The 143,877-nt window shown below is 41.0% G+C and overlaps 4 protein-coding genes and 1 long non-coding RNA gene across 20 annotated transcripts; 2 read left to right on the top strand and 3 right to left on the bottom strand.

Annotated features, from left to right (window-relative positions):
• Positions 1-4,798: 4,798 nt before the first annotated feature.
• Positions 4,799-5,575, bottom strand: LOC101688622 (cell division control protein 42 homolog). Its single transcript, XM_045081923.1, has one exon. It carries the CDS (start codon positions 5,477-5,479, stop codon positions 4,856-4,858), a length of 624 nt encoding a protein of 207 aa, XP_044937858.1. The 5' UTR covers positions 5,480-5,575; the 3' UTR covers positions 4,799-4,855.
• Positions 5,576-24,133: 18,558 nt separating this feature from the next.
• On the bottom strand, positions 24,134-45,374 carry DRAM2 (DNA damage regulated autophagy modulator 2). 12 transcript variants are annotated; one of them, XR_001176069.2, is made up of 12 exons: positions 45,237-45,374; positions 44,018-44,142; positions 42,883-42,952; positions 40,708-40,805; positions 40,119-40,213; positions 38,735-38,879; positions 34,312-34,379; positions 32,860-32,999; positions 27,058-27,235; positions 26,461-26,543; positions 24,891-25,020; positions 24,134-24,504 (listed from the first exon to the last, which is right to left on the bottom strand). XR_001176069.2 is itself a non-coding variant. In XM_045081919.1 (12 exons), exons 4-12 carry the CDS (start codon positions 40,779-40,781, stop codon positions 24,397-24,399), a joined length of 984 nt encoding a protein of 327 aa, XP_044937854.1. In that variant the 5' UTR covers positions 40,782-40,805; positions 42,883-42,952; positions 44,018-44,139; positions 45,237-45,374; the 3' UTR covers positions 24,134-24,396. The 12 variants fall into 12 exon arrangements, 10 of the variants coding, with proteins under 10 accessions (XP_044937854.1, XP_044937853.1, XP_004769817.1 ...); XR_200712.3 differs by having other exon boundaries at positions 24,891-24,979; positions 45,237-45,373; XM_045081919.1 differs by lacking the exon at positions 24,891-25,020 and adding an exon at positions 25,021-25,113 and having other exon boundaries at positions 44,018-44,139.
• Positions 45,375-45,395: 21 nt separating this feature from the next.
• Positions 45,396-81,644, top strand: CEPT1 (choline/ethanolamine phosphotransferase 1). Of its 3 annotated transcripts, none has more exons than XM_004769757.3 (9): positions 45,396-45,512; positions 51,602-52,010; positions 57,616-57,763; positions 59,146-59,287; positions 65,131-65,215; positions 78,670-78,801; positions 79,480-79,638; positions 80,145-80,270; positions 80,870-81,644. In XM_004769757.3, the coding sequence occupies exons 2-9, from the start codon at positions 51,672-51,674 to the stop codon at positions 80,987-80,989; spliced, it is 1,251 nt and encodes a 416-aa protein (XP_004769814.1). In that variant the 5' UTR covers positions 45,396-45,512; positions 51,602-51,671; the 3' UTR covers positions 80,990-81,644. The 3 variants fall into 3 exon arrangements, with proteins under 3 accessions (XP_004769814.1, XP_004769813.1, XP_004769815.1); XM_004769756.3 differs by lacking the exon at positions 65,131-65,215 and adding an exon at positions 71,905-71,989 and having other exon boundaries at positions 45,397-45,512; XM_004769758.3 differs by lacking the exon at positions 65,131-65,215 and adding an exon at positions 71,905-71,989 and having other exon boundaries at positions 45,510-45,633.
• A 2,134-nt stretch (positions 81,645-83,778) lies between these two features.
• DENND2D (DENN domain containing 2D) lies at positions 83,779-103,573 on the bottom strand. Of its 3 annotated transcripts, none has more exons than XR_006607290.1 (12): positions 99,368-99,740; positions 98,610-98,785; positions 97,604-97,716; positions 96,831-96,900; positions 96,034-96,111; positions 94,844-94,984; positions 93,608-93,756; positions 89,029-89,206; positions 85,758-85,799; positions 85,265-85,349; positions 84,707-84,902; positions 83,779-84,299 (listed from the first exon to the last, which is right to left on the bottom strand). XR_006607290.1 is itself a non-coding variant. In XM_004769767.3 (12 exons), the coding sequence occupies exons 1-12, from the start codon at positions 103,424-103,426 to the stop codon at positions 84,223-84,225; spliced, it is 1,407 nt and encodes a 468-aa protein (XP_004769824.1). In that variant the 5' UTR covers positions 103,427-103,573; the 3' UTR covers positions 83,779-84,222. The 3 variants fall into 3 exon arrangements, 2 of the variants coding, with proteins under 2 accessions (XP_004769824.1, XP_004769823.1); XM_004769767.3 differs by lacking the exon at positions 99,368-99,740 and adding an exon at positions 103,369-103,573 and having other exon boundaries at positions 84,707-84,946; XM_004769766.3 differs by having other exon boundaries at positions 84,707-84,946.
• LOC106003531 lies at positions 99,952-106,329 on the top strand. The gene is made up of 3 exons (XR_001176076.2): positions 99,952-100,209; positions 105,029-105,193; positions 106,176-106,329. It is a non-coding gene; the product is annotated as an uncharacterized LOC106003531 (long non-coding RNA).
• The last annotated feature ends 37,548 nt before the right edge of the window (positions 106,330-143,877 follow it).

The raw sequence follows: 143,877 nt of genomic DNA, 5'->3' as shown, positions 1-143,877 counted from the left end.
AGAAACAAAAACACCAGTAGAAAAGATCAATGAAATTAGGAGCTGGTTCTTTGAAAGAATTAATAAAATTAGTAATCTCCTAGCCAAACTTATCAAAAAGAGAAAGGGCCCAAATAAATCAAATCACCAATTAGAGAGAAGAAACTACAACCATGAACACTACATCAATAACTAATGATGTACCATATGGTGGCTAATTGAATTTAAATTAACAACAACAAACTATATAGAAATATAAACAATTTTAAGATAATTTTATGAGAAACCATATGCCAACAAGTTGGACAAACTGAAAGAGATGGATAAATTCCTAGAACATATAAATTATCAAAAGGGAAATAGAAAGAAATAGAAACTTTGGCAGACTGATAAGAAGCAAAAAAGATCGAATCAGTAATCAAAAATCTCCAAACAAAAGCCCAGAGCCAGATGGCTTCAAAGGATATTTCTACCAAACATTTAAAGAAGACTTAATACCTGTTCTTCTCAAACTATTTCAAAAATAGAAATGGAAGGAAAATCCAAATTCATTCTATGAGGACAGCATTACCCTGATTCCAAAACCAAAGACTCCACTAATATACAGAACTACAGGCCAATATCCCTGATGAACATGGATGCAAAAATTCTCAATAAAATGCTAGTAAATCTAATCCAACAGTAAATTAAAATAACTACACACCACAGTGAAGTGGGATTTATTTCTGGGCTGCAAGTGTGGTTCAATAGTCATAAAGCATGATACACCACATAAATCAATGAAAGGATAAAAGCCATATGATCATTTCAATAGATGCAGAAAAAAACATGTGACAAAGTAGGGTTAGAGGGAACATACCACAACATAATAAAGGCCAGATACAAAAAAGCCCAGAGTTAATATCATCCTCAATGGGGAAACACTGAAAGCTTTTCCCCTAAGTTCAGGAACATAACAAGGATGTCCACTCTCACCACTGTTATTTAACATAGTACTGGAAGTCCTAGCCTCAGTAATCAGACAAGAAGAAGAAATAAAAGGCAAGGAAGAAGTCAAAATTTCACTACTTACAGATGAAACGATACTCTATATAGAAAATCTGAAAGACTCTACAAAAAAAAAAAATGCTAGAAGTGATACAGGAATTCAGCAAAGTCACAGGATATAACATGAATGTACATAAATTTCTTTCTTTTCTATACACTAATAATGAAGAAGCAGAAAGAGAAATCAAGGAATGATCCAATTTATAATTGCACTAAAAACCATAAGATACCTAGGAATAAACCTAACCAAATATGTAAATGATCTGTATTCTGAAAACTATAGAACACTTAGAAAAGAAATTGGGGAAGAAACAGAGAAATGCGAAAACATCCCATGCTCATGGATTGGAAGAAGAAATATTGTTAAAATGTCTTTAGTACCTAAAGCAATCTACACATTCAATGCAATCACTAACAAAACACCAGTTTGTACAGAGCTGGAACAAACAATTTTAAAATTTGCATGGAACCAGAAAAGACCCCAAATAGCCAAAGTAATGTTATAAAAGCAAAGCAAAGCTGAAGAGATCACAATTCTGGACTTTAAGCTGTATTACAAAGCTATAATCAACAAGACAGCATGGTACTGATACAAAAACAGACATATAAATCAATGTACACAGAGTAGAGAACCCTGAAAGGGACCCTCAACTCATCTTCAACAAAGCAGGCAAGAATATCCAATGGAAAAAAGACAGTCTCTTCAACAAATTGTGTTGGGAAAATTGGATGGCCACAGGCAGAAGAATGAAACTGGACCACTTTCTTATACCATACACAAAACTAAATTCAAAATAGATGAAAGACCTAAATGTGAGAGAGGAATCCATCAAAATCTGAGAGAACACATCAAGCAATCTCTTTGACCTAGACCACAGAAACTTCTTACTAGACACGTCTTCAGAAGCAAGGAAAGGAAAGCAAAAAACTACTGGGACTTCATCAAGACAAAAAGCTTCACACAACAAAAGAAACAATCAGCAAAGCTAAAGGATAACCTACGAAATGGGAGAAGATATTTGTAAATGACATGCCAGATAAAGGGCTAGTATCCAAAGACTATAAAGAATTTACCAAATTCGGGGGAGACAAGATGGCAGGGAAGTAGGAGAAGGTGCCTTTTCAACCTGTACCCTAAAGTGAGCTGATTACCTGCCAAAGAATTCCGATCACCCATGAAAACAGCTTGAGATCAGAATTATACATGTCTGGATCTCTATAGGGGCAGAAGACGCCAGTGGGCAGGTAAAGCAGAGTGGGAACTTCGGACTGATATCGGAAGATAAACAAAAGGGGGAGGAAGCCACCAGAGACAACTGATTGGAAAGTAATACCCCAACCTGAGAGTGCCCTGCCTCTGGGGACCAGCATTAACTTGGAGTCTGGTTGAAAGCACTCAAAGAGAGCAAAGGACCAAAGGGGGAAATTGCAGGAATCGGGGCAGCTAGGGACAGGGGCTTAAGTCCCCAGACCCAGGACAGCCTCCCCTGATGCTGAGCCAGCTAGAGAGTGCTGCGGAGAAACCAGGTCTTGGTCCTGAGCCGCCAGCGCGCCCGTGAACACGTGGGGGTCCGGCTCCTGTGAGGGGCTGGGAGCCTTGCCAGAAGGCAGAGGCTCCAGAGCCAGAGGGCAGGTGCTACAGAGCCTGAGACGTGCACTCCCCTCCCCACCCACCCCGTGCTCTTAGACCTGCGCCATTCCACCAGAGCCTGAGACACGCGCGCGTGCCCCACACACTCCCCTGAGAGTGGTGCTCAAAGGCCCAGCCTGGTGCTCTCAGACTCCCGCCATTCCACCAGAGCCTGAGAGGTGTGCGCGCACCCCACACACTCCCCTGAGAGAGGTGCGTGCAAGCCTGGCACTCTTAGACCCATAAAAACCAGGCACTCCCAGCCTGGGCCACCCGGGAAAATCTCAGCATGCGATTGCTGCTTGGAACCTCTTTGGCAGTCTGGAACTGCCCAGACAGCCACAGCTGCCATGTTTTTGGGTACAAACAGAAGATCCTGCATCCCCAGGGACCTCGACTCGGGACCTGGTCTGCCAGCAGCCAAGAGGGAATTTATTGGGGGCTCTGCAGCCAGACTGAGGCTTCTCTCTCAGAGGGAGGTCAGGGTGCAGTTTGCTTTCCTCTAAACTTACAAAAACCATCAAAAAGCGGTCAAGGCAAGGAGAAGAAAAAAAGTGAAATAACATAAAAACCTCCAGAGAACAAGTCTGAAAAAATCGGTTTCATCAGAGCCCACCCCCTTGAGGGGGAAGGGAGGACTTAACTCAGGGAACATCATTGACTGAAAACCCACGTGGCAGGCCCCTCCCCCAGAAAACCAACAAGAAAAAAAGAAAAAAGAAAGAAAAGAGAACAACCACCTCTACTTCATAGGACAACTTTTATTTTTAACTCGTTCCCACTATTCTGGTTCAGATAGATAGATAGATATAAATAGATGGATGATAGATAGATAGATAGATAGATAATTTTTTAACCTATTTACCATCACAGTGAGATGTCCAGTACATCAAATTCCATAATAACCTTCTAACCTGAATTTTTTTGATTCATACACCTGTGTTTTTCTTTTGCATTTCGATTTTTTTAAATTTTTTTAAATTTTAGTCTAGTTTAATCGAGTTTATTCCTTTTTTATTTTTATTTTCTAATATTCATATAGAGTTAAACTTCAAGGTAATTCCCTTTCCCCAATCAATGCTACCCCTATAGGTAAACCAGTTTTTAATCCCCCTTTATCTTAGGAAAGTTGAGTCCTTTAACAAAGAAATCAAGATACATCCAGGAAGAATCAAAACCACCTTCCTCTCCCACACTGAGAATTTATAACCACTCTCCCATCTTTTTCTTCCACCAGTGTTTCTGTGTTTGTCCTGATAGTATATAAATCTTACACTTGGTGTTCTTTTTGATGAGGTTCTTCCTTTATTTGCTTATATATATATATTTTTTTTCCTGTCATATACTTTTTTTTTGACAGGGGGAAAAAAAAGTTTTTTAATTACGTACTCAATCCATTTGGTGTATTTCAAAAGGTGCAATACTTTTCTTCATTTATCAGTGAAAGAAGTTAGAAATTAACTTCAAAAAAAAAATCAGCACATGGCAAACAAATTTCCTTGAAAGTCACAGTCACATATATAGTGCATCCTAGAAAAGAGGAGGGGCAAGAGAGGTTCCACCCACTTTCATGAGTTTCATCAAATACTGGACCTACTCAAGGGTGGAGAGAAAAGGCAACTTTCAAAAAGGAGTATGTTATTAAATGAGGCATTTACTATACTCCTTCCTAAGAGCACCAGGTGGGGAACAAGTTTTCTAAACTAGATCTAGGAATTGGAATGTGGAATCAATCAGTCCTCCTCCCTTTAAGGGCTATCCGATGGTTAATGAATTTTAAAAACATAACTAAATAAAAACAAACCCAACACACACTCCCCGCACCCCACCCCACCCCCGCAAAAACAAAAACAAAAACAAAAAACCCTAAATGTCCCAGATCATTCTCCAGAGTGGATGGAGCCTGGGAGCAGCTTCAACAACCCAAATTAGTCTGTTACAGAGTCATCACAAGCATGCCTTGCTTTTAAACAAAAAAAAAAAAAAAATTTTTTTTGAAACAACAAAACAAAAACTAGTACTAATCACTTTTCTGACAATACACAATTACTCAAATTAACTAGTACTGAGAGGGGGAAGGGGACCATACCTACGGGCCTTGTCTCACAGGAGTGCATGTGGGTAGGTGCAGGGCCATTATTGTCATTATTGCAAAAACGAATTTTAATCTTTAATCTTTAGTTTGATTTAACATTGCTTTTAGTATGATGCTGACACCAGCTGTGCGGAAAGGGCTCTGGAGACACGTTCATAGAAGCACACACCTGCAGCTCTTCTTCGGTTTGGGAGGCTCCAGGGCAGCAATATTGCTTCGTCAAATACATTCTTTAGGCCTCTCTGTGTGAGTGCAGAACACTCCACATACTTGACCGCCTTCAGGTCACGGGCCAGCTTTTCAGCAGTCTCTGGAGTGATAGGCTTCTGTTTGTTCTTGGCAAGTTTCTCAATCGTAGAGGGTTCATCTCGGAGATCAATTTGGGTCCCAACAAGCAAGAAAGGAGTCTTTGGACAATAGTGAGTTATCTCAGGAACCCACTTTTCCTTCACATTTTCAAATGAGGATGGAGAGACGACTGAAAAACAGACAAGAAATACATCTGTTTGTGGATAACTCAGCGGTCGTAATCTGTCACAATCCTCTTGCCCTGCAGTATCAAAAAGTCCAAGAGTATATGGCTCTCCACCAATCATAACAGGGACTGCATAGTTGTCAAAAACAGTCGGTACATACTCAGATGGAAATTTGTTTGTTGTGTAGGATATCAGGAGACATGTTTTACCAACGGCACCATCGCCCACAACAATACACTTAATTGTCTGCATTGCTGAAACAGTTTTGTATCCACTTAAAATACTTCAAAATTCAGTGATGACCTCAGCTTCTCCCCCAGGGCGTTGGCAGCACTGCCTCTAGTCATATACTTTTATCAGTCTTTTTGTTTGTCTGTTTTTGTTTGTATACTTCCTAAATCTCACCTTGGGGCCCATTGGGGTTGAACCTTCTCTTTTATCTTCCCTTTTTTTTTCCTGTCTCTTTCTCTCTTTCTCTTTTTTCTTTTTCTTTTCTTTTTTCTCTTGTTTGGGTGGGGAATCCTGATTACTCAGAAGTGTTCCAGGGTCCACCTTGACTGCATCACAGTCGATATATCCAGCTACGTCCATTCAGTCATCTCTCACCAAAATGACTAGGAAGAGTAATGCCCAACAGAAGAAAAATACAGAGGATGGGCCTTCTGCAACAGAGATAACGGCTATCAACATAGACAATATGTCGTATAGAGAATTCAAGCTAACAATTATCCAGGCAATACCTAGGTTGGAGAAAGCCATGGATGACCAAACGGAATTGATTAGGGCTGAGCTGAGAGCGACCAGGGAAGATGTTCACAATGTTAGGGCTGAGCTGAAAGCTACCAGGGATGAGGTTCACAAAGCTCTCAATGAGTTCCAATCTAATCTAAATTCTCTCAAAGCGAGAGTAACTGAGACAGAAGATAGAATTAGTGATCTGGAGGACAAACAGAGAGAAAGGATCAGGAGAAAGCCTGGAACAAACAGCTTAAAAGCCACGAAAACAGAATCAGGGAAATAAATGATGACATGAAACATTCCAACGTCAGAATTATTGGAATCCCTGAATGGGAGGAGAAAGAAAGAAGTCTAGAAGAGATAGTGGAACAAGTTCTTCATGAAAATTTTCCCAATCTCGGGAATGGAAACAGCGTTCATGTACTAGAGGCCTAACGGTCTCCACCCAAGATTATAGATTCCAGAAAAACAACAAGGCTCCTGATAGTCAAATTGAGGAATCATAATTGTAGATATAATCTCTTGAAAGCCGCTAGGACAAAGAGGCTCCTTACTTACAGAGGAAAGCCCATCAGAATAACGTCAGACCTGTCCACAGAGACCTGGAAAGCCAGAAAGGGCTGGAAAGATATATTCAGGGCACTAAATGAGAAGAACATGCAGCCAAGAATACTTTATCCAGCAAGACTGACATTCAAAATGGATGGAGAGATAAAGAGTTTCCAAGATCAGCAAGGCTTAAAAGACTACGCAACCACCAAGCCGACACTGCAGGAAATATTAAGGGGGGTACTATAAAAGAGGAAAAATCTTAAGAATAGCATTGAACAGAAATATAGAGACAATCTACAGAAAGACTTCAAAGGTAACACGATGTCAATAAAAATGTATCTATCAATAATCACTCTCAATGTGAATGGCCTAAATGCGCCCACAAAATGACACAGGGTTACAGATTGCATAAAACGATAGGAGCCATCCATATGTTGTCTACAAGAGACCAATTTTGAACCTAAAGATACACCCAGACTGAAAGTGAAGGGATGGAGAAGCATCTTTCATGCCAATGGGCCTCAAAAGAAGGCTGGGGTAGCAACTCTCATATCAGACAAATTAGATTTTAAACTAAAGACTGTAGTCAGAGATACAGAAGGACAATACATCATTCTTAAAGGGTCTATCCACCAAGATGGATAGCAATTGTAAATATCTATGCCCCCAATATGGGAACAGCCAATCACATAAGAAAACTGTTAATCAAAATAAAGAGTCATTTTGATTTGAATACATTAATAGTAGGAGATCTTAACATGCCTCTCTCAGAAATAGACAGATCACTGAAGCAGAAATTCAATAAAGAAACAAGAGCATTGAATGACACACTGGACCAGATGGACCTCATAGATATATACGGAACATTCCACCCTAAAACAACAGAATACTCATTCTTCTCAAGTGCACCTGGAACCTTCTCCAGAACAGACCACGTACTGGGTCATAAATCAGGACTCAACTGATACCAAAAGGCTGAGATTATTCCCTGCATATTCTCAGATCACAATGCTTTGAAACTGGAGCTCAATCACAAGGAAAAGTTTCAAAGGAAATCTAACACATGGAAGCTAAAGGCCACCTTGCTTAAGAATGCTTGGATCAACCAGGAGATCAAAGAAGAACTGAAACAATTCATGGAAACCAATGAGAATGAAGACACTTCGGTCCAAAACCTATGGGATACAGCAAAGGTGGTCCTAAGGGGGAAATACATAGCCATCCAAGCCTCCCTCAAAAAAATTGAAAAGTCCAGAATACACCAGCTGTCTCTACACCTTAAAGAACTGGAGAATCAACAACAAATCAAACCAACTCCACACATAAGAAAGGAAATCATCAAGATTAGAGCAGAGATCAATGAGGTAGAAATCAGAGATACAGTAGAATGTATCAATGAAACTAGAAGCTGGTTTTTTGAAAGAATCAATAAGATCAATAAACCATTAGCCACACTAATCCAAAAGAAAAGATAGAAAGCCCAAATTAATAAAATTATGAATGAAAAGGGAGAGATCACAATGAACACCAAGGAAGTAGAAACAATCATGAGAAGTTACTATCAACAGTTATATGCCAGTAAGCTAAGCAACCTAGATGAAATGGATGCATTCCTGGAAAACTATAAACTCCCAAAATTGAACCAGGAAGAAATTGACAACCTGAATAGACTGATATTTAGTAATGAGATTGAAGCAGTGATCAAAAACCTCCCAAAAAACAAGAGCCCAGGACCTGATGGATTCCCTGGGGAATTCTACCAAACTTTCAAAGAAGAAATAACACCTATTCTCCTGAAGCTGTTTGAAAAAATTGAAGCAGAAGGAAAACTTCCAGACTCTTTCTATGAAGCCAGCATTACCCTGATCCCCAAACCAGGCAAAGACTCTACCAGAAAGGGGAATTTCAGACCAATATCACTGATGAATATGAATGCTAAGATTCTCAAAAAGATCCTAGCAAACAGGATCCAACAGCACATTAAAAAGATTATCCACCATGACCAGGTTGGATTCATCCCTGGGCTACAAAGATGTTTCAACATTCGCAAATGAATCAATGTGATAGAACAAATTAATATGAGAAGAGAGAAGAACCACATGGTCCTCTCAATTGATGCAGAAAAAGCATTTGACAAAATCTAGCATCCGTTCCTGATTAAAACGCTTCAAAGTATAGGGATAGAGGGAACATTCCTGAACTTCATAAAATCTATCTATGAAGGACCCACAGCAAATATCATCCTCAATGGGAAAAAGCCTGAAGCCTTCCCATTGAGATCAGGAACACGATAAGGATGCCCACTCTCACCACTCTTGTTCAACATAGTATTAGAAGTCCTAGCAACAGCAATCAGACTATGAAGAGAAATAAAAGGTATCCAAATTGGCAATGAAGAAGTCCAACTCTCTCTCTTCACAGATGACATGATTCTTTACACGGAAAACCCAAAAGATTCCATCCCCAAAGTACTAGAACTCATACAGCAATTCAGTAACGTGGCAGGATACAAAGTCAATGTACAGAAATCAGTGGCTTTCTTTTTTTTTTTTAATATAATTTTTTAATTTTTTATAAACATATATTTTTATCCCCAGGGGTACAGGTCTGTGAATCACCAGGTTTACACACTTCACAGCACTCACCAAAACACATACCCTCCCCAATGTCCATAATACCACCCCCTTCTCCCAAACCCCCTCCCCCCAGCAACCCTCAGTTTGTTTTGTGAGATTAAGAGTCACTTATGGTTTGTCTCCCTCTCAATCCCATCTTCTTTCATTTATTCTTCTCGTACCCACTTAAGCCCCCATGTTGCATCACCACTTCCTCATATCAGGGAGATCATATGATAGTTTCTTATACACTAACAATGAAAATACAGAAAGGGAAATTAGAGAATCAATACCTTTTACTATAACACCAAGAACAATAAGATACCTGGGAATAAACCTAACCAAAGAGGAAAGGAACTGTACTTGAGAAACTATAGAACACTCATAAAAGCAATTGAAAAAGATGGAAGACCATTCCATGCTCTTGGATCAGAAGAATAAACATTGTTAAAATGTCTATACTGCCTTGAGCAATCTATACTTTTAATGCCATTCCGATCAAAGTTCCACCAGTATTTTTCAAAGAGCTGGAGCAAATAATCCTAAAGTTTGTATGGAATCAGAAGAGACACTGAATCCCTAAGGAAATGTTGAAAAACAAAAAGAAAACTGGGGGCATCACGTTACCTGATTTCAAGCTTTACTACAAAGCCGTGATCGCCAAGACAGCATGGTACTGGCATAAAAACAGACACATAGATCAGTGAAACAGAGTAGAGAGTCCAGATATAGACCCTCAACTCGACGGTCAATTAATCTTCGACAAAACAGGAAAAAATATGCAGTGGAAAAAGTCTCTTCAATAAATGGTGCTGGAATAACTGGACAGCTATATATAGAAGAATGAAACTCGACCATTCTCTTACACCGTACACAAAGATAAACTCAAAATGGATAAAAGATCTCAACATGAGACAGGAATCCATCAGAATCCTAGAGGAGAACATAGGCAGTAACCTCTTCGATATCAACCACAGCAACTTCTTTCAAGATATGTCTCCAAAGGCAAAGGAAACAAAAGCGAAAATGAACTTTTGGGACTTCACGAATATCTAAAGCTTCTGCACAGCAAAGGAAACGGTCAAAAAAAAAAAAAAAAAAAAGAGGCAACCCATGGAACGGGAGAAGATATTTGCAAATCACAGTACAGACAAAAGGTTGATAGCCAGGATCTATAAAGAACTCCTCAAACTCAACACACACAAAACAGACAATCATATCAAAAAATGTCTCCAATGAAGACATATAAATGGCTATCAGACACATGAAAAAATGTTCATCATCACTAGCCATCAGGGAGATTCAAATTAAAACCACATTGAGATACCACCTTACACCAGTTAGAATGGCCAAAATTAGTGAGACCGGAAACAACATGTGTTGGAGAGGATGTGGAGAAAGGGGAACCCTCTTACACTGTTGGTGGGAATGCAAGTTGGTGCAGCCTCTTTGGAGAACAGTGTGGAGATTCCTCAAGAAATTAAAAATAGAACTTCCCTATGATCCTGCCATTGCACTACTGGGTATTTACCCCAAAGATACAGATGTAGTGAAAAGAAGGGCCATCTGTACCCCAATGTTTATAGCAGCAATGGTTACAGTCGTCAAACTGTGGAAAGAACCAAGATGCCCTTCAATGGACAGATGGATAAGGAAGATGTGGTCCATATGCACTATGTAGTATTATGCCTCCATCAGAAAGGATGAATACCCAACTTTTGTAGCAACATGGACGGGACTGGAAGAGATTATGCTGAGTGAAATCAGTCAAGCAGAGAGAGTCAATTATCATATGGTTTCACTTATTTGTGGAGCATAACAAATAGCATGGAGGACAAGGGGAGTTAGAGAGGAGAAGGGAGTTGAGGGAAATTGGAAGGAGACGTGAACCATGAGAGCCTGTGGACTCTGAAAAACAATCGGAGGGTTTTGAAGGGGTGGGGGGTGGGAGGTTGGGGGAACCAGGTGCTGGGTATTGGAGAGGGCATGGATTGCATGGAGCACTGGGTGTGGTGCAAAAATAATGAATACTGCTATGCTGAAAAAATAAAAAATTAATTAAAAAAAAAGAATTTACCAAATTCAACACCACACACACACACACACAAATCCATTCAAGAAATGCAGAAAACATGAATAAAATGACCATATAGACAAAGGGCTGATATCCAGGTTATATAAAGAACTCCTTAAACTCAACACACACAAAACAGATAAACATGTCAAAAATGGGCAAAAGACATGAACAGACACTTCTCCAAAGAAGACATACAAATGGCTAACAAACATATGAAAAAAATGTTCATCATCACTAGCCGTCAGGGAGATTCAGATCAAAACTACATTGAGATACCACCTTACACCAGTTAGAATGGCCAAAACTAACATGACAGTAAACAACAAGTGTTGGAGAGGATATGGAGAAAGGGGAACCCTCTTACACTGTTGGTGGGAATGCAAGTTGGTGCAGCCACTTTGAAAAACAGGGTAGAGATTCCTTTAGAAATTAAAAATAGAGCTACTCTATGACCTTGCAATTGCACTACTGGGTATTTACCCCAAAGATACAGATGTAGTGAAAAGAAGGGCCATCTGTACCCCAGTGATCATAGCAGCAATGGCCACAGTCACCAAACCGTGGAAAGAACCAAGATGACCTTCATCAGACAAATGGAGAAAGAAGATGTGGTTCATATATACTATGGAGTATTATGCCTTCATCAGAAAGGATGAATACCCAACTTTTGTATCAACATAGACGGGACTGGAAGAGATTAAGCTGAGTGAAATAAGTCAAGCAGAAAGAGTCAATTATCATATGGTTTTGCTTATTTGTGGAGCATAAGAAATAACACGCAGGACATGGGGGGATGGAGTGGAGATGGGAGTTGGGGGAAATTGGAGGGGGAGATGAACCATGAGAGACTGTGGACTCTGAGGAACTAACTGAAGGTTTTGGAGGGGAGAGGGGTGGGAGTTTGGGTGAGCCTTGTGGTGGGTATTATGGAGGGCACATATTGCATGGAGCACTGGGTGTGGTGCATAAACAATGAATTCTGGAACACTGAAAATAATTTTTTTTTAAAAATTGGAAAAAAAAAGAAATACAGAAGACATAAGTGGACATTTCTCCAAACAAGACATACAAATGACTAACAGACAAATGAAAAAATGCTCAACATCACTCTTCGTCAGAGAAATACAAATGAAAACCACAATGGGATGCCACCTCACACTGATCAGAATCTCTAAAATTAACAGCTCAGGAAACAAGAGGTGTTCATGAGGTTGCAAAGAAAGGATAACCCTCTCACCCTGTTAGTAAGAATGCAAACTGGTGCAGACACCATGGAAAACAGTATGGACGTTCCTCAAAAACTTAAAATAGAGCTACCCAAAGACCCAGAAATTGCACTAGTAGGTATTTACCCAAAGTGAACAAAAAATAGTGATTCAAAGGGGCACATGCACCCTGATGTTTACAGCAGCATTATCAACAATAGTGAAATTATGGAAAGAGGCCAGATGTCCATCAATGGATGGATAAAGAAGATGTGTTGTGTATACACACACATACACACACACACACACACACAGAGAGAGAGAGAGAGAGAAAGAATGGAATATTACTCAGCCATAAAAGGAATGAAATCTTGCTATTTGTGAGAACATGGATAGAGCAGGAGAATATTATGCCAAGTGAAATAAGTCAGTCAGAGAGAGACAAATACTGTATGATTTCACTCATATGCATAATTTAAGAAACAAAACAGATGAACATTGGTGGGGTGGGTGGGGAGAGAGAGGCATACCAGCAAAGACTCTTGACTACAGAGAACAAACTGAGGGTTGCTGGAGGGGAGGTTGGTGGGGAGATAGGTTAAGTAGGTGATGTGTAATATGGAGGGCAGTTGTCATGATGAGCACCCAGTATTGTATGTGACTGATAAATCACTAAATTGTACACCTGAAACTAGTATTGCACTGTATTTAACCTAGCTGGAATTTAAATAAAACATTGGGAAAAAAATCCTTTGGCCATGTCTATCTTTATATAATAAAGATTTATTTCTGGATTCTCCATCTATTTATAGATCTATAATTCTGCATTTATGCCAACCCACACTATTTTGGTTCCTGTAACTCCATAATAAGTTTTATAATCAGGAAGTATGATTCCTCCAGCTTTTTTATTTTTCAGAATTCTTTTGATTATACAGGGTCAAGAGATTCCACATGAATTATAGGATACGTTTTTCTGTTTCTGAAAAGAAAGTCATCGCAGATTTGTTAAGGATCACATTAAATCTGTAGATAACGTTGTGTAGTACTCACATTTTTACACTATGAAATCTTCCAATCCAGGAACATAGTATGTGTTTCCATTTATTCGTCTCCTTTCAGCAGTGTTTTGTAGTTTTCATTATACAAGTTGTCTACCACCTTGATTAAGTTAATTCCTAATTTTTAAATTCTTTTTCATGCCATTTTAAATAAAATTGCTTTAATTTCCTTTTCAGATTGTTTACTTTTAGCATATTTTTTAAAGGGGTGGGAAGGATGGAGGGTGAGGGTGAGAGAGAGAGAGAGAGAGAGAGAGAGAAAGACAGATAGAGAATCCCAGGCAGACTCCCACTGAGCATGCAGCCCGACCCCGGGCTTGATTTCACGACCCTGAGATCATGACCTGAGCTGAAATCAAGGTCAGGCACTTAACTGACTAAGCCACCCAGGTGCCCTGACATTGATCAATTTTTGTATGTTGAACCATCTTTGCATTCCAAGAATAAATTTTAATACTCAGGTTGTGTAATCATTCAAATATGCTGCCAAATTCTGCTTCTTTGTATTTTGTTGAGAATTTTTGCATTGGTGTTCATAATGGATAGTGGTTTATAGTTTTCTTGTAGTTTCTTTGGTGTTAAGGGTAATGCTGCCCTTTAGAATAAGTTAGGAAGTGTACCCTTCACTTTTTGGAAAGGTTGGTATTAGATTTTCTTTAAGTGCTTGGCAGAACCATGAATCCATCAGGTCCAGGGGTATTCTTTTTTGAAAATGTTTTTATTACTGATACACTCTCCTTAGGAGTTTTGGTCTATTCAGATTTTCTATTTCTTCATTATTTAGTTTGGGTGCATTTTGAATTTCTAGGAACTTGTTCATTTTATATAGGTTATTTAGTTTGTTGGCATTGAATTATTCATAGTACTCACAATCCTGTTTATTTCTTCCATCCAAGTACTAGCTAGGCCTGAACCTGCTTAGCTTCGAGATTGAGTGCATTCAGGGTTGTATGGCTGTAGACTCAATCCTATTTTCTGTAGAATCAATTGGAATGTTCCCACTTCCATTTTTGATTTTAGTAATTTGAATCTTCTCCCCTTTTTCTTTGTCCATCCAGGTAATGGCTTATTAATTTGCAGACTTTTTTGAAACACCAACTTTCTTTTTTAATTGATTTTCTCTATTAGCTTCCTATTTTGCTAATCTCTAATCTCTATTATGTCCTTTTTGCTACTTTATTTTCTTTTTCTAGTTCATTAAATTATAAATTAGGTTGTTGAAGTACTTTGTAATAATGTACTTTATTACATTTTATAATGTAAGCATTTATGACTATAAATTTCTCCTTTAGCACTTCTTTTCCTGTGTCCTTCAAGTTTTGGTGTTTTTTTTCTTTGTTTTCCTTCATCCCTACATTTTTCAAATTGTCCTTGTGATTTCTTTTGACCCATTTTTTACAAAAATTATGCTGTTAAATTTCCAGAAATTTGTAAATTTTCTAGTTTTCCTTCTGTTATTAATTCCTAATGCCATCCCATTGTGGTCAAAGAAGGTATTCTGCGTGATGTCAGTCTGTGGAATTCTGTTAAGAAAGCCCTAACAAAATTATACAGGTTGTAATCCTAAAAAGTGGGAAGTTGCTATAACAAATATCTAAAGAAGTGACTTTGGAACTAATTAATGACTGGAGACTGAAAGACCTCTGAAGTGCATGTTAGAAAAAGCCTACACTGTTTTGAAGACACAATTGGCAGTTATATGGATCTTAAAGGTGCTTCTAAGGAGGCCTTCAGTGGAAATGAGAAATGTGTTGTGTACTGGAGGAAAGGTGATCCTTGTTAAAAAGTGACAAAGAACTTGTCTAGATTGTTTTCTAGTGTTTTGTGGAAGGTAGAATTTGTAGGTGATGAAATTGAATATCTAACTAAGGGATCTCTCTATCTCTCTCTCTTTTAAGTAGGCTGCAAGCCCAGGGTGGAGCCCAATGTAGAGCTCAAACTCACAACCCTGAGATCAAGACCTGAGCTGAGATCAAGAGTTGGATGTTTAACTAAGCCATCCACGCACCCCTAAGTGAGATTTTTAAAAAATATTTTATTTATTTATTTGACAGAGATCACAAGTAGGCAGAGAAGCAGGCAGAGAGAGGAGGAAGCAGGCTCCCTGCTGAGCAGAAAGCCTGATGTGGGACTCGATCCCAGGACCCCGAGATCATGACCTGAGCTGAAGGCAGAGGCTTAACCCACTGAGCCCACCCAGGTGCCCCCCCTAAGTCAGATTTCTAAGCAAAATGCTGCTAAAGTGGCCTGCTCTTACTTACTACTTATGGTAAAATACCAGAGAAAGATAATGGACGATGGAGTGGTCATATGCAGAATTTAAAGAAAACAAAAAGAAAAAAAATGCAGAGGAGCATAGAGGGAGGGAGGGAAAAATAAGATGAAATCAGAGGGAGACAAACCATGAGACTCTTAACATTTGGAAACAAACAGGGTTGCCAGAGGGGAGGGAGGTGGGCTGATGGGGTAGGTAACTAGGTGACAGGCATTAATAAGTAAGGCACATGATGTAATGAGCACTGGGTATTATATACAACTGATGAATCACTGAACTCTACCTCTGAAACTAATAATACATTATATGTTAATTCATTGAATTTATAAAATAAAATAGAGTAAAATAAAATAATAAAATAAACAAGAGGGGAAAAAAGATGAAGCTGTCAGGCACCTGGGGGCTCAGTAAGTGAAGCTTCTGACTTGATTTCAGCTCGGATCATGATCTCAGTGTTTGTGACATCAAGCCCCATACAGGCTCTGTGCTGAGTGTGGAGCCAGCTTGAAATTCTCTCTCCATTTCCTGCTCCTCCCCTAAACTTGATAATTTGGATTATTTCCAGCCCAGTCATTTTACAAAAATCAAGAAACCATGTTTTGAGATAACACTAAGGGTATGGCTAAGTACTCATCTGATAAAGAGTGTTTGTATCCCTCAAAATTCAAATGTTGAACCTATTCCCCAATATGGTATTTAGAGGTAGGGCCTTTGAAAGGTGATTAGTTCATGAGGATAGAGCCCTCATAATGGGAGTACTGCCCTTCTAAAAATGAGACCCAAGAGAGCTCCCTTTTTCCTTCTTCCATGTAAGAATACAGGGGGAAAAAAAAAAAAAAACATTAACCAGGAAGAGGGCCCTCACCAGACACCAAAAACTGCTGGCACTTTGATTGACTGGAGCTGTCTGAAGAGCTGTGAGATATAATGTGTTATTTATAAACCAAATTTAGTATTGTTACAGCAGCCTGAAGGACTAAGACAGGATGTTACTCATAGATCCAATCAGCTGTCTCAACAGTAGCTAGGAATAGAGGGATGGGGCTTATACTAGTAGAATATTGCTAGTTTGGACTGAAGGGGACAGAGATGGGAAAGATATAGAGGCAGGCTATCAGACTTCTGGGATACTACAGAACTAGATCTCAGAACTATCCATCTGTGAACATATTTTATACTTCAAGAAAAGGGAACAATGACCCTGAAGGTATTCAGAGATTGGTAAGTCTGTTAGCTACTATGGGATCATAAGGCACAGGTCCACAGGTCAAGGCTTTGTTTCCTCTTGGAGCCTTTGTTTCCTTTGATTCCAGAGGTCAGAGCCATCTCCTGGTTTTCAGTAGGCCAGATTGCTGCCCAGGGCTGTAAAGACTGCCCCAGGGACTCAGGGAGAACACACTATTACCCTAGCAGGCTAAGAAGGTGGGATTACTCCTCAATGGGCCTGGAAGACACAGCACTGAGCTAAAGAGGATTAGTCTCCAATCTTAAAATCTAGTCAAATGTTCCCTCCTAGGTTTTGAACTTACATGGGACCATGACTCCTTTCTTCATTCTAATTTTTCCCTTTTGAAATGGAAATGTCTAACCTATGTCTCTTCCATCATTGTATTTTGGAAGTAGATAACTTATATAGCTTTCATAGTTTCACAACTGGAGAATTTTGCCTGAGGATGAATCATACATACTTCAAGTCATTTGATTTAGATGATACTTAGTTGAGATTTAAGATTTAGAGTTGATGATGAAATTAGCAGGATGAAATTAGATGATGATGGGGTGTTTTGATGATGAATGTATTTTGCATATAAGTACATGAATTTTGGTGGTCCAGAGGGTGGACTGTTAGGTATTGGGTTGTGTATTCCCAAAATTCGTATGATGAGGTTTTAATCCCTAGTTCCTCAGAATAAAACTGTCTCAGGAGACAGGGCTTTGAAGAGGTAATTGAGTTACAATGAAGCCATTAGGGTGGCCTCTAATCTAATCTGATTAGTATCCTTATAAGGAAATTTGGGCACATTAAGAGACACATGTGAATGCACACGAGGACATGTGTGAAGACACAGCAAGAAGGCAATTATTTGGAAGCCAAATGGATGCCTCAGAGGAAAACAAACACGCTGACATTTTGATCATGGACCTGTAGCCTCCAGAACTGTAATAAAAAATAAATTTGTTGTGTAAGTCACCAGTGGGGATGACCTGATTCTGGCCCTTATTTCTATTACTCCATGTTGTGTGTCTTTTCATGTGCAGTTTGTCCATTCATATATCTTTTGTGAAGTATCTGTTTAAGTACTTTGCACATATGAAAAAATCTGGATGGTTCATTTTATTTTTTATTTGTTCATGTTTATATATTCTGCAAAAACATTCTTTGTAAAATGTACATACTGTGAATATGTTCACCCAGTGTGTGGTCTGCCTGTTTAGATTCTTAGGTATCTTTTGAAGAACAGAAATGTTAAATTTTGAAAAAGTCCTCTGTATCATTTTCTTTTTTATTTCTAGGGAAATTTTGCCTTTCCCAGTGTTGCAAATATATCCTCAAAGGTTTTCATCTAGAACCTTAATGGTTTGGGCTTTTTCTCTAAGTCCATGAAATACCTCAAAATGTCTATTTAGAACTAGGTAAAGGTTGAGGTCACTGTTTTCCATTTGGATGGTGTAGTTTGTAAAATCACAAATCACTTGTTGAAGACTTTCCTTTCCTTTTTTTAAGATTTTATTTATTTGATAGAGATCACAAGTAGGCAGAGAGGCAGGTGGGGGGGGTGTGTGTAGCAGGTAAGCAGGCTCCCTGCTGAGCAGAGAGCCCCACGTGGGGCTCGGTCCAAGGACCCTGGGATCATGACCTGAGCCGAAGGCAGAGGCTTTAATCCACTGAACCACCCAAGCGCTCTGAAAACTTTCCTTTTCTTGTTTAATTTTCTTGACTCTGGTTGAAAACCAATTGACTATGTAATGTGTGGTCTAACTTAGGACTCCATTATGTTCCAAGGTATACTTAGCTATCCATATGCCAATACTATATTGCCTTATTTTAATTAGAATACAATTTGAAGTTGGATAGTGTAATGTTAGTCCTCCAATTTTTTTTAAGATTGGTTTTGCTCATGAGAGACTATGGACTCTGAAAAAACAATCTGAGGGATTTGAAGTGGCGGGGGTTGGGAGGTTGGGGTACCAGGTGGTGGGTATTATAGAGGGCACGGATTGCATGGAGCACTGGGTGTGGTGAAAAAATAATGAATACTGTTATGCTGAAAATAAATTAATTAATTAAAAAGAAAAAGATTGGTTTTGCTATTCTAGATGTTATAAATTTCCAAATTGTATAATCAGCTTGTCAATTTCCTCAAACTATCCTGCTGGGGTTTTTTAGGGGTTACACTGAATCCATAGATCAAGTAGAGATTAGCATCTTAACAATACTGAGTCTTCCAACATAGGAATGCAACATAACTTTCCATTTATTTAGGCATTTTTAAATTATTCACAGCAACTTTTTTACCTTTCAGTATAAAGTTCTCATACATATGTAATTAGATTTCTTCCTAGATATGACTATTTTATGCTTAGATCATATTATTTCAGTTTTCAAGTCTTCATTATTAATATAGAATTGCAGTTTATCATTAATGAACTTGTACCCTGTAACTTTTCTAAATTCACTTATTCATGTAAAATTAGTAATTTTGAAAATTTCATATAACTTTGTAAATACACAAATACTTTCGTTTTGTTTCTCTTAATCTTTTTTATTTCTTTTTCTTACCTAGAAGGTAGGGTTTCTATTGCAATGTTGAATACAAGGGGCAAGGACAGATATTTTTTGCCTCCTTTCCATTCCAGGGGAAAAGGATTTAATATGAAATCACTAAACATGATATTAGCTGTTAGATTTGCATTGATGTCCTTATCGAATGGTAAAAATTCTCTTCTATTTTTGGTTTGCTGGGAGTTTTTGAACTTCAGTGTTTAATTTTGTCAAACTATTCTCATTACTGTCATTTCCCCTTTATGTTAAGTTGGTGAATTATATTGCGGGGATAAACCCACCTTGGTCATGCTATATCATTTTTTTTTCATTGTTAACTTCTGTTTCCTACTATTTTAAATATTTTTGCATCTGTATTCATGAGGGATATTAATCTTTTCTCTTTTCTCATATTTGTCAAGTTTTGTTATTAGAATTATGCTGGCCTCATAAAACAAGGTGAAAGTCCTCTTTATTTCTTTAAAGAGTTTATGTAGAATTCAGTGTTTGCTTTTTTAAAATCCAGTGTCATTTTTAACTAATATATTTAACAAAATTCACCAATGAATTAATCAGGGTTTGGAAGTTTTCTTATTGGAATAATATGTAATTGCAAATTCAATATTTTAATAAATATGGAAATATTTTTAGATTTATTTTCTTCTTGTATTTTTCACAAGCTATGGGTTAAAAGGCAATTTGTCCATTTCATCTGAGTAGTTGAACTTAATGGCATAAAGTTTTCCATAATATGCTATTATCTTTAATGTCCAACAAGCTATGTAGTGATACCTTCCTTTTCGTTCTTTATATTAGTATTTGTATTTTCTCTTTTTCACTTGATCAGGTTTTTGTTTGTTTTGTTTCCTATGCTGTCATAACAAATTACCATAAACTGAGTGGCTCGAAACCAGAGATTTCTCTCGGATTTCTGGAGGACTGAAATAGAAAATCAAGGCTCCTTTTAAAGGCTCTAGGAGAGGATTATTCCTTACCTCTTAATAGTTTCTGGTTGCTGGCATTCTTTGGTTTGAGGATGCATTACTGCAATCTCTGCCTTTGTTTTCACCTGGCCTACTGTTTCTCTGTCTCTATGGTCTTCTTATAAGGATACCAAATCACTGGATTTAATATGACCTCAGAACTAATTATTTCTGCAAATATCCTATTTCCAAATAAGGTCACATTCTGAAGTTTTAGATGGACATGACCTTTTGGAAAATATTACTCAAGCCAGTATATTAATCTTGATAGGTGTTTATCAATTTTTATAATTTTCAAAATCTCACTTTTGTTTTTCTGTGTTAATTTCCAACAACTGTGTATAAGTTCTCAGTCAATATCATGTCTTCAAACATTTCTTCTGTATCATTCTTTATCTTCACCTTCAGAAACTCAGTTATGAGATTCAAGGCCATTTGATTTTGCCTACAAAACTCAAATACTCTATACATTTTATTTTCACTCCCTTTTTCTTTTTATTTTCAATTGTCCTGTCTTCCAAGTTTAAAAAATCAGTTCTTCTATGTGTAATCCTATCATATTCAATTCTAGAATTCTTTTATTTCCCGCAATTTACATGTCTCTGCTAAAATTCCCCGTCTCTTCATGTTTACCACCCTTTTTACTACTTCCTTCAGCATTTTTATCATAGTTAATCTACCTCTGATAACTGTAACATCTGGGGAATCTGAGTTTGCTTCTGTTGACTGTCTGCTCTCTGGATCAAACTTTTTGCTTCTCTCCGGGTCTTAAAATTTCTTGCTGTGTGCTGGTATTTCCCATAAAAGAACAATAAAAACTAAAATGAAAATAAATAATAGTTACTGCCACAAAAGGGCATGGCTGTTCCTTTGTCAGGCTCTTAGAGTGGGAAACTGAGTTAATCTCACCCGCAGTTGAGGTAGAGATGAGCTCTGCAGCTGATTTAGTTTAACTTTAGCACTTGCTTCAAATATTTTAAATGAAAAGAGTTGCCTTTCAGTGGAGATTTGGATCTGAGCACTGATGAGATCCTAGTGGAATCTTTGTGCTTTTTAGCTAAACTGCCTGATATCCAAACATGGGGACTTGTTCTCTGCACTACATTTCAATAGCATATTTTAGATTTCCTGAAGTATTCTCTTTGTATTCTACTCGGGCTTCCTCAGTAGGTGACTTCTCTCAAATTACCACACCTTTTGGAGGACCCAGTTGCTTACACTTACAATGTCTCAGAAATATTTTATTCTTTATTTTAGTTCTGTTATATGTTCTTATCATCCTAGTAAATGAATAGTTTACTAAAAGTAGCAATCTGGCTGGTTGAAAAGAAGTAAGACATACATCATGAATTTACAAAGTTATTAATAAGCCAATGTTTACTGAACTTCATTTCACAGTGAGTCTATACAGGACATTGAAGAGATAAGAAAAGTTCTCTTTCTCTTTCACAAATCCAGTGAACACTTACAATATATGGCACTATTCTGGCAACATACAATATAATTTAAGTAACTGGGATATGGATAAAAATGGAGCTCCTAAATTATAAAAGATCTCGTTTGATTTCTAAAATCTAAAATTAGAAGTGGACTAGTTCAGGTTCATTTTATCATGTGATTTTTGCCATCTCCTAAAATCTTGTCATCAATATCCTTTTAGTGTAAGGAGAAAAAACTGGATAAGAACATTACCATTTCTCAGAATCTTAATAAAATAATGAACATCCATTTAATTTACATTTCACTGCCTAAAATTCAGTCTCATGCTCATACTTAATTGAAAGGGAAGTTGGGAAATATAGTCTTGCTGTATATTCAGGTCAAAAAAGGAATAGATACACTCAGTTCATAGAACTTACTAATTTTGTCAGCTTAAGACCTTCTTTTTTTAAGGATAAACATTCAATAAAAAAGTGTTGATTGAATTGAAAAGGAATATCTTATCTGTTTATCCAAGCTACTGTACTGGTGGTGGAGGCAAGGCATATTTTGAGGGAGGGGGTCATTACCTTCCCGTTACTTCAGCCATAAGTGAAGGATAAACACACATTCAAAAATCTCTGCTTATAATCCCCCTTTGAACTTTGTATTTTCAGCCTCTTTCAGCCTCTAAGGGTTAAGGTTAAAGGATGGAATTAAAATACTATCAAAGTAACATTTTTGTTTTAAAATAATTTCTTTAATGTGTTAGTGCATATTTTTAAGCCCAATATTCTAGTATGGACCTGTAAATCCAAGTTTCTCCCTATGCCATCCTCCCCATATATAATTTGTAAACTTTGATTCTATCAATCCCTCTCTCACTACACTGTTGTCCTTCACAACTTGAATTTCAACTTCCTGATGTACAGGAGTCAGCACTGAATGCTGTTTCTCAGGTGAGGCTACACCATAATTTTCAGAGGCATGACAAATTTTTCATGGTTTGTATCCACGTTTTCTTCTAGTGATGCCAGATTTCAATGAATCAGTATTTAGTGAAATATCTCCCATGTTCACTGCTGCATGATGTATGTAAACAGTATTTTATTCCATTTTGTCTTATGGGCTCATAAGTCTTCAGAAATATTATTTACACAGTCTTATATCTAGCAACTTATTCCTAATTAAGATCTGGTTCCACCATATATCCATTGTTCCTTTAAAAGTGCTCCTTCTTTGTGCTTTAAACTTGTTCTCACCATTTTTTATTTTGGCTACAGAACCTTTTCTTCTAAAATGATAAACCTCGTTAATCTTCAAAGATCCTTTGAGAACCAGTCACTGAGCACCTCCTGGATGAATAATTTGAATATGAATTTTATCTGGGATTTGTAAACCATCCTTTATCTGCCCAGATAGGGATCCAAGTAGAAGCTATATGATCATTTGCATGACAGAGAGAGAGGAAAAAGACAGCTTTGATGGATACAGGTATCAAAATTATTTTGTGCCTTGTTTTTTTTGGGACTGATTTTGTCCTTTAGAATCTGGGTTCTACAGAGATCACACCCTGCTCAAAAGACTTAATATCTGCCCACTCAAGACTACTTTTATAAATAATTATAATTTGCTATAAATGAAAATCTAAGAAGCTCCTGACTACAGTTTGTGGTTACTTATATTAATCATATCTACTGTTATTCACTAATTGCTCAGCCTTACGTATGAACACTAACCTTTGTTTTATGTAAAACACAATTGAAGTAAATCTGCCTACAGCTACTTCTCTCATGCAATAGTAACTAAAATCTCTTTTCAGAGACTAAGCTTCATGAAACTGTGACAGACCACTTGGCATAGTATTTGGCCTTGTGGCAGGAATCAAGTCCATACCTACAGAAGCACTTGTGCAAAACTTAAGCAATGAAAGCACTTGAATTCAGTTCTGCTCCCATTAGTAAGTGGATTCCAAAAAAAAAATTTATAAAGACTGTAAGAAATGTATTGAAATGGTTAAACTATTACTTCAAATCCAATTCTAAAGGAGCTGTTGAGTAATAATGATTATCCGGGGTCCTTGGAAAATGTCTCTTAGAAGAGTGTTCCAAGCAAAACATGGTTTACAGTGATTTAGAAAATATGAAAGGCTGGATTTTGTAGATTGCTTGGTGCACATCTTGTTTCTCTCAAATAAATTAGAAGAAAAACTACAGTGTTGTTGTAGTCCTTTGGTTTTATTTTCTGGGATTAAAAAGAACGTATAGACATAAATGTTTTTACAGGGTCTTCTTGAAGATATCCTTGAAAATAACTTATCAAATGGCTTTATTCGTGTCTCTTGATTATCAGTAATCATCAATATCACTGTCAGCCTTGATTAACTGGTTAAAAATTTCAAAGCAGAATAAGGAACTTTCATGAACATTTCCCCCAAATCCCTGAGAATCGTAATCATCACAGATGTATTTTATCCCTTCATCATAAATCTCTGGAAAGTAGTCGCGTTCGCTCATTGTTAACAGGGCAAGGAGCAGTGTCATAGAGGGTTAATCCATGTAAATTGGCTTCCACTCGTAAAGAAATTTTCTGTAACAGAAAAGAAAATTATACATAGGCGTTTGTTCCTTAAAGACATCTTCAACGTCTTCAACTTTCCATCTTCAAAATGTTCTGAAGAATATTTTTGGGATTGGAGATGTAAATCTATTCCAATGAGTAAAAAGACTGAACAGATGTTGTACTGCCAAAGGTATCATCTGTAGTACCAACAGAGTTAGGAAAACCAAGCTTTTCTACTCAGAAGCTCTTCATTTTTCTTTGGTTTCTAAAAGGAATTGGTGAAATGAAATGTTGAGGTTGGCCTACATAAACGTAGGCAGAGTTGACGAAATTGACCTGTTTTACAATCTGATTTTCAACGATGAACCCCTTACTAACAACACACTGTTTTCCCAAACACAGAAATGACTTACCTGAGCAGCTCTTCTTATGGCATCGCTGCTTATGAAGTTAATTTTCAAAAATGTTGGAGACTTGACTATAGCATCTTCTTTTATTCCACCTGAGGGAAGTTTACATAAATATAATGTTGTGTTTTCTTACCTGAAAATCACGGATATAAGTCAGGAAAAAACCAAAGAAGGAGAAAGACATAGACCATTCTGCTGCAGTGGTAATCATGTGAAGCACGTAACCCTTGAGTGACAATGGAAAAAAAGAATAATTTTTTGAAATTTCACTTGAGTGATCTAGAATTTCTCTCAAATAAAAGAACCATAAAATCTGCAAACCAATCTGTCTTCTGAAATTCAAAGGACATGAGATAAACACTAAGGACATATTAATATACTATGGCCTTTTGTCAAAAACTATATACATGTGAGTTTATTAATTGTAACCAACATGCCATACTAAAGATATTAATAAAAAGTGTGTGTACAGAATATACTGATAACAAAGAACCCTCTGCACTGTTTTTACAATATTTCTGTAAATATAAAACTGTCTAAAATAACATTTGTTTAAAAACTTAATTCTATTTATCTTTTATAAATAATTCCATATCCAAACCTTCTGGAGAGAAAAACAAAAAACAAAACAAAACAATCCTAATGTATTGAACAGATCTCAATGTGGTTTTGATTTGAATTTCCCTGATGGCTAATGATGATGAACATATCTCAAGAATTGAAGAAAGGCATTAGGAAAGTCTTCCTAAATGATCTAGCTGTCGTAACTTCATCTAGAGGGAATAAAATTTCCATCTGAAGAACTAAGAACAGGAGAACCTCTACTCTATACTTGGGAAGTCACCGCTTTTCCCACAGCCATAAGATTCATTAAATGTCACTAAAAATGTTTCAGTAAAAAATACTCATAATAAATTTAGTGTTATTTTTACACTAAAAATAAAGCATTAAATAATATATAGATTATAACTGAGGGAAACTAGCAAATTATTTCACTCTTTTATTCTTACAAACATGTCCTATCCAGGGCTAATTCTTTAAAAATAATTCAAAATGAAATGCCACTGAGAGGTTTGTGAAAACAGATGAACTTAATTTTGTCATCTAGTTAGTATATGTCCCTCCTCTTTTTTCCCTCAGGGTCAAAGATGCTATCTCCATTCAGATATGCATTATACTGGAACCTAAATAAAGAGTACGTAATAATAAACTTCTAGATGGTAATTCAGGAAACAAGTATTCCAATAATAAAAGAGCTCAGTTGGGTATGTTGTACACTACATCCATATTTGGAGGAGTCAATTTCTGAGAAAACTCTTCGCCATCACAATTCTCCTTGTGTCTTGAAAATGTTCATTGTTGAATTGAGACAGAAAATACTGTCTCAATTACTGTCTCAACTGTTTGTGTAGTGCTACACAAACTCTATCAGACACAGAAAATAATCCTAATTTAACAAAATGATTACTCTAGAAAAGTAGTATTTTTAGTGATGACATGAAAAATACATCAAAATCAACCAAAATAGTCATCTTTAATATAAAAGTATGTTTTATAGATTCCAAGATCTTACTCTGTCCTCAGGGTTCCAATGGAGTTTCTGTACAATATCTGTGCCAAAATTCCCACTGTACAAAAGTGATGAGCAAGTCAGCACTATACAAAAAGTACGTCAAGGAGAATCTCAGAGAAAACCTGTACGTTTAAATTAGATTCAAAATAAAAATCACTTTAAAGTTCCACAAGGATTATTCATTCATTTCCAAGGTCCAAACCCATTTTCTTAAAGACTCGATATTATATAGTAGTAGTGAAGATTAAAATGTACCCAGAGGATTACTATGAAATGGTTTGCATAGTCAATCCCTCTTCGCTCAGTAGTACATCAGCAGTACTAGCCAAAGATTCTGCTAAATAATTGTTCTCGGGAGAGCATTAACTCATCCTTCAAATCTCTGAAGTGAGTATGATCGGGCTGAATTTTATCTTTGTTCCCAGCTCAATTACTGAGATCCTATGTCAAATTTGAATCTCGTCCTTTAATTTAGGGTTAGTAACCCAAGAATCTCCCCCCCAAAAAATGCCTCCTCACAATATGCCAACAGTGTTCACTTATATTCTGTTATTTAATTCCTTTCCAAGTACAGCTACGTTTTACAGCAAAGGATACTGCTAAATGCACTTACTCCACACCAGATAACCACCAGTAGTCTGATCCAGAAGACCTGTTTGCCATGAATTTTGGGCTGCATTTGGTAGGAAAGGATGGTCTGAACGAACATGTATAACGAGCCCATGCCAAAGGTGAGCACAGCTCCACATACGTGTACAATAAAAAAGGCTGTTTTCTGAGAGGTAGAAAGAAGAAATAAATAAAAGAAGCTCAAAACATATGGCCAACACAATATTTAAAAGCACAGGTTAGTGATCTCAAAAAAACAGTCGCTGAATGGAAAAACACTATGAATTCCAGAGATTACTTCCTGAAGCAATTCTCTCCCAGAGTACTCCACAAAAGCCAGAAGATTCCAGTTAAATCAGTAGTCATGACTGAAAACATGGCAAGGATTATTCATTTACTCATGAATATGTTTATTTGGGTACCTCTTCTATGTCAAGCACTGTTCTAAGTACTCAGATACATTAGTGGACAAAACAGACAAAAATCTGGCCCTCAGAATTTACATTCAAGTGAAGAAGCAAAAACAGTAAGTGGCAAACTTTAGAAATAAGCGAAGTCCGTTTGTTAGATGGTAATAAGGGTTATAGAAAAAGGATAGTGCATGGCAAAGGAGGATCAGGCTGGTTGGGAAGCTGCAGGGAGGGTTTCAACTTAAATCTAATTTAAATCTGCGTGCAATTTCAAGGCTCAGAAAATTAAAGCATTCTCTCTTGGTTCTCATTGATTGGTTTTGGATAAATTATACATGAGATTACCGTAAATTCCAATATTTTCCTCCTTTTTATCAGTACCCATTTACATTTTACTTTTTACTACATGTACCCTCTGCTTAAAAGTGACAACGGTAGCTCTCCAAAAATTCTACAAATGTTTTTGGTTGAACTGCTCTAGTTTTCGAAGCTGATGCAGCCTGTATTTCGCTTGGTTGAGAAGGCACTGCAGAGCACCTGGCAGAGTGTAGGACGGGGTAACAACAGGGGAAAGGTTAGGACTTGGGTCCCTTCTTTCACAACTGACTGTGCTAATTCACAAACATAGCACCCAGTTTTCTTAGTTGAAGCTATAGTAAGTAAAAGGTAATCATGTTTTTGCCAAAGCCATTGGTTTTCTTTTGGAGAAGAAGGGCTATTTTGATTTGGTTTATGGTGTTCTAACTGGCAATAAGTTACGAGTGCTAGAAAGAGAAAAGAATGCATTGCTATTACCACTTTGGGTAACAATAAAAAAAAAAAACTTCAGTACCCATAAAACATAATACAAAATGGTACTATCTTCTTCTGAGAATTTATCTATACATATGATTAAAGGCTAGAAAAATATAGGCAAAAACAAAATTAACAATTTTAGGGCCACAAGCAGGAATATGGATAAATTTCCCCTTTAAAAATATTCTCATATAGGGCACCTGGATGGCTCAGTAAGTTAAGCCTCTGCCTTCTGCTCAGGTCATAATCTCAGGGTCCTAGGATCAAGCCCCACATCGGGCTCTCTGCTCAGCAGGGAGACTGCTTCCCCCTCTCTCTTTGCCTGCCTCTCTGCTTACTTGAGATCTCTCTCTCTCTATGTCAAATAAATAAATAAAATCTTAAAAAAAATTATCATATAAATTGATGAAGCTAAATACTGATATAGCCTGATTGATGCCCACTGTGATCAGTACATAGTTCCAACAACAAAATCCTGTGAATTAAAAAGTAAAAACAGGGGTGCCTGGGTGGCTCAGTGGGTTAAGCCTCTGTCTTCAGCTCAGGTCATGATCTCAGGGTCCTGGGATCGAGCCCCACATCAGGCTCTCTGCTCAGCAGGGAGCCTGCTTCCTCCTCTCTCTCTGCCTACCTCTCAGCCTACTTGTGATCTCTGTCAAATAAATAAATAAAATCTTTTAAAATTAAAAAAAAAAAGTAAAAGCAAAGAATGGAGGGCACTTATTACCGTATTTTTATGATTAAAAATAAAGGCATTTAAAACTGGTTTTAACTGGCAGTACTTCTGCTTGGACATTCAGTTTTGTTACTTTAGAGACCAGGGAAACAGCAAAAGATCTTGAAATAGGCCAGAGAGTACTCCAGTGGAATGTTAAAGCCTCTGGCACTGGTTCTACACGAATGTCAGTTTTACTCGGCTCTGAAAACTTCCTTAATGATAGAAGTTATGTGTAGAGACAGAAGTTAATTTGTAGAAAACTGATAGAAATGCAAATAACCCATAACTATACAAATGCAATTGTGTCTTTTTGAATGTTATTAATTATCACTGTGAATAATGACCAGTTTTACATCATAAATTTGTTTTAGCATTCCTTATTTGACTACAAACCTGTGGTACCTTGACTTCTCTTTTCAGCTGATTTGTACTACCTACTATTTCCCTCATTAATTACTAAGTTAAATAACATGTACAAAAGTCATTATTTTATTCTCTTTAAAAATATATCTTTTCACAAAGCAAAGACAAAAACTTATCCTTTGACAAAGACAAGAAAAATTACAGCAATATGTGTGGTCAGGAGCAAATGTCTGATAAAGAACTTAAAAAGTATACAATGAATGGTCTGTAATCTTTACCTATAAGCAGTTAATGAAACTTAGGAACTAATCTTCTGCTTTCTTAGCCTTATCCTCTCTCTGAAGTCTCCTTGAAGATAAAGTTTATAGGAAGAAAGAATGGCATGTGACAACAGAGGCACACATTATGGAGTTTTGTTGCCATAAGCCACGCAATACCAAGGATGGCTGGTAACTATTGGAAACTAGAGAAGAGGCATGTGTCCCCAAAAGGGAACTATCCCTTCTAACACCTTAGTTTCAGACTTCTGGCCTCCTGAACTTTAAAGAATAAATTTCTGTTACTGTAAGTCACTCAATTTATGGTATTTTGTTATGGCAGCCCTACGAAATTAATACAGATTTCTGCTTACTTATTCTTTCCAACTTTCCTCAAAGATAAATGTCCTTCGAAGGGAAAAATACCTCTAAGTAGGCACTGAGGATGCTTATCATGTGTTTGTGTTTACTGAATATTATTATACAGAGTTGTTTTCAAAGAAATGAAATCTGCATTTTTTAAGTCAGAGTTTTCCAAATCACATGAGGTCTCTTTAAGCACCGACAACCACAGCAGTAGCAAAAGAATTTTTATTCATCCTGCTTAGTCCCTTTAGCCTCTTTAATAAGTCACTAAACAATGAGAACATCTTTGTTTGAAGTACTACGTTAGGTGATGAATATACAGCGATGAACACAACCATTGTGCTTATAATTAATGGAGAAACACATCAACTAAAAAATTTTTAAAACCACAGATAAAAAAATTAGACTATAGTAAGTGCTGTGAAGAATTTGTTTCCAGAGGCTAAGAGAACACAAAGAATACAAAAAAAGAAAACTCTACATGCGAACAAGTCTAGTCACAGAGAAGATCTCTCTGAGGAAGAGGTCTGCACAGAAAACCTGAAGACACCTAGATCTATTTAGGTATGGGGTAGTGAAATGTCCAACAAAAGAAACGTGAAATGGAGTGAAATAAACTTGTCTTATTTAAGGAATAAAGAAAGTCCAGTGTTATGTCCAGTGTTATGTACAAGGGAGGATATTAAGAAGGGGAATGACGAAGAACGAGGCTGGAGAAGTAGATCATGCAAGACCTTTGAATTAATTAAGAAGCTTGGCGGTTCATCAAATTCCTTTTTCTCTCTTGATTACATCTCTTTTCATGGAAGCTTGGAGCTGTACAACTTTAAACAGGGTACAGGGAAACAGAGTGAGATGTACATATAATTACAAAAGATTACACTGGCTGCAATATTAAGATGAAAGGGAGGTAAGAGTGAAGGCAGAGGAAGCATTTAGACGGCTATGGTACTAGACCAGGGTATGAAAGATAATGAAATCTGAACTGGTTGAAGAGATGGTAGGGAGAGCAAGCAGAGATGGAAATGCAGAGAAGCAGATGTTTTCAAGAAATGTTTAAGGGGTAAAACCAACAAGTCCCTACTTTAAAACAGTGCTAGAGTCTCTTCCAAGTCAAACTCTGCAACACAGAAGTGGGGAGAGACAGGGGCAATGCGCTCACCACTTAAGCACTAAAAGTTTATACAAGGAAGGATATTGTGGTACTGTTACAGAATCTGCTTATAAATAGGACCCAGCAATGAAGCCATCAGTGAAGGATGTGAAGGAAATTCAACAGGTGCAAAGCTACATGAAAAGGGATGTGATCAAGAGAAAAAAAAGGAATTTGATTCAAAATTAAAAAGCCCAGGGACCCCTGTGGTGAAGGTGAATTAGAATTAAAGCTAAAAGGAACATAGCAATAAAAGTATATAAACCATTTTTATATGTAAATGAGAAAAAGGCAGAAAGGCAGAGTGCACAGGCCACAACTAGGAACTCCCATTGGAATTTACTGGATTGCATAAACAAGTATTAATTATTAACATAGGTAGCATCTTACGTGTGGAGGTCACTTTGGGATCCATTCTTACCACACAGGGATGAGAGATACTGTTAAATTGGTAAAGGGACAACTGGAACAAAGAATCACTATCCATATACTAAAATTTCCCCAAAACATATTTTTAACACTGAGCTTCAGAAAGTGATTAGTGAAGACAGAATCCTATTTGTGGCAAAGACCGCTAGCTAGCTAGCCACCAAAAGTCCTGTGTCCCTTCCACAGTATGGAGTTGTCTCAGGAACTGATGCTCAGCATGACTTCACTTCCCAGTCCCTCTTGTTGTGTCTAGCAAATGTTAGTAGGATGATGTGAGTCGCTGTCAGGTCAAGGTTGTTAAGAAGCAGGTGTGATTTCTGCATATTCTCTTTGACTGTTCCAGTTGGCTGGATGCAGAAGGCAGTAAGGACTTAGGGAATGCGAGAGCTCAAAGATGTCTGTGCCTTAAATCGCTGTGGGAGGAAAGCCATCTATCAGGCAAAAATACCTGCAGTGGATGCATGAATATGCCTCTATATGTGTATTTGTATGAGGGTGTATAAATAGTTATTAGATGTCTAAATTGAAACTCTGAAGACTGCAGAGCCATTAAGCAAAAAACACCCATATGCCCAGGACCTAGCTGGTATTACCAAAGACTCATCGGAAAGAATGTCAGTTGAAAGGAATGTGAAGAGTTTGCAAATTTTGTGAAAGTTAACCTGCTATTTCAAGAATTCCCTGAGAAAAAGGTGAAAAGCTCCATATACTTCCTTTACCTCCTCATATGAGGGGCTGAGCACCTCTAGAAATAGAGGTGATCAATGGGAACATCTAAACAAGAATATAAAATAGGTAAATGAGTGTAGTTTGTTAGCATATTTTTTTTTCCCCAAAGAGCTTTACTTTTAAGTAATCTCTACACCCAACACGGGACTCGAACTCACAACCCCGAGATCAAGAGTTGCACGCTCTACCAGATGAGCCAAGCAGGTGCCCCTAGCCATATATATTTTTTCAAAGTTCAAATCTATAATTGTGTCACTTACAATTTATATCAATTCTCTCTGGTCTTGGAGTAATCTCCAACTAAGTAGTAATGAAGAGTCTAATAGAGCCCTGTGAATGATTAAAAGGTCAGAATAATTTATAGGTTTTCAGGAGTTTACTGAGAATGAATTTTTCTAATTGTGAAAGTAGTGAACCCTAAGAAGGTCAAATGATCTAAAGGCAGGGGATTCTACTTTGTTAAGGCAAAGAAACAATAACAGTGTGTAACTGAATGTTTCAGGTTTCCTTTTGAACATGTATTAATTTATGTACCTCAGGAAAATACTTATGCTGGGCTAAAATACAAACCTGGAAGTTTGCCACAACAGTAAGTCCAAAACAACTCAGTAATCCAAGTACAAGGCCAGCCTTGTTTAATTTGATGATACGACTCTCTTCAGGATTCAGGGCATGAACTTGCTTGTAACGAACATAAATGGTTGCAATGCCTGGGAAGAGATAACCCAAAAGACAGCAAAGTAATAAGTAACCAGGGAATAAAGTTGCCAACAAAGAGTTAACAAAGGTCACCTAACATAAATCTTCCTTTCAAAGTTAATTTGAGAGAAGAGAAAAACCAAAAAACAGAAATAGCTGTTGATTTTAAGAACCTTTAAGGTTGCATTATGGAACTAGTAATATCTCTGTGTGACTGAAGGGCACTCTCATGGGCCTCACATTTACAAATATTTAGGACAAAATTTAAGAGATAAGTTTGATGTTTTCTGAAAATCTCTAATGATAAGTGTTATATAAAACAAAATTTTCTAGATGATTAGCATTAACATTTATAGTAATTGTTGCTAAAATATGGATAAAACGGGTACTGGCAGAAAAACAAAACAAAACAAAAATCAACCAACCAAGAAAAAAAAAAAGAAAAAAAGAAACAACAAAAGGTGATTTGCCTCACTCCCATTTCATTTTATTTCAAATTATTGTAACTTGGTTCAATCAGATATAGCAGTCAATTACACGGAACAAAAACACCAATTTTACGATAGTTGTTATCAGCAAAGGGTCAAATCAAGTCAAATTTCCCATTGCAAAAGTATTGCCAAATAATTTGAAAGCATAGAAAATGAAACAGAGATATGCTTTTGTTGACATGTTTTTGAAAATTTTAGTCATAAGATCAACTTCTACGCACTGAATCATTTATTTCCTTGACTTCAATTTTTGAACCAAGGAGATAGTAAATACCATATGGAAAAGTGCAAATATTTAAAATAATCACAATTGATGAAAAAAATATTTTAGTTAATCATTAATACAAGTTTGATTCAAAAAATAAATAATGAACAGGAATGTAAATTACAGTAGAATTCCAGTCCTTTGTCGTTACAACATCGTTCAAAAATCAAAACGCAGTTCTACCACTACTCTTAAACTTATAAATTGTTTATCCTAAATGAATTTAGTTGGTCTTAGTTGTAGTCAGTGTGTTTATAAGCTTTCTGTCCTCTACTGGTCACTTAAGAAATCCACTTAAGGTCTCAAAAACTATTTGGTCATACTTTACAACTTCTATTTGGATGAGTAGTCAAATAGCCTTATAGATATTTTTTAAGGTTTATTTCTATAATTTAGTATTTTTAGAAACTGCCTTTCTTTGAAAAGGAACATATCTGGGATCAATAATTTAGTGATAACATTCCCTCAGGTATAATCAGAAAGTAAAACAAGTAACACAAGTGTTTAAAGAAGGAAAGGGCAATTTTGCTATTAATTTTGATTTTTAAAACAATTTCCATTACTTACACAAAACTGCAGCAATATTTAACATTGCCCCAAACAAGCATTTTTCTGGAGCTACTGTACCAGTATCACTGAAAGAAAAAAAAGAAGGTATGTGGATTTCTCACACTAAATATACATGTGTATTTTTTTCTAAGGAGTAAGAAATAATGGATTACTTCAAATCCTGTATCTTTTTACACATTCCTAAGTTCAACTCATATAATTTTATGAGAACATGACAGTTGGAACTCACAGTATTTATCTAGTTCACTTTTCTTTTTTTAAAAGATTTTATTTATTTGACAGAGAGCACAAGCAGGGGGAATGGCAGAGGGAGAAGGAGAAGCAGGTTCCCTGCTGAGCAGGAAGCCTGATGTGGGTCTCCATTCCAGGACCCTTAAGGCAGACGCTTAGCCAACTGAGCCACCCAGTAGCCCTAATTCACTTCTTTCTCCTACCACTTGAAATTACTTTTTTTTCAAAAGATTTTATTTATTTATTTGGCAGAAAGAGAGAGAGAGATCACGAGTAGGCAGAACGGCAGGCAGAGAGAGTGGGGGTAGCAGGCTCTCCACTGTGCAGGGAGCCAGATTCGGGGCTTGATCTCAAGACCCTGCGATCATGACCTGAGCCAAAGGCAGCCAGTTAACTGACTGAACCACCAAGGCACCCCAAGATTACTTCTTTTTCAGATAACAGAAATCAACAGAACTTGATTAAAAACAAACAAACGTGGGCACCCGGTGGTTCAGGCAGTTAGGCAGCTGCCTTTGGCTCAGGTCATGATTGTAGGGTCCAGGGATTGAGGCCCATATCAGGCTCCATGCTCAGTAGGGAGCCTGCTTCTCTCTCCCTCTGCCCCACTTCCCTGCTCATTCTCTCTCTCTCAAATAAATTAATAAAAATCTTTTTTAAAAAATAACAAAAAATACCTACCCTGGGTACATTAGGGCTGTGTTACTGATTTCCATCAGTTGGTCAGGTGTGTTCCTCTGTCTCACCTGGATGTTCTCGAAACACTACAGATCCTTTCACAACTCTGCTTTTGTCATCTGTTGTTGACCCTGTCTATAACTCAATTAATACCTAATCATGTCCTGTTAATTTCAAAAACATTTACCAACCACCTATTATGTGCCCGACAGTATTTTAGGAACAGGAGTACAGTGGTTAGTAAAAGAGACAAAGCCCTTCCCATCTTGTAGCTTCCACATGAGACCACTTTTTCCCTGCCCTCCAGAGCCTTGGCCAACTCCTCTAGCAGAATGAGAAATCACAGAGCACCTGTCCAGACTTCTGTTAAAATTGCTGATCACAATGTATTACAATGTATCAGCTTACACGCTTGTGCTTCAGGGCAAACACAGATCCAGATCAACACCTACCATTTACTGTGCAAATTTGGGTATGCTCTCTTATCTTTCTATGACTGTTCCTTGTCTGCAAAATGGGGCTATTAATTTCCTCCAGCCTCATCTGCAACATGAGGAAATGAAAGTGACAATACATGTGAAAATCTAGCACAGCAGCAGACACAGGAGAGACACCCATTAAATGTTCCTTTCCCTTCCCTCAAACTACAGTAAAGATGAAAAAGACAAAGTCTTTGGCCACAAACTGAAGTACTAAAGGAAAGAGATAATAAGGATCTCAGCTAACCCAATCTAATTGGAATCAAAAAGAGAGGGAAAGTCACATCTGGTAAGGAATCAATAGTGTTTGGTGAAATTTGGGTTAGTTTAGGGAAAGTGAAGTAACACATATAAGGATTGCTCCTTCCAACTCTAAGATGTATCTTTAGAAACAAAAGATTCTGTTACTTTGATCATCTTCAGGTAGTGAGAATTATGGTTTAGCTGCTTGTTTCTTCTACCTTCCAATTTTTAAAAAATAATGTATATACATTCCTATAATCAAAAAATTTCTGATTTCCTAAAATTTTAATAGTTGTATTTCAAGAGATGCTACAGTTTAGAAACACCCTGTAAGGAAACAAAAGCATGCATTTCCAAGATGGCTGGCTAAGTGTGCTCCTGCCTCGGCTCTGGAACAGTCTGATACAAACTGGACTACGAGTAAAATCAGCCAAGTCCATCACCTCATCATACAGCACTCCAACCCAGTGATCATCAAACTATTTTGATCACACACCATCAAAAAGAAAAAAAAATTAAAAAGTCTGATTGTGTAACTTCAAAATATATGTATTTATTAGTTAAGCTCAAATAACGAGATTTTAAAATATACATAGATATTCTAATTTGTTCTCTTCCCCCAGTACTCATCTCCTGCATTCTACGCAGGCATCCACTACCTGAACAAACTAAGAGAACACCTGAAACATACTTGCTGTGAAATTGTCTTTAATGTAGAAATTTACATTTGGTTATGTCTTTTGGGACTGTTAACAATTAAACCTTTTAGATGGGGTCCGTGAACTGAGAGGAACTTTGCAGAGCATCTAGACTAACTTAATCAATCTTCAGATGAAGGAAATGAGCCCGAGAAGTAAAATTAAGTACTGAGTTTAAATGTATTAGAACATCGGAGAAAGCTCCCAGGGTAATAATACTTAGGTCAGTAGCAGAAAAATAAAAGGGTAGAACAGGGACAGAAAAGGAAGTGTCTAGGGTACTGTCAGAAAATCACATGCAGTACCATCAGAGAACTGAAACTCTGAAAAAGAACCCAAAGGCCTCTTAAATGATTAAAAGCTTTTTAAAGTGAAAGCAGACAAGTTTTTAAAGGGGAAATAAAAATGCTGAAAGGCACTCAGAAATTACTGATGTATGTTCTCTAAAAAGTTACGGAAGAATGAACTGTCTCCTTAAGCTACTTGTTTCTGTAGCAGCATGCTATGATCAGTGGTGATTATTCAACAAATTATTCCTAGAATCGGAACCTTCAATTCTAAAATATCTTTGGTTTTTGTACATCTTCCCAAAGTGTACCCAATTTGTTGCTATCTTTTGCTCCATACCATACCACTGTGGAAACAAATGTAGATAGTAAGATTCTGATCTCTTCTTGATACTTTTTTTTTTTAAGATTTTATTTATTTATTTGACAGAGATCACAAGTAGGCAGAGAGGCAGGCAGAGAGAGGGGAAAGCAGGATGCCTGCTGAGCAGAGAGCCCCATGCGGGGCTTGATCCCAGGACCCTGAGATCATGACCCGAGCCGAAGGTGAGGCCCAACCCACTGAACCACCCAGGCGCCCCTCTTCTTGATACTTCTAAAAAGATAAATTTAGGGACCCCTGGGTGGCTCAGTTGGTTAAGCAGCTGCCTTCGGCTCAGGTCATGATCCCAGCGTCCTGGGATCGAGTCCCACATCAGGCTCCTTTCTCGGCAGGGAGCCTGCTTCTCCCTCTGCCTCTGCCTGCCATTCTGTCTGCCTGTGCTCACTCTCTCCCCCTCTCTCTCTCTGACAAATAAATAAAATCTTAAAAAAAAAATTAAAAAAAAAAAAAGATAAATTTAGCCTTCTGGTTCATCACCCTTTAAAAATTCACTATTTTCTACATTGGAGAGGTCATTTTTATATATAAACAAATAAATAAATGAAACAACTATAACAACAAAACAAACTATGGAAGGAAACCAACCAAACCATTAATTACCTCTGGACAGGCAGGAGCAGGAGAGGGGCTGAAACAGACTTTCACTTTTTACTTTTATAATCAATCTAGTATTATTTAAAATTTGTTAGGATAAGTATATATTGTCTTTATAACTGGGAAAAGAGAGCTATAAACATAGCACAAGCAACTGAGTACCCATACTTATATCATTATTAGTCTTGAAATTTCAAAAATATTACTGATAAATTTTGATACTTAATGTGTCAGAAAGACCTAGACAATATGTCATAAAGATTAAAAGCAAGGTCTCTAGAGTTAAACTGCCCAAACCGCATTTTGGTTCCACCTCTTATTGAGTCATGAATCCTTGAACAAATAACTTATTTCCTTCTATCTTAAATGGGGGTAACAATTTTTACTTCATAGGGTAGTTGTAAGGATTCAATTATTTATCATCTGAAGAATGCTTAGAACATAACCTTGTACATAGCAAGTAGATCAATAAATAGTTGTCATTACCATTATCTTTTAATACTACTACTGTTGTTTGCAGCATTTTTGAATTTTAAAGGGAGAGTAATTCTACTTCTATCTTCTGAGACAACCTCAAATATTTATTTGGGAGACAAGACACTTAAAGTGTCTTAATTCACTAATTCACTAAGTGAATCATATCCCTGTCTCCACCTTTCTCTATCACATGGAAAGAACCAAATACAACTTCCTTTTTAGACTCTTTGTGTTGTTATAATGTCGAACATAAAACCTGAATTTTAAAATGTTAACATGGAATGTTCGCTTCACTGTTAAAATGTGAATGATACATAAACAATCTCCTATAAAAAAATACATTTCACTGACCTGATATAAGGCAGAGCAGGGTCAACATGGTGAAGTGTTATGGCCGTAATGTATGAAAATATGAAAGCAGCAGCTGTCCAAATTACTAGGGCAGAAGGGAGGAAACTGAGACCTTGTTGAAACCACCACATTTCAAACAGGTCTTCTGAGGTAGAAAAAGCAAATTAGAGAAAATTATTCACAAGTATTTTATCTCTTCTACTTTAGCCATCCACTCCCACTATCTTATACTTATCACCATGAGCTTTCCACTTCTGATATCATTCCCCACACCATCTACTAACACCTGCTTGCTTTCAGTTTCTCTGTAAATGGAACCAAACTTCACCCACTTGCCATATCCAGAAACATTCTTCCTCCCTCAGGTTTCCACACATAATCAAGTAGTAAGCATTGTTTATTCAACCTTCTAAGTTTCCTTCAAATCTACCCTTTCTTTCCATCTTCACTGCCACTACTCTACCGAAAATACCATTTCTTGGCCCAATTATTATTATAATCTCCCAAATGGTTCTAGTGTAGTATGGACCATGATCAATCTAGACTCCACCCTAAAGCCAGAGTGATCATTCTAAAATTCTGAAATATCAATCTACCTGTTCTCCTATAAAGAATATTTCAGGGCCTCCCTGTGCCCTTATAAATTGTCTTTCCTCCTTAACTCAATCTACAGGGTCTTTGCATTGTCTGATCTCTACTTAACTTTTGGTAATTCATCTCTGGCTACTTCTTTGTTCCCAATTCCTTGCTCTAGCTTTCATCATCATTACAAATGCAAACACAGTGTCTACTCTGTGTCAGCACATTACTAATCACCTTAAATAAATGATCTCATTTACTTCTCACAACAGAATTACAGAGGTTAAGAGCATTGTCCAAGGTCACAGGGCTGGGACTCAGAATTTGAACTAAAGCATTTCTGTTCCAGCACCAATCACTGTGCTATATGGCTATAGGAAACTTCTTTCCGATGTTCAAATCTGTTATGCTCTCTTGTACACTCGCAGACCTTCATGTACACTGTTCTGACTGGGTAACAGACCACCATGCTATCACCCTTCAGCCTCACTACCACCTGCTAACTCCTACATATTTTCTTTTTTTTCTAATTTATTTTATTTTATTTGTCAGAGAGAGAGAGAGAAAGAGACAGCACAAGCAGAGGGAGCAGCAGACAGAGAGAAGCAGACTCCCTGCTGAGCAGGGAGCCTGATGTGGGACCATGACTCCAGCCGAAGGCAGATGCCCAACCGACTGAGCCATCCAGACATCTCTACTCCTATATATTTTCAAGTACTAACTCTTACAGCTTCAGCTGAATGTCCCTGCTTTGTTTCCAAGAACACCCTTGACTTCCCCGACCAAGACATTCATCTCACTTAACTGTTGCTTGTTTGCTTGGTTTTATCTTCCTCACTAAACCTTAACTTCTGACAGAGCAGGAACCAACCATTTTGTTCACCATTATATTTCCAGCTCCTGCATGAGGGGGAAAAGAAAAAGAGTACCTAAATACACACATATCACACATCACCACTTTCTCTCTTAAATTCCAGACTGAGGATGTTGTTTCCGAATTCACTAATGATTATTTGATACTAACGTATCTGAAGGTACTTAATTTTTAAAAATAAATACAGAAATACCCTCAAGTTATAAGAAATTATTGCTATGCATATGAAAATACCATGTTTAGAGGAGTATCTTCTCATAGTTTGATGGACAGAAATTAAATATTTCCCATGAACTTTGTAAGAATAACTTTTTTTTTTAAGAGCTTATTTATTTATTTGACAGAGATCACAAGTAGGCAGAGAGGCAGGCAGAGAGAGAAGAGGAAGCAGGCTCCCTGCTGAGCAGAGAACCTGATGTGGGGCTGGATCCTAGGACCCTGGGATCATTCATGACCTGAGCCAAAGGCAGAGGCTTAACCCACAAAGCCACCCAGGCGCCCCTGTAAGAACAACTCTTACCTGCATAATCCTCCAATGTGCTCAGCTTCTTCCAAATAATGAAATCTCAGCCACTTTTGACTTGTACTCATCATTTACTCTGATCATCTGACTTGTTGCTAAATATATACATTTAAGTCTTGCTAAGTTAAGTTTCTTTTCCTTTTTCCCTAAAGTCACCATTATAGACTCGATATGAGTAATTTCCTCCTTGAATTATCAAAATCTCCTCCTTTCTGTTTTTTTTTTCCTTTTTAGTCTTTAACATTCTAACAATTTTCTTCATCAGTCTAGTTAAACGTGATAATTCCTTGCCACATTCCTATAGTGTTTTCCCCAGCATAAGTTTCTGGGATAATAATTCTCAATTTCTACAAATTTTAAATTATTTCTAAAATCTTTATTTCTTCTCCTTTATTCTCTTTGAAAGAGAATGGGTCTCTTTCAAAGAGGGTGGGTCTATATCTATTTTTGCCAGACAGTCTGGCGCATTACCAACCTGGGCCAACTTTTTTCCGGGTTTTTTAGACCATGTAGATAAGTAAATTTGAACCTTGAATCTGAATGTTGGCAAACCCTGCAGTTTCAAGTTCTCAAGAAGTAGCTTTACTCACCCACCTGGACCTGGGTGAAAATGAACAAATTTCTTTGTGATCCCCCTTGCCAGGAAGGAGATATTTTTCCTAGCCTACCTTTCACTGAGTAGTTTTTTGAGAATCCTGGCTGAATCTGGGGAAAGGTGGTTCTCCAATGCCATGGGTTGTACAATTTCAAGTAGAAATATTTACATTTTAACTTTTATGAACAAAATCATCCCCTGAAACACATTTATACAAACTACCATGTGAATGGTGCCTCTTGGAATTGTATACCTGAAAGGTCAAAGGGCTTTGAATTCTCTCTACCTTGGGTGGGGAGCAAGAGGAGCCTATTACTAGTCCTTAATTGTGCTTTCTTTCTGCTATCAGCCAAACCAAAAGACACACTGCTAGTTTACTACTCTGGTTTCTATTCTCTCTTTGACCTTTTAGCCCTGGGGATTTCCCTTTCTGTTCTACAGGCCTACAGTGTATTTAAAAGGCTAATATAATTTATTCAGCATTTAGGTGTTCTGGCAAAAGGGATTTCTAAAACATTGTGTCCATCCCTTTGCTAGAAGCATAACCCCCCTTTCTTTAACCATTTTTGTATGCACAAGTCCTTATTCTTTAAAATCAAGCTCAAATATGATCTTCCACAGCAACCTTCCTTAATCTCTCTGCATCCAGAAATAAGCACTCCTTCTTCTGAGAATACTCGATTTGCACATCTCTTGTGGCTATTGTCTTCTACACTATGACAAATAAGTAAAGGGTCTTAAGTGGATAAAATCCTTGAGGAGAGACTCCACTTCCCTAACCATAGCAGAGGGCCTTCCCCATGTTAATCACAAAATATTTTCTGAATGAACACACAGCCAAAACCCAATTGATTCTTAAACCCCAAAAAGATTCATGACTTTTCTATTTCAGTCAAGAGTATTGTCATTTTTCCAGGTTATCCAGATTCTGAGATCTCACGAGTAACCCAAGGTTCCAAGACAGTATCCTCTTGCCACATGTGGCTATTTAAATTAAAATGTCAGGGGTGCCTGGGTGGCTCAGTGGGTTAAGCCTCTTCCTTTGGCTTGGGTCATGAACCCAGGGTCCTGGGATCAAGCCCCGCATCAGGCTCTCTGCTCAGCAGGGAGCCTGCTTCCTCCTCTCTCTGCCTATCTCTCCACCTACTTGTTATCTCTGTCAAATAGATAAATAAAATCTTTTTTAAAAAAATTAAAATTTCAATGGACTAAAATAAAACTTAAAAATTCAGTCTTTCAGTCATACTAGGCACATGTCAAGTGCTCAAAAGCCCCATGTGTCTAGTGGCTACCCCAAAGGATAGTGAACATAGAGCACATTTCCATTATCATGGGAAAGTTCTACTGGACAATGCTGAGTAGCTCTTACAGGGACTGCACTGACACAGCACAAGTAAAGAAACACACTACTGATACATAATAAGTGGTAGCTTTTAGTACTAACTGTTAAATGGTCTAAAATAATACCCGCTTCACAGAGGTTCATGCAAGAACTAAATGAGTTAATATATGTAAAACATTGTCACAGATGATCAATAAATGGCTGTTTCTCTTTTAGACTGTAAAAGATAAATTACCTGTTTTACAAGCTCGTAAGATACTGGTCTTCAAATCTGCACAAACCTGCACCTTTGTAAATCCTTAAATCTACATACAAAGAAAATAAGAAAATGTTTCAAACCACATTCTTTTAAACATGTACAATTTCAATTCAATGCGCCAATATTTGTCCATGGGTAGGACACTATGTTATAGAATTATTAATAAGTTATTTTTTTTAAAAAGAGTCAATACATGTGTTTAATTTTTATATTTTAAATTTAGTTTGGTGAACATACAAGGTTATATTAGTTTCAGGTGTGTAAACAGTGATTCAAAACTTCCATACAGTACCTGGTGCTGATCGGGTTAAGTGTACTAGTGTGTTTTATAATGATATTGTACCATCAGAAATTAAATAATATTTCAAATCTAGGATATCAATTTTCCTATCCTTTCTCACATTAGACACACACCTTTCACTGACATCAAAAAGATAAAATAAAAGGAAAAACACTGAATTTCCTCCTATGGAAGGAAAGACAAAAATGAGGAAAGGATAGTTTATTATTAAGCAAAATAAAACATTAACTAGTCCGTGTTATGCAAAGGGAAGAATACAGTTGTGAGATGGGCTTTATCCAAGTGCAAATCCTAGCTTTATCAAGTCCCAGCTGTATGATTTTTGGAAAGTTACTAAGCTTCTCTTAGTTACAGTATTCTGATTTGTAAAGTAGCTATCTCAAAGGGTTGTTCCTTCGAATAGAACAGAGAAAGCATACAATATAACAATGATAGCTGATTTGTCAATTCTAGCCACAAGGATGGGAACAACACTTAATTCTTTACTAGAGTGAATCATGGGTTTCACATCTCCTCAGGCTTTGAGGGTTCTTGGTTAAACTAACAGTTTAGAAGACAAGCAAGGCTTGAAATGATTTACCAGTCTCCTAAGGACAACTGAAAAACTTAAGCGCCCTGACTTAGTGAGGAAGACTACTTTTGCCCATGCATTTTCACAGTGGAAAGCTAGAAGTGTGGCTGGTTAACTGCCAAGCAAGCAAAGTTAAAATTTTAACGGTTAATGATTTAAGAAGCCTTTGAAAATATGAAAGAATAACCTCCATCTAGAAGTAAGAGTGCTTAATGAATTATCCCAGCTCTCTCACCTACCTTCTCTGCTTTCTTTGAAGATCCATGAATCAGAACTGCAGTCACAATTCTTAAATTTCTCAAATATTTGAAAGCCACTGGTAATAAGATTAATTCCTTTTACTGTCTCCTCTAAGCGGTGACTGCTAAGAAACAATAAGAAAGTAAATTCTGGATATTCCAAGTAAAGAGAGATAGTCTTAAACTCTTTTTTAAAAGTCCACAAAACCACCAGGCCCAAAGCAAAGCGTAAGAGAAGACAGTTATTTTTCTAAACTCTAAGCTGGCCTCTGACAAATGTGATATTCTCTTAACTGTTAAATCCCAAAGAGTCTAGAAAATTAAGTAACTTTTTTTAAATAAGTTTGATCAAAAATTACAAGGGGAGAAAAGGGGGTGGGAAGAGAATCTGATGATGCCACAATAATTACAAAACTGCATTTGGGTACTGATTTATAAATTAAAATTTGGGAGAACTGGAAAAAGTATTTCCCCGGTGTGTTTACTGGTTTTCAAATGTATCCTAATGTAAAGAACGAACAGTGTGAGGCTATAAGGGACCAGCCATCTACCTTTCGGTATTGGGCCCACACACCCCTCACGTGCGCCCAGTAGACCAGAACTCCGCGTGGTAGAGGAGCTTCAGATAAACACAAGGTCACACCACAGATCTCAATTTCAAACCTACCCCCCCCCCCAACCAAGGAATCTGAGCCTAGGAGTGAAAACTGGAACGGTACCCAACCGCAGTTTTTGTGGGACTGGGATGAGGGTTCTCCGTAGCCGCTTAAAAGAAAACCAAGGCATTATTTACACGGCTGCCTTCTTCCAGGGGCGCAAAGCCCGGGGACTCTGATCTCGGCCGGGTTGTGCCTGCGGCCAGGAAAAGATGCGGAAGGCGGAGCCTGACTCGGCCCGCGCGGGGGTAGGAGGGGAGAGGAACCCGGAGACACCGAGAATGGAGAGGCAAAGGTGAAGCAAGGGCACCTGAGCCCAGCCCGCCCCCGCCCCCGTCCCTCAGGTCCCCAGGAGCCCGCCTGCGCTCCGGCCACCAGCGGGTCCCTCTCCCGCGTTTCGCAGTGTGGTCCCGGGAGGCAGAGCCAGCCCGCAAGCGACTCGCGCGCGGGCCACTGGGGTGAAGCTCCGGGCGGCTTCCACTTGCCAAACCTGCCCGATCCCATTCTCTGACCCACACCCCTACAGGGGGCTGGGGCCCGCCTTCATGCCCTTTTTGGCCTACCTTGTGTGGATGACCCCGCCAGGGACAGCCGCAGCGTTCGAAGCCGGCAGGCGGGACCGAGACAGGGCGGGACCCTAGGGCGCGCTCCCGAGCAGCCGGGCCAGGCCTGGGGCGCGCTTACCGCCCCGAGGAGCGCGCCCGCGCCGCCGCTCGTTCCGACCCTGTATCCCTTTACGGCAACGCGAAAGTGTCGCGAACGGGCTGCCGCCGATCGGAGTCACTCAGTCGTCTGGAGGCGGAGGGCTTATTTCTAGCGGTGTGCTCTCGGGGGTCGGGGTAAGGCTGCGGGGCTCGGCCTTGGGAAGATGGCCGGGTGTGACGGACGTGTTGGGGGGCACGACTCTCGAGAGGCGTGGAGAGAGCGCTGCATGCTCTGGGGTGGGGCATTGGAATATAGGTGTGTATGGACTCGGCGAGGCGAACGCAGCGCTTCCTCGCGCCGGCTGGCCTCGCGCGCGGGGTTGTGGGGAGGGCGAGGGGCGCTTGCCCCTCTGGCCCCAGGTGGAGAGACTGAGGTGACGAAGTGCTAGCGCGGGAGTCCGGGGACTGCTGAGTATAGGAGTTGGGAGTCGTGGCGCGGAGAACCTCGGCCCGGGCAGGGCGGGTGGGGACGCTGCTCGCGTGGAACCGACCGTGCCATGTCGGGTCCACACCCTCCTGCTCAGGTGCTTCCAGGTCCCCAAACAGTGTTGCATTCGGTGACGGGGTGGCCTGCCTTTTGGAATGCGGTGCTCGTATGGCTGGGCCACGCTTCTTGTTCAGCAACTTTTCTAGAAATACTAGCGTATATTTACTTATAAATAGCTGGGGTTTGTTTCAGCAGTATTCTTGGAAGGAGAAAGGACAGGAGGGTTGCTAGTGTTTGCAGGTGTTCCCAGGAACACTGGATGGATGGGGTCTTTACAATTAGCTGTGTTTAACTTGTCTTCTCCAATTTGGTGCTTGGCGTTATGTCACTTAGCTGTTTTGGATCATTGGTATCGAATATATAGTTTTGTTTGAGGTCTCTTAGTTTATTAATGAATCCATATTATGATAGGCAAATTCATAGTTATCTTTCAGCAAATATTAATGTCTTATCTTGTATGTGGGCAGAGAATAAAGATTCAGTTTCTGCACTCGAACTAGTAGGATAGAATTGTGTTCATTGTGTGTATTTAATTGACTAACACCACAAGTTAGACTGTGGTAAGGATATTTAGTTTTACTACTTTGGAACATTGGCAGTCACATAAAGTTCCAGCGATTGAAGTCCTAAAAGCATTTATTTTGCTGCTTATCTGTTCTGTGGTGAGAAAAACTATTCAGAGTCCCTTGTACAACTTGTCTGCGCAATGCTTCCATTAGAGAAATAAGTGTGACAAATCTGCCTCTTGTATTAACCTGTTCCACTAGAGGCGTCTTTATTTCTTGTCCAATTAAAAGACTGTTCTGAATATTTACAACTATGATTTCATAAATTTATTCTCCTTCCTTTCCCACACCCAATCTCTTCAAATTTACATTATAAACACTTAAATGTTTGATATCTGTAACTCTAAACTTTGCCATAAGCCAAATTACATTTTATTGCATAGTCAGTTTGTTTTCTAGGCAGCAGTAGAGTTGTTCTTTAAGTTGGCTAAAAGTGCAGGTGATGTTCTTTTGAGGGTCATGCTGTGCTGTCTTTTTTAGGGGAATACGAAAATAATCTATAAAATACCAGGCTTTTGCTTTTCTTCTTCTTTTTTTTCTGGGGGAAGTTATTTCCTTTTTTTTTTTTTTTTTTTTTTTTTAAGGAATGCAAGATTTCTCTTCAAAACAGTAGATCTAAATTGTATTACACAGTACTGTTTTTGCTTCCGAGACTGCTGAAAAGGCTTTTGTTTTTGCTAACTTGTTCTATGTACCACTTGTTAAATAATGCTGAATGTAATCCTGTGATCCTATTAGTTTCCCTTTCTTAAAAAAACATTTTGTAATTTGTTCTGCCTTCCAAATAGTGTTGGCCATTAGTAATTTTCTTTATTAGTGCCATAAAGGTTGGAAAGAACTGTGTAATCACCAATTCCCGTGAAAGGACTGTAAACACACTGCTGAATCGGTGGAGTTTAAAACTTGGCACCCTTAGACGTGGGGGATGGGAATTCTGGAATTTCATACTACAGGTTGGATATTGTGTAAGATTACCTTATGCTCTGCTGAGCAGTTGGAGATGCCTTTTTTAGTGGGATACTTGTCAGATGTTCCCCAAAGCTAAACACAGGAATAATGTAGGCAGCATGCCATTTTCCTCAGCTGCTATAAGCACAGATGTTCTATGTCATAGATTTAGCTTCACAATTTGTGTGTAATTTTAGTAAGGTATTCACTAAATAGCTCTGATTATATTTTTGTACCTTTGTTGGGCTTTTCACATAAATATTCATGCCTGCACAAAGAAAATTTTTTTGTTATACCATATGTACCCCCCTTCTCTGGACTCCCACAACAGTTTGTTCACAGCACACTATAACTTAGCTGTTTATAAGACTCTCCTCCCCACCCCCTTTAAGTTTCTTGGGATCGTGGATGGCCATATTTCAGTCTCTGTTTCTTCAGGGTCTAGAAGAACTAGGTGCTCATTAAATAATAATGAGCCATTTTTGTTCCTTGTTCCACAAATAAGTCCTGATTACCTACTTAATGTTAGGTATGGTATGAGAGTGTGGGAAAAGAATGTTAGACAGGCATGGCCTATGCATTCCTGGAGCTTATAGACCAATGTGGGGAGAAGACCAGAAACAATACAACAAACAGAAAAACCCAATGTATTAAGTGCTATAAAATGAGTATTGCAGTAGAGCCAGGTTATAACAGAGAAGGGGAATTTGCTGATAATAAGTGGAAAGGTTACAATAGCTATAGACCTGTGAACAGTATTATACTAAAATAAATTCCAGGTGATGGGAAGTTTTTCAGCTAAAATACTCACTTTTACTATTACGATTTCTGAAAACACATCCTCAGTTAATAAGTAGGTTGTGCTACCAAAATTATAGAAATTTTTATAAGCTCATTGATGACTTTTCAAAACATCAAAAGAAAATCTCAGTTCTTTATCATGGTCTATAAAATGCATTGTCTGGCTTTTCAAACTTTATTTATGTCACTCTTCCATCTGATTTGTTGCTGTCCAGCCTTAGTGATCTCAAAGGCACCTGATCAAGACAAGCTCTTTCTTGCTTCAGGGCCTGTTACCTTTACTTGGACTAGGTCCTTTTCATTCTCTGAATCTGATATAAATGTTACTTCTTCATAGATTCCTACCACCTTATCTAAAATGTGCACCCCTAACTATTTTCTGGCTCCACACTTTATTTTCCTCATAGCACCCATTACAGTGTGTAATGCTATTTGCTTGTTTACCTGTTTTTAGTTATTTTCCAGCTGGACATGGGAACCAGGAGGATGTCTATCTTGCTTACCGCACTCAATGTTGGCTGAATGCATTTGGAACTTAGAATTCATTTTCTCATAAAAACTTGTGACTGGTGGTTTCTAGGCTAGCCAGCAATAAATTTTAACTCCTTACATTAATTGTTTTAGGTCCTTGTAGTATGGCAACAAAAGGACATTTTCTCTTCACGCTTTTCGGCATAAGCCTGACTAGGTAAAAAAATCTCAAGTGGCTAGAATAATTTTTATACTATTTGCTCCTCCACTGCATATTCCCATCCCACATCACGTTTCCCTTTTTCTACATAAAGTTCACTCTTCCTATAATAGTCACCTACCCTGTTGCACTCCCTTGAGATATGCTTGCTTTTCCTTTGCTAAAATTCAGAAGCTCCTGTTTTTTCCTGAGATGGTTTGAATTGCAGTAGCCTCTGGGTCTCAGATGTAATCAGATGAAGAAGAGTGGAGATGGACCTATAGCAGTGATAACACCCTCTGTGTCTATGTCTATAGGCATGTATTGAAGGCGATTTAAAATCTGATTTAAAACCCAAAGTGGATATCTGTAGGTTGGGCTACATGTACCTGAATTTATATTTGCAATCTTGTTGCTAGTAGCTTCACAGAAACAATGTTGCCAAATTGAAATAGTTAAAAACTCACTGGCTTTTTTTTCATGTATGAAATAAGTAATGGCTGGATCTATTAAGGTTTGTCAAACTGTAGACTTTTCTAAGAGAGAATTAAAAGGTAAAAAAAAATAATAATAATCTAGGTCAGAGGGGGAAAACACTCAGAAGGAAGGTATCAGTTTATCATATAATCCTGCCAAATGCTCAAACTTAAAACCATTAGGATCAGTTGCTTGTAGTTGTTGAGTGCCAAAAGGAAGCCAACACCCTCAATATGTCACTTCATTTTTACAGTAGGATAAGTGAATACTACAATAGTAAAGTACAAATTGAGATGAATAAACTTTTTATTCCCACGTTTAAGTTGAATTCTGTAAAAGCTGGTTTATTATAGCTCACCAAATGTGAAGCTGTGTCCTTTAATTTAACTACAGAAAATTTGACTACTACAAAATTAAGTTTTGGGTGGTTATGTCTGTCACTTTCTCTAAAATGATTTTGTAACCAGTTGTTTGACATTAATCAGTTGTTTTGTGATATAGTTGAGTGAGTGGCAGAATTCTTTGAAATAATTTGCTTTGGTTTGAAAATTATTTCAGTATTTTTATCTCACACTTTAGGTAAATCGTGGCACTGGTGATTCTTTTAAGATTTTTGAAAATTTATTTAAGGCAGTTGATAATTAAAAAACTATTTTCTGAACCAATTATTGAGACACATGATCGATATTTTGGTTGTCACTCTAGATCCTTGGTGACACTGAAATTTTAGAACTTGATGTATATGGGAAAAGAGAGAAGTAGTCTTAGGCATGTTTGATACCGGGTCCATTGTTGAAATGTCCTACTTCTTGTATCACATTCTGTATTCTCATAGTGGAACATTTCTGGGAATTTCATATTGTGTGCTGGATAGCTTTCTACCAGAATATCAAAGTACACCTCTCTTGGTTTGATGCCACTACCCTTTCAGTTCTATTGAGATGATTCCTCCCCCCCCCCCCCTAATCCTCTTATGGCTTCCCTTTCTTCTGCTCTATAACCAAGTTTCCCACAAGTTCTTATTATTTTCCTTTTTTCTTTCTACTTAATCCCTTTAAGAACTTTTCTTTCAAAAACAAACAAACAAACAAACACTAGACTTTAGCATCCAGAGTTGATAACTTGAAATTTTCATCTCTTGCTTAAACTCCAGGTGTTTGATCTTGTCTAAAACATACCTACTTAAAAGCTACTTTTATATTTTTCTAACCTCTATCCCCAGATCCCCTTCCATCGCCTTCCAAGCCAAAATAACTGTTTTTTCCCCCTAACTTCTCTTTTTTAGTCTCTTGATTTGTGTTTTCTTCTCCTTCACCTTTCATATCTAATTCCTAAGTGCTTTCCTTTGATTCTCGTTCTACATAGAAATTTCTTAGAGATTTGACTTTCACATTTCCATTTTTACCACCCTCTTCTAGGCACTCCCCACTTCAAACATTTGAAGTCACCATACTAATTTTTGAGTATTAATACTACATTTTGCATGCAGTCTGATGAATATATAGAACTACCCTTTAATCTTGAAAATATACTTGTCATTTTCTTATGTTGCTTAGTAACTTATAATGATGTTATTGGGTGCCTGGGTGTCTCAGTCGTTAAGTAGCTACCTTCCACTCGGGTCATGATCCCAGGGTCCTGGGATCAAGGCCCATATCGGGCTCCCTGCTAGGTGGGAAGCCAGCTTATCCCTCTCCTGCACCCTTGGTTTGTGTTCCCTCTCTCTGTGTGTCTCTCTTTGTCAAATAAATAAATAAAATCTTTTTTTTAAAATGTGAAATGCTTGAAGCATTAGTGTGTAGTAGGTGCCTAGTGTTAGCTATTAACATTAAATTAAAATCTGATTTAAAACCCATATTATTCAAGTCATTCCTCTGATATTAATACTAATTTGCTAGCTGTCTTTGGGGATGTCTGTGGATCTCAGTGTCCATATATGTGAAATGACTAAGTCATTTCTAAGATTTGTCCCTTTATATTACTGAAATCAGTGTGAGATAGGAAAAAAAAAGGCAAGAGCTTTGAAGTCACACAAGCTATAAGATATCAGGAAGCATATTACTGTTAAAATCCCTTAATATTTTTCACCTGAGGGTGAAGTTATAGGACTTGTTTTTGGCTTATACCATTAATAAGAACAAGAACTAAAAGCAGATCCCTGGTGTTCTGATCTGTTTGATACATATTACTGTTACCAGTTTTTTTTTCTTTTTAATTTACTACTGACATTGATATAAATGGTGGCTGACAGATGTGTCTTTTTCTCTTTTTTCAGGTAAAGACCAGCTGCAAAAAAGTCGTGAAACAAAATAAATTATTCTCTTCACATAAGACAGCCAAGATCCATGAGTGGGCATCGATCAACAAGGAAACGATGTGGAGATTCTCACCCGGAGTCCCCTGTGGGCTTCGGGCATATGAGTACTCCAGGTTGTGTATTAAATAAATTGTTTCAGTTACCTACACCACCATTATCAAGACACCAACTAAAGCGGCTAGAAGAACATAGATATCAGAGTGCTGGACGGTCCCTGCTGGAGCCCTTAATGCAGGGGTATTGGGAATGGCTAGTTGGAAGAGTTCCCTCCTGGATTGCCCCAAATCTCATCACCATCATTGGATTGTCAATAAACATCTGTACAACCGTTTTGTTAGTCTTCTACTGTCCCACAGCTACAGAGCAGGTAAGATGGATTTCTTAACAGTTAGGAGCATTTGTTATATACAAAAAACTCTGTACTTGGGATTTTTAGGTCATTTTAGCTAAAGAAAAGATGATTCGACAATTGTTTATCAACTGTTTTAAAATTTTTTTATTATTGTATTATTGTATCACACATGCTATTAATAAAGTTATAACTACAGTCTGCTTTATACCCTCTGTTTATGAAAACCAGAAGCAAAAGGTACAGTCTGATTCTAGTAAGTAAATTAATGTTATCAGGGATTAACATGTTAAGACAGTCCTTTTAAAATCAGTAAATCTCAATACAAAAAAAGTTTTAAAAAATGACTGAATTTTTAAAGTATTTTTTAATAGCTGAATGAAATCTTAGAAAAGTTTAAGATGACCAGAGAGAAAAAGTAGTGAGATGGCACGCCTGTAAATCAGTTTTATCAAAAGTGGTTTCCTCTCCATTCCTGTTAAGAATTACTTGAATATCCCTTTTCTCTTCCTATAAATATTTGTGACTGATAGATCTCAGGCATATTTCTGTTATACTAACAAAGCAAAAGACATACAAGAAAAAGTCAATAGAATGCATTTCCTGTTCTGTATTATGCAACAGCTGCTGTTAAGAAGGAGAGTAGTTATTGCTGACAAAGACTTTCTCCCTGGGCCGCCTTAAGTAAAAGTCTACTGCTGGTCCCTCTTTTCCTTCTGTACCTGTTACTTAAAACCAAACTGAAACTAGAACTGTTCATCAGAATAAGTAAATTAATGTTTATCTCTTTGGTTTTAAAATCTCCTTGATAAGAAGGGAGCTAAACAGTAAGGTAAATGGAAGAGAATCAGAAACATTTATTGTGCCTTTATTAATCCAAGTGGTCAGTCCCGGGTAACCAAGAAGATAGAAGGTGATCCTCAACTAAAGGGGTCAGAGGTGACTCTGAATCATAAGAAATTGTAATGGTCACAATAGTCCTTATCTTGTTTTAAGCTGTAAGTAATCATTTAAGTAGTCTTTTCAGATGATTTGTTCTTTGTGATAAAATTATCGCCCTCCAACTCTCTATTCCTTTTGGTTATCATCAATTAATTTGTTTCCTCATAGCGCTCTTAAAGTAAATAGCTATTGAACATCACAGTTACCTCTAAAACACGTTGACTTTTTTGTTGTTTTCTTCCAGATGTTCATTTCTTCCTCACCCTTGAATACTTTTATTTTAATTCCTCTTTTACTATACAAATCCTGTCCATACAGATTGTATGAATATATTTCTAATTTTTATCATTTTCTTAACTATCTTCCTTTATATCAATCAGGAAACTTAAATGCCAGTGTGATTGTTTAAATGTGTCCTGGGATTCTTTATCATAACATGTCCTTTGGACTATTGTATCTGTGGCTTACTTGAGGACCTGATAGTCACTTCAGACGAACTTGGTCCAGATCACACACATCCTTAGAGATACAGCAGAACAACAGGAAGGTGTGTTGATTCCAAAGGAAGTTTTTCCCACAATCCTAAACTATTTTCATGATGGGGATCAGGGACTGAGAGCGAGTTCAAAGATAGCTCAGCCACTAATAGTTATTTATTGAATACCCCAGAGTGTACCAGGTACCATGTTCCCTATAATACTTTTCTTTAGCCTCTGTGCTTAAGTGATTTGGAATTTTTACAGTAATCCTCGAATTACTTTAAATCTTTGAAGAAACTTCCAGAATGGAAACTATTCTAATCACAGAGAACTTTTTAGAATTGCTGCTAGGAGGAATCAAGGTAGAACATGACTGAGCCACTGTTTCGTGCTCTGCTAGGGAAGGTAGTGTCCCACAAAGGCTATGCCTGGATGCTTTATAGCTGCACAGTAGAAATCCTAGTTAGGCTTTGGATCACAGTGCATTAAAATAGGTCATAGCTATCTTCCATGGTATGTTCTTATTATCTCTGTGATCTTCAGTAAATTATGTTAATTTTTTTTATGATTTTATTTATTTATTTGACAGACAGAGATCACAGGTAAGCAGAGAGAGAGGAGGAAGCAGGCTCCCTGCGGAGCACAGAGCCTGATGTAGGGCTCGATCCCGGGACCCTGGGATCAGGGCCTGAGCGAAAGGCAGAGGCTTTAACCCACCGAGCCACCCTGGTGCCCTATTATGTGAATTTTCTAAGACACAGTTTATTTATCCTTTGAAATTTTGTTTTGTAGTATTAAGAGAAATAAAATTATCCATTTAGAGTACCTAACATACAAAGTTCAATAAATGGTTAATATTTCATTGGTCAAGAACATTAAGTATGTAACCTGTTCTTCCCTACAACCTTCCTCTTATTCCTGATTTCCTCTAAAAATACATATATATGGAATCACAAATTATATAAGTCCTTATTGATTTCTTATTTTTTTTTTTTTTTAAATAACTGTTTTGGAGTCAAAGAGTTCCATAAGTCAAAAGAGTTCCATTACCCAGGGACATTCTCATTCATTTTAGGTCTAATTCCTTTGGGCCTTGTCCCAGTGGGTGAATATTAAATTTCATGTCTCCAGGTATTGTGAGGTTTCCATATATTTTTTATGTTACTGATATTTTCTTAATAGTTTCAGATACCAGTCTTTCTCCTAGAAAAGAATGTCATCGTAATGGTTTCAGTGGAGTTTGCCATTCTTAGAAAATAACTTTACAGTAGATAAGAAAGGAAAATCAGCCCTTATTTTTCATATTTCTAAGATAGAAATGTAGACTTAGCCCTTTTTTTATGGATACCAAAATATCCTCGTGATCTAATTCTGAGACTAAGTATTTAAATCTCATCAGCTAGTAACTTTGGTCTTAGTTTCATAAGTTAATTTAGAATTTATCTTGCAGCTTGTTAATTTTACATATGTTTGACATATCTTTGCCACATAAGATAGATGAAAGAAATTAGTGTTAGCTATCTTATAAACAGGAAAACCAGAATTGAGCTATGTGCTGTTACTAATAGGAGCTCCCATCAAGTTTAAATAAAACTTTTTGGAATATGATGAGACGGAGTTTTTTGTATTAACATTCATTTGTTACTGTTTTATATTGCTATATTTAATGTTTTTTATCTAACTTGCTAAGAAATTTCTTAGATTTTTTTCCTTTTAATATACAAGATTGGAAAGAAAATTAAAGTGGCACATTGTGCATACATAATCTTATTGCCCAGTTAACTCCTACTGACATTGAAAAAGAAAGGGGAAACATTACATATTGGAAAAATTCAAACAGAATGGTATAAAAACAGTAAAATCTTTTTTACCTGACTTTTCTTTACACTCTTACCTCTGATTCCTCTTTTTTGTACATAATGTAAACAAGTTTTTGATATGTCCTCCCAGGAAAAAGAAAAGAAACATTCTTGCTCAGTATATGTACACATTTGTATGTATGTAAACCCCACAGTTCTGTTTCAAAAGCTCCCTAAAACCATGTTTCTTAGAATTTTTTCACCTGAGTTGACTCATATGAGAACATCTCTGCAAGATTTTGCAAGTCAGTTTATTGCCTGATTGTGATAAGATTATTTTCCTATGCTAATTGTTCTCTTCCTGCCTATCAGGGTGTGATGGTTTTCTGAATGATAAATGTGTCCTTTATTGATGCAGTGTATCTCTCAGGCTCTTAAACCAGCTAAAACCATTGCTTATTCCTGAGTGAGAAAGCTGCCTCCTCCTCCTCCTTCTTCTTTTTCTTTTAAGATTTTGCTTATTTATTTGAAAGAGAGACAGGGAGTGCCCATGCACAAGTAGGCAGAGAGCAGTATGCAGAGGGAGAGGGAGAAGTAGACTCCCACTGAGCAGAGGAGCCCAATGCGGGACTGGATCCAGTCCCAGAACCGTGAGATCATGACCTAAGTCAAAGGCAGACACTTGACCAACTGAGCCACCCAGGCTCCGCGAGAAAGCTTGCTTCCTAAAACAAATCTGAGTTGTAAACAATGGGAACAATGAAGAAATATATAAATATTAGTTTTAGTATTCTGCAGATTCACAGGAGGAAAGAACGATCAGAAGACACAAGACTTTGCTTTCTCATATATATGTAATTACTTTTTTACCATTTCCTAGGATTGTGTGTATACTGATGGTTGAAGTTGTCTCTGTTTCAGACTAACACTTTGCCCCCATTAAAATCCAGAGTTTAGACCCCAAAAAGTCCCTAGCTTTCTAGTCCTATTAAGCAGTACTGTCCAATAGAAATTTCAGTGATGCTGGTTATGTTCTGTCTGTGTCTTTGTGGTCTGGTGTGGTACGCAGAGCCACATCTGGCTGTTGAGCATTTGAAATGTGCCTAGTGTAGCTGAGGAGCGGAGTCTTTAGTTTTATTTAATTTTAGTGAATCTATACTAAAATAACTAATCCAAATATATCTAATAATCTAAACTGAAAATAAAGTAATAAAAATATATCTAATAATCTAAGCTAATATGACTAATGGCTACTGTGTAGGACAGAGCAGCTCTAGAGAGTTACTAGATTCCTTTAGGAGCAAGAAGTAGTAGCCTCAAAGTCTAGAAGGTGGGGTTCTTAGTCAGTTGAGATTTATCAGTACAGTGAGCTTGCACATAAAGTATGATTACACAATCACAGTGATTGCTTTCAGGGTTTGTAACTCTGGTTTATGCTATGGTCCTTTTGACAGCTTCAGTGTTCTAAAACATGCGACTTTAAGAAAATGTTTAAGAGAAGATCCTTACCTTTAATACTGAGAACTAAATAAGATTTTGAGAGAAACTTCTTTGCAATGCAGAATATAAATATTATTTGCAGCTCTGAGTAGTTTTAATATGCTGCTGTGACATTTAACACTCAGCTTAACTTGATAACCAATACCGAGAAAATACTCTGTGATTATAGAAATTTTTTCCTGGCTTGGGCATCGGAAAATAGTGAAAAGTGATATAAAACACTCTTATACATTCTTAAAAAGATGTCAAATAGAAGTTCTCCTTTTTTAACACATTTAAATCCAGTATTAGTGGTTCGATTTCTGTCTGGGAAAAGAGGAATTGGTTCCTTGAAAATGTGTCCAAAAATGTTTGAAAAATAATATTCTAAACATTCTGTGTACTAGATCATCATTTTCCTAGTGTTATTCTAGGAAGAGGTTGAAGAGGTGTGTTGAAAAATACGTTACATGCTCAAATAAATTTGGAAAATGGCAGCATATTGTGTCCCCCTTCTTGAATATTCACAGTATGTATTAACAAAATTAAGGGCTGGAACCATCTTGAAATATACGGTTTAGAAACAACTACACTAGATAATTTTTTTAGTTGACTCTTAGAGTCTAAATGTTAGGAAGAGTGTTATGGAGGTCACCTAGTGTGATCTCTTATATAACCTACATGGTAGTAGTTATCCAGCATCTGCTTGAGCACCCCTACAAAGCAAAGAATTTGATTCTCTTATAGTTCCAATTGTCCCAAAAAGTTTTCCATTACATAGCCCTGGCATTCTTTCCTATAGCTTCCAACCAGCAGTTCTTCTCTGGAGAGTAAAGATAAAATACCTGTGAGTAAAAATAGATCAGCGAAACATAGTAACGAATGTCTTTATAACTCTTGTGTTTCTAACTTTTTGTTTCATAGGCTCCTCTGTGGGCATATATTGCTTGTGCATGTGGCCTTTTCATTTACCAGTCTTTGGACGCTATAGATGGGAAACAGGCAAGAAGAACCAATAGCAGTTCTCCTTTGGGAGAACTTTTTGATCATGGTTGTGATTCACTATCAACAGGTATTGTTGATTTTTTTTTAATGTTAATGATTAATAGTGATAAAATTAATGTGAAAAAAAATTGGAATGAATAAGAGGTTTATGGTGTTTTGATAGTTATCAGAATAAGTGATTTATATCTACTTTTAATGTTTTCAAAAGACTATAAATACAGTTAATATTTGTTCATTATTGGCTATAAGGGGAAATTTAGAAATTATGTTAATTTCTACTGAAGTCATTTTTATTTTATTTATTTATTTATTTTAAAGATTTTATTTATTTATTTGACAGAGAGAGAGAGAAAGACCACAAGTAGGCAGAGAGGCAGGCAGAGAGAGAGTGGGGGAAGCAGGCTCCCTGCCGAGCAGAGAGCCCAATGCGGGACTCAATCCCAGGACCCTGAGATCATGACCTGAGCTGAAGGCAGAGGCTTAACCCACTGAGCCACCCAGGCACCTCCTGAAGTCATTTTTAAACCTAAGTAGTATTCTTTTGGTACCTCTTGTTTTTAAAATCTTAGGGCATAATTGTCATCATCAAAAGTCTCATAAATTATAGATGAGTACAATAGTGGGAGACTAGGAAATTTGTGGTATTTATATTTAAATGGATATTCTGTGGACGTTTAAGATTATGTTGCAGACTTGGAATAGCTATGAATCTAAAAAAAGTCAGTCCTGGGGCACCCGAGTGGCTCAGTGGGTTAAAGTCTCTGCCTTCGGCTCAGGTCATGATTTCAGGGTCCTGGGATCTAGCCCCACAGTGGGCTCTCTGCTTAGCGGAGAGCCTGCTTCTACTTCTCTCTGCCTGCCTCTCTGTCTACTTGTGATCTTTCTGTCAAATAAACAAATAAAATCTTTTTTAAAAAAGTCCTTTTGTGAATTATGTAGGCCTTAAGGTTTTTTTGTTTTTTTTGTTTTCAACAGTTATGTAGTGTTTACTCTGTTTCAGGCACTATTTGAAATCCCTTATAATACTGATACATTTTATCTGGTTATTATCATCATGTTACAAATGAGGAAACTAAGGCACAGGGGGTGGTTTTCTTTTTCTTTTTCTTTTTCTTTTTTTGTTTTTTTAACTCTGGTCTGTGAATTTTTACTGTTCATTAGTATCACTATTACTGAGTTGGGAGAATACTTCAAAAATGCTCAAGTATTTTAGTTACTTTTGGTTACCTTTTTATAGTTACCTTTGGTTCCAGTATGTGGTGTAGTGAAAGAAGAAATTGAAATTATGGTGTAAAAGATTACATCCTGCTTTTCTGGTACCTTGAATAACTGAGAGAAAATTGTACATTCATAGCATGTCTTCTTTTTGCCTCATCTAACAACATTCCCGGCTCAGTTAATGTTGATTTTTCAGATTATTCAGTTTTTATTGTGATCTTTCTCTTGCAGTTTTCGTGGTTCTTGGAACTTGTATTGCAGTGCAGCTGGGGACAAATCCTGACTGGATGTTTTTTTGTTGTTTTGCTGGGACATTCATGTTCTATTGTGCACACTGGCAGACATATGTTTCTGGAACATTGCGATTTGGAATGTAAGTAACGATTAATGGTAATTTTTTGTTTGTTTCCTCTTTCAGATATGGTGAATGTTGCTTTTAGGTATTTCAATATTAGGAATGATCAAAGCACAATTTTAGCTTAACAAATAAAAGAAATTTAAAATTCATTATTATAGCTGCCTAATGGTCTGTTGTTCTATCATACTGCCTAAAAGGAACTATTAGAACCTCCCAACCAATTGTTTTTTTCAATAACATGAAAAGCAGGAGTCCCTCCTCACTAATACCCACTTATTTTTTCCTCAGGTAAATTCACTGTATTTTTCCTATTATTCACCGTAACTCTGTGTTTTATTTTGACACATGAAAATGTGTTTTCAGGAAAAATAAGATAGTTTATGAGAGCACAGAGCAACTTTCATCTCTAAATATCATAGTTTAATTAAATTTTATTCTTTCTATATTCTTTATGACTATAAAAATCTAAGCTCTTGATAATTCAGCTGACATGACATACCATGTAGATTACTACCACCAACAAGATGCCCAAGAATTTAAAAAATGAAATAGCAAACTGCTTTCAAACTCCAAAATGAATGGTTCCTACCTGGTGATCAGTACTTTTCTATAAATATTAATGAGTAAACTAGTCTTGGAATGAGGTGAAGGATGGAATTCATCAACCGGTGTTTAATTATCACAGATCCTGTTTACACTGCTCAAGTTAGTCTTATTTTTTTCTTGGTGTAGGATTAAAAGACAAAGAACTTGAGAAAATACTAAATACTTCATGAAATATCCAAATAAAAATCTCTGATTGCAAATGATGGAACATCTTAACCTAGTCTCTTTAAGATGAATCATTAATGGATATTTCAATTTTAGATCCCACATAAACTTAGTTTTCTAGGTTTTGTAAGAGCTGGGATGCACAGAAATTCGGCTGTTCTTACAAGTTTAGTTCAAATGATTTTTGTTAAACTTTTTAAATAGAACTTAAGATATTCTTAACTTACAGCAGTAATAATACTTATTAATATTTTGAATATTAATTAAAAGGTATGTCCTGGAGGCTTAGAAAACATTTTTAAGGCCCATCTTAAGGTAATACCCTTTGTGCAATAGCAGATATGTGTGTCCAGTTGAAAATTATATGCCTCTGTGTTCTTTAGCAGTATATAAAATGATCAGTGCTCAGAAAATACTATGGATTTCTGATAGAAAAAAAAGCAGTAATTGAAAGTATTATGTACAGATGTTTTTTTCTCAATGTTTTTATAGCCTTTATCTCAGTAATGTTTTCATAGCATTTCTCTGCATTGGTGAAACTACAAAATATTAGACTTCTAAGAACATGTGGTTCACCCTTTAGTTTTTAGTGATGTTACTGTTTTCAAAAATAGCAGAATTTATAGTACCTAGATTTTATATAGTTTGTTTCATTGGTTATTATCTCATAGTTAACTTTCAAGCCCTTATTTTGAAAGCTTATTGATCACCAGCTTAGAAATTCTGATTAATTATCAGAAATATAACGATCTCTCCCTTTCAAGTAAAGCAGCGCCAACCTTGTGGTACGGGTACTGAAGGAAGGAGGACGAAGGAACCATGGAAGTAGGGGGAGAATAGTGTTTTTTAGGAGCAATTTGATATCACGCCTATTTGCCAGTCCTGGAAGGTCCCTTGTGGTGTATTCCTTTAATTAAATATGTATTTGGAGAACTATGAGTAGTTCTGTCTTAACAGCAGTTAAATCATAAGATGCTTATAGGGCAGTGGCAGGAGACAAAGCTGGAGAAGATCCAAAGAATCAAGGACTTCTGTGTCCTGCCGAGAAATATGGGCTTTTGTTCTGAATCTGTGGGGAGCCTTAGTAGGACCTAACCCAGGGAAATGACAAAACAACAGTTTGGAAAGAGCAGGCTGGCAGTAATCGGAGGATGAATTAGAGTGAGCTGTGACAGAGGTAAGGAGACCCTTAGGAGTCATCAGCATCATTATTGTGAGGAATGCTGATGCCTGAGCTAGTGCGATGACAGCACAATCAGAGAGAAAGTCACAGGTTGGAGAGAGGCTTAAGAGGTAGAAACTGTAGGACCTCATCTCTATCTGCATATGGGGAATGAATGAGGGAGCAGAGACTGAAGTAACTCCAGTTCCCCTCCAGGGGTGGTTGGATGGAAGGCAGAGAAAGGCCCTATCGGCAGAAGAACCAATTTGAAAGGGAGAGTTCCGCCTAGAATGTGTATCTGAGGGATTTTAGACATCCAAATAGAATGAAAATAGCTTAGAAAACTTAGAAAGCAAGCCTAGAAAGAAGCCTATGAAAATTATTGAACAGTCAGAGGAGGAGGCATACCAGAATAAAAAGCCAGAGATTTCAAAAGAGAACAATGCAAAATGTTGCCAAGACTCAGAACGAGGACAGAAAATTTTACACTGAATTTGGCAGTGTGAGGCCCTCCAGAGGCGTTTCTCTGTAGCAGATAGGGTAAAAGCCAGATTGTAGGGTATGACAAGTGAAGAGAATAAATAAGCACACATTAATACAGGTGACTTACAAAATGTATGGCTGTGATGATGGGAAGGAGCAAGGCATCTGTTAGAAGATAAAACTTAGGCTCAAAGGAAGGAGGGTTTTGTATTTATGCAGAAGAAATTGACTAGAGAAGAGATTGAAGATATTTGGGGAAAAAAAGAGAGATGGATACATGGAGCTAGATTGTTGAACATGCAGGACCAGAGTTTAGGGTAACAGGCAGAGGGGCTCGATGGAGGACACTCTCCCCCTGAGACTCTCATGCTTCCTTGTGATGAAAATATATATAGAAATATTGGGGACAGTTTGAATTTAATATCTCAATTAAATTACATATTATGATTATGAGGAATTGATTTTCATTTGGAAAATTTGAATACAATTTTCTGAAATCCTATATTCATATTTAAGCTGCACTATTTCTTTTTTAAAGTAAAAGCAGTTCTCAACAGTCATAGTAATGTGCTGTGAGTGCTTATTTAAGGAGATAGTTATCAAAATAGCAGTGTAATGGCATATGGAATCATAGCAATATTCCTGAAGAATTTTTTTTAAATGCCTCTTTAGATTTCATGTTCTTTTCAAGAACAAAGAGAATAGGCAGATGTATAATAGGCTAAATATTGAAGTGAAGTTTATATGTGTGGAGGAGAAAGTCCAAACTTTATTTTGTTTAATTAGAAAATAATAAGGTAAACTCTGAAATGGAATTTGACTAAAAATGTTTTTTTTTAATTCCTTGCTTTTTTTTACTTCTTTTTTGGAAGAAAGTGAAAGCAGCTTTAGGTACCATAGGAGCTTTATTTTAAAGTATTTTTATTTTAATTGTTTTATTTTGATGCTTACACACAAGTGAAAAAGATCACAAGATTTTCCTTTTTATATATAACCAATATAGGTTGTTGTGTGTTTAATAACCACATACTGTATTTGCCAAATAAGAGATTTTTGTTTTTCTTAGTCTTTTAATATCACAATTTTTAGTTACTATTAAGTTTGCTTATAATATCTTGACTAGAAATAGGCTCCATAGTTTAATTCCTCTATAAGTAATTTCCTTTCAAAGTCAGATATTATGAGAAAGCCAATGTGATTTGGATACATTATCCCTGAAATTATGAGCTAAATCTTTCAACACTTTGCTCTGATCACAGCTGGAAACTGCCTTTTACAGAGAATATTATTACCTTTCACATCTAGACAGACCCCTGTCCTCACAGTCCTGGACTGAGCTAGTACAGATCTGACTTAGATGAGAATTGCTCATTGGGACCTTTCTAGGTCCAGCTGGGCTCGTTAGGATATTTACTAGCCGGAATTTGAAAGACTGGGGAGGAACTAGAACTTCACAGAAGGAACAAGTGGGTGGAAAAAAATAAGAATTAAGAGCTGAAGCTCATTTGTAAATATTTGTAAAATATTTCTTAAAATGTTTATGGATTATATTAAATGGAAGAGAACATGTTTCCTCTCTTAAGGCTTAAACCCTGTGTATCTAGATATTTTAAAATCCATAATTTCTACATATATATATGGAATCATTTTTATAAATTAAATTTTTAGAAACTCTAAATAATCTCCGATAAAACTATTTATGCAAAGTACTGGACTTAAAAAAATCCTCCACCCTGAAAAGTAGAATTCTTACTTAAATTATCATTGTGTGGGGAGCTTGGGGGAATGGGGAGGATACTCTTTTCACAAGACAAAAAAATTATAATGAATTGAACTAGATCAGTATATCTTGCCTCAAATGTTATCTCCAAATTATAATACTGTATATAAGCTTGGGCAAGGCCTATAACTTTAATTTCCTAATTTGTAAATCAGAGTTTTGTGTTTGATGGTATCTAAGGTTCCTTCTGTGAGTCTATTAATTTCACAGATGTTGTTTCCAGTGTAGTTACTACTTACAACAGGCAGAGTATTTATTACATTTTTCAGTTCATGCTTCTAATGTTTCATATTTACATTAGCTAATAACTCTGCTACCACATTTATTTCTATATAAGTTGATAACTTCTGAATTTTTCTTTTCTAGTTGAATAAGAAAAGTCAATAGGCTATGCTCTATTGGTAATCTGACAAATCCAGTTCATTTCTTTCCAAAGAAACCTCTAAAGAATAAATACTTGCAGATATCCTATTAATTAAAAACTGTTATAATCCAAACTGTCTGTTATTGTATAATCCACTCTTTATGGATTAAGAATTAGGAAACTTCCTATTGAATGCCTGTATAGGGTATTTTTATCTTTAAAAGTTAAAGACTTATCACATAAACTGAGAAATATCAGAGATTTTCCTTGCAGATTTTAGTTTCCCTGTGTATTTTTTTTTGTTGCTGTTGGTAATGAGTCAGTCATTAGAACTGTGCTCATTTTAATTTTATTAAGTTGTTAAAGAACATATCTTAAAACACCTACTTACATTAACCTAAAGCCTAGATTGCAGTTTGGACTCTTGGATCATCAGGTAAAATCATAGACCAGTTTCTGTCTTTTTTAGCATTCCTCAGCTCTTAATTTTGATGAGACGATTTTGATTTGAAGCCTGTTCCGTACCACTAGTCTTTTTCTGTCACCATCTATGTTCCAAAACTTCATTCGTGATTGAATTGGATGTTTTACTTATTTTTACCACTAATAAACTAATCCAGTATAGTAGAGAGTTATAATGCTGGTTGGAATTAAGGGAAGAGAAAGAGTGAAAAGGATAAAATTCTGGACTAGAGATTATTAGGAAACAGGACAAGGAGTTGACCAGTTTGATTGGGTTCTAATTGTATCTGAAGTAGTCACAGTTTCTCCTTACCTTTTCCATATACATGGGCTAATTCTACTGAGATTAGCACAGGTAGGAGTATGATGAGATGTGGGGCAGTGGAGGGGATAGATTAGTGTTTCTTCAAACACATAGATGACTGTGCACTGGAACTTCTGGAAAACATTCCTTTCCGGAGAAGTCTGGGTAGGTTCTGCCACGGACGGGACCTACGTTAAAGATAGTGTGATTATTTGGCAAGTAGTATTCACTACTTAGGTAATTAAGAGTTGACTCTGTTTTTAGTTCTGGTGTTACCAGCTCCCTTTTAACAAGTCATTTATTCAGTTTGTTACAATTAGAATTTTTAAACTTTTCTACTATTTTGGTGTGGGTAAGAAATATACATGTTTGCATAAGGATAGTAAGAGTACTGTATAAATTGTATCATTGAATCTTTATATGTTATTATATGGGTAATGCTACCTTCTAAATCTGTTTTTGCTACCTGTAAGGCTCTTTGGCAAAAGCTCTGAGTAAAGTTATTTTGAAATGTTTGTTTCCTTATGCATAGATTCGATGTTACAGAGTCCCAGATCATAATTATAATATGCCAGCTTCTCACAGGAACCCTGGGACCTTGGTTCTGGAACTTCACGGTAACTGCTAGAATATTCATGCTGTCCAATGAACAGTGGCGTGAACTCAATAAAGACAGCACCTTTGTCATGCACAGAGTAATTGAAATGTAAAAAATAAAAAGCCTTCTGGTGGTATTTCACAGACAAACAGGTTAATAGAAAATAATTTTAATATATATAGGGCAATAAAAATCCACCCTATTAAAATTTTTTGAAAATAATATTTCTGGTGATTTGATGCTAAAAAAAATTCTCTCTCACCTACTATACCTAATACAATTTTTGCTCTATGTAGTATTTTTTTTAAAACAGATACCTTTCCACCATTAAATAGATTTTTTTTTTGATATTTATATTTTGAAAACAGAATAAAGTAAGCAGAGTTTCCCTTTAGATTAGTAAGTTGAGGGGACTCTTAACAGTAGTAGGAGAGATTCTGTGTATTCTCTTAAATCTTTTAGAATATGTTCTTTAAGCAATCTAGTACCATTTCTGCTTCTGTTTTCAATGATCTTCATTTTTTAGAAAATTAATGCTTGAAGCTATTCTCATTTCTATTTGTATCGTTTATTGTTTTCTTCTCTTAGTTGTGCTTTTAAAACTAGTGTCCTTCGCTTTTCATGTTACTTTAGCCATCTTTTGAATACCCTCCTTTTTCAGGTTTGGTTTGTTTTTAATAAACACATATTTCCTTAGTTAATGCTGAGTGAATAACCTCTCCTTTTCCTCTCATATTAGAATTATAATTTTGACCTTAAGAATTCTAAAAGTTCAGAAAGATTTATTAGAAAATGGTTTTCCAGTAGAATAGCCAAGAATTCTTCACACTTCAGTATGAAAGGTTTATTCACAAGAAAAAAAGAGCTTAAATTCCATTTATTTTGCATTCACGGAACATTGGGGAACTGTTCATGTGGACACCTACAGATCGTTCTAGCAATACAAGGCTGCATTAGGTTTCCTATATTGAATCCCCGTGCCCAAAAATGTTTCAGTAATGTGGTAGAAATAGTTAAAGTCTAGTAGCAGAGTTCTTTTCTGAAAAGTATCTTGTAGCATTGTAAATCCATTTAATCAGTAGTGGTAGTGACGTCTTTGGGGACAGATTAATAATGATAGTCTAAATCTTCCTCCCCCACACACAAAATAAGCTTAGAATTTGGAAAATACTGAGAAGTACTCTAGGCATGATTTAGAAGCAAAACAAAAAGCCATTTTTATTTGAGTTCACAATGTATTTGCACAATTATTTGTGGGAGTCCTTCCTAGGGTGGAATAATGTGCATAGTTCAGAATGTGTCACTGTTAGCACCCCTCTACCCATAACCTGTCTTCTGGTACTTTCTTCAAAGACCTGAAGCTTACACTTACTGCATTTGTCTAGATTTATCATTTTTGTTGGCTCATTTACGATTATTATTAGTTACACTCACCAAAGGTCTTTCTCCCCAGTGTTCTTAATGAAAATACTCAGTGTATTGACCATATTACTTTAATCTTGTTTGTTTCTGATAACAAAGTACCTGTATATATAAAGCCTTCCTATTAAAATGTTTCTAGAAACTAATGCATTTTAATTTTAATATCCTAAAAAATCTTTTGGAAATACACTCTTTTATCAGTTGCTAACTTGCACAGATTTGCTTTTAATATTTGTTGCTTTGATTTGATCATTGAGATGAGACTGTCATAGTTTCTTTGTGGGTATTTCTTTTCTTTTCTTTCTTTCTTTTTTTTTACAAAGTTCGGGGGAAATAAGCTTAAGAAAGAGTTAGTTCTTCATTATATTTTGTTTCCAGTTAATTTATTAGCATTTAAACTTCTTATTCTGTTGCTTTTGTTTTCTACCAATTTAAGGAAAGTTGTTTTAGTATGTAAGAAGCATCATCCTATGTGGGCTGCTTAGTGATAAAAAGTTAAAGACTTAGGACAGATTTTACCCCAATTGATCAGCATACTAAAGAGTTTTAGCACTATTGTAGGTACAACACTTCCAATTTCTTGGAAAAGTCAGTTAACCTGTGTGACTGAATTTCCTCATCTGTAAAATGGTGGCAGAAGTTCTACCTCCTGGGATAGTTGTGAAGATTAAGAGTCAAAATGTAATGTGTTATCTATAGTTCCTGGTGCATAGTGTTTGTTACCACTATTATTATATTAATTTTAAGACCTGTGTTAGTAATTCCCTACAGTTTCCAGATTTCTTCCAGAATTCATTGTGCTAGGAAGAGTAGGTCCATGATCCCTTCCTTTAACTCCATCAACATTATTACTAAAGAGGTGAGAGGACTCTCCTAATTCTTCCATTTCCAAGGATGTAAGGGTCTGCTGTCCCCTTAAATGTGAGACCTAAATTTTAGTTCCTCTTAGAGGACTGACTATGTTTTAGCCTTTGGGTGTTTTTGTCTTCCTATTCAAAAACCACTGGATGGGTTACTATTGTTTGTGGTTTTTATTCTTCTCAAATAAGTGAAAGATCCATGTAATAATTCAAGTGGTAGATAATTCGGTTTTAAATAATTCAGCTTATCTCAAAAATAGATGCTTAGACTTTCTCTGTATGTACCACTTGATTTTAAAATATAGCTATCATTCACTTGTCTGGTTAATGTTACTTAACATTTAGCTTGCCTTACCCAGTTTGTCCATTATCAAGGGTAGGAAGCAACGTATTGGAAGGGAGTATGATCAACTTCTAGACCACTCTTCATGGCAGTCTACCAAGATTTCACTCCACCCATGCTGTTTCTGGTATAATAAGTATTCTGGTTATGTAAAAGCTCCCTAGAACTTCAGATCCATTTATAGATACTTGCAAATCTGTGGTTAATAACAATCTAATTCTTGAATTGGATTCCAGACACCCTCAGTGAATGTCTTTTCAAACAAAATTCTTCTTTTTAAATAATCAATAGCTCACAAGTCAAGTTGTACAAATCTGGGGTTGTTTGATGTTATGAATTTAACCCTAGTGCAAATTCTGTGTTAACCAAGGTAATAGCCAACCCAAATTATAATAACACAATTATATTTACTTACCATGTGTGGTTTAACAAACAAATTATGTTTGCAAATTAGCTGCAAATATATCTTTGAATGCGTATGTTACCTGTACAAGAAAAATAAACTTGTCTTATTTCTGATATTAGAGTGGAAATACATAAAACATTCTGGGAAAAGATGGTTAACATGCTTACCGAATTTCACAGAATGTCAGTTAAATCCCTTTACATACCTCAGTTATTCCTGAGTCTTGTTGGGATTCAAACCAAATGCATTTGTTAGGTATCTCACTAAACACTGAGAAATAAAAAACTCAAAATAGGAATTTTCTTCATAATTAGTTAACATAGGTAGTTTGGGGTTGTTACACCCCTGAGTCACATTTTAAACCTGTAATTCTGATGTAATAACTGATCTAGGCTGCCTTTCTGTTGGGATGAAGGCCCCATGAGTTCTGTCCAACTAGAGAGTTTCTGTTCACTGGTTAGAAGTTAAAATTACTCATATTCATTTAAGATACCTTGATCTCTTTACCTCTTCATTCAATAGACCATTGAGATGTTGTTCGAAGTGTAGGGCCCAGGGGATTTATTATGAATATTCAAAGTTATTTTAAGTGCCATATTAGAGCCTCCCCACCAGAAGAATGAGGGAGCTTAGTCTCCACAACTGACTTGCTTCTTTCCCTTTGTCTTCTGTGGCAGCTATCAGTAATCAGAATGTTGCTTATTGCTGGCTTGTGGTAGCAATTTAGTTGGATTTTACACAGCAATTGGGGAAGTTCCTTTTGTACTTTGATAACCTGTGCTACAATGAAGTGGAAATAAGAAATTATTTAAAGCAGTACCATTCAGGATATTCAAATACCTTCATGGTTATAGAAAATTAAGTAGATTATCATCAGATTACCCCCCTCAGAAACTTTTAGGTTGTGGCAATCTAATGCTGTAGAGACCTGTTTTCCCATAGGTCTTGTAAAAGAAATCACTCTGGTGTTTTGGATGCTGTTGTACCATATATTCTTTGTATCTCGAAGGGCTTATTTTTGGTATAGTTATAGAGGATGATTTTGTTTGTTTGTTTTTTGAGTAGTCCCAACATTTGGGAATTTTATCACCTATGTTATTATTTTGAAAATAATAATAAGGAAGTGACTACAGAAATGCCAGATTCCTGGCTTTCCTTAACAGTCTTCCTTCAGGATAACTGTCTTTCTTCCCCAGCCGAGAGGAGAGAAATGAGCCCTGTCCAAATATATGTTACAATAAGTTCAGCCCACACTAAGAAACTTCTTAGTGGAAAGGTGGGAAGGTTAACTGCCACATAACCAGCTCTTTCCTTAATAGAATCATTGACTTTTTTGTTCATTGTTAATAGCTTCTGCCTCCTGTCCCCTAATACGCTTACTCAGTTTCTGCCTCTGGGGATGGCCTCTTACTGCACCTTTTAGATTGACAGTCAAGATTAGAGCCACACCTCCAGGAGTGGTGATAGGCAGTTCTGATTCAGAGCAGGAGGGGCTTATCCAGGAGTACTGAGTATTCCTCTAACTCAGATAAGCAAACAGGAAAAAATATTCCTAACTACCTACAACTGGTAAGTAAGCTTTCCTGCACTCTCCCTCCTAACATTAAGGCATTGTTGATCTAAATACAATGACAGTATCTGGATGGGTTTGAAAATTCTATCTTCCAAAATTTTCGAACAAGCTAATCCATAAAATTTTACCTAGGAATCCCATTTGGGGCTTTGTAAAGATCTTTCATGTTTCCTATTCTCTTTTACATTCATCCGAGGTACAAAGATTAATTGCATGAGGTTCCCTCCATTTTTATTTTGTAATTCTATACTTCTGGCCCTTCCCCTCCCAAAAGGCTACTTCATATATCCAGCAAAATGTTGTAAGATGTCTGCCCTTCTCCACCCAAGACAGAGTCGATCATCTTTGACACCTGCTTAGTCTCCTGAATCTGCTACTGAGTGTAATTCCCCTTATTGGCAACACCATTCATCAGGTCAGCTCTACAGATTCTTTTTAGCCTAATTCAGTCCATTTTTTCCCCCAATAAATGTGTATTTAAAGAGAACTACATCACAATTTGTTTGCAACTTAATAAGCTTCTGTTAAAAAGACATTCTTAAGCAAAGAAAGCTCAATTTTTTTTAGTTGTGAGAGACTGGTTTCAGGTTAGTATTTATTATGGGCATGAAAGCTTACATATCTAGCTCATGTTACATGTTTTAAGTGTCAATTTTAGAAATGGGGGTTTCATTCTATTCTGGGAATTGAATCCCCTTACTGTTGATACCTATTTTTCTTAGACTAATTTTTTAAAAATTTACCTTAATAGATTATTCACTTCATTTAAAACTAACATAAAAAAGGTATGCAGTGTATGGTCTCCTTCCCATCCTCATCTCCCAGCTGTCCATTCCCACACTGTCCTCTTGAATAGGTAACCACTGTTCTTAGTTTGTAATGTTTCCTTCCAGAAATTTGTTATGTAATTGCTGGCAAAAAAAGAAAGAAAGAAAATATTATTTTCCTTTTTACACAAAAAAGATACTATTTGTACACTCTGCAGCATTCCTTTTCACCTAATATACCTTTGATATTTTTCAGTATCACTATGTAGGGAGCTGCCCACTCCTTTTTTAAGAACTACCAAATATTCCATTGTATGGAAGTACCAGAGTTTCTGTAACTAATTCCTCACTGAGGGCTATTTTAAAAATTTTCCTATTATAAATAATGCTGTAATAAATAACCTTGTGTAAACATTTTGTGCAATCATTTCTCTAAGATAAGTTCTGAGAATTTTAGTTTGGATCCAATAATCTGAGAATGATTTCAAGATTATACAAAGTGCTAGTCTATAGAAAGAAAGGAATACCAGTTTGTGCTTTGCTCCTCAGTCTTTTTGTCCATATTCTTTTTTTTTTTTCAGACTTTCAGACCTCTAATTTCTACTGCCCTGTTTTTGTACCAGGTTTGTCTTTTCTTGACTCTAAGATCATTTTCAGCAACCTCAAAACTAATTCTTGGCTGCTTTCAGTTCTTCTTTCCAGAAATCTTAGAGTAGTTGACCTAAGGATAAGAATTTGATTGAGAATTGAGTGAAAAAAAGTTTTTTTCAAACCCCCTTCCATGGAAGGCATTAACTGAATATAACTAAAGGGCAGTAAATTTTGTAAGATATCAGTGATAATGTTATTTTTGTAAAAACTCACCATTTCCTTCACTTGGTATTACAAAGCACTTGTTTCAAGATTTCATATTATATAGCAGTACAATGCAGTCCTCTCTGCTTGAGACTCGAAATTTAATACACACATATCCTGCCCAACCCCTTTTTTCTTGTTTCTGGTGTTTTTTTGTTTTGTTTTGTTTTTGTCTGTTTGTTTTTATATTTTTGGTGGGAAAGGTGAAGCTATAGTTTCAGCCCAACTTCAATGAGTCAGAAATTTCCTATGGAAAGGAGGGGTTTTTATTGCTCTGTGAAATTCATCAAATTAAATTAAAAGCCTCTGGATTTTATTTAATTTTGCTCATAACAAATTTTTGACACCTCCTTTTCCCCTCTCCTCAATATTTGAGATTTTTTTCTATTGTGCATGATAGAGGAATGCTGCTAAGCTTGCAAGTAATTAACTTGAAATTGTTTTGAGTAATTCTGCTTTTTTGGCTTTTTGTACCTAATCAGAATTGATGTGACTGAAGTGCAAATCTTCATAATAATCATGCATTTGCTGGCAGTGATTGGAGGACCACCTTTTTGGCAATCTATGGTAACTTTGTTCACATTGTGTATCCCATGTAATGCATGTTGTCTTTCGCTTGTGTTTTCCAGTATAGGATAATCCAGTTAAAGGGTGATATATAAAATTATTTTACTCTTTATGAAAATGAAAAACCACAGCAATGGTAGGACACAAACTTCTCTTTAGGGCATGGTGAATTTTATTACTTGGAGTTAGGTCGTACATTAGGTCCATTCCTTGGCTATTGTTTTTGAAGGGTATTTCAATTATTATTTGTTGACCCATTTTACATCTGAGGAAACAGCAGGTGGTATAACAACTTAACCAAAGACAGGGTGAGACTTTTTTCTCTCTTTCTGAGCTATATGAGTCTACTAGTTTTTCTGTCATATGCTTAAAGCTGAATAACAAATGCTTACTGAAATTGTGCCATAGAATTTTTTCAACAAGCCAGGACTTTGATTTTCAACCTGACCCATATACACAGTTTTTGGTTTTTTTTTCCCACAAATTTCTGAAAGAGGGAACATAATATATATAATATGTGGGCCAAGACTTAGGAACCAGACTGCCTGAGTTCAATCAGGCTCTGCTGCCTGTTATGTGAACACCATCTATTATTCAACTCTCTGTGGCTGAGTTTCCTCCTCTGTAAAATGAGGACAATCACAGTACTTTTTTCGTTGTTATTCTTTTTTGTTAAATGAGTAATGCATGTAAAGCCTTTAGAACAGTGTGTATCTAGTATCAGTGAAAGCCGTTCTTACGGTTGCAACTTTTCCTTCCAGATTTGAGTCACAGTCGTTTGTAAGCCCTGGTCCAGGTAATTGCTGATCAGTATCAACACTGCTTCAGAATTTACAGTTCATTTGGTGACATCTCACCAAAAGATGTACTACTCCAAACAAACAATTCTTTAAAAAATATATATATATATCAGATTGATTTTAGGGTATAAGGGAATTGACTGAACAAGATCTTTCCCACACTTGATTCACTTTATGATGGTAAATTAGCTACTTGAGGAGGTGTAGTTGACATACTTCCCTGTATACTCATCACCAGAAATTGTTTAATGCCTTTTGTTGGGAGGATAGGGTTGTGAAGAGGGAGGAGATAAAGGAATAAAAATAATCCATAGTCAACCAGGAAAATTCTGAAACTATCCAGTTATGTATATAATATCATTCAAATTCACATCTTTCCTACACATTAGTCTCAAAAGCCAGTAGGGTCTTTAGTGAAATCTAAGATATATTCTAGTGAAATCTGAGCTCTGTGGATAGAATATGGACATAGATAGAATATGGACATACATACATAGAGATAAATAGATACAGAGAATTTTATTATTTTTACTCTCTACAGTTGACCCTGAATAACACAGGTTTGAACTATGAGGGTCCATTTATAAGAAAAAAAAATTTTTTTTAAAGTTTTATTTATTTGTCAGAGAGAGAGAGAGAGCAAAGGCAGGCAGAGTGGCAGGCAGAGGTAGAGGGAGAAGCAGGCTCCCTGTTAAGCAAAGAGCCAATTGTGGGACTTCATCCCAGGACACTGGGATCATGACCGGAGCCAAAGGCAGCCACTTAATCAACTGAGCCACCCAGGCGTCCCACAAAAAAAAAAAATTTTCTTTTATACAGTACAGTAAATGTATTTTCCTTATGATTTTCTTCATATCATTTTCTTTTCTCTAACATCCTTTACTGTAAGAATACAGTATATAATACATATACAAAATACATGTTAATTTATTATGTTATCAGTAAGGCTTCTGGTCAGTAGTATGTTATTAGTAGTTCAGTTTTGAGGGGAGTCAAAAGTTATATGCGGATTTTCAACTGCATGGAGCTGGAATGGGGTTTGAGTACTCCTAACCCTCGTGTTATTTGAGGGTCAGTTGTATGTTGACTTAAATTTTTTGTATCTCTTGACCATGTTGATTATTATGTTCCTAGGCTTTGTGCTTTATACCAAAATCTCCCCTCTTCCAAAAATTTTTTAAGTATCTTATCTTAAACATGTATAAATTACCTGTAGAGTTTTGTCATACCAATAGCCAAAAAACTGATTTCTTGCTTGATCATTGGAAAACAAGTCAGTGTTGGTTATATACACCTGATTATCCTTATCAGTATGGGAATGCATAAAGCATTGCAAATAAAGTTATAGGCTATACACACATCCTTTTTTTTTTAAGAGAGAAAAGGTGTAAGATGGGGGGGTGGGGCAGAGGGAGAGAGGATCTTTTTTTTTTTTTTTACAGTGTGTGAGGAGAAAGAGAGAAAGTGCACTATTGTTGTGGGGGGACAGATGGACAGAGAGAATCCCAAGCAGGCACTATGCCCAGCAACCAGCTCAACTCAGGGCTTGATCTCACGACCCTGATATTATGACCTGAGCCAAAATTAAGAATCAGCCACTTAACTGACTGAGCCCCTATATATCCCTATTTCTTTAGGTGGTGTCTGGCAATGAATTTGCTTCAAGTGCACTTGTTACCTTATTTTACTAGGATTTATATCAAAGTACTTAACAGAATGATTTTTTTTTCAAAAGGATCAAATATTTTGTCCTATCTTTATTGATAATTAAATAATATAATCATCCTTTTTTATTATATATTTTAAAAAGTAACCTTAGTTACTGTCAGATCCAAGATTGAAAATCCCCAGGCCCAGCAATCTAGTTTCAGTAGTAGTGAGATTAGGTTGCAGTAGGGAGACAGATTGCCTTTGTCTTAGTGTTACTGGCCCTACTTTACCATCATTAAGCTGAAAGGGAAGGGCCTGATTTCTCTGGTGATATTTGGAGGCTCAGAAAAATATTGTGTACTTTGAGCTATTACCAGTACAATTCCCATAATTGGCCTCAGACCATTGTATTTTTTTCTTTTTACATAGCCCATAATTCATCATTGAATGTGGTGTTTCAAATGGCATTATGTTAATTTAGGAAGGATTACATGTAATACTCTGACTTATTTGTGTTCCAGAATGGAGGACAGATACCGGTTTCGGGCCCAAATGTGAAATCTTTGTCTCTTTTAAAGTTGAAGGCATAAAATGGAAATTGGTTTCCAAATCATCATTAAAAGTCTTCTACTGATAGGAAGCAGATTTTTGGTAACAAACAAAAACAGTACAAATGTTTTCATATAGCTGATTCCAAAAGATCAGCTGTTTTGCAAAGATAAGTGATTTATATCTGCTGTTTATGAATTACCCATTTTTTGCTGCTGCTTTTTTTTTTTTTTTTCTTCAGAGAAGGTGGGTTTTTACCAAAGTCTGTAATTAGTTCTGTTGGTTTTGGTTGGTTATTTTTTGTGTTTTTTTTTTTTCTTTTTTCGAAGGAAAGAAATTATTTTCATGCACAAAAGTCAGTGCAAGGTTAACACATTGCAAGACACAAAACAACAGCCCATATGTGGATTTTTTGTATTGCTTTCCTGAAAGAGTATATATTCTTTTGGAATGTCTTGAAACTATTTTTTATCACATCACTCTTTTTTTTTTTTAAAGGAGAATCTCATCACTTTGAAAGGGACCCACATGTAATCCCCTCATGGTTACTTTCACTGATGTTTGATTCTTTTAAATGTAGTAGTTTATTAAATATTTACTAAACCGTGAGATACCTTCTGGAATCCAGTTAAGGCAAGTCGTGAAAGACTTCAGGTGAAGTTTCAGAATTCTTTAGGTAGAACTAAAGACTTACTATGTAGTATAATTTATTTGTGTCTCATTCTTAAACTAAAAGACTGACAAAGTGCCCTTACAATTAAATAATTCAGACATGGTGATTTCTCGTAAAACACTTGGTAGACACTGTAATCATTGTTATATTGAATTTTGATGGAAATCACTTATATTGAAAGTATTTACAGTCATTGCCACATTGTTTTGAAGACAGCTAATAGTATCTAATCTCAAAGTGATACATTATATTTCTGCTGAAATTTGCAAAGCTTATAAGAACATTTTATTATGTCCCTAAGAAAACTTGTCTTAACAAATTAATAATTGATAATCTGTATTAATCCAAACTGTTGAACCAAAACACGTCCATTGTAATCTGGTAAATCGGAGAATTTAAAACTGCTTTTCCATCTCTAACCCTGTTTAAGATCAGTTAGATTGGATGATGCTATTTAAACACATAATGTGGCAGCATGAATCCAGAGGCTTTTCCCCTGGCTATAGAGCAGACACCATGACTCAAGGTCTAAAAGACCCAGAGCTCTGATAAAGGTGTTTTCAATGTAGCGTTCTTGCTATTTCTGTAGAGTGGATGCCCGTGGGTTGCTTTAGATGAGTTCCAAGAGGAGGAAGACAGAAAAGGAAAGATTGAGAAAGATAGAATGTGCCCACCCTCCTCGATCTTGGGTGGGAGGTGAAAATGGCAACAATTTTAGAGCTTTTTATAAATGGTTCAGTTGGTGCTAAGTTTTAAGGGATTGCCTGGTGAGCCTTGGGATTCCTCTCATTCTAGCTTTCCCTTCACTTTGCCTTAGATTTTCTTGTAGCTAACATCCTTTTTCTTCTTAATATGAGGGTAAGATCTGTCTTCATATTCTCCCATAACAGTAAGACTGCATAGAGAGTTAAGAGAAAGGGAGATCTTAATCTTCATTCAACAAGTGTATATTGAGCACTTATAATAAGCATGGCTGTAGAGAGAATATAAAAATCAGTGCAAACAAAATCCTACATTCAGGAGCTTATGGTTTGGTGTATATAGCTATCCTCTATGAAGGAAATGGAGAGCGTCCTAAGAATGCTTATGATACCTTCCTCCTAAGTCTATAACTCGCTAATGTTGTGGCTCAGGCCATTTACTAATTTGCCTGGCTTCTTTAATACTTCTATGTATTCTTTCTTCTTTCAACAGGCAAGAGTTTCCATTTACCTGAAAGCATTTTCACCAAATTTTAATTATAGTTGTAGTAGTATTATGGCACAGATTACTGCTACACCAGGGTTGGCACTCATGTGATATCCTGGCCCTAACACAGGCATACCTCTGTAATGGATTAATGCTTTGCTTTTTTTGCAATCTGAGGGAGTATAGTATTTCCCCCTTTGCCATACAGGTCCTTTGTCTCTGGAGGGAAAAGGAAACTATCCAGGGTATTAAATTTAAGCCAGGTGCATCAGATTAAGATTGCAATATCTCTAGTTTTCTGAACTAGAGCAGAAAAATCTCTTGGAGCTCAAAGGATCCCTGGTGTTGATTTTCTCCTTTACTGTAAACAAGTTTTGTTTTGGGCTGTTGGGTTTAGAAATGAATTAGGGAAGGAAGAAGACCATTTAGGATACTCCTTAATGTTCTGGGCTTAATTTTTAATTTGACCTACTTCATTTTAGAAAACTAAACACTGCCATACTACAGCTTGAAATTTGAACAGCTGATTACAATTTTTTTTTAGAGCTGCAGTTTTGCAAGAGGTCATAGAGCTGTGTAAACAAACTGAGTTCTTCAGAGTTTTGAAGAAATGGAGTATCTAAAGATAAAGATTTATGTCTACCAATATTACTTGGGTTTTATATGTACCCAAAAAAAGTAGGAAATGTGACATTTCCTATTTGGTTTTGAAATGGTATCCCTAAAAAGTATAAATAGCCCTAATTAAAATGTTTTCATTATAAGAACCCATTGTTTATTAAACCCTGTGGGCTTTTGGAATTTTGTAGCTGTGGTCATTTGTTTCTGTTAATAGAATATATCACTTTATGTTGCTTTATTTTCAACCCATATTGGACAAAATGTGAACCTTCTTAAAAGTGGAATGAGAAGTGCAAAAAGGAAGAAAATCTTAAATGATTTTCAAAAATTAGTACAAATGTATTTCATTTGAAATGGTGGAGATTGTGTTTGCAAGATTGAATACATTATCCCAATGCCCCCAGCACCCCACCCCTTACTTTAGGTAAATCAATCCCGTGTTTGTAGTAAACTACAAAGATACATTATTTGCTTATTGCTTATATAAGGAAACTTAACATGTTAAAATTTTGGATACACAATTGTATCTGCTTTGATGTGCTTGACGTCTTTTTTGCCCTGTATATGAATGTCTCTTGGCTGCCCTCTGCATTTTCAAGCTGCTTGTATCCTAACAGTTGGGAGTTGGGAACTCTTCCGAGTACAATCGTACAACCTTCATCTTCCATTCCCTAGTTTGCAGGTTTTTTATGAGACTGAGCGCTACCTACTGTGTCAACGAGGCACCTAAGTTTGCAGATTTTTTAAAAATCTAGTTGCAACTATTACTAGTCTTTTATGCTCCACACTTTCTCTCCCATAACAATTCATAACAAACTTCAGATTTGAATTCAGAATTCCAAAAATGTACAGAGAAAAAGGCAAAGTACACTTCATTTATACAAAGTCCAGAAGACAGTCTGTTCCACTGTTGCCAGACTTCTGGGATTTAGTTGAACTCTGCTTAGCTTGTGGCACAAATTAATGAAGTTGAATCAGTAATTTTTAAAAGTTGGTGTCAGAAGTGAGATTAATTTCTATATAGCCTCTTCTCTTGGTTATATCGTTTATAATGGAAAGAGGGAAATGTTCATTAATTTAAGTATTTGCTAAACTGGAGGGAATGGAGGATATTTGGCATTATGAATCAAACATCTGTTGTATTTTTCTTATTTTAACTTGTAAAGATTTTAATTGTTCTCTCTCTCTACCCATTAAAGATTCCAGTGCTGAATATTCAAATGAAAATTTTTCCTGCACTTTGTACTGTAGCAGGGACAATATTTTCCTGTACAAATTACTTCCGTGTAATCTTCACAGGTGGTGTTGGAAAAAATGGATCAACAATAGCAGTGAGTACATCTTAAGATTTCCAGCAATTGTTTTATACCAGGACTTAGTTTTGTAATTGCTTTTTCATTTGAATTGTATAAAATACTAGTTAATTTAGAGTTTCTGCTTAGTCTTAAATAAAAGTGATATCTAAAACTTCTCAGTTTTATCTATACATGCATATGTTTATACACCTACATGCATTTCTTTGTGTATGCACACACAGACACACGCGCATTTATACACATACATATGTTTAAAAGTATGATTGGGGGCACCTGGGTTGCTCAGTCAATTGAGCCCCTGGCTCTTAGTTTCAGCTCAGGTCATGATCTGGGGGTCCTGGGGTCGAGTCCTACATCAGGTTCCACACTCAGCATGGAGTCGGCTTGATATTTCTCTCTCTGTCTCCCTCTGCCGCTTCCCCACTTGTGCTCTCTCAAAATAAATTTAAAAGTAAAGAGAACTATGATCTGCTTTGTAAAATAAACCTGGCAGTGTAAGTAAAATCCTCAGTTTGTGCCTAACCCTGCTGCTGCTTTCTTCATTAGCTGGTCTGGTATTCAGTTACAGATACTGCTGGCTGGCAGGCACCATGAGGTTCTTAAAAATTTGAGCTGATCTGCCTTAAGCAGATCCAAGTAGTATCTGACAGTATTGAGTGTTGTTAATCCCTCCCCTCTCTTTACTCTGCACAGGGAACAAGCGTCCTCTCTCCTTTTCTCCATATTGGATCAGTGATTACCCTTGCTGCAATGATCTATAAGAAATCAGCAGTTCAGCTTTTTGAAAAGCATCCCTGTCTTTATATACTGACATTCGGTTTTGTATCTGCTAAGATCACTAATAAGCTTGTGGTAAGCACTAGAGTTTTTATTTGTTTTGTTTTTAATATTCATCTTGGTTTGGTTTTATGGCCCTAGTTTTTATTCCATTCTGTTCTGAAGTTTGCTCTCCTCCATCAACATGGGGGCCATTTTTCTCCTTGAAGCTACAGCTTGACATTATCAGAAGCTCCGTGGACCTCCGCCTGGACCTCTGCATGGACCTCCGCAGCACTTCTTTCTACTGCAGCTTAATTTGGTGCTTTAGTTTATGTGCCTTCTCCAATCTTAGTCTGTACACTCAAGGCTCTTTATGAAACACATCTTTTGGGGGGCTTCGCTGCTTGGGCTGTCCCTTTGGTGTATAGCTCTTACCCATACTTCTTGTCAGTTTTATAGTTTTGGAAATGCAACTTTCTATTAAGTATTGCTGAATAATTCTTGAAACTTGTGATTTGAGCACAAACCTGATTTACTGTGTAGCACACAGTTGCTCTAGCATGAAAGCACCTGCATCATGGTTTCTCTTTCATTTGCAGGTGGCTCACATGACTAAAAGTGAAATGCATTTGCTCGACACAGCTTTCATAGGCCCAGCACTTTTGTTTCTGGACCAATATTTCAACAGCTTTATTGATGAATATATTGTACTTTGGATTGCCCTGGTAAGTATTATACTGTGTCCTATTTCATGATTTGGAAGCCACTTGTTTTCTTGTTTCTGTCAGCCAGTCCTGAAAGATAGATCATATAATTATCATGATTTGGTATGCCAGAAAAACCACAATTAGGGGACTTGGCAAGAGTGCCTTGTGGCTTCATCTTTGAGCCATTTTTTTCATTATTCTTATTAGTCCTGCCTTCGTCAGTGCTCAGAAACTCCAGATTTCTGACTCAAGCAGGAACTGACAAATTACATCTTGTGGGCCAGTGACCTGTTTCTGTAAATAAAGTTTTATTGGAACACAGCCATGGCCATTCATTTCTGTATTGTCTGTGGCTGCTTTCGAGCTAGCATGGCAAAGTTGAGCAGTTGAAATGAAGACAAAGCCTTAAATATTTACTGTCTCTCTGAGAAAGAGTTTAATGATCCTTAGTGTAAAGGAAAAACCCTTGAGAAAATGAAATTATTAAATCATATGGAGTTGAAGTCTAATCTGAAAAGAAGGGAAGAAAGTCAGAGAAGCCCATCCTTTTTACTTTCAGGAAGCTTAGGGAAGGCCTAAGAAGGTCCCAAGAATCTAACAGTGTCTCTTCTTTCCAGGTCTTCTCTTTCTTTGATTTGATCCGCTACTGTGTCAGTGTTTGCAATCAGATTGCGTCTCACCTGCACATACATGTCTTCAGAATCAAGGTCTCTGCAGCTCATTCTAATCATCATTAATGATGTTAACTCGGTGTTATATAGGAACCTTGTGTTTTCTGCAGGAAAGAATCCAAACATATTGAGGAGAATGGGGTGGATAAGAACAAATATAATTTATAATAATCAATGATGTATAACTTTTCGTTATCAGTAACACTCCTTAACTATCCTGTGTGAGAATGGGAATTTCAAGTCCTGTCCTGTAATTGTACATGTTGTCATACAGGGTTTGGCCCAAGGAAGCATGCAGGAAAATTTGCCATGTGTTTGTAATTATCCTGGATTCAGAATAAAATTGTCCTGGGGAGCAGATCCCCAGTGGTGGAGATTTCTAATGTAGAATATTTGCAGGCCAAAAGATGGTTGCTTTATAATTTTAACAAATCATCATCTTTTAGTGACGTCCTTGTTTAGTGTCTTCTCAGGCTTTCTTTAACTAAGGAGCTCAGCTTATGGCACATATCCCACGAGCTTGTGAGATGGAATTAGTGATAAAGACCTTGAATTTGGATTGAAAGGTTTCCTATCTTTACATTGTTGAGGAAGTCATTATTTTATTGCTCAAGAAATGGTATCTCTCATGGGCTTGGGAAATCCTGTTAGCATGCAGAATAATGTGGTAACTTTGTTGATCCATTTTATTTTTTTAAATAAATATATGACCTGAAAGCCAGCCTTTTTCTCAATTTTATTCAGTGGAAAGATAACTAAGTTTTGATGTCATTTTTTAAAATTCAAGCAAAATTTATTTCTCTTCTTTAATAAATAAGGAAATTCGGTCAGCTGCTTTGTCATTATGTGTCCTGCGATCTTTCTATTTTGTTGAAGTTGTTTAACTCAAAACCTAGGAGAACTAAAAAACAGAAAACAAAAAAATGAAACATAGGAGAACTGTGTTCATTTTCCCTCTTGACAAGTTTTTTTGTTGTTGTTGTTGTACTTGTCACCCTTTAGATTATGGCTTTTTTTTTAAAGGCTATATCATTTATTTTTATGTATTTATTTTTAAAGATTTATTTATTGTTTGTTTATTTGTTTGTTTAGAAGAGAGAGCACAAGCAAGGGGGAACAGAAGAGGGAGAGGCAGAAGCAGGCTTCCTACTGAGCAGGGAGCCCGACTCGGGGCTTGATCCCAGGACCCAAAGATCATGACCTGAGCTGAAGGCAGATGCTTAACCAACTGAGCCACCTAGGCACCCTAAGATTATGTCTTTTAGGAATCTCAGGCCTTTCTCCCAAATTTTTGAGAGGCTTAGGCCTCTCTGGGCAGTTATTGAAAAGTTGTACTCCTGTTCTGGCTCCTCAGTATACTATAGTTTGAAATGAGAACCAGATATCTTCATTAATTATAATCCAGATCTGTTTCCATGGTATGTAGATAGTAAAGTTGCTTGAATGGAGGGGGACAGCAGAAAAGAAAATATTGGCTAAAACAAGATTATCTTCTTACTGCTGTTTGTTTATACTGTTGCCATGATCCTGGGTGAACAGTAGCTGTACTGCCTCAGCTGATAGGCAGAACTCTGCTTTCTCGCACTTTTTATGTCTCCATTAATCCCATGTAATCTTGAGTAGCAGTAACAGTGAAACCTTCAATTTCTTGGCTATAGTGTTGAAGTAAAGAGAAACCTCTCTCTATTTTTGCTTGCTAGCAACTTCTCCAGCATCTGGGATAGAGAAGTGCATGCAGGAAAATGCCAGGGCACATCACACATTAAAAAGTTGAAAGTTCTGGGGCACCTGGGTGGCTCAGTGAGTTAAAGCCTCTGCTTTTGGCTCAGGTCATGATCCCAGGGTCCTGAAATCGAGCCTCGCATCAGGCTCTCTACTCAACGGGGAGCCTGCTTCCTCCTCTCTCTCTGCCTGGTTCTCTGCCCACTTGTGATTTCCATCTGTCAAATAAATAAATAAATAAATAAAATTTTTTAAAACATTAAAAAAAAAAAAAAAGATGAAAGTTCTGAAAGACAAGAGGTTTCTAAAAGTTTCCCATCCCTCACGGTATTGAAACAGAAGCTGTCATTAGAAGTATAGAGGGAAGGGCACGTGGGTGGCTCAGTCAGTTAAGCCATGGTGACTCTTAATTTCAGCTCATGTCATGATCTTCAGAGTCATGGGATTGAGCCCCACATCAGGCTCTGTGCTCAGTGCCAAATCTGCTTGTCCCACACCCTGCCACGCTCGCTTGCTCTCTCAAATAGAATCTTTAAAAAAAAAAAAAAAAAGTATGGAGGGAAGATGGTTGAGGTGACCACTAAACTCCTTTGGACTCTTAAGCTTATAATACTCTTCTCTGGAAGGAGAAAAATGGCAGAGAAACAATCCCCCTACCTTCAGCTGAGGAGTTGAACCAGGCTTCTCAAAATAACCAGGTAGGAAGCTGGATGTCTACAACTGAAGGCTCCAAACCGGAAGTGATGGGCAGACAGACCTATCTATGGAGGCAATGTAGAGCTCTTCCCTGGCTTCTGGAAGCTGAAATGTCTTACCCTTAAGTTGCCCTAGACCACAGATGCTTCCCTGGCCAGCAGGCTTTCCTCCCAGGTTCTGGAAGGCACACCTGACTGGAACGAAGAACTGTTGCCCTGTCCCAGTGCTGTAGCTCTTTCTACCAGCTCTTTATACCACCTTCCTATTAGAAGCTCAGCTGCTGACCCCCTAGTTCTCCCACTCCGCACACAGCTCCAGAGTTCTGGGTCACTATGCCTAGGTCCCCCACTCCCAGTCCAGTTGACTCTCACATCTGCAGCCTCATACTCCCGGTTCTCCACAGCCCCCAGAGGGAAAGCCAAAGATAACACATAAACAACAAGGAGATATTCATCTTTATTCTTAGCTTCACATGCCCACAGACTTCTTTTTTATGTGGAGAGACTGAGCCTTTGGGCCACAACTGCTCTCCGTGTTGAGGATTTAGTAATAGTGGTTCCTGGAAGAGGACCGTCACAGCAACTTCGGAGGCTCGCCAACCCTGTGCTACTATCGTCTGCTGCTCCGCATCTCCCATGCAGGCCATGCCCCTTGGAGCCCGGCCCTGTGAGCACAGAGCTTGGAGCCTTCCAGAGTCCAGAGAAACTGATTCCAGGGATCCCAAACCCAAGATGCCAGCTCAAAGCAAGACTTGGTTACCAGGACTCAGAAGAAGGCTGTGGATTCTGGAGGTGGCGTGCTTCGCCAGTCCCACCGTGCTGGCAGGCGCCAAAAGTCCAAAACTGGCCTGTGAGTCCAGTCCCTCCTGTTGACCACAGCTCTTATTTCACAGTCTTTTCCCTTGATTTCTTGTGTTTCTTCTGTTCCTCATATTCAAGTATCTTCCGTTGGAAGTAGCCTGCAGGTTCAGATACAGGTGTTAGAGGTATGTCGCCTGGCCACGTGGACGATGATAAACTCAGGGGTAAGAATCAGAAATAACCTCCCTGCTCCCCGTGCTCCCCTGCCGCATTCCTGTCAGGATCCCCATGTCCTCATGGGCCCCTGGAGAGCGGGGTATTCAGTTTGGCCCAAAACTGGGGCTACAAATAGGATTTTTTTTTTTTTCAAATTAATAGCAGTTGGCTCCAGATTAAAACAAAGAGCAACTTCCACAAAATGGCATCCCAGAGGCATTTTCTGAGGCTTTAGGTTATTTCAGTCCAACCCCACCGATAAGACTCTTCTGTAGGCCTCCAGAGCCAGGGCCACACCTGACCTGGACCCTCCCTGGGCTTTGAATGATAGGGACCTGTCACCGTATACCTGCAGAAGGAGTCTGGCTCTTCTCCGCTTCCTGGATGAAAAGGGAGAAGAGCTGTGTCTTCACAAACTTCTTCACAAATCGGCGGATGGTCTTGGAGTTCAGAGCCTTATAGAAGGCCCGTTCTTGGAAGTGGCCTTGCCCATTTGCCTCCCGCTTGATGTAGGAAGCATAGTGTCCCACCGTCTTGACAAAGAACTGCACAAACGGGCCCGAAACATGCTCATTGAGCTGTTCTGAAGCTGCAGGACACACAGAGGCCGTCTCAGAAGAACCACCCACTCCTGCCTCCAGGTGGCTTCCAAGGCAGGCAGAAAGCTCCCAGGGAGGCAGCTGGGTTCGGGCTCATGATTACTGATTAAAATGGGAGACGGGGTACAGGTTCTCTGCCATTGCTTGGGAAGAATAAAATCTCACACTCATACTTGCCCTAGAATCTAGGCCCCTGGGACCAGTCCAGGACTGCTGAGTGAGTCCATTTTTGTTCTGGCTGGGATGGTTGGGAATCCCGCCCTCAGGTTCTGTGGAGAAACCCAAAATAGGGGGGACCCAGGACTTACTCCATGGCTCATGGGTCGTCTGACCAAGGGAGTCCAAAATGTCATCCTGAAGCTTAGGCGGAAGGATCTCTTTTTCATCCCCAACCTAGGAGAGAAGAGCTCAGACTCAGAAGTCAAGCAGACTGGGAGGAGGTGCAGTGTTTGTACAAGCCTGAGGGGGGCATGGAACTTACACCCCAACTCCACCCCAAGTTGGCCACGTGGGAGAGAAGCAACAGAAGCTGCTTCTTGGCTTTCCATCGGACTGTAAACATCAGCAAGTTTCCCCTGCATCCCTGTGGCACACGATTTACATCCCTGATCTAGAAGCACCCAAACCGATTGCCTGGTAGTAGAGCCGTCTTTGCCAAGGACTCCTCCAGAGAGGTCTTGTCAGCACGGGTTCTCACCCAGGAAAAGCACTTCAAGTTTGTGCGAGTAAGTGGAGCATGGGAGGGACTGGAGCGATGGAGTTGGGGGCGGGCCTGCAGGGTGCCGGAGCCCAGACACTTACCGACATTAAGAAGGTTCCTTCACAAAGATTCACCAACAGGACCTGAAATAAACACAGAACGAATGGCTTTCTCTCTTCCCATCAGAGACCCCAGGAGCACTTAGCATCTGCATTTTTGCCTGTGGCTGCACCTGTCAGCCCAGGTGGCAACAAGACCAGCAATTCTCCCTTCCCGCCTGATACCCTCCTTTCTCACCGTCCTTGGAAACCCCCAGTCGCCTTCCTGGGAAAAGGTAGGAGGGTGTAGGAACGGGGAGGAGGAGTGCTACGGTAGGAGGGAATACAACTGGGGAAACCACAGCCAGTCACTCCCTTAATGAAACACTGATCCTAGGAATGGCTTCTATATATGGCACGGTTAGCATATGGCACACATGATAGGCTTTGCACATTTTCTCTCGTTCAATCCTTCCCACAGGAAGGATTTTCTCTCGTTCAATCCTTCCCACTGTCCCCATCTTGCAGATGAAGCAAAGAAGTCGCCCAAGTTCCTACAAATAGTAGAACTGGTTTCCGAGCGTAGATGGAGCTGTTCTAGATACCGCATCCCTGTCCTCCCCACGCCTTCAGCTCCCTGCCGTCTTGGTCAGATTTCGGCCAGCACCGAACACTTTTTGATTTTTTTTTTTTTTTAAGATTTTGTTTTTATTTATTTGACAGACAGCGATCACAAGTAGGCAGAGAGGCAAGCACAGAGAGTGGTGGGGGGGGGGGGTTGGCGGGAGCAGGCTCCCTGCTGAGCAGAGAGCCCGATGTGGGGCTCATCAATCCCAGGACTCTGGGATCATGATCTGAGCTGAAGGCAGAGGCTTTAACCCACTGAGCCACCAGGTGCCCCATGATTTTTGTTTTTTTTTTTTAATGCTTGCAACAACTTGATGTACTTGCCTGGGAATCCTACTTTAAAAACTCCCTGGGATCTTTGGGCCTTCCCGCAGGAAATAGGAAGAGAAGGAAATGTGCCAAGGGCAACAGGAACAGGGAAGGAAAGGCAGTGAGGAGACTGTGTGTCTGTGGGCTGTGCGAAAGGCGAGCACAGGGCTGGCCTTTGAGTTCATCACTGCCGAGGGGCCCTCCGTCTAGACCTGACACTATAAATTGGCATCCTGCTGGTTAGATTCCAACCTGCTGATCTGTTTCTCGAAACCTCAGAGTGCTTTTAAATAATTGGAGTTGGTTTCCAATATTTAAATTGGAAAATTTCACATCAAGTTTGCTTTAGGTGCTTCTGAAAAGTCAGTGGCTCTAACACTGGTTGGTTGACGACGTTTCTAAAGGACCGCGTTCAGATGGAACGGAGGGCAGCTGCCTCCCTTAGGAAGGTCTGTGCTCCACAGTTTACCAGGATCCCCCAAAGCCTGGGCTGGCCATTTAAATGCCTGCAGATCCTGTCTTTTCCTTTAGACTCTGGTCTTGTCAGTACGGTGAATGCTCCTTCTATGCTCCCTTCTTCCAAATAAAGGAAAAGAGCAACTGGAAAGTGTGCCAAAAGAGAGCGCAGGCAGTGTAATCATTCATCATCAGGGGAGAAAAGCTGAACTAGTTCAGGCCTGAGACCACTTTGAATACACAGGCTGGGATGCCTTTCTTTAATCAGGGAAGGCTCTTCATTTCAGGGAGCTAAGAATGTGCATGAAGAATTTTTTTGTGAAGTTCCCCCAAATCTTTCTAGTATTTGCCGTTATTACTGTCTGTCGAGTAATCCCTTCCAGAGCTTTGGTGGGCAGAGAATCCCCCCACAGCCACAGTGGGCCCTGGCCCTCCCCCGTTCCTCATCCCCTGCCCATTTCACAGAGCGGCTGCTGAGGACTAAAATGGGCCAAGGCTCTTGGATAGCAGGAGCTGCAGTCTGGCTGGCCTTGGGGTGTCTTCCTGCCTGGCTGTCAGGGGAGGAGCTAGAACTGCATCGTCAGCAAGTTTCATAATTCCTAGGGTTGGGACATTCTAAGTCATTGCCAAACATGGGGCTGATACTCTGACCCAGTTAGTCACATGGCAAAGACTCCCTCAAAGGGCTCGTCTACTCAGCACTTCTGAGGAGGGCTGGGAAGGCCAAGGAAGCAGGAAGGGAAACAGCCTGCTTCTTTACTTCCCAGCAATATTTTGTATAAGAAGGGCTTTGGTTCTCCCTGGGGTGCTAGGTTCCCTCATTGCCTGTGGGGCCTAGAATATGTCAACTGAGTTCTCTGGACCTCCCTTATTTCTTATGGAAGTAGAAGGAGTCCTCCCACCAGGGCTGGTTCCTGCCTCTTCAGTAGCTTAAGACGAGATCCCACCTCTTCCTTTGGTCAGCCCTTTGCACAGGGTAACGATGCAGATAGACCTAAGGAATCCTCTTAGCTTGAGAGTATATAGTAAGTTGATCTTCGGAAAGTGGCTACTGACAACTGAAACTAGAGTGCACGTTTTGAGTTGTCTTTCCAACACTGGAGATAGTTTTATGCTACCAATGCCCATTTTCACAACTGACACTTCTGGTGTGTCCAGGGCATTGCAAAGAAATAAGATGACAAAATCAAGTGGGATATGGACCTATATTCTCATTGGCTGAGTGAACACTGAGGTAGTCAGAAAAATAACCTGGGTTACGTGGGTGGCGCAGCCTGTTAAGCATCTGACTTGATTTCAGTTCAGATCATGCTCAGGTTTGTGAGATCAAGCCCCACATTGGACTACACATTCTGCTTAAGATTCTCTCCCTCTCCCTCTGTGCATCCCCTGCCCCACCACCACTTGCGTGCACACACACCCCTTCTAAAATAAATTAAAATTAAAATTAAAAAAAGGTAACTCTTGCTACATAAATCTGCATTTTTCAAGACTCATAGTTTGTAGGAGGGCTACATTAGCTCACTTGCAAGGAATGCGAATGAATTCTAATGGGCTGTGTGTTGTATAGACCAGCTGTGCCTGTCTGTTCAGATGAGAGACGGGACAGCCCAGACCCTGCCCTTTGGTAACTGACCTAGGACAGCTGGATGACCCTTGCATGAGCTGCCTCTTACACCCAAAAGGAAACCGCTCAGCAGGAGGAAGCAGCCGCTTACTGAGCATCAATTATGTTAGGCTCCAGGCTATGAGCTTTCTGTATGTTATGTCCCCTCTAATCCCTAGCTAGCACTTGAAAACCACTGTCCCCATTTCTCAGATAAGCAGCTCAGGCTTAAGGAGGTGAAGCAACTTGCTCCGAGTGACGCCGCCCTTAGCCACAGAGAGCCCAGGTCCAACGCCAGTGGTCCTGGAGTCACGCCCCCTCCTTCCCACACCGTACCTCTTCCATGGGGCTCTCCATGACCTGCTGCTGGAAGCGCATTTGGACTCCGACCATGAAGGGGGTGGGGCAGCAGACAGTGTCCAGGAGTCTCTCAGGGACAACGGGGATGTAGGTGTGTGCCCAGCTGAAGGGGTAGAGTAGTGCGGCAGCAGCATGGATGCACTGAGACAGGGTGCTAGGGACAGGGCACAGAGAACATGAGTCACGGAGGCCTGCCCGCGCCTCCACCCCTGTGCAGCGCCCACAGCCCCTTCCCCACAGACCGTAGAAGCGAGTCTGGGAGCAGTGCAGGTTGTTGAGTAGCTGGGAGGGGAGGGACAGAAGCCAGAAGAGGCTGAGGCTCCTCTCATCAAAGACAGGGATTCTCTCTCTCTGATCTTTCTTTTCCCCATTAGTCTTCTCTCTCACCCCCGCAGCACAAAACTAGTGGCCCCAAAGAGGAGGAAAGAGGAAATGCCTTCACTCGGGCAGATCACTGGGTGAGCCCATCTATAGGCTCGCCCCGGCGCTAAGGATGTGGATACCAGGAAGTCCAAGGCACTGACCCGGCTTGACAAACTCACAGTGTAGTTAAGGAGACAAACATGTAAACAGTGGAGCAGAGCAGAGAGGCCAAGCCCCATTTCCTCCTGGAGGCTCTCCACCCTCACCCCCAGCCTGTAAGTCTCACAGCTCCCTCTGGCCCCTCGAGGTTATTTCAAGTGAACAGGTCGGTGCCTGAGCTAGTCTGGGAAATTCCTAGATTCCAGGAACCTTTGCCCGGCGACTGCCCGCTGGAAAGTCCCAGAGAGGTGAGCCCTCCACCCTTCCAGTAAAGCATTCCCTGTGTGATTACGGCCTCGGTCATGGCTCAGGCGGACTCCTCACCCCGCCCTCCAGCACACACACCCAGCCCCGCTCTCTGTCCTCTCCACAGCCTCTTCATGGATGGCTCTTCGTTCCTCCAAACAAGCCTCAAACCAAGGCCAATAAAAACACGGATGCTGAAACCTGTTTCAGTTCTTGGTATGGAGCTCGTACTTCCTGAGTTAGAAAGATTGGGTTTCTGAGGGTCCAGCCAAGGCTGAGGCTGCCTGGAAGTCCCCTCCCTGCCTGGGCTTCGGGGCCCTGACAAACGCAGTGTGGGAAGGAACTGGGGAGTCTCGGGATCTCCCTGGAGAAAGTGAGCACCCGAGAGACAAATCCTGCCGGCCTGGGCCTGGATCCAGATTAGCTGGCACCTGGAATCACCTTCACTTCTTGAACACTCATCTCAGGGGAAAGGCAGGAACCCCAGCTCTAGCCACAACAGAACCTTCTCATTTTTCTACAGGGTTGAAAGTGGAAGCACTGTTTCCAGAGCAAAAGATTACACCACTTCCCTTAAGGATTTGGCTCACAACTAGTGCCTTTTTGGTTATCACTGATTTTGCAAAAGGTTCAACCCACAGCCCTTACTCCCTGCCCAGACTTCCTTTCCTCTAAAACCCATGATATCCACCTGACCCTCTGGCCTAACTTTTGAGTCCCTAACATCCTTTTCTTCTTCTTCCCTAAAAGACAGAACCAGGGATGTCAGCCCAATCTCACTGGCTTTCTCCTTCCCACACAGCCACAGAAGGTCAGCCTCCCACTCTTTCCATGTTATTTTTCTCCACCATTCTGTCACATGTCTCCCCAAGGATTCTCACATTTGAAGCCCCGAAGAGGCAGAGACCAAGACATGACAGTATCCTTCTTTGACTATGCCCAGAGATATAGTCAACAGAGAACTTAATATTAAGGATAGCAGCTAGCTTTTGCACAGCAAAGAAAACCATAAATAAAATGAAAGAGCAGCCTACTGAATGGGAGAACATGTGTAGATGATCTAATCTGATAAAGGGTTCATATCCACAATATATGAACTCCTACCACTCAGCACCACGAATCATCACCATCAGGTGATTAAGAAATGGGCAGAGTACAGTGTGGAGATTCCTTAAGAAATTAAAAATAGAGCTACCCTATGACTCTGCAATTGCACTACTGGGTATTTACCCCAAAGATACAGATGTAGTGAAAAGAAGGGCCTTATGCACCCCAATGTTCATAGCAGCAATGGACACAGTTGCCAAACTGTGGAAAGAACCAAGATGCACTTCAACAGACAATTGGATAAAGAATATATGGTCCATATATACAATGGAATATTACGCCTCCATCAGAAAAGATGAATACCCAACTTTTGTATCAACATGGACAGGATTGGAAGAGATTATGCTGAGTGAAATAAGTCAAGCAGAGAGAGTCAATTATCATATGGTTTCACTTACTTGTGGAGCATAAGGAATAACATGGAGGACATTAAGAGAAGGAAAGGAAAAGTGAATTGGGGGAAATCGGAGGAGGAGAGGAACCAGGAGAGGCTGTGGACTCTGAGAAACAAACTGAGGGTTTGTGGCAGGAAGGGGGTGGGCGGTTAGGTGAGCCTGGTGGTGGGTATTAAGGAGGTCGCGTATTGCATGGAGCACTGGGTGTGATGCATAAACAATGAATCTTGGAACACTGAAAAATAAAATAAAATGAAATGAAAAATAAAATAAAAATTTAAATAAAATAAAAATAAAAATAAAAAGTGTTCATGTAGTAGTCCTAAATTCTAAAAAAGAAATGGGCAGAGGACCTAAGCAGACATTTTTCTAAAGAAGACATGCGGATGGCCTAACACGAAAAGATGACCCACACCACAGATAGTCAGGGAAATGCAAATCAAAACTACAATGAGATATCACTTCACTCCAGTCAGAATGGCTAGTCTCAAAAAGACAAGACATAACAAGTGTTGGCGAGGATGTGGAGGAAAGGAACACTCGTGCACTGTTGGTGGGAATGCAGACTGGTGCAGCCACTGTGGAAAACAGTATGGAGGTTCCTCAAAAAAATTACAAATTAAAATACCATACAACCCAGTAATTCTGCTGGGTGCTTACCTGAAGAAAACAAAAACACTACTTGGAAAAGCTATATGTACACCCATGTTCATGACCGCACTATTCACAATAGCCAAAATACGAAAACAACCTAAGTGCGACCGACTGATGAATCGATAAAGAAGTACGTACAGTGACTATTATACATTATATGAAATAATGAGATCTTGCCATTCATACCAGCATGGGTGGACCTCCAGGATATCATGCCAAGTGAAATAAGTCAGACAGAGAAAGACAAATGCCATGTGATTTCACTTCTATGTGGAATTTAAAAAACAAAACAAGACAAACAAAAGGAGAAACCGACTCATACCTACAGGGAACAAACTGGTGGTTTCCAGAAAGGAGGTGTGAAGAAGGGCAGGCAAAATACATGATGGGCATTAAGAGGTACAGACTTCTAGTTATGAAACAAAGAAGTCATGGAGATGAAAAGTATAGCATGGGAAATACAGTCAATAATATTATAATAATATTGTATGGTGACAGGTGCTGACTACACTTATCTTGGTAAGCATTGCATAATGTCTAGAAATGCTTTTTTAAAAAGATTTTATTTATTTATTTATTTATTTGATAGAGGGATCACAAGTAGGCAGAGAGGCAGGTAGGGGCAGGGGGAGAAGCAGGCTCCCCACTGAGCAGAGAGCCCAATGCAGGGCTGGATCCCAGGACCCTGAGATCATGATCTGAGCTGAAGCCAGAGGCCCAACCTACTGAGCCACCCAGATGCCCCAATGTATAGAATTGTTGAATCAATATGTTATACACCTGAAATTAATATAACACTGGATGTCAACTATACTTAATAGAAAGTAATTAAAAAATAAAAATACATGAAATAAGTAAAAATAAAGAACAGCCCCCCCCCCAAAAAATCCCAGCTAGCTCTTACTAGTATGTTTGGTAGTAGGTACCTGATGTGTGCCCTATTTCGTTTAACCCTCGACACAGCCTTATGAGGAAGGTACGATCGTGATCTTGATTTTACAGATGAGATCATGACTTCAAGAAGTGAAGAAACTGACCTAAGGGGAAGCACATAGCTAAGGTAGAAGAATATATCGGATTGGAACCCTGTTCTGCTGATTTCAACACCTCTGCTTTCAACCACTATAGAATACTACATACCCTAAGGTCAAAGACCAGGTCAAGTTTGTCTGCATCTCCCTGATGTTTGACATCTGGCAGACAGTTGACACACAATAAATGTTTGTTGAATGAGTGAATAATGGATGGATGAGATGTGTTTGCCCTTAAGGATGACAGGCTTTACCTCCATACATATAAGCCTTCTCACCCTGTCCTGTGCCCTCCCTAAGCCATCACATCTGCACCTGCTCTGACTGGTCTCCAGCTCAGCTGTCCCAGGAATACTCCGGGCCCTGCTCAGAGATAAATCTGGAACTTTCTTCAGGCGCAGGAAGCAGTCAAGTTTGGAGGCAGAAGCAGGGGAATTGCAACAGGTGTTTCTCTACAAGGCTTAGTACAAAATCAGACCTGGAGGCAGAAGGGTGAACCCACAGGTCCTACAGCCTGATTCCCTCAGAGAGCCCTCGGCCTGTCCCCTGAACCCAGGAATGCCAGGCAGCCCAGGAGAGCTGCTCGGCAGCTGGACCCACCTGAGACCTTCTGCCAGAAAGATGATTCTTCTCTCCAACACCGCAGATGCAAAGATCTGAAGGATCTGCTCAACACTGAGACACGTCAGCAAAGAACGAAAATCCACGTGTTCTAGGTGGGAGTCCAGGGGCCGAGTCAGAGAGATAAACTGCAGGGGAATTGGAGAGAGGAGGCATCACCACGCTGAACAATCGCAAGGTCTTGAGTTCTGGGCCTCCACCAGCCTCCGCTCCTTTCTCCCCACCTGCCTACATCGGATCCTGCCCCTCCCCTCCTTTCCCTCAAGCTCAGGGCTATGCTGACCCATCCCCAGCCTGGCCCACAGGCTGGCTGTGAGCCCCCCTCCATTGCACACACTTTCTGCTTGAGGGCCTTCCCAGCTTGGGCCCCCCGGGTCACTCTTCTGGTCTCCCCCTCCGTCTCAGAGGCCCCCCTAATTCGATGCGTGTTTCCCATCATGTACCCAGGCAGCATCCCGCTTCTTCCCTTTCACCACTGTCACACCTTTATAAATTCTGTACTTCATTTGTGTGTTGAACATTTAACATCCGTCTCCCCCACTAGACTTTCAGCTCCAGGAGGTCAGGAATCTCATTCATTGTACTCACCACTTTCCATCCAGAAAATAGTACCGCTTGGAGCATGGCAAGCAGTACGTGGGTTATGCTTATTTTTGGAGAAAGGGAAAAGCCTCGCCCCTTATTTTTATGTGGGGGAGCCAAAGTTCAGAGGGACACACCGATCTTCCACAGTCCCCAGGGTCAGGCCTGGGATGCTTACACCAATGTCCTACTTGCGGCCTCAGTGGGCTTAGTGCCTGCAACGGTAGCATCGCCATGAGGCATGGGTAGGGACGCAGGGGTGGGGATGGATGACAAGAAGACAGATGGAGGCCATCAGATAGAGACACTGGACACCCACGGGAAGATGATGGGGATTGGGGACAAGTGGCAATTTGGGGGCTGCAGGCAGCATCCATTCTAGTGCCAGGAAACTCAGCTTACGTGTGTCGCTATAAATACAAGTCTCGGTGACTTGAACAGTAAGGAGGTGCTTGGGAGGATCAGAAACCATGGGTTTGATTTTCAGCTCTGTCAACAAGTCCCGTCGGGCCCCTGTCCCCGCCTGGCTCAGTCTGTCTGTGCTAACCGGCTGGACGGCAGGACTAAAAGAGTGGCACCCCCCAGAGGCTGCCCTCTCCAGCCACAGAGGGGCTCACACCCTCAGTAACCCACCTCCGTGCCCGAGTCGGGGATGAAGCTCTTCAGAGTGACAGTCTTCCCAGGAGCAGGGAAGGCCGCCTCTCGGAGGCCCTGCATGAAGGGGTAAATCACCGCCATGGAGATCTGGTCCCTCTTCTCCACCTCATCCAGGATCTGCAAGGCAGGGGACCTTGGGAGGCAAGGCTCAAAGGCAGCCACTGGGAGGTGGCAGAGGCCTTCCCCCCTCCACTACCCCACCAACCCCACCCCTGCCCTGGTCCAGCCAATCCTTGAGGACCTTCCAGACCCCTCCGCCAACTGCTCCCCTCTCCTCCCTGGCAGAACCCAGGCTGCTGTTGACCTGCTGCAAGAGACCTGCCGCCTTCTTCCTCTTATCCTCTTCACCAGTCCCCATTCCTCCTAGCGCCTCATGTAAACTGCCTCCCCCCCACCCCCCGCCGGAGTCCTCCCAGGGTAAGCCATCATCCATGACAGCACCATGTCCAGTCAAGCTGGATGCAGTGGGAGCCTGGAAACCTGGGCAGACTCCATCCCTCAGAATCCTGTATGGAGGAGCACTCCAGCAAGCAAAGGCCGACCGTGTCCCACACTCATCCTCCCAAGGGCCTGCTGGAGATAAAGCACACTGAAGTTCTTTTGTGGCCACCAAGACACTCCCTGTCCCTTCTCAGGACCTCCTCAGGTGTCCAGGCACTCCAGTTACTCTGGCAGGAGAAGCCCTAGAGACCTCTGCCCTTGGAGGAGTCAGAGCGAGTCTCCGAAAAGCATGTTATGACTCCGTATAGTAACTGTCTTCATATTTGCTCAGTGTTCCGCGTTTCTCCTGTCACTTCATTCGAGTCTCACGCCCGACCACGAGTCAGGGAAGTGAGGGACGTCACACACCTTTGCCAGATGAGGAATGGGAAACTCCTGCCTCCTAACCTAGGGCCCTCCCTGCTGTCCTGCTCCCCTGCTTTCTTCTCTGACCCGAGGCGGGGCCTGGGCTCTCTGCAGGGCAGGGGAGACAGTCCCCTGGGTTCAGTGCCCACTTTTCTCCGAAATCAAGTCGAGCCCAAGCTCCTCTCTGCCTTGGTTTGCCCGCCCGTGCTGAGGGCAAAGCTCCGCTTGGGGCCCAGGGAGCACAGACAGGTCAGGCAGCCAGGCAGACCCAGGAGCCGAACAGGCCCTGCAGGCCCCGGGGAATCCCGCTGCACCTGTACCTTGGAGAACAGGCCGAAGCAGCCAATGCAGCTGATGATGCAGTACACCTTGGGGAGGCGAGGGCCACGGCCGGTGGGCTGGGGAGGGACAGAGAGGCTCCCTCAGGGCCACCGCCTTCCCCAGGGCTTCTCCCTACTGGGGCTGATGGGGCGCAAGCCCAGAGGTGGGGGCTGGGGGACTCAGAGGGGGAAGTGGGGTCAGAGGGAGAAAGACGTGGCCGGGCAGAGGTTCTGTACAAGGCGTGGGCAGCAGGAAGGCCAGAGCAGCCCCCAAAGTCAAAAGCTAATGGCTTGGAAGGAGCCAAACACTGCTGCCATCAGTGCCAGCACCATTTGGGGTCTGCAGAGAGAGGGAGCAAGCATGCTGTGGAGATGAGGGACAGGCTAGAGGCAACAATACTGTACAAGGGACATGGAGAAGCCTCTGGAGACCCAAGTATCATTGAATTCTGGTCTCTGCTCCAGGAGGCTCCAGGGGCCAAGGCAGCTAGGCCTGGGTACGGAGGCTAGAGAGAGGATCTGGTGGAAACCTCCCACAGGATGAGCTATTGGAAGCCTGGGGACAGCGGAGACCACAGACGGGCCAGCAAAGGTCCCGTGGGTTGGCAAGGAGGGCCCTGCGTCCCCGTACTGCAGGGGTATAGAGGGCGCTAACGTGACAGCAGGGGCTGGATGGGACTCTCCAGGCAACCGCCATTGCCAGGGAGCCGAGGCTTTTGCAGCTGAAGCTCGAGCAAGCCCAGCTGTGGAGCGCAGTGGGCTGCAGAGAGGAGGGGGCAGTTCTGAGTGGCACAGACCAAGAGGCGCCTGCAGTAGCCGATCTTCCTGCTCCCATCCACGTTGGTCAGGACGAAGGAGAAGGTCTCCCTGAGGAAGAGAAGACACATGGTTTGCATTTACTCACCAGATCCTAAGAGAGGAAGGTGGTTGGCCTCAGACAGATGCTGAGGGGGGTCAGGAGGGCAGCGGAAGCTGCTGATGAATCATGAGAGTAATAATCACATCAATAATTTATTAAGTGCATATCGGTAGCTAGCTCTAAACATGCCCCCTCATTTCATTCCCAAAACAATTCGTTGAGGTGGATTCAGTTGTTATCCCCACTTTAAGGACAAAGGCGTCGAGGCTGAGAAGGTCGTTCTTATCCAAAGTCATTCGACTCAAATGTTTTGAGGCAAACTCCAAACTCAGGCAGCCAAATCCCAGGGCTGATGCTGAGGGGGACTTTGCCACACTGCCTTCTCAGAAGCCAAAGGCCTTGCATAAAGTCCAGCTTTGGCCAGAAGCAGTGAACCGTGGCAACCGTCATTCCCAGGACAGGTGAGACATTCTTGCCCTTCTCTGGACACAGGTGACAGATGGGTCAACGTGGTTGGCCCAGATCGTTGGCCCTGGGGGACTCCAGGCAAGATGTTTATAAGTGAGTCGACTCCAGTCCCTCCCCTTCAGGAGGGAAGCTGGTGAGAAACTGGCGTATACAGCGAGGGAGGGAGCCACAGGGCCCAGGGAGCTCGCACTTCTCTCTTCTCCCCCTGTCCCAGATTCCTCGGTCCAAGGCCTGAGCAGTTACCTGGGATACTCTGTGAGTGAGGCCCACTCATTGCCATCTGGGAAGCAGAACAAGGGGATGGCCCCGAGCAGCCGCTCCTCCTCTTCCTGTTGTCCCCGAAGCAGGTTCTCCCTCTAGAAGGAAGAGCAAGAGACCAGGGAATTGTGGAGGTCATGGCCGGCCAGCAGAGAGGGCCTCATGGCTGGCAGGCTTCTTTTGTGGATCTAGGGCAGTTTGACGATAAGCCTTCCTGCTGGCATGGTGGCTCAGAGTGTGCCTCTAACCAGCCCTCCCCACAGAAACTACATTCTGGCACTGGATGCACCCCAAGGCTGAAACAGCCCCTCCTAGGCCAAATCTACATGAGCCCAAGTTAGATATCAGGACCCTAAGGACCCACATAGGCAGGAAGGGAGCCAGGGCTTCACTGAACACAGAAAGGCCCAGAGGCTGCCTGGCCTCCTGGGAGGGCCACGTGGAAGAGCGACCACAGCAGAGCAGAGTAGTGACTCGTTCAGCTGTCGAACCGTCAGGGTGCACAAGAAGGACGCCCCATCCCCACCCTTGACCCTACCCCCAGAGCAGACTAGAAGGAGCCTGGTGTTTGGGCTGCAGCCGCAGACCGAGCCTGCCCACCAGCGGAGAGCTGGCCCCACCCTCTCCTTCCCACCCACCCCAGAGAGGGGATGCTGGCCAGGAGGTCTGGGGGAAGGCAGGCCTCTCTACAGAGAAAGGTGGCTGAGGACAGAATTTAGAAGAATGAGGAGGCCCCCCAAAAGGGGCAGAAGAACCAGCCTCGTTTCTCTGCCAGGGAGCCCAGGTCAGTTCCTCACAAAGAAGCCAGACCTAGATTCTGTGGGTGATAACAGGAAACGGGGCAGGGCCTGAAGGAAACGGGAGCACCGAGCATAGGGCGGCTCCAGACTCAAGCCCTGGCAGGGTGGAGTGGGGAAGAGGGCATCCCTCCCCCCACCGCCTCCCAAACACCCAAATCCTGCCTCACCCTGCCTCCTCCTTCCATCCTTACCTTGGGAAACTGGTAGGTGATGGTGGGCTCATAGTCAGGCCCGGAACTCTTTTTTTTGAGGGAAACCACGAGGAGGTATTCAAAGAAGTGTTGCCCTCCAGCGAAGGCGGGCAGACAGTGCTCCTGGGGCCTTTCTGGCTCCTTTACAGGGTCCCTTGGATTATCCTGAAGAGATCCTGAAAGCAAGACACCAAGGCCCACTTGGTATTTCAGTGGCCCGTGCCCCAAGGGATCTGTGTGGTTCCAGAGAGCCTCGCCCCTCAAGGCCACCATGCCGACGCCGAGATGCCCGGAGCCTGCCCAATGACTTAGTGCCCGGAGCACGGGGAGAGCCACCCGGATGGTTTTCATGCCTGCCCTGGGAGATTTCTGAAAGCACAGGGAGCCAAGAGGAGAACAGAAACCGCTGATTTGGAAGCCAAGGAAATGTACTGGGGAGCCACTGTGGAGGCAGAGACTGGGCCCATTCAAAGGCGCCCAGGGCAAGACCCGAAGCAGGAAAGACTGGGTAGAGATGGAACTGAATCAGAGCAGGTCCTAGGGCCATGTGTCTGTGGCCACACTGGCCCCTATGGCTGGCATGACCGGCTCTGCAATCTAATAGGGGAAGCATCCTGGCCTACGCACATGGGGGACCAAGTGGAGGTCAGGCTATAGAGACTTTATGTGGAAGAGAAGGAAGAAGCATTTCAAGGAGGAAACAGCCCCGTGGGAGAGGGTCACCCTAGAAAACAGGAAGTGGGCAGTCCAGTCCAGACCTGCTCGGAGTCGAGGCAGCCGGCTGTGGAAGAGCCTGAGCATCCCGCCTATCACTTGTCCTTCCATCGCCTCCAGCCTGCAGGGGGCATGGAGCGTCTCCCCTTCCTCAGGACACAGGCTGGCTACAGAAAGTCTAAGGAGTGGCTGCCGCTTCCGTCTCCAGCCACAACTCCATGAAGCCACGCCAGGCGCTGCCTTCCAGAGAGAGGAGAGCGGCTTCCATGCTGAGCACCCAATGATTGAGCAAGAAGGATGTGACGGGACCCAGGAAGGCAGCTGAACGCCCGCGTTGACAGAGGCAGCATCCTGGCACTGCTGCTCTGACCTCAGCTCCTCCCAAGAGCCCCGGGGTGTGGCAAGAAAAAAGGTCATGAGCAAACACCTCTAAGGCCCAGCTGTTTCTGGGCTAAGGGCTTTGAATCCTGTGCTGCGGACTGTGCCGTGGGTTTATGGACAACCTCGGGACAGTGAGGAATGCGCAGCAGCAGCAGACTGGGCACCGGAACCTCTCCAGCCCCAGGACAGGGATTTTTGTATTCCTGTAACTTTGATTCCTGACCTTTCACATCTCAACTTGATTCACTATGGCCAAAAAACCCTGCGAGGCCCCCCTGCTGCACATGGAAGCTTCCAGAACTTCAGGACTGCAAGCAAGCGCACGATACCAAACCTTTCCCACAGCCAGCATGCCACTGCCTCTCCTGATTAAGATAAATAGACTTGGCTCATTAATTTCTTCCATGGAAAATTTTTTCTAGCAAAAGAGTTGTGGAAATCGATCCAAACCTTAAAACCTTCCTCTCCTGGACGTAAAAAAGAGAGCAAATCCATCTCTAAGCTGGTGAGTTCCTGGTATGTCAGGATGATCTACAATGGTGCATCTCTTACCACCTATGATTATCCTTTTTCTTTTTTTTTTCTTTTTAAGATTTTATTTATTTGACAGAGAGCACAATCAGGGGGAATGGGAGAGGGAGAAGGAGAAGCAGGCTCCCCGCTGAAGGACTCCATCTCAGTACCCTGGGATCATGTCCTGAGCTGAAGGCAGATGCTTAACCCTCTGAGTTGCCCAGGCATCCCCCTGCAATATATCCGAAGACTGACTTCTCTCACGGGACCCACTCCAGGGCTCCAGCAAAGAATGCCTCCTCCCAGATAGGAAGCACTGAGTCAGGACATTCCCCCCATCCCCACCCCCGTGGCCCACAGTAGGGGACTGGTTGCATCAGCAGCCTGAGGCTAACTCCTTGACAGTGGAAAGCTACGAGGTGATCCTGGCCCCACCCCCAGTCCTGCTCAGTCTTTTCTCCCTGTTGGGTCAGGTCAGCTAAGAGCAGAGCAACTGGCCCCTTGAGCTCTAGTGGTATCTCAACGCTGTGTCTGGAGGCTGGGGAAAAAAGAAAAATAGCACTAAGTCACCTGGGAGTCTCACATAAACTTCCGAATGAGCAAATCTGTGGGCTAAGAGCCAGGAGGCAAAAGGGTTTGGTGGCCCTGTCTGTGCTTCAGCAAAGAATTAGCAGACTTCCAGCAGAAAGTGGGTTGCTGGAATATGGGGAGATGGCTGTCTCGTTCTTAAGAGCTCCAGACCAGGCTTTTGTGGGACTAGTAAGAGCCAATACTTGGGGATCCAGACATGACTCCTGGGGAGAAGCCCAATTACCGTAAATAAGGATGTCACAAAAGCTGTAATGGTGAGGACAATGACCCAGAACACTCAGAATTGTCGCTACGTCTTACTCAAAACGTGCAGACTTGTTCACAATCCTCACCACCTGTCTGAGGAACAAGTATTGTCCTGATACAGATGGGGAAACTCAGGCACAGAATAATTCAGGGGCTATTTAGGGACTATTAACAGAGTCTGTTTGGAGTAGGAATTAGGAGAGGTCCATGTCTATGTTCCCACCTTCTGGATGCAGTACACACCAAACATCCCACCAATGTGGGGTGCCTCCTGTTTGCAAAAGTCTTTGAGAACCCAAATCTTTTCACTGATCGTTCCAGAACCTCAGGAAATTATTCCTTTCCCTAAACCCTGGGTTTAGGGGTTGCATTTTCAGCCCATTTCCTCCTGCATTATCAGGAGAGCCTGGAGAACAGCAAAACACGTAAAATCAAACAAAAGAAGTTATTAAACTTTTGGGCTGCAACCCAAGAAATCCAGAAAAGGATTGCTTTCTTCTTCCTTTCAAAGAGGTTTATCAACACAAGAGAAAAGCAGAAAAGAAAACACTCTACCCTATTAATATAGGCCATCTCATTTAATCCCCAGAGCCCTGGAATGAAATTACTGTCCTGAGTTTTTCAGTTGAGGAGGGAGCCACCCTTTCCAGGGAAGTCAGGAGTCTGGTTACACTTGTTCCTGCACCAGGAAACTCCTCCCACAGGCACCCGAGTAAAGTTACAGAACCAGCTAGAATATAGGTGAGGGAACTTTCTGGAACTTTTATTTGGAAAGCTGGCTTTTCCTTTTCTAGCTCAGCAGCTCCCAACTCAGGACCACCCCCACTGCCACGTCTTCCCACCAGGATGACTTACACATGCATGTACACACACACACACACACACACACACACACACCACCTCTTATCACACAATTGCCCTGAGGACAAAAGGGCAAAAGAAGACGGGGAACTCCTTAGAAAGGTGGAGGATGGTATGGAAGATGAAAAGGGCATACTCTCCTGGCCTGACAGGTGGCTGACCTCAGAACAGGTAATACAGGCTGCTCATCTCACAGCTACTCCCATGCCCAGGTCGCTGCTTCAGCTGCAATCATCAGCCCAGTTTGGGGGCTGAGGTGTGTGGAAACAACTGGAATGTCTCTTCGTGGCTGCAAAAAGCAGAACTCTTCCATTCACATGGATTTCTTGAGAGTTAAGGGTGCCCAGTAAGAGCAGACCAGTAAGTCTCCATAGAAAAGAGGAAACTAGGGGTGCCAGAGTGGGTCCCCACTCTGGTCTCTGACCTCTTTGCCTTGAAAGGGACCAGATATTGGAAGCCTGTGTTTAGGGTGAACAGCAAGGTCTGTGGGGGTGGGGCGGGGGGGGGTGCAGGAGTGATGATAGAAGGGGCACTGATCTCATTCCCAGATCTCCCTGTTTCCCAGGCCTGGAGTAGGAAGGGTTCTCACTCAACTTTTTGACTGCCAATGTTAGACAGCTTGGAATGGCCCCAATTTACTCTCTACTTGGCTACTTTCTCCTCAGTCGGTGGGACCTCTGGGCAAGTATCTAAGGGTTCCTGCTGCCCAGCCACAAGACGGGCTACTAGCAAATCGAAATAAATGTTTGTTGAATGAATTAAAAACATGAATGAACAACTAATGGCGTTCTTGCAAAGCCAGTGCCCCTGCTAAGAAGAAAGGGATCGAACAGTGACTTCTGATTGAAACCCCACAACCCTGTAATTATTTTCCCCTCACCTGGGGGGGGGGCAGAAGGGGGGTGGTGGCGGGTGTCAGGAGCCACAGGAGGTGCGCCCTGTCTGGGTAACACACTCTAAGGCAGCAGCAAAGCAGGTCTGTCCCCAGTCTGCTGGGGGCCACGCTCTCCCCGGCCCCGCCGCCACCCGCAGGTGGGGGTGTTCACGTCGGGGAGCCGAGTTCCTGTCGAGCCCAGCGGCGGGGCGGGGCGGGACTGAGGCGGGGGCTCCCGGAGGGCGCCTCGAGCACACTGCGGTTGCACCACAAGCTTCCTGGCTGGAAGGACACGTGGCCCCGGGGCCCCACAAAGGCTTCCTTTGGCCCGCCACCTCCCCCTCGCCCCCACGGGCCCGGCCGCTCTTCAGACCTCCGACCTCGCGGCCACCTGGCCCCGTCCCTTGCACCTGTGTCCCCCCTCCCGCTCACCTGGCGCCAAGGCTGCGCTCCTAGTGGCCCTCGGACTGCCGGCGGAGCCGCCCCCCCGCGCCCAGCTCCCCCCGCCCCCAGCCCCGCCAGCCTAGTGGCCGGGCCTCCGACGTCGGTGCCGCCCCCGCGCCCCAGCCCAGCACTAACCCCCGCGGCCGCGCTTCAGTCTCAGGCTGGCTCGGAGGCGGCGGCCGAGCCCGTCCATGGCCCGGCGAGTGCCCGGCGCCGGTCCCGGGTCCGCGCCGGCCCCGCCCCCAAAGCTCGCCCTTCGCGGGCCCGGCACTTTCGCTTTCACGCGGGGGGAGGCCGAGGGCACAGGCCCGGGACGAGGCGGCGCACCTTCCGGACTGCGGGCCAACCCCCGGCGCACCTGGGCGGGCCGGCTCTGCCTTCGGGCCCCCGGCGGGGTGGCGTGGGTGACAGAGGGCGCTCGACGCGCGTCCGCGAGGAGGCGGCGCCACCGCGCTCCCACCCTCCGTGGGGCACCCCGGGAAGTTCGACTTGCCGGAGTCCGCAGTCCCCAAACGCGCGGGTGCGACGCGGTCGCGCCCTACCTCCGCGGACGGGCTGGCAGTGCCCACTGGGCACCCCTCTGGGCACCCGTGCCTCTTCCAGGTGGCTCCGGACTTACCTCAGAGCGCACAGAATTCTCGGAGTCAGCACAGGCTTCCACCTTTCATCTCTCCCCACCCTGCAGCCGCTTTAGCCTCTGGCCAGTTCCAGCACTTTTGCGTTCTGAGTCCTTGCACCGCAGGGCACGTGTCCTTCCCTCTTTTCCCTGTTTCACTTCCGTAAGAAGCAGCGAGCCATCGAGCCAACTGCTGCCCTTTGGGCTCCCAAGGAGGGACTGGAGAGGCGCTTCGCGAGTTCTGACCCTGCCTTCCCTCCGGAGCGTTCTCTGGCAAATCAGCAAAGTGGGGGTAATTCCTGCCCTGCGGCCCCCACAGAGATGTGAAAGCTGAGGAACAGAAAGTTCTTTGTAGACTCTTCTGTGATAGGAATGTAAGGGATGATGATGGTGGTGGTGGTGACCATGATGATGATGGATGATAATGATGATGTCAGTGGCAGCTGTCTGCACTCGGGGTCTAATCCCAAATCCCATACAGCCTTTCAGTTCCTCCTCAACCCTTATATTCATTGGCTTCCAAACACACAGAGACTTCAGGCTTCCGTGGTCAGACATAAAAATTTGCATCTGATAAACCCCACTGGCTAGTGGGCCATCTGCCGGCTCTCTTCTCCCTCCCAGGTGGGCCTCTGTAGGGTAGGAAGGGTGGGATGCATGCAAAGTCCATCCGAGGTGTCTCCATTCACAGAGGTTTTAGTCTCAGTTTTAGGGTGGGAGGCAAAGGGCAGAAGACACAGCCAGAAATATGTCTGGGATCTATAGAAATGACCCTCGGACTTACAGCTCCTTTCCCTCTCCCATGAGTGGCCTCCAGGTACCTCTTCTGTCATAGACAGGGTGGGTGAGCAGGAGTGGAGAATCCAGCCCTGGTATTAAACTGTCTAGTCTTTGCCAGGAGGTTCTAAAAGTTGTCTGTACTCTGGGCCTATGCAATTTTGTACTTAATTACATGGTCAGTTTCTGTTCTCTATTCTCTGTGTGTTACACCCTCGTGCAAGGACACATCTCTTCCCTAAGTATCTTCTCTTGGCTTCCCTGGTATCCTGTGCTTCTCTGTGTAAGTATTGTGATTGTTCATGATCAACTTGTCCAGTTGGTTGAATATTATTGTGCCTTAATTTTCCCAACCTATTTTATGGTGGTGCTAACCAAACTACTTCCTTCCTTTAAAAACAGAGGAAGAAATACGGGCACGTTCACACTAAAAAGGCATGCATGGATGTTCATGGAAATCTGATCTGAAATAGCCTCAAACTGGAAATAATCTCGAATGTCCCTAAACAGTGAAATGTATGGACTGCGGAATAATCTTACAATGGAGTACTATACAGCAATGAAAATGTAAGTAAAACCCCTGCTGCCTGCAACATGGTTACATCACACACACGTGATGTTGAGCCAGAGGACCAGACACAGAACAGCACATAATGTAAGGTTCCATCTACATGAAGTTAAAAACAAGCAAAACAAATTAATGGTATGAGAAACCAGGATGATGGTAGATTTATGAAGGAAGGAGGAAGGAATGATTGGAAGAACAACATAGGGCTTCTGGGGTGCTGGGAATGTCCTAAGGCTTTACCTAGTGGCAGATACACAGATGTGTTCACTATGTGATCATTCTTTGCATTGTACATGTTTATGTGTTTTTCTATACGCATATGAGTTTAATTTAATCTTATTCATTTTTTAAAAGATTTTATTTATTTATTTGAGAGAGAGTGTGTGTGTGTGTGTGTGTGTGTGTGTGTGTGTGTGTCTGAGCTGGAGGGAGAGGGAGAAAGGATCTGAACCAGACTGTACTGAGCGAAGAACTCAATATGGGGTGGGATCCCACGACCTCAAGATCATGACCTGAGCCGAAACCAAGAGTTGGCTACTCAACAGACCGAGCCACCCAGGTGCCCCTATATGAGTATAATTTTAAAGGATTCTTAAAATACTCATGAGGACCTAGGGTGACATAAATGAAGGGATAAGCCAGGTGAGAATGAGGAAGTACAGACAACACTAGGAAAGTTAATTGAAATGTTGGGTTAAAATGGAAAAGATAAGAAGGTGTTTATATAAGCCTAGGGATGGGAACAAACAGGGAAGTAAAGTAAAGAGAATGGCAGGTGGATCAAAGTCTAAGAGGAGGGGAGACGGCCTCGGTACAAGATTGGCTTCAAAAGGGAAAAGAGAACTTTATGTGAAGGGGAAAGCAGGATATGAGAATGGGTAGGATGCTGACTGCTTTGTAGATGAGAAAGTGAGAAGTTAGAGGATAGAACAAGACACCTCAGTTTCTGCTAAAAGTTTTTCTCTTCTTTTCTTCCTGTAGCTGCCATTTCCCACATTATTCCACAGGTTACTCTCCCAGAGTCTGGTCGTGGAGCAGAAAGAAAATGACATGGGTCACCTGGGTGGCTCAGTGGGTTTAAAGCCTCTGCCTTCGCTCAGGTCATGATCCCAGGGTCCTGGGATCGAGCCCCGCATTCAGCTCTCTGCTCAGCAGGGAGCCTGCCTCCCCCTCTCTCCCTGCCTGCCACTCTGCCTACTTGTGATGTCTGTCTGTCAAATAAGTAAATAAAATCTTAAAACAACAAAAAAAAGAAAATGACTTGAGCCTTTCTTGGAAGTCTTAAAAGGAAGTTCCCAAGGGAGTTTTATTCAGGGAGGTAGCATGGCAGAATGGACTGACATTGGACTCAGCCCTACCTGTCGCTTACTTGCCCCAAAGCCTGAGGCTGGCATTTCCCTGAGCCTCACTCTCCTCTGAGATAATAAAATCACCTTGCCGTGGGGGTTGCGAGCACTAGAAAGAACACGTTGTAATCCAAATGTCCAAACCTCATGCCCCAAATCACCATTGCCTACACTCTGTCTCCTTTCATGGCAGAAGTACTTACTATCTTTTACCAGGCTCCTGTTTCCAGGGAGTCCTGAGAAACCCTTAAGAAGTATTTACATGTTCTACAGACCAATTCTGGTAGCTGCTTGTCATCGTCATAGGGATCCAAACTACTGCCCTCTCTTTCCACAGTTATGTCCATTTTCCTCTGTTCTCCCTGTGCCATTTTGCCCAACCTGGGGATTGAGATTGATCCTACCTCCAGTTCCATACAGTGACTGTTAAGATCAGGAAAGAAGTTTTGTTAAGACTTTGCTGAAGGCTTAGTGATGTGATAAGTATATTGCCAAAGTGGGAACTTAGAAGCCAAGTATCACTGCTCTTGGGGTCCACACCAGGGTCCTCTCCTGGATACTTCTCTGCCTGCCCTCAGCTCCACCCACCCCTCCCCATGCTCCAGAGGCCAGATGACCTGAGTGCAACAGAAATGCTCTGGAGTCCAGCCCTGCCTCATACTCAGTTCTTCTAGAATGACCGACAATGACAATGTTTATTACCTTCAGGGGAGAGTGCAGGCCCATACACAGGACGTGATTGATCTTGCCCCTTGGCACAAAGTCACCAGAACAAAAACAAAATCAAAGACCACTCCAAAGGATGGGCTGATACAGAATAATATTATTGATAGTCCTGTACAATTCCTCTTCAGAGCTTGAGGTAAACAGAAGCTCAGCCATCTAGCCTTCAGACCATCTTGGAGTTTGGGCTTCTGATCTCCTGTGATAAATGACTTGGACAATAACCGATACATCTACCAGGAAAAAGCCATGGTGGCCAGGATTTGTAAAGGACATCTGAATAATGGAAACAAAGATGACCTTTTATATTATAGTAAAGAGCTTCTAGAGCCAAAGTTCTCAATCTCTCTCTTTCAGACAAGAGCTTGTGTTCTCCATTTGCATAACCTTGACCAAACCTTGACCCTCCCGCTTGTAAATCAGATCCTGTTACAGCCTCAGTTCACACTATTGCCTTTGTTTCTGCACAAGCACTTGTAACAATTTGTAGTTACACATATATTTCTGAGATTATTCAACTATTCTCTCCTTTTCTAGTTTTCCCCAAGAAGCATCAATTGTGTCGCTTTTGCTTAACTCCATGTCCCAGGTGCACACACGGTAATCAGTAAATATTTGAGGGAATAAATGAATGGATGAATGAAAGGATAGTCTGCCCTTAACTTCCACCTCTAAAGAGACAGGGAATTACTTGAAATATTTTTGTTCTTCTGGGTTCTACTCAGGGCGAACACTTAGGTTGCATAACATCCATTCTGCCTTTTATCTTTGCTGGCAGAGTTGTATCACGTGGGCAGAATCTGATCAAAGAAGTCCCAGTCTCCTTTCTCGAGCTTCATTTATAGTGGGCAAGCGACTCAGCTCTGACCAGTAAGGAGACATCTATTCTGGTCAAGGGGCGATCTGCTGGGGACGTCTGGGACAGGTTCCTCTAGAAGGGATGGTGTTTTTCTGCTTCTAGACATCACTAGGTTTGGATATGACAGGAGTGGCTGAAATGAAGCCAGGGCCTGCGCAGAACGGGGCCAACATGCTCTCTGAGTAAAAGGGCAGGTGCCTGGTGCAACTGGCAGGAGCCTGCAGGTGCTTCAACTCTGGGCTTCTTGTTACCCAAAGGAACAGTTCTCCTCACAGATTACAGCAGTGAGCTTTCTAAATGCATCTAACATGGCATCTAACACAAAGACACATGCATGTAATTTGCAAAAATTATAAAAAAAAATCACTGTGCAAGGTGTTTCTTCTTTTTTTCCTACCATTCTATTATTGCATTTTTAAAAGGATGTAATTGAGTGGGGCTCCTGGGTGGTTTGGTTGGCTAAGCATCAGGCTCTTGATTTCTGCTCAGGTCATGATCTCAGGGTCATGGGATCACCAAGCCCCTTGTCAGTCTCCTTACTCAGTGGGAAATCTGCTTCAGATTCTGTCTCTCCCTCTATCTGCCCCCACCCTCTTTCTCTCTCTAAAATAGATAAATTTCTTAAAATTAGAAGACATAATTGAGGCACCCTAAAATGATTATACCACCCAAAAATGTGTGTAGTCTACTGTACAAAAAAAATTGGGGAGTTTTCTGGTACTTTCCTGCATATTCTGGAGTCAGACTACCTAGGGTAGTATCTCAGCTCTGCCAGTGACTAGCTTTATTAAATTGGACATGTTTCTTAACCTCTCTGTGATGAGGTTTATCTCCTATCTGGTGGGAATAAGAATCACACCTACTTCCTAGGGTTGTTTTAAAGATTTAACGAGTCAATACATGTAAAGCACTTGGAATGGGGAGCCATTAGGAGGTCTGAACAGAAAACTGACATGATCTCATAAAGATGAATAAAGCATGGTCCCTGTCCTTACAGTTTCCATTCCTATGGGAAAGGTATATTAATGCAGAGGTACTGGGATTAAGAGAAACACACAGCTATTTTAGGGAAATGAAGGAGAAACATACATTCCAGCCAGAGAAATAAAGTGTAACCTTGAGGAGTTAGGACTGGGAGATAAAATGAAATCAGAAATTTCTATTTACTTAAAAATAGGCACATTTTAAAATTTCAGGTATATTAAAATTGAAAGAAAAGTACATGGCAGAGAATTCCTGTATATTGCCTCACCTTCACCTTCACACAATTTTCCCTATTGTTAACATCTTGCCTTTGTGTGCTACATTTGTTACAATTGGTAAGCCAGTATCCATACACCATTATTAAGTGAAGTCCATAGTTTACTTTGGAATTCACTGTTAGTCCCATACATTCTGTGGGTAGTATCAGGTGGAATGTTTTCATTGCCTAAAACTCCCCTGTGCCCTACCTACTACTCATTCCTCCTTCCCTCCCTTGAAATCCTTTGCTGCCATCAATCCTTTTACTGTCTCCATAGTTTTGCCTTTTCCAGAGTTTCAGAAAATTGGAATCATACACTCTGTAGACTTTTCAGATTGGCTTCTTTCACTTTGCAATATCTATTTACTTTAAAAAAAACATTTTTTTTTTTAAAAATGCAGAATACATTCAGAAGAAAAAGAACAAATAGAATGAGTAGAATTTGAAAGTATCTTTCTGGCACTATTCAGGTTTCTTATAAGCAATTGCACAATAGTATTTGCTGAACAAATACGAATAAATTTCCAGCTGTTGGAATAAAAATTCCAACAATTCCAATAAATTATTGTATGACTACAACATTAACACACACAACACACATTTGTTGAACTGAGCTATAATGTTAACCACTTGATTACACTTAGGAATTTCTCAGTTCTTCTGGCCATTTATTCAACAGCAACAGACAACTCTTGTGGATTGAACTCTTCCTATGTGCAAGCACTACGCTAAGCATTTTATAAACATTACTTCAAATCAGCTTTACTAATAATCCTTTGTGTTAGGTATTATTATCCCTGCTTTATTTATTTATTTATTTACTATCCCTGCTTTATAGATGAAGAAACAGGCTCAGAGATGTTAAGAAACTTGCCCAAAGTCACAAAGCAGGGAAAGTGCACCTTTCTTTCACATTCAGATGAAAATCTTATCTCTAGGTTCTTAGGGGCAGAGGAGGGGTGGGGGGGCTCTGCCTTGAGTATATCAGCAGTTCCTGTGGACTCTTCTGTGAAAGTCCAGTACTCAAAGTTTTCTACAATGCTCTCAGATACCCTGTGTGATTACAGTCAGGCTAGTCTGCTCACTGCTCCCAAAGTGCCCTGTCTTCCACTCTGACAGATTCCCCCATACTATTTGAGGAGGGGCTTTGTGTGTTTTTTGTTTGTTTGTTTTTTGTTTGCTTGCTTGTTTGTTTGTTTTGTTTTGTTTTGTCATTGTTGTTTCCTACATGAGACAGAGGCTCATCATAAGGTGTCACAGCTGCTGGAAGTCCTGATATATACATGATACCTCCAGAGATAAAGCAGACATATAGCTCTGTAAAGCTGGGGAAATGAGCCCACCACCCACCACTGTAGAAGGAAAGAAGGGGACTTAAAGATCGGGGAAGGCTTATAATTCATCAAAGATCATTAGACATTTCCACCTACAATTAGAAGTGAGAAATACCTGATGTTCTCCAATGCTTCCAAACTTCTGACCCAATAAACACAATCTTTCCAAGCAGGTGGGCAAGTCTTAGAAATCAAACATATCAGCCTGCTAAATGTGGTTAGCAGACAGAGCATAACCAACGCAGCATCGCAAAGACAAATTACTTTACCTGAATGAACACAATTTATGAAGGTACTGATCCTGTATTCATTTCTTTATTGTCTCTCTGCTTCTTTGTACAATTTCCCAGAGCTACATTTTTTTCTCATCTGACTGACTAAAAAACCACCTCAGTGTCACGGACAGTAAGTGACATTTCAGAGTCAGGGTTTGGTTTGAGACTCTGGGTGGGGAAACAAGTCTTGCACAATAATTCCAAGATCCTTCTAGAAAAGCCCTACCCTGATAAGCTGAACCCTTCTTAGAGTCATAAAGTCTTCTCAATCCTATGCCTGTCTCAGAATATAGTGCATCTCCTATCACTGTTTTGATATCTTGAATGGTAACCTTTTATAACACTTTTACCAAGTTTTCTACATGAATTTTAATGGACTAATTTGAATACCAACTCTTCTCCTTGTCTGAATTGCAGTGAAATATTTCTACTGCCAGCTTGAATTCCATACCGTCCCTGTCCCCCTGCATCTCACTTGTCTCATTAACCACCATATTCTGGTCACTTATTGGCAAAAGAAGCCTAGAATTGTAGAATGTCGGGAGGGACAGTATCTCAGGCATTCCTATGATCCAGGCTGTCCCTGTCTTGTGCTGGGCCCTCAGTGGGCACAGTAGAGACAATAGGAAAATCCCCGCCTTGATAAAATGAGAGTCTGCCCATCCCTGGGCTTCCTGACAGGGGCAGGGGGTGGGGTGGAGGGGGGTGTGTGTGGGGGTGGTGGGGGTGGTGGGGAAATCTTGTCACCACACTATTAGTTAGCGGCTGTCGGGATCAGAACCTGAGATGGCTTTATCCAAGTCTGTCTTCAATCTAATGAATAACTATCTTCTGTTTTTTTTCCTCTTATTTCACTTAATAAGCAAAGGCAACAGAGAGCAGCGATCACTTAGTACAACTCTAGAACATGGAAATCAGTAAATATCGTTTCCTTAACTTATTAACGACATCAACACCCAGCCGTCCACGTTCACTCTAATTACAAAGCCCAGGAAGTTATGACCTCCGTGTCCCCACAATTCCCCTCCCCTGCTCCTGCCCAGCCAGGAAGGAGCTGTGCTGAAAAACCGTGACTGTGGTCTCTGTGGGAGAAGCTAAGGAAATGATGAAAGGCTTTGAAAGACAAGCATGTGAAGAAAGGGGGGAGGGAGGGGGAAAGTCACAGTGGGCCGGACTTGGAGGGAAGAGAGAAAGCTGGTTGCGTAGAGGGGCTAGGGGCAGGACCGGCATCACCGTCACAAGCGTGAATCCCCACCTGCGTCTCAGAGACGGCTCTCTTCTCCCCTTTTGCTCCTGCAGAGAAGATCATCTCATCTTACGTCTTGGTCATAGTTAAAGAGATGAGGCACATAGACGTGTGTATGGACTGATAGACACACTCACGCAGGTGCCCACGGGTCTGTTCAACTACAGGCACCAAGTTCACGCATGTTTGGGAACCAGACTCTACTGAACACAGCCACTCAAACTCGGGGCCCTTGGGAGCTTGTGCTCTTGAAATTAGACGCTGACTCAATAGTCAGGGTCAGCCTCAGCATCGACAGGTGTCCTTACCAGACCCAATGAGAGCTGAGAAGGTCCAAGCTCACTTCACCATTTCTCCTCTTCTCAGCTCGCTTTACCTGTCAGTCTAACACCTCTCCCTGCAGACGTCCTTTGCTGAGCATCCCCTGTGTCCCGGGCATGCGGCCCAGGATTGCAGACCTGAACTTGGCTTCAAGGAGGCACCATCTCAGCTCTGAGAGTTTTCACACCCAACATAACCTATGGGCGTCTTGCAAAGCCCAGGGGAGCCTTGAGTTGTGAAAATGTTTCGAACAAGTGGAGTATCTCAGTAATGTTATGCCGCGTACTTTGGTGGGGTGTGTAATAGGGCTCACTAGCGAGGTTGCCGCCGAGAGGAAGTGAACGTTGCAGACCTTGGCCCCCACTGGACCACAAGAGAGGTGGGAGGTCTGAGCCGCAATCAAGGTGTGAATATGTGGGAGACCATGAGCATCAGGTTCCCAGGGTGAATAGGGCTATGAAAACTAAAGCTGCTTTAGTTTGCTTTATCATTTTTTTTTTTGTGATATATAAGAAAAACAAAAACAAAAACAACAAAGGAAACCAAATTCAGATTGGTACTTATTTTATGGGGGGCTCAGATACCAGTCCTTGGCTTATCCGGAAATTGAAAGTATCAGTTGCTCTAGTGACAGAGGCCGGGAGACCTGGGGGTGGAAGGTGGGGCCAAGGTTGTTTACCAGCTTGCTCTAGGGAAGAAGGTGAAACCGTCACCCACAGCACTAACCAGAGGAAACTGCCTGTTCCCCCAAGGTTGTCGTAGAGCTTCCTGCCAGAGCATCTGACCCTGGAGTTCATGACTGAAGCCTTTGCCACAAAGCCTTTCCTTAGATGGAGACCCCTGAGGGTTTGTGAATGACCAGCCAACTGCCTCCAGCTCAGACCGGAGCTCCTTCAGGCTGACTGGGGCGGGGCTGCAGGTAGAGACAGAAACAGGCTTTTGTTTGATTCTGTGGTTGGTTTTTTTTTTTTTTTTTTTTTTTTTCAGGCTTTTGAATTTCTGTGTGGAAACCCTGGCTCTACCACGTGAAAGCTACAGGACTCCTTCCCTGTAAAATGGGGACAGGGTATAATGCCTGCTGGCTGAGGGTCATGGAACTTTCTCTCCCATCCATCCCATTTTCCCCTTCCCTTTTCGATTCCCAAGATCCCTTCACCCTCCTCTTCTGTGGCCACCCAAAACTCAAAACTCTTCTATATATGGCAAAGCAACTTTGCTTTCTTTGTGTCATATGCTGCTCTCTAAGCTGGATCCTGGAACCTAACTTTTCAGAATTGAGTGCTAGGTAAGAGCATTGTTGACGACAACAGCAGAAGTTTTCTAAAAGGGATTCTGCCTCCAGTGTTAACAGAACATTCATGTCCCCTCTAGTTCTACACTACACTATACTAGTTCTGCACTCTGCACTTCTGAGTTTCCCAAGAGAACCTACAATGAATGAGATGAACAAACTGACAGCCAAATGGGCCTACCCTCTTCTACTTCACAGATCTCCTGATCTCCGGTGCATTGCTCCTCTCACAGGTTTGTTTTTTTAACAATCTGAGACCAATCACACCCACCTTGTCCCTCTACACGTCTCTCTCGTTTTTCTTTCAAGCAGCTTATTTGTGAAGTCTTTCAAAGTCACTACGCCATCATGCCGAAATACATGGTAGCCATATATGTTTATCACACACACTTGCCAAACACAGGAAGGGGGAAAAGTTGTTTTGTAACAAAATTGCAAAAAGCAATCCATCAATGATAGAAATTGTCAGTCACTAATCTAACATTCTTCCTGAAGTGTGCCCCTTTCACTCTAACAGAACCTCAAGTGTTTAGCTATCAGCGACAATCTTTTGACTCTAGGGAAAGAAGACCTCCTGCTCTGGCCATAAAGAATGAGTTGCAATTGGCCTAGACCACAAATAGAATCTCATTCTCCAAAGTTTGGCCTCATGACCCAATGAAATAAAAGGGGAAGTTTGCTGGATGTGGCTTCCAGGAAAGCTTTTTCTTTCTTGGGTTAAAAAGAGACCAACTCCACTGGCAGTGTCCCTTTTGTCCCTTTGTCATTTCTTCTTTCCTGGAATACTGATACTATGCCTGGAAGTACAGCAGCCACCTTGGAACCATGAGGCACAAGAACAAGGGCAAAGATACAATCTGTCAAAATATGGTTTCATAGAAAGATAGCAAGAGCCTGAGATATTGATGGTAACCTTGAGTAGTGGACCAACGTTGGTCTAACAAGTCATGTAAAATGAATACATCTCCATTTGTTTATGTCATTGGGATTTGTGTTATACATACCTAAATACAGTCCTAAATGATACATGGTTATTGCTCTTAAGAAATGGTTAGTGGCTCAGTGTATACAAGTTAACGTCACTCTACTTTCTATATCCAGTGCATGATGGGGTAGCCCGGTGATGGGTATTAAGGAGAGCACTGCGTGTTATATGCAACTAATGAATCATTGACCACCACATCAAAAACTAATGGTGTAGTATACAGTGGCTAACTGAACATAATACAAAAAAAAAAAAATAAAAAATAAAATAAAATGAAATAAATTCAGTGCATGAAAAAATCCTTTCTGTTCTACCATCAAAATATATCCCTGGGGTGCCTGACTGGCTCAGTTGGTAGAGCATGGGACACTTGGTCTTGGGGTCATGAGTTGGATGCTCCACAAGGGGCATACAGCTTACTTAAAACAACAACAAAAACAACAGATCCTACAAAACATATCCCAGATTTCAACCATTTCTCATTGCACTGATATTAACCTGGATTAAACCGCCATCACTTCTCACTCAGAATATTACTAGCATTCACTCAATAGGCCATGGCCCGACTAACCTTCCCTTCTGCAGTCTGTTCTCCACACAGCAGCAGAGAGATCCCATTCAAAAGCAAATCAGATGGTATCACTTCCATCATCACAACTGTCCAGTGGTGTCCAGGTTACCCAGAGGAGAAGCCAAAATCCTGAAAGTGACCTGGTGTGATCTAGCTCCGTTTTTTTTTCTTTTTTGTCATTTTGTTTAGTTTCCATCATTCTGCTTTGAAATTCTATTGCTGTTTTTTTCTTCAGCATCTCATCTACTTCTATGCCCATCCAGTGAGTTTTTCACCTTGAGTATTTCATTTTTCAGCTCCTGAGCTTCCTTTTTTTTGGGTTTCTCTCTTCATCGTAGTCATGTTTCCCTTTACATCCCTGAACGTAGTTATAATAGCAGCTGCATGGTCCTTGTGTGGTAATCTCTGTCACTTCTGGGCCTGTTTCTAGACAGAACTTTTCCCCTTGGTTCTGAGTCACATTTCCTGGGGTTTTTTTTGGCATATCTAATAATCAACATTGGATGCCGAACACTGTTAAGTTGTCAATTGTTCAGTGTGTGTGTGGGCAGATGGTTCCTTCACTTACTGATTGACTCAAGCATTTTGCAGCTCTTGTTTAAGTTTGTTGGGGAAGAGCTAGCACTTTCTTTAAGGGCCAATGTGTCCTTTACTAAGCATTGCACCTTCTGAGATCCCGATTGAATTTCCTAGCCGGTCCAACCAACACTCTCCACCTGTGAACTCGCTCGGAATTCACAGTCTGGCGTTAGGTGTTGTCTAACATCTGAAAACACGGTTTCATAGATTGAATCTAGATTTCTAGTTGACGGCATGAGAATTACTCAGTCATAACTGGAAATGTCCAAAAACACTACTTTTTTTTTTAACAAATTCTTCATTTTTTATTTCATTTTGCCATTTTTGCCATCAGATGAAATGATTAATGATGCTGAAGATGGAGATGAAGCTGGCAACAGCTCTTTGGGAGATGGATGGAGCTCAAGTGAATTAAAAAGTTATGAGGAGCAGAGAGACCCAGAGTACCAGAGTGGGGTCCCCAGGTCCTTCCTGTGCAGCAGCCCCCAAAAGCAAATATGTGTTCAGTCTGTGTAAGAGAGAATATCTCATGTTTTGTTTCTTCAAGTTTTTACTTAAATTCTAGTTAGTTAGCATGATATGCTAACATTAGTTTCAGGAGTGGGATTTAGGGATTCCTCACTTCCATATCACACCTGATGCTCATCATAAGTGCCCTCCTTAATCCCCATCCCCCATTTAGCCCATCCCCCACCCACCTACCTCCATCAATCCTAAGTTTGCTTTTTTTTTTTTTTTTTTTTTTTTAGATTTTATTTATTTATTTGACAGAGAGAAATCACAAGTAGATGGAGAGGCAGGCAGAGAGAGAAAGAGAGGGAAGCAGGCTCCCTGCCGAGCAGAGAGCCCGATGCGGGACTCGATCCCAGGAGCCTGAGATCATGACCTGAGCCGAAGGCAGCGGCTTAACCCACTGAGCCACCCAGGCGCCCCTAAGTTTGCTTTTTGTAGTTAAGAGTCTCTTATGGTTTGCTTCCCTCATTCTCTCCCCCCACCCCTTCCCCTATGTTCATCTGGTTTGTTTCTTAAATTCCACATATACGTGAAATCGTATGGTATTTGTCTTTCTCTGACTGACTTATTTCCCATAGCATAATACTCTCTAGCTCCGTCCCCGTCATTGCAAATGGCAAGATTTCATTCTTTCTGATGACTAATATTCCACCGTATATATACACCACATCTTCTCTATCCATTTATCAGTCAACGCACACTTGGGCTCTTTCACTCGTTTGGCTATGGTTGATAATCCTGCTATAAATATAAACATCAGAATGCATGTATCCCTCAGAATTTGTATTTTTGTGTCCTCTGGGTAAATACCTAGTAGAATAATTGCTGGGTTGTAGGGTAGTTCTATTTTTAACTCTTTGAGGAACTTCCATATGACCACAAAAACTTCTTAAGTGTGCATTAAACGAATATTTCGGCCTCTGTGCTAGTTTCTAGGATACCAAGTTGAGTGTGAGTCCATGGGCATGTTGCAGAGGAAGTGAAACTCAGAGTAGGGAAATAATTTGCCTAAAGACAAAGCTGTTGCAGGAGCTAGGAGTAGGGCCCAGGTGTTTTGTGCTCTTAGACTGACCTTTATGCTCAAACCATATCACCTTTTCCCGGCTTAGCTCCTCTGAGTACCCCCTCCCCCCCAATTCCTGTGTTCTAACATTTGCTATACTGACTCCCCTCCAACACCTTCCCCTACCTTCTTTCAGACTAGCTAGGAAAGGTCTTTCAAGCTCACCGCATCAGACCATTTAAAAAGACCGAGACCCACTCCATCTCGAGCCAGTGGGATGAGCTTTCTGATTCTCCCCACTTTGACATCTGCCTCAGATTTCTCCCCAAGGCCCCTCTTACCAGCTTGCAACAAGATGAGACCATGTCTGTGAAATTGTGTTGTGATCAGCAACACTTAAGCAAATAGGATTCATCAAAAAATAATTAAAGTAAAAAAAAAAATTAGAGTAGAAGACATCTGCTTCTGTGTGTCAGGCGAGGAGGGGATAAGGGTCACAAAAGGTCTTTTTTCTCCCAAAAGACTTGTTCCAGGGACTTGCTGCCCAGCCGCAGGGGTGCCTTGGCTGCTGGTTTCCTCAGGGTCCTCTCTGAGGCAGACATCCTTTTTCCAAAGGTCATACACTTACTAGAGGACTGAATGAGGTGGACGTATAAGCCTCAGGCATTTTAGTCTAAAGCAGGACCACTCTGATGGGCAGCGCTTGTTCCAGAGCTCCTGGCCAGGTGGGCCAAAGCTTTGTCAGGGCTGCATCATGACTTAGCTTCTCCCTCTGCCCACTTCTGCCTCCTCTCCAGCCATTCCCAGGTGACAATTCCAGGTGAATGATCTGCACCCAAGTTCTGGCTCCACATCTGTTTCCAGAGAACCCAACCCATGACTCCAGGAACCACCGGTGTGCCATACAGTCCACATTTCCTGCAGCCATGGCCTCAAGGTTAGGTGATGGGTGGTAACACCCTAGGACCTTCACCCTGATTCAACAGGTGTGGGCTCCTCATAACTTTCCACCTTCCTTCTTTATGAATGTGATGGAAAATTGAAGTGAACCTCCAGAATGTACTGGAAAAAAATATCAGATATGTATTGAGTGTACATTCTGAGCCAAAACACTATGCTGCCCACATGTGATCACATTTGATCTCCACAAAAGATCCCACAGAAAAAGGTAACCCTATCACCCCCATTCTGTAAAGACCTTCCCTAGCCTCTGTCTGTGAGGTGTCGGGGCAGGTGGTGTGTGGGTAGGTGATGAGCAAAAATCTCAGGGTCCTTCCAGGGTCCTGGCCCCTTTTTCCACAGCATGAGCCCCTGCCAGTGGCCTCCTTCTCATCTCTAGCTGCTGTTTACATCCACCCTTTTCTCCTTCCTCCCCCAGCTCTCAGTTCTGCCCATCTGGCAGCCCCTGCACTGGCCCCACTGGCAAAGCAGCGGCACTTTCAGTGCCCAACCCCCACACTTGAAAGTAGGAACATGAGAAACTTTCAGCCCACATCCTGTATCTGAGCGAAGTTCTCACAGGTGGTTCAACCTAAACAAGACTTTATGCAACATCTTTCAGCTTACCGCCAATCTGGCAACCACCAAATCTGGGGTCCCAAGAGGTCACTCATTCATTTATCCATTCATCAACAATGAACTACCAGCAGTGATGGCCCTACTGGGGCCCAGGGGCCAGCTGGCTGGAAGAGCACAGATGAAGCACCTATTCATTTGTTCATATGCTTGTTTATTTAACAATGACCTACTGAGATCCTATTTTGTCTGTAGCACACGTACTGACAAAATGGTGGGTGCAAGAAGCAGCCTTGACCTTGAAATCCTCGGGAAGGGAGAAAGGTTATTGTCCATTATTCAACTACTTTACTGTATAGCTCATTCCCACACATAGTGTCCAGAAGGATGTACAAGAGATTTTTAGTTCAGGTGGGATAGTGACTTCTTATGCAGAAGGGGTTCTCAGACAAGGTGGGCATCTCCTTTGGTTGGTTCCTCCATAGTTCTATTTGGGTGGGGTCTTTCAGTTGGGCTATCTGGGGGCCTCGCAAGTACATTCTTCTCACCAAGGAACAGATACTTCTTTCAGAAGCTGCTCTCTCCTCTCTTCCTCCCAGTACTCTGTCTTGTAGACCAGCCTTTCTCAGCATGCTTCCCATGTGTTTCCAAGGCTGACATATGTGGAAAAAGCCCATCCCTTCCTCTGCCTAGAGGCACATAAACAATATGCCCCTTTCTGTTATACCAAATTTAGGCCTGAAACAGGTCCCAGGAAGCAACACGGGGAGGTGCCAAGCCTTAGGAATGCATGCGTGTTGGGTCAAGCAAGGAAAACCCATCTTGCCATATTTAGAACAGAGTGTTCCTTCCTCTTTTTTCTGCATTTTCCCCTTCAACTTTTCCTGTTGTTCTTCCCCTACGCCCTCCTTCTTTTGGGTACGTATTTCCGCAGTGAGCCAGGTAATATATTCATTCCTTTCTCCCTATTAATCCTTCCAACCTTTCGGAGACAATCCCTGTCCCAAGAAAAGACTGAGAGGCTGTGGGTGACAGTACCCTCACAGGAGCCTACCAGGTGTTGAGCACCTGCCAGCCACCACTAGAGGGCGATGCTTCCCCTGGCCTCTGGTGGGGGAGGCTGTCTCCCAGTTCTGGCAGGGGTTGGTTCACAGGCTGGGGGGTAGGGGTGGGAGGGTCCCTCCAGCCAGGTTTCTGTCTGGACAGTGGAAGTGCCTCTGTTGCCTCACTGACTAATAAACTGCCATCTTCCATTTTTATTCGCTGCTTTGACAGAACAAACTTCTGAATTTCCTCCTCAAGCAAATCATTAAAGCATATGGTTTCTGACCAAATCTTGGGTTAATAAGTAAATTTTCCCCCACTTTTAGGGATCCAAGTCTTCCCTGGTGTTTCAGAGCTAGATCTTGCCTTCTGAGGCCCCTGTAAATCAAGGTGATTCAGAACTGGCATTTAAATCTGACCTTATTAACAAAAAATGGATATCCTCACATTTCTGGCCATCTGACATTTCTCAGTTGCTGTGATGCCCCTAAAGGCCTGTTGGCCACTCTTGCTCCCTGTGTCTGCCCAGGGAGACCATTCCCGCCCCCAAGACTTCACAGATGGTTGAGTGCTGAGTATGTTTCTAACTTTTCTTCTGCACCCTGGCAATGCCCAGACCCTCTTTCCAATCCTATCTCAAAGCTAGCTTTCTTTCTTTCTTTTTTGAAGTTTTAATTAAAATTCTAGTTAGTGAGCATACAGTGTATGGTTAATTTCAGGGGAACAATATAGTGATTTGACACTTCCATACAACATTCCTTAGCCCCCATCACCTGTTTCACCCAGCCCCTCACCCACGTCCCCTCTGGTAACCACAGTTTGTTTTCTATAGTCAAGTCTGTTTCTTGGTTTGCCTCTCTATTTCTTTTCCCCTTTGCTCTTTTGTTTCTTAAAATCCACATATAAGTGAAATCTGTGGGATTTGTCTTTCTTCAGCTGACTTATTTCTCTTACCAAAGCTCACTTTCCAGAGGAATGGGGTCTGATCCCTGCCAGAGGGCCCCCTCATTCCATTCACCAGTCTCATCCCATTGGGACTGTGCTGTGGCTGGGATTCAATCCTCTGCTCCTTTCTTCTGTGTTTTTTTTTTTCTTTTTCTTTTTCTTACAGATTTTATTTATTTATTTGACAGACAGAGATCACAAGTAGGCAGAGAGACAGGCAGAGAGGCTCATGACTGAGCTGAAGGCAGAGGCTTAACCCACTGAACCACCCAGGCATCCCTAAATTCTGATTCTGAGACCTCAGAGTAACCCAAGGTTTCAAAACAGTATCCTCTTGCCACATGTGGATATTTAAATTAAAATGTCAGGGGCACCTGGGTGGCTCAGTGGGTTAAGCCTCTGCCTTCAGCTCAGGTCAGGATCTCAGGGTCCTAGGATCGAGCCCTGCATCAGGCTCTCTGCTCAGCAGGGAGCCTGCCTCCCCCCTCTCTCTCATATGATTTCACATATATGAAACAAAAAAGCAAAGGGGAGAAGAAATAGAGGGGCAAACCAAGAAACAGACTTAGCTATATTGTTGGGTCCGTTATCAAAGGAACGAGACTGAGACAAAGTTACGCAAAGCCTATGCCAAGCATTAGAAGTTAGGCTGACTGGCCAGGGAAATGAGGCTGAGACAAAGTGAAAGTTATGTAAAGCTTTATTCTATGCCAAGCATTAGAAGTCAGACTGACCAGCCAGGGCCGCCTCCGAAGAGAGTGATGCCCCTTGGTCTTCCAGGCTAGTTTTTATAGGGCACAATCGCAGACATCTGCATATGTGGCTTTGGCTGATTGGATGTCTCCTACCTGTGTGTTTTAGTAACGGTTACCTGGAACCAATACTAGTAACTGTTGAGGCGTTTATTAAACAACAAAATGGCTTTGTTTTAGGTGTGTGTTTTAGTAACAGTTACCTTGTTTTATGTGTTGTGTTTTAGTAACAGTTACCTGGAATGGAGAGCAGTAACTTTTCTAGACAACAAAATGTCTATCTAGGCAACATGGAGTCACTATGCCTAAGTAGGCCCAGGCAGGCCCTAGGGGGTTAACATGTTTTAACGTGGAATCGACCCCAACACTATAGAGAACAAACTGGTTACCAGAGGAGATGTAGGGGGGTGGGGGTGAAACAGGTGATGAGGACTAAGAAATATACTTGTGATGAGCACCAGGTGTTGTATGGAAGTGTCGAATCACTATATTGTTCCCCTGAAATTAATTATACACTGTATGTTCACTAACTGGAATTTTAATTAAAACTTTAAAAAAAGGAAGAAAGAAAGAAAGCTTTGAGATAGGATTGGAAAGAGGGTCTGGACATTGCCAGGGTGCAGAAGAAAAGTTAGAAACACACTCAGCACTCAGCCATCTGTGAAGTCTGAGATCATGACCTGAGCCAGAGGCAGATGCTTAACCATTTAAGCCACCCAGGGGACCCCTTCCTCTTGCATCTTGCATGGCTCCTGCCCCTGTCCTTTCCAGGTTCCATCAGAAGTCATACATGAAGACTGACAGTTTGGACTTGATAAAAATATTTTTGTAACTGCACAAACACAATATAAACAAAATATGAAGGGAAAAAAATGGGAAAAAGTGAAAGAAACATGAGAGAAAAAGATCAATACATGTAATACAGAGATAATTCCTAAAAAGTAATAAAAAAAGATGGACAATCTGATAGGAATGGGCGGGCCACTGAGAGTAGCAATAGTATTGGCCAAAAATACACACTTTAACTGCTCAAACTTAAGTTTTAATATAAGTTAAACTTTATTTTTTTTCATTTTTTATTTATTTTTATAAACATATATTTTTATCCCCAGGGGTACAGGTCTGTGAATTGCCAGGTTTACACACTTCACAGCACTCACCATAGCACATACCCTCCCCAATGTCCATAACCCCACCCCCCTTCTCTCAACCCCCCTTCCCCCAGCAACCCTCAGTTTGTTTTGTAAGATTAAGAGTCACTTATGGTTTGTCTCCCTCCCATTCCCATCTTCTTTCATTTATTCTTCTCTTACCCCCTTAACCCCGCATGTTGCATCTCCACTTCCTCATATCAGGGAGATCATATGATAGTTGTCTTTCTCTGATTGACTAATTTCGCATGATACCCTCTAGTTCCATCCACATCATTGCAAATGGTAAGGTTTCATTTCTTTTGATGGCTGCATAGTATTCCATTGTGTATATATACCACATCTTCTTTATCCATTCATCTGTTGATGGACATCTAGGTTCTTTTCATAGTTTGGCTATTGTGGACATTGCTGCTATAAACATTTGGGTGCACATGCCCCTTCAGATCACTACGTTTGTATCTTTAGGAAAAATTCCCAGTAGTGCAATTGCTGGGTCATAGGGTAGTTCTATTTTCAACATTTTGAGGAACCTCCATGCTGTTTTCCAGAGTGGTTGCACCAGCTTGCATTCCCACCAACAGTGTAGGAGGGTTCCCCTTTCTCTGCATCCTCGCTAGCATCTGTCATTTCCTGACTTGTTAATTTTAGCCATTCTGACTGGTGTGAGGTGATATCTCATTGTGGTTTTGATTTGTATATCCATGATGCCGAGTGATATGGAGCACTTTTTCATGTGTCTGTTGGCCATCTGGATGTCTTCTTTGAAGAAATGTCTGTTCATGTCTTCTGCCCATTTCTTGATTGGATTATTCTTTGGGTGTTGAGTTTGCTAAGTTCTTTATAGATTTTGGACACTAGCCTTTTATCTGATATGTCGTTTGCAAATATCTTCTCCCATTCTGTCAGTTGTCTTTTGATTTTGTTAACTGTTTCCTTTGCTGTGCAAAAGCTTTTGATCTGGATGAAATCCCAATAGTTCATTTTTGCCCTTGCTTCCCTTGCCTTTGGTGATGGTCTTAGGAAGATGTTGCTGTGGCTGAGGTCGAAGAGGTTGCTGCCTGTGTTCTCCTCAAGGATTTTGATGGATTCCTTTCTCACATTGAGGTCTTTCATCCATTTTGAGTCTATTTTTGTGTATGGTGTAAGGAAATGGTCCAATTTCATTCTTCTGCATGTGGCTGTCCAATTTTGCCAACACCATTTGTTGAAGAGGCTGTCTTTTTTAAATTGGACATTCTTTTCTGCTTTGTCGAAGATTAGTTGACCATAGAGTTGAGGGTCTATTTCTGGGCTCTCTATTCTATTCCATTGATCCATGTGTCTGTATTTGTGCCAGTACCATGCTGTCTTGATGATGACAGCTTTGTAATAGAGCTTGAAGTCCGGAATTGTGATGCCACCCACTTTGGCTTTCTTTTTCAATATTCCTTTGGCTATTCGAGGTCTTTTCTGGTTCCATATAAATTTTAGGATTTTTTTGTTCCATTTCTTTGAAAAAAATGGATGGTATTTTGATAGGAATTGCATTAAATGTGTAGATTACTTTAGATAGCATAGACATTTTCACAATATTTATTCTTCCAATCCAGAAGCATGGAACATTTTTTCATTTCTTTGTGTCTTCCTCAATTTCTTTCATGAGTACTTTATAGTTTTCTGAGTATAGATTCTTTGCCTCTTTGGTTAGGTTTATTCCTAGGTATCTTGTGGTTTTGGGTGCAATTGTAAATGGGATGGACTCCTTAATTTCTCTTTCTTCTGTCTTGTTGTTGGTGTAGAGAAATGCAACTGATTTCTGTGCATTGATTTTATATCCTGACACTTTACTGAATTCCTGTAAAAGTTCTAGCAGTTTTGGAGTGGAGTCTTTTGGGTTTTACTCATATACTATCATATCATCTGCAAAGAGTGATAGTTTGACTTTTTCTTTGCCAATTTAATTTCCTTTTGTTGTCTGATTGCTGAGGCTAGGACTTCTAGTACTATGTTGAATAGCAGAGGTGATAATGGATATCCCTGCCGTGTTCCTGACCTTAGTGGAAAAGCTTTCAGTTTTTCTCCATTGAGAATGATATTTGCAGTGGGTTTTTCATAGATGGCTTTGATAATATTGAGGTATGTGCCCTCTCTCCCTGCACTTTGATAAGTTTTGATCAGGAAGGGATGCTGTACTTTGTCAAATTCTTTTCCAGCATCTATTGAGAGTATCATATGGTTCTTGTTCTTTATTAAAGTGTTGTATCACATTGATTGATTTGCGGATGTTGAACCAACCTTGCAGCCCTGGCATAAATCCCACTTGGTCGTGGTAAATAATCCTTTTAATGTACTGTTGAATCCTATTGGCTAGTATTTTGGAGAGAATTTTCACATCTGTGTTCATCTAAGATATTGGTCTGTAGTTCTCTTTTTTGATGGGATCCTTGTCTGATTTGGGGATCAAGGTGATGCTGGCCTCATAAAATGAGTTTGGAAGTTTTCCTTCCTTTTCTATTTTTTGGAAGTTTCAGGAGAATAGGAATTAGTTCTTCTTTAAATGTTTGGTAGAATTCCCCCGGGAAGCCGTCTGGCCCTGGGCTTTTGTTTGTTTAGAGATTTTTGATGACCGTTTCAATATCCTTACTGGTTATGGGTCTGTTCAGGTTTTCTATTTCTTCCTGGCTCAGTTGTGGTAGTTCATATTTCTCTAGGAATGCATCCATTTCTTCCAGATTGTCAAATTTGTTGGCGTAGTGTTGCTCATAGTATGTTCTTATAATTGTCTGTATTTCTTTGGTGTTAGTTGTGATCTCTCCTCTTTCATTCATGATTTTATTTATTTGGGTCCTTGGGTTTATCAATCTTATTAATTCTTTCAAAGAACCAGCTCCTAGTTTCATTGATTTGTTCTATTGTTTGTTGTTGTTGTTTCTATTTCATTGATTTCTGCTTTGATCATTATGATTTCTCTTCTCCTGCTGGGTTTAGGGTTTCTCTCTTGTTCTTTCTCCAGCTCCTTTAGGTGTAGGGTTAGGTTGTGTACCTGAGACCTTTCTTGTTTCTTGAGAAAGGCTTGTACTGCTATATATTTTCCTCTCAGGACTGCCTTTGTTGTGTCCCATGGATGTTGAACTGTTGTGTTTTCATTATCATTTGTTTCCATGAATTTTTTCAATTCTTCTTTAATTTCCTGGTTGACCCATTCATTCTTTAGAAGGATGCTGTTTAGTCTCCATGTGTTTGGGTTCTTTCCAAATTTCCTCTTGTGATTGAGTTCTAGCTTCAGAGCATTGCAGTCTGAAAATATGCAGGGAATGATCCCAATCTTTTGATACCGGTTGATACCTGATTTAGGATCCAGGATGTGATCTATTCTGGAGAATGTTCCATGTGCACTAGAGAAGAATGTGTATTCAGTTGCTTTGGAATGAAATGTTCTGAATATATCTTTGATGTCCATCTGGTCCAGTGTGTCATTTAAGGCCTTTATTTCCTTGTTGATCTTTTGCTTGGACCATTTAAGTAAGGGGAGTGTTAAAGTCCCCTACTATTATTGTATTATTGTTGATGTGTTTTTTTTTTAAATTTTTTTATTAATTTGTTTATATAGTTGGCTGTTCCCACGTTAGGGGCATAGATATTTAAAATTGTTAGATCTTCTTGTTGGACAGATCCTCTGAGTATCATATAGTGTCCTTCTTCATCTCTTATTATAGCCTTTGGCTTAAAAACTAATTGATCTGATATAAGGATTGCCACTCTTGCTTTCTTCTGATGTCCATTAGCATGGTAAATTCTTTTCCACCCCCTCACTTTAAATCTGGAGATGTCTTTGGGTTTAAAATGTATTTCTTTTAAGCAACATATAGATGGGTTTTGTTTTTTTATCCATTCTGATACCCTGTGTCTTTTGATTGGTACATTTAGCCCATTAACATTCAGGGTAACTATTAAGAGATATGAATTTAGTGCCATTGTATTGCCTGTAAGGTGACTGCTACTGTATATTGTCTCTGTTCCTTTCTGATCTACTACTTTCAGGCTCTCTCTTTGCTTAGAGGATCCCTTTCAATATTTCCTGTAGAGCTGGTTTGGTGTTTGCAAATTCTTTCAGTTTTTGTTTGTCCTGGAAGTTTTTAATCTCTCCCTCTATTTTCAATGATAGCCTAGCTGGATATAGTATTCTTGGCTGCATGTTTTTCTTGTTTAGTGCTCTGAATATATCATACCGGCTCTTTATGGCCTGCCAGGTCTCTGTGGAGAAGTCTGCTGCCAATCTAATATTTTTACCATTGTATGTTACAGACTTCTTTTCCCAGGCTGCTTTCAGGATTTTCTCTTTGTCACTAAGACTTGTAAATTTTACTATTAGGTGACGGGGTGTGGACCTATTCTTATTGATTTTGAGGGAGGTTCTCCGCACCTCCTGGATTTTGATGCTTGTTCCCTTTGCCATATTGGGAAAATTCTCTCCAATAATTCTCTCTAATATACCTTCTGCTCCCCTCTCTCTTCTTCTTCTGGAATCCCAATTATTCTAATGTTGTTTTGTCTTATGGTGTCACTTATCTCTCGAATTCTGCCCTCATTGTCCAGTAGCTGTTTGTCCCTTTTTTGCTCCGCTTCTTTATTCTCTGTCATTTGGTCTTCTATATCGCTAATTCTCTAATTCTAGGATAAATGTCTCATTTATCCTAGCAGTGAGAGCCTCCATTTTTTATTGCACCTCATTAATAGCTTTTTTTATTTCAAGTTGGTTAGATTTTAGTTCTTTTATTTCTCCAGAAAGGGCTTTTATATCTCCTGGGAGGGTTTCTCTAATATCTTCCATGCCTTTTTCAATCCCAGCTAGAACCTTAAGAATCGTCATTCTGAACTCTAGATCTGACATATTACCAATGTCTGTATTGATTAGGTCCCTAGCCTTTGGTACTGTCTCTTGTTCTTTTTTTGTGTGGTGAATTTTTCCATTTTGTCATTTGTCCAGATAAGAGTATATGAAGGAGCAAGTAAAATACTAAGAGGGTGGCAAAGACCCAAGGAAAATATGCTTTAACTAAATCAGAAGAGATCCCAAATCATGAGGGGGGAGAAAGAGGATAAAAAAAGGTTCAGAAAGAAACAATTAAAAAAAGAAAATGAATAAAGGGAAAATATAAAAAAGAAATATATATACATATATATCATAAACTAGTTAAAAAACATTAAGAAAAAAAAGGGTAAAAGCTTAAAAAATTAGCAGAAGAAAAGAGAGGGAAAAAAATTGAAAAAGAAAAAAAATTAAATTAACTGCAAGACTAAATAATCATGGGGAGAAAGCCATGAGTTCCATGCTTTTCTTTCTCCTCCTCTGGAATTCCGCTGCTCTCCTTGGTATTGAAACCACACTCCTTCGTAGTGCCAAGGTGAACTTGGTCCTGGCTGGATTTCTTGTTGATCTTCTGGGGGAGGGGCCTGTTGTAGTGATTCTCAAGTGTCTTTGCCCCAGGCAGAATTGCACCGCCCTTACCTGGGGCCGGGCTGAGTAATCCGCTCAGGTTTGTTCCCTGAACAGTTTCCATAGAGTTCCAGAAGATGGGAATGGAAATGGCGGCCTCCCGGTCTCTGGCCCAGAGTTGCCGAGAGCTTGGGGCCCCACTCCTCAGTGCGCCCTCAGAGAACAAGGTAACCCCGAGCTAAGAGATCACTCCTCGGCTCTGTCTCTGTAGCCGGCTTCCCCGTTCTAATACCTGCAAGCTCTGCAACACTCAGACACCCCCAATCCTTCTGTGACCCTGCGGGACCTGAGGCTACGCTGACCCCACCTGGGCTTCACCCCAGTTTAGCCTCTGGAGCGATGTCCCTCAGCGGAACAGACTTTTGAAAGTCCTGATTTTGTGCTCCGTTGCTCCGCCGCTTGCCGGGAGCCGGCCCTTCCCCACGCAGTCTATCTTCCCGTCACTTTGGATTCACTTCTCCGCTGGTCCTACCTTTCAGAAAGTGGTTGATTTTCTGTTTCTAGAATTGCTGTTCTTCTTCTCTTCAATCTCCCGTTGGATTTGTAGGTGTTTGCAATCTTTCAATAAGCTATCTAGCTGATCTCCTGCTAGCTGAAGTAGTCTCAGCCTGCTACTTCTCCATCTTGACTCCTCCCTCCTAAACTTTAATTTTAATATGTTAAAATAACTTGCTCAACCTTTAATTTTAATGTAAGTTAAAATAAGAAGCCATCATTGTTTGATATAAAAAGTATAAAAGACTGAGAATACCCATTATTTGTTAGAATGGGGGTATTAGGCATGCTCTATACACTGGTGGAGGTAATACAAACTGAACCACATTTTGAAGAGTAGTATAGCAATAATAAGTGCATGTTCTTTTTTACAGACTCATTGCAGTACTGCCTGTTGTTGTGGAATTTAGAAACAACTAAAATCAGTGGGAGATTGTAGCCATTAAAAGGGCATTAACTTGATATATCTAGATTGATGACATGTAAGGCTGCTTTATCTTAAATTGTCAAAAATGTGTGCATAGAGATAGACAGAGACATAAACAGAAAGAAGAAAGTTATGGTAATATACTAAACCATTAACAGTGTTTTTTTTTTTTTAGAGAGAATGAATGGTTACTTTCATTTTCTGCCTTACATACTTTCGTATTCTATAGAGTTTTTTGCAATTTGCATTTGCTACAATTATAATTTTTTTTCAAATTTCTAGTATGGGGGGAAAAGGGAACAATTTGTTTATGTATTTTTCTCTCCCCCTAAGGACATAAGTTATTAGAAAGCTGGAACCAAATCATGTTTATATTTATAAAGTAGCTGGCATGAATACTCTACATATATATATATTTTCATATATATATATGAAATACTCCATATGAATATATATTCATATATAAATATATATTGTTAGATTAACATATATATTATTTACATACACATTTATATAGATATATATATATATATTTTAGAGAGGCATGTACACAAGCTGTCAAGAGGGTTGTGGGGAGGGAGAAAGGGGCAGGGGGAGACAGAGACAGGCTCCATGTTCAGCACGGAGCCCGATGAGGGGCTTGATCTCACAACCCTGATTTCATGATCTGAGCCTAAATCAAGAGTCAGGTGCTTAACCAACTGAGCTACCCAAGCGCCCCATCCATTTATATATTTTGAGTTGATTTTCTTGTACACATTTTAAGATCGATACTCTATTTAAGCATATACTTCATTCCCTACGGTATTATATTTAGTTGTATTTTCATATTTGCCTCCCAAAGTAGAGTCAAGTTCCTTGACACAGATCAGATGCAACCCTTATAAGCTCTTAGCAGCTCATTGCCATAACATTGCTGTACTTGTTGGATACTGAGTGATTAAAAGTCTTACGCCCTTTCTAGACTCCACCCCCTCCCCAGCCATATTCTCTTCCTCCTCTTCAGTGGAACTTTGAATTTCGAACTGATGACTGCCTCGGTGATTGGGAAAGAGCCGAAGTCTGGGAAGGAATGTGTCCAGTTCAGGCTTTAAGTTGGGATAGGCAATGCAACAATCGAGCAGAAGACCTTACTCGGGACAGAGTCCATAACTTGAACCTGGAATGCAAACCGTTGTCATGATCTTGAAGGTAACACAATGCTGGCCAGGCTGGGAGGTGGGCAGAGAGCTGGGCAGAGCAGGACACGGCAGCCTGGGGGAGACCACTTTCACATATTTGGGCTGATCCAGTCTTAGTTCCTTTGCAACCATCTGCCTTGTTTTCTTATTGATTACTCTGGTTTGGGTGTTTCCCATAGACCTTTAAAATAATAACTGTAATAATTTTGACTACCATTTATTGAGTGCAGTCTGAATTAAGGGTTTTTTTTTTTTACTTTTTAAATTTATTTTTTAATTATTTTTATAAACATATAATATATTTTTATCCCTAGGAGTACAGGTCTGTGAATTGCCAGGTTTACACACTTCACAGCACTCACCATAGCACATGTTAAGGGCTTTTATTCACACGTGTAGTAGGGTAAGCATGGAGTCTGCCACAATCCTTCATGACAAAAAGCATCATTCTAATTTTCTAAATCAGAATAAATCTGATCCTATGCCCTTAACTTGCTGGACTGATGAGAAATACAACCTCAATTATTAGTAACACTCATTCCCCCCACCAACAACTGATCGGACTTTAGCCCACATATTCAGGAGTTCCCACCATCTTTGTTGCTATGCTCCTGCCCAAGCCTACCGATTGTCCTCGAGGCAGGTGCTTTGGCTGACCCTGTCGTCCCTGAGTCGTGGGTATCCCATGGCCTCTTGAGCAGATAGGAGCTGTTGATGACTCACCAGTCAGGCCAAGATGGTCAGAGTGGAGGAGCAAAGAGCTGGGGCTCCCTGCAGACAGATACCTGGAGAGGACTGGCCATGCTATCCTGGAGTAGGGCCCAGAGCAGTTTGGAATCTTCTAGTCTAGGCTCCTGGGCAGCCACCTTCCAGGTTTGAGCATCTATGTTTTAGTTACCAGTTCAGGCCTCAGGTTACTAATAACTTGGGCTTTGAAATATTTGTTTGTTTGTTTCCAAGCTTAACTTACATCAGAGCTGGCGAGGTGACTTCACTGTGTGCTTCCTCTCCAGGAATTCTTGTGTGGGATTCCCAGAGGCTATATGAGGCCTTCCAAATCTCCCCCTCCGGGCCTTCCCTTAACTTCCTCTCAGACTTTGGACTTGGCTTTGTTCTCCAGCAGTTGCTGACTTGTTCCCTAAGGCATGTGAGCTCACACACAAATCATTTTGCTCCAGCAAGTGTGGCCTCATTTGTGCAATCTTGACTCTGTGGTGTAAAGCTGTCCCATTTCTACTATTTGTGGGACCCAGTGCAAGGGTACAAGTAGAGGTCTGCATTTTGTATGTTTAAATATTTCAAAGAGCTAACTGTTAAAATATGATTTATACTTCTGTGTTAACAACAGTATTTCACAACAACCGAGAAGATCAGGTTTGAATTTAGCATTTTCAGACTCCTGGGAATTCTGTTGAAGCCTGTGTTCGGCACTCAGCCTGCGGGCAGCCCCCTCTTCTCCCTTGCAGCTTCTCACCAAGCTGGGGCTTCTCTCTCTCTCTCTCTCTCTCTCTCTCTCTCTCTCTCTCTCACACACACACACACACACACACACACACACGACCCTTTGGGACAAGCATGGGCACACCAGCCTTGGGGTCCACACTCAGGATGACGGGACCAAGGCAAAGTCCTGTTCATCCCTGACAGTGGGCACTAGGCTGTTTGGACAGGAATCCTGAGATATGGTTTAGAAGAGGAGAGATGTGAGTTCCAGGTGGCTATGCCCTTAGCCCTGGAGTCTCATCTCACAACGACGGTGCAGCTGGAGGAGGACCAGAGCAGAACCACCAAAAGCAGGGGGCAGCCAACTATCTCCCATAGGTCAAATCCAGCCCATTGCCTATTTTTGTAATACATTTTTTGGGGGGAACACAGCTATGCCCAGTTTTTTGCCTATGGCTGCTTTCTCTCTACAGTTGCAGGGTTGGGAAGTAACAACAGATACAGTATGGCCTGGAAAGACTACACTATTCCTTGATAGAGCTAAGTTTGCAATTCTTCCTCCAAAGCACGGTACCCTGAGCAGTCACTAAGGTTAGTAGGGTGTAAGGCTGTTCCTGGGTCCAGACACCTTCATTTCACCATCAATTCTCCTGATTCTCCCACTTCTCTTCCCTTCCTTTCCCTTCTAGAAAAAAATGATTTTTTTTTTAACCTACACTTTGAACCCCACTTTCATGAGTCTATTTAATCCTCACAGGTTATGAAGGCGGTCACACAGGCCCGATTGGGAGTTGAGCCGAGTGGGGCTCAGGGAACATCAGGCCCAGAATTTCACAGAGGAGCCTCAAGGGGTGGCTATGCGATCCTAAGGGGAGTGAGAGCCAGGCGCTCAGGGATTTACTTCCGAGGGGCTTAGAATATTCCCTCATGACTGAGAAAACACCAGATGTATGCACCATAGAATAGGGGTGGCCAGCGGTGGTGGAGCAGGGGAACTCAGTCCTCAGACCCCGCTAACACTGCCTCAGTGCTCAGATTTTCTTATGATAAGGTAGGCATTCCCCAGCACACCTGTCTGATCATCTAACTGATTTAGTGGTTTCCTCAGGTCATTGTGTTCCCAAGAGGCAGAAAGGCAGAATAATCAAGAGCACAAGTGGGAGTCAGACTGCCTGGATTCACGTCATGTCTTTGTCGCTAGCTTTCTGGCTGTGCAGCCTTGGGCCAGTTGTTTACCTTCTCTGTGCCCCAGTTTTCTCACCAGTCAAATGGGGGTAATAAGAGGACTTACCTCCCAGAACAGCCAAGCTCTCGGCTCTCGGGACAGGCAGTTGCTGTCATTTTTCTGGATTATTTTTTCCCCAAATCCTTGGCACTGGATTCAACATGTACCAGGAGGTGTTACCCACAAGGGACTCATTGTGGACACCGTGCCCTGGAGTCTGCCACATGTAGCACAGCCTCCCAGCCACCTCAGAGCTAGCCACCAACATACCTGAAGGGACCTTGCGCCTGTTAAACACTTAGCACACTGACCGATGACAGCCTTGTGCCAAGCATTACGTGGGATGCTTTTCATTTATTATTTATATAACCCTCACAACAAATAGCACGAAGCAGGAATATTAAAGTTTTTTTAAAAAAAAAAAACATTTTTAAAGTTGGGCAAACAGGCGCCTGGTGGCTCAGTTGGTTGAGCATCTGCCTTTGGCTCAGGTCATGATCTCAAGATCCTGGGATAGAGCCCCGAGTCAGGCTCCCTGCGCAGTAGGAAGCCTGCTTCTTCCTCTCTTCCCTGCTCCTGCTCTATCTTGCTATCTCTCTCTGTCTCTCTTCAATAAATAAATCTTAAAAAAGAAAATAAAGTTGAGGAGACTGAACCACAGAGAGGCTAAAAGCTTTCCCTAGACCACAGACTGGTGAGAGGCAGAATCCAGGAATGCCTGATCAGATAGGTTAATGACACTTTTGTCCAGGTGGGAATCCAGTGAGCAGGTTGTAAGGTCAAGCTCTCAGGACCTGGGTGTGTGCTGGATGACATCAGGGACAACAGAAATTTGGTTCTCTTCCTGACTCTGCCACCTTACTAGTTAGGTCATCTTAGACAAATGGCTTAACTTCTTTCAATATCACTTAAAAGTCAAATGACATTTTGGTTTCCTGCCAGTGACCTCTTCACTGTGCCCTGGACTAGAAGCAAAGCAGTGGTGCTGGGGTGAAAATGGAACCATGAACTCTTATTTCCAGCAAGGATAGGTGTGGTGCAGAGAAAAGAAAGGGAGGGACAAAGGAAAGGTGGACTGAGCAGAGCAGGGCACATCTGAGTCAAGACTCTTCCTCCGGCACCTACCCCAGGTCTGCTCCTTCCTCCTGAAAGGAGCCACCAAGGTGTGGAACAACCGCTAAAGATACCCTATGTCTAGAAGTGGGACCCGTGGACTGTGTATGTCCACCATAAGAGTGTGACCCTCAAGGCAAGGCCCTCCACAAGGCTCCTTTGGCTCAGCTGGGAGAGCTAGAATGCCCCACCAGGGCATTTGGTGAATTACAATCCCAGAAACAACTGAGAGAGGTAAGGCAAGGTGAGGCAAGACCCAAGGAGGCCCTAAGTTTCTTTCTTAAAAAAAAAAAAAAAAATACTTTTTTAATTTATTTGAGAGGGAGAGAGACACAATGAAAGAGAGAACATGAGAAGAGAGAGGTCAGCAGGAGAATCAAACTCCCTGCTGAGCAGGGAGCCCTGTGTGGGACTTGATCCTGGGACTCCAGGATCATGACCTGAGCTGAAGGCAGTCGCTTAACCAACTGAGCCACCCAGGTGCCCAGGCCCTAAGTTTCAAGGAGAACTGATGACCCAGCTGCAAAGTCTGGCAGTTGGAGGAGCCCCTCTGGGCTTCCTTCCTTCCCACAGCTCCTGCACCTTCCCGTCCCCCCAACTCCTGGACACTCCCTTTTGGTCTCCTCTCCTGCTCTGCTCTGGTCCTGATCCAGCTCAAGGACCAGTGCCGATCAGAGTTTCTTCCCCTTCCTTGCTCATATCCTGCTTACGGCAAATATATACAGGAGGCGAGAGATCGTTGAAGCCATTAGGCTTCTGCCCCTGGTCTTTGCATGCTCAGGTGTGGGTGGTAACTGCTGACCAACATGGGGTCTTTCTCCCCGTACCTCCCCATCTGGAGCCCTATCTCTTTGCCCAGACACCTGCTGTGTGAAGGGCCCTAAGTCTCTTATGACACAATAACCCACCCACGCTCCAACTTAGACAAGCCTTCTCAGAAGATGGTTGGTAGTAACAGAGGACAGGGGGAAAGGGATGCTTGGAGTCCAAGACTCATTCTTTCTGACTTGGCAGTCCTAAAATCTTTCCTTGGAAACAAACATGCCCGTGATTCCCTCCAAGTCACTGTGAGAAAGCCACTCTCCCATTCCCTCCTCCCCATGATTAGATCATCCCCCTCCCACTATCCTCCTGGATTCATATTCATAATAATAATTCTAAGAAAGAGTGTTATTATCCCATCATTAAATGGAGGAACTGAGGCACAGAGAAGTTAGGGATTTGTTCATGGTCACACAGCTCAAGGCAGAGCTGGGCTGTGAACTTGGGTAGCAGATTCTGGCCCAGAACATTTAATCTCTGGTTCTGGTAGGATGTTCCCTCATTGAGTGGAACATCCAGTGACCTTATGGACATGACACTCATCCTGGGAAAGGAGTCCACCCCTGAACTCACAGGAGCCACTTGCTTTCTCTTCAGGTTGCCAAGCACCCATCTCTACCAGGTACCAGCTCAGCCCCATCACCACTGTGGCTCCTGGGGTTAGAGTGCGGGTGATGGAGGATTCTGTGCCAGGAGGTCCAAGAGTCTCTGTCCCAGCACCCCCATCACGTCTACGTGAATGGGCACATCTATGAGGAGGCTTGTCAGACAGGCCTGGTCTTTGAGCCAGCTGCTCCTGCTGTCATTTGTCTTAAGCCACTTACCTGTTGGGTCCACTGGAGACTATAGGATGGAAGGATAATTAGATGGCGGTTTTGCTTCAGAATGCCAGCTGTGTCTTTGGATTTATAAATCTGCACATTTCTACCCTGCATGTAAAAGAGAAGCCCACCTACCTGCTCTCCAGAGGTTGGGGCTGGAAGGAAGGCAGAGCAGTGGCTGGGACCTCTCTGAGCGTCTCTGTGGCCCATCCTGAGGACAAGGGGAAAGGAAATGGGAGGCTCTGGGTGACAAGAGAGATCAAGTCCTGCTTCTTCCCACAAATATGCCTCCAAAGGGTCTTACAGAAGGACCGAGAAGAGTAGCTGGACTCAGGACACTTAATTTACTGCCTCACCTCCTTCCAGAACTCTTCCTTTCCCAAGTTTTTATCTCCCAACTCCAGGGCTCAAACCCCATGCAGCCGTACTGGTAGACTGAGGACAGAGCATGATGTCGGGGAATCCGAGCACTCCACTTCCACACCTGTAAGGTTAGGAGCAAAGATTCTCAGCACTGATTCCAAAATTACTTTTAAATCACCTCCTTATCATCTTTATTGCCACACCACACCCATATGTACCTTTCAGTTCCCTCAGGGAAGGCACCAAGAAAATAAGAAGAGCAGGGGTGGGGGTGGGGTCTCCTTCCTACCGTGTTGAGGACAGCTTGGCTTCTGCCCATCCGCAGACCAGTGCCCAAGCTGAAGAAGGTGAGGAAGAATGCTGCTCACCAAGCAAGAAGGTGCTCCCACACTAGGGTCCTGCCGCTTATGCTTGCTAGACAAAAGCAAACAGTAGGGGGAGTTTTTCTCTCCCCTCTCCTCAGCTGGGGTACAAGCAGGATGCCCAGCCATCTTGGTTTGCTGAGGGTGGTCCCGGCTGGTCACTGTGGTTCCAGCCTCCCATTCACTTAGCGATTTGGCTGGTTTTTCAATTGTATTATAAGAATGTTTTTGTTACTAGTTGGATCAAAATGATCTGGAATGGATTCAATAGACTTCCACTTACTACTTTCACTTTCTGCCGTGTTTCATACACAGAGCTCTTCCTTTAACATGGGGCTGCATCTAAATGTTCCTGAAGGATAACCAATTTTCCCTTTCCTGGCCCTTTTGGACAAACCTAAATTATAGTGTCTTGCAGTGAGCGCTGGCAGGGGGCTTGCTGATCAACGGACATTTGCTCAAGTGGAGGTGACTGGGGACAGCTATCTGTCTGCTATCCAGGACTGGCTACCAGTCCTGAACTGGTGACCAATTCACCTGTGCCAAGGTCCCAACCATGCGTAGGCTTCGAGGTGCACAGAGACCTCCTGCCATCAGTGATGGGATCCATGGGAAATGTGGGACATTACAGGTTGGGGGGATGTGGATGACAAATGGGGACCCAGGCCAAATTAATGTTTCTTTTTTTTCATTCTTGTTGTGTATGTGTTTGTACAGGTATAAAAGTGAAGCTCAATTTACAGATAAGATTCACTAGGTTTTAAGTAATACCTCATTTATATCCAAATCGTCAGATGCTTCAAATAGAAAAGCAGATAAATCCATTGTAACAAGGGGTGAAATTTTTTCACCCAGTTCATGAAGTTAAAGGAAGGCTTTTGGTGGTTCATTTTGTCAAAGATAAAAACATCAGACGTTATTATAAATGCTATTGTAAAGTCAGTGAAAAAAAAAGTTGAAAATATTTTTGGTGATAATAATAAAGTCAAATATTTGGGGTGCCTGGGTGGCTCAGTAGGTCAAGCCTCTGCCTTTGGCTCAGGTCAAGGTCTCAGAGTCCTGGGATCAAGCCTGGCATTGGGCTCTCTGCTCAGCAGGGAGCCTGCCTCCTCCCTCTCTCTCTGCTTGCTGCTCTGCCTACTTGGGATCGCTCTCTCTGTCAAATAAATAAATAAAATCTTTAAAAAAAAGGTCAAATATTAGTGGAGTATAACATTATGTGAAAACAATAATTTTTTCTAAATTAAAAAAACACACCAAGGAGAAATGCTCAGGGGATTGGGTGGAGGCCACAAATCACTCACTGATGTGTCCAAAACAAACTGTGACAGTCTATTGTGCAAAATAAAAATTGTCAAATTTTCAAATACTTTTAGATACACTGAGTAACTGATTGATAGCTTTAAAGAGGTAATTGATAAAATGAGGTCATTAGGGTTGGCCCTAGTCCAGGATGACTGGTGTCCTTACAAGAAAAGGAGATTAAGACCAAGACACACACACACAGGGGACCATGTGAAGACACAGGGAGAAGGTGGTCATCTACAAGCCAAGGAGAGAGGCCTCAGAAGATCACCTCAGAAGATCAATCCAGCAGACACCTTGATCTCGGACTTTTAGCCTCCACAACTGTGAGACAAAATTCTGTTGTTTAAGCTGCCCAGTCCGTGGTATTTTGTTATGATCCCTGGTGAATGAATATAGAAGGTATCAGCATTTTCAAAATAATTAAGTATGAAGAGCGACTTTGAAGATTTCAAGAAATACTATGAAAAAAATTAAAAATAATAAAACCATATTGAAAAATCCTTCATAAAATGCCAGTGATACTGAACTAGGAATATGGATAAGAAACTGATCAGTTTGTCATTATACAGCAAGAATAATTACTCAGATTTTTGTTGTTGTTGCTTTAATCATTTTATTTTATTTTCATCATAAGTGTACTTTTTAATTCCCCATCTCCTACGCTACCCATCTCCCTAGGGCCCCCCACACCACCCGCCATAACCTTCAGTTTGTTCTCTATAGTTAAGAGTCCATTTCTTGGTTTGTCTCTCTATGTCTCTCTTTTCCTTTGCTCATCTGTTACGTTTCTGAAATTCCATATATGAATGAAATCATATGGTATTTGTCTTTCTCTGATTGACTTATTTCACTTAGCATTATACACTCTAGCTCCATCCATGTTCTTGAAAATGGCAAGATTTCATTCTCTTTTACAGCTGCATAATATTCTGTTGGATATATACATCACATCTTCTTTATCCACTCATCAATTCATGGACACTTGAACTGCTTCCCTATTTGGGCGATTGAAAATAATGTTATAAACACAGGGGTGCATGTACCCCATTTGAATTAGTGTTTTTGTATTTTGGGGGGGGGTACATGCCAAGTAGTGTGATTACTGGTTTGTAGGGTAGTTTGTATTAAAATTTTTTTAAGATTTTATTTATTTATGTGAGAGAGAGAGTGAGAGCATGAGAGGGGAGAAGATCAGAGGCAGAAGCAGACTCCCCATGGAACTGGAAGCCCAATGTAGGACTTGGTCCTGGGACTCCAGGATCATAACCTGAGCCAAAGGTAGTCACTTATCCAACTGAGCCACCCACGTGCCCTATTTTTAAGGGTTTTTAAAAATTTATTTTTTATTTTTTTTATTTTTAAGTTTTTGAGGAACTGCCATACTGTTTCCCACAGTGGCTGCAATATATAACAAGAATAATTACTCAGATTTTAAAATTTTGATTTATTATGCAGATACGTATTACTTTCTAGAAAAAACATTTTTTTGAAAATAGTTTTAATGGAAATATTTGATAAGTTTATTTGTATAACAACACAATCAAAATTAACTCTTTCAAAAATGACAAAATTCTAATGTCCCTTTCACTCTCTAATGTGTCTGGCTTTGGGTGATGGATTATGTGATGAGATTCAGAATGTTGGTCAGACATTCCATTAGACACTGAATGTTCTCTTACTTCCGCAGAATAGAAGACAACAGATTTGCGCCAAGTGCTGACCCAGCCATTTTGTAAGTGAATTACAAAAGGAAAACTTGAACATATCGTGAGGCCCAGGATCTTTGGTTCAGGGTTTCCCCAGATGCCCCCGTGATCGTGTGATCGCTGTGGTTTGCCCTTTAGACATCTGTACAGGCATCTGTATTGCTGTCTTCCTGCTGAGGGTCCATACACCAGGATGGCTCCTTATCTCATTGCCCGGCTCTGCAGGCAGGAAGTCACCCTTGGTAATCCCCAGCCCTTGGCCCCAAGGCCCTTCCTGCTGCCTTATTTAACCAACACTTACAGAGCGCCCTATACGCAGGCCCTGTGCTCTGCACTCAAGAAACATCAACTTCTTGGGCACCTGGGTGGCTCAGTCGTTAAGCGCCTGCCTGACTCGGGTCATGATCCTGGGGTTCTAGGATCAAGCCCCACATCAGGGTCCCTGCTCAGCGGGAAGCCTGCTTTTCCTCTCCCACTCCCCCTGCTTGTGTTCCCTCTCTCTCTGTCTCTGTCTCTCTCTCTCTCTGTATCAAAAATATATAAAATCTTTAAAAAAGAAAGAAAGAAAAAGAAAAGAAAAGAAACATCAACTTCTTGAATCTTCACAAGGACCCCCTGAGGTAGTCATGGTGATTATTTCCACTTTACAGAGAGGAAACTTAGCCCAGGAAGGCTGAAAGCCTTGCCTAAAGTCATACAGCGGGAAAATGCCTGTCAAAGCCGGCAGTGTGGCTCGGGTGTGCATGACCTTGCCCCACACTGTGCTTTCCTTTGGCCCAAGTACACCCCGAAACCCACCCTCACTCACAGCCCCGACTCCTGTCTCTGAATCTTACTCAGAACGAGGGAGAAAGCAGAGAGGAACAGGTCAGGGGGCACCATTCAGTATTTTAGAAGCCCACCTTGTCCTCTGACTTCAGTACACCCCACCCAGATCCTGGAGCCCCAGGGCTGACCGCCTGTCTGGTCGGCCTCCTCGTGAGGCATGGACCCTGCAGGCGGCGCGGGGACAATCGAGCATCGCTCGCGAGTGACGAGCCCCTCGCGGTGCCATCCCGCTGGGATCCAGCCCTACGCTCCCGCCCCGCCTGTGCTCGGTGACCAGTTCGGAGCTGGGCCGCTATGGCGATGGTCCCCAACCCCAACATCCTTTCCCCTCCCGGCCGGGGCCCAGCCAGAGCGACCCCTAGCGGCGTTCGGGGAGAGCGCAGTTGCTGGCACTCCGCGCTGCCTCCTCTCCCCTCCTTGCCGCATTCACCCTTCATCCCCGCAGGTGGCGGGGTCCCTCCACCCCACATCCCCTTGAGCTGAGCGGAAGGGATGGCCGCGGCGCCGAAATCTCTGCTTACAGAGATGGAAATGGCCGCAGGAAGCTGCCCTGCTGGCAAGGCGGGATGGCATAGAACGCGACAGGGTTGGGGTGTGCCCGACGAGGAAATCCCCACCGCTATTCCCGAAGGGGGCGATTCAGGTTTAACGGTAAAGTGACACTCAGCGCATTGGAGGTGTCGGTGATCAACGCCTCTTGCACTTATTTCTCGCTGCTACCTGCGCCCTTCACCCACACATTGGCTGGGTGATCTATTGTTGGGTGATCTATTGCCAAAGGTTGTCAGGAGTTTTTTAAATCCTCTGTAGGAGCATCCAGCATCCCTGAGGCGGCTTGAGCCTTCGAGCAAGACAGATGTTGGCCAGAATCCAAGGGAAATACTGCGCTTCCAGCGGGCTCGTTGGAGCATCAGGTCCTACTCAGGAAACTCACCAGGTAATTGCGGGCCCTCGCTTGCACCCACTGCCTGCCGTCTGAGGTTCTAAAGACTCTTCGTGGGCCACCACGGTGTAGCCAGGGGCAGTCACCACCATCCCCAGCAACATGGGGCAAGTGGGCGATGCCCTGTATTTTAAAAACCTCCTGGTGCAAAGTTCCATGTGCCCAGATCCGAGGCAGGTAAGTATGTGGGACTAGGTGCCCAGATTTTGTGCCACTTTTCCACCTCACTGATACTTGCTTCACTCTAGCTTCTCACTCCTTCACTCCTTTCTTCTTCTTCTTCTTCTTCTTCTTCTTCTTCTTCTTCTTCTTTAACCGAGTTATTTGGATCTGACAGGTGGCTGGTCCGTCAGCTGAGGCATTTCACAAAACGGGTTATAAATAACAGTAGGGTTTTGCAAGCTGGTAATAGACTAAACACATTTGGGGAAATGCTATTCTGTTTTCTTGCTATGTGTGGGCCACAAATTTGATTCTGTATTTCTCGTAGCTAATGAAAGATAGGAAATGAGTTACACAATTTATAATGTCCAGAAAGAAAAACAAACAAACAAAAAAAACAAAAAACAACCAACAAGACAATTAAAAAAAACACAACTATTTTAGATTCTAGGAGAAGAAATATACTCCCTCCCCCCCAGGGTTTGTAAAGAGAATGCTGTATAATGTTAGGATGAACACTCTTAAAATAAACACAAGGCCTATTTTATATATGGATGGTCCCTATGGCTTCTCTCAGAAGAAAGAGAGGGCCTAAGTTGAAACCATAACCAATTACAGCAAACCTATGGGAAGGCTGTAACAGAAAAGCCATGTCTGAGCTCTCTGCTGGGCTCTCTAGAGCAGGGCTGTCCAATCCCATAGCCACTAGTCACGGATGGTTACTGAACACTTGAAATTTGTCTAGTCTAAACTGAGATGTGTATGTATATAAGTATGAAATACACTCCAAATTTTGAAGACTCACTATGGGGAAAACAAAAGTAAAACATCTCAATGACTTACATATAAATTACATAAATGAGTAGAGCAGTCCCAGGAAAAAATGATAATAATATAGATAAGTTAGATTGAATAGAACATATTAAATTAATTCCACTAGTTTCTTTTTACTTTTCTAAAGGTGGCTATTAAAAAATTTAGAGTTACATCTATAGCTCCCAGTATATTTCTATGAAACAGAGCTGCAACGTTTCTTAAACCACATATGCTAAGATATCAATAAATATGCATGAACAAAGGATGCCATAGTTTAACAATTTGGGAAACACTGTCTAAAGTTAGCCTTTTCTTGGTGTGTTCTGTAGGATGATAATGTAACAAACTTGAAAAAAATTCCATAAATTAACACACTTGGGAAATGCCAAAATAAGCATAGAGGCCTTCTTGGGACTCTTTATAATGATAATAGGGATTTTCCAAGAACAGCTTCTCCTATGTAGCATTTCTTCAAGGTAATCAAAGACCCTTTTTCATCATGAACACAACACCAATTGATGGCATTCTGAAGGGCAGTTGAGGGAACGCTGGCCAGGAGGATAAAACTCAGGGGCCTTACCCTGTTCCCTCAGATTCCCTGTATGGCTTGTGGTTTGGCTCTGAAGTCTTTCCTTGCTTTTTACTCCAACTGACATCTAAACTGATATTTTCACCTGATTTCAAGTCCTTACCCCAGACTTAATGAATCCTATTCTTTGAGACCACACTTTTTATCTTAACATTGGCTGCATGATAAGCCACCCCAAAATACAGTCCTTTAAAACAGCCACAATTTCACATGCTATGACATGGGTGAACTTTGAGGATCTTATGCTGACTGAAATAAGCCAGTTGCAATAATACAAATACTGTATGATTCCACTTACATGAGATATCTAGAGTAGCCAAAAGCAGGGGCACAGAGAGTAGAATGATGGTTGCCAAGGGCTGTGGGGAGAGGGGCTGGGTAGTCATCAAATGGGTAACAGAGAGTTTCAGTTTGGCAAGATGAAAAACTTCTAGACCTCTGTGCCATGATAATGCTTGATTATAACAAATGCTACTCATCAGTGCACTTAAAAATGGTTAAGAGGGTGAATTTCGTATGTTTTTTTTTTTTTACCACAATTTAAAAAAACAAAATTTAAATTAAAAAAAAAAAAAGCCAGCAGCAATTAATTTCATTCACAATTCCGTGGGTCAGCAGTTTGGGCTAGGTTGAGCTGGGTCCTTTTTCTACTGGTCTTGGCTGGGCTCCCTTACCCATCTATGGTCAGCTGCAGTCAAGGAGATTGTTTCTGGGAGTTTCTGGGAATTGCCCAGCTCGGGGCTGAGGCGGAGAGCATGACTGGCCACATGCTTCTCATCTTCCCTCAGGCTAGCCTCACTCACGTGACAGTCTTGGCATTCTGAGACCGTGAGAGCCAAAGCCTCATGGCCTGTTCATGATTGGGCTCAGAACTCACCAGTGTCACACCAGCTGCATTCCATCA

This window comes from Mustela putorius, unplaced genomic scaffold (assembly GCF_011764305.1).
Source record: "Mustela putorius furo isolate JIRA1106 unplaced genomic scaffold, ASM1176430v1.1 tig00000585_pilon_pilon_pilon, whole genome shotgun sequence".
Lineage (NCBI taxonomy): Eukaryota > Metazoa > Chordata > Mammalia > Carnivora > Mustelidae > Mustela > Mustela putorius.
The sequence above is the reverse complement of the archived record's forward strand: the minus strand, read 5'-3'. Positions and strand labels throughout refer to the sequence as shown.

Coding starts and splice junctions, on each gene's coding strand:
- LOC101688622 (XM_045081923.1), bottom strand. CDS start 5,479: ATGCAGACAATTAAGTGTATTGTTGTGGGCGATGGTGCCGTTGGTAAA.
- CEPT1 (XM_004769757.3), top strand. CDS start 51,672: ATGAGTGGGCATCGATCAACAAGGAAACGATGTGGAGATTCTCACCCG. Junction 65,216..78,669: donor CTTGGTTCTGGAACTTCACG/GTAACTGCTAGA, acceptor TACCCATTAAAG/ATTCCAGTGCTGAATATTCA. Junction 80,271..80,869: donor TTGTACTTTGGATTGCCCTG/GTAAGTATTATA, acceptor TCTTCTTTCCAG/GTCTTCTCTTTCTTTGATTT.
- DENND2D (XM_004769766.3), bottom strand. CDS start 99,740: ATGACCTTTTTTCTTGCCACACCCCGGGGCTCTTGGGAGGAGCTGAGG. Junction 89,207..93,607: donor TTTCTGGCAGAAGGTCTCAG/GTGGGTCCAGCT, acceptor CCCTGTCCCTAG/CACCCTGTCTCAGTGCATCC. Junction 84,300..84,706: donor GAGCCAGACTCCTTCTGCAG/GTATACGGTGAC, acceptor CTGAACCTGCAG/GCTACTTCCAACGGAAGATA.
- DRAM2 (XM_045081919.1), bottom strand. CDS start 40,781: ATGATGAGTACAAGTCAAAAGTGGCTGAGATTTCATTATTTGGAAGAA. Junction 40,214..40,707: donor CACATTGGAGGATTATGCAG/GTAAGAGTTGTT, acceptor CCCCTCATGCAG/GAGCTGGAAATATAATGGTG. Junction 24,505..25,020: donor CTTATATCCGTGATTTTCAG/GTAAGAAAACAC, acceptor TTTCTGTTACAG/AAAATTTCTTTACGAGTGGA.